The sequence below is a fragment of the Ochlerotatus camptorhynchus genome, unplaced genomic scaffold, assembly GCF_037179485.1.
Source record: "Ochlerotatus camptorhynchus isolate MF236.1 unplaced genomic scaffold, CSIRO-AGI_Acam_v1.1 ptg000209l, whole genome shotgun sequence".
Lineage (NCBI taxonomy): Eukaryota > Metazoa > Arthropoda > Insecta > Diptera > Culicidae > Ochlerotatus > Ochlerotatus camptorhynchus.
The window spans coordinates 754338-898516 of NW_027040699.1; the positions used below are offsets into that span (position 1 = coordinate 754338).

Here is a 144179-nt window from a genome sequence, read left to right on the forward strand (position 1 = left end):
CGACTGGCTTGTGTCACACTACCACAGTCACAATCGGTGACGTCATCGATTGTGTTCCTTTTTGTGCTCGGAGCTGATTGGCCTGGGTGGTGCTCGCTAGCCACGCCCCCGATCCGAAAGGATACCCTGCTGGATGGCAAGTTGCTAGGGATGCTTTCGCCTGGCAGCGTGCTTGTAGGGGGTTATCACAGCATCAGCAGTAGCCGTGTGTGGCAGGTTTTGAGTTCACGTTATTGAATTAGGCTTATCATTTGATTTTGGCTACGGGAAGCAACCGGTCGCGTGCTGCGTTTTTGTCTGTGTCTCTAGCAGAGTTCCTCCGGAAGTGTCTCGAAAGTTGAGAGAGTTTTGCGGTTTTGCACAAATCTTCGGTGGAAGTGTGTTTTTCCCAGCCCTGGCTGGCACCTGCTGAGCTTTTTTTTCCTCCGGTTCGAAATCGTGACAGGTGTTGAGGAAATTGAAGAATTTTCCGACGTTTAATTGAAGGTTGTTTTGCAACAAATAACAAACTACAGAACGTCGTCGTAGTTGGCGTTGGTTCACGTGAGTGAGTGAGGTTATGTGTTTGAGCTTCTAGCGTGACTTGACGCTGACGTCTTTAAGTAAGCGACGAAGGGCGGCGGAAGATAATCCAATTTGAACCCAGCAGCAAACGTAATAATCTATTCCTGATTCGATAACAGTAACAATGATTTCGATCTGATTGAAACGCGCTCGATGTTAATCGTCGTGGTGTGGTTCCGGGTAGGTCGTATCTTTAAAAAATAATTTTCCGCATGAAACTTGAATTGCGCGAAAAGTGAGTGTTGAAAAGGTGCGAAAAAAAAACATAACAAGTGGGAAGTATTGTGAGGCTCATGAAAAAGGCATGAACCCCCATCGGAGGAGGTGTTGAGCGGTAAACTCATGGATAATAAAAATAAATAACCCAAAATAAAAACGAGCAAAAGCAAAACGTAGTCGGATTGTGTGGTGTACGACGGAACGGTGTTCGGCACAGCACGGCACAAGTGAAAATTAATATTTAATTTCATTTTTGGCACCATCCACCCCTCGGCGGAAAACGAGTAGCTAAAAAAGCATCAGCATTATCGTAATCGAACCACCCCGCGTACGTCAATCGGAAGGAACACAAGCAAAAAAACAACCGCCAAAATTTATCCCCACGAGATGGACTATTCCTACCTGAACCAGGCGGCGGCCGGATTCGATTCCAGCTGCCTCCAGGGTGGTATGGACCCGACGGGGCTCGGCAATATGCCCTGCACCTACGGGGATCTGACGTCGTGTAGTCAGATGTCGCAGGCCGCCTATCGGTACACGGCAGCGGCGGCATCGATGGCCCGTTCGTACAACCCAGTCGGAACGGGAGTTGGACCCGGGAATGTGGGAATGAGCGCGCTGCACCATGCTGCGGCGGCGGCGGCCGGACCCGGCAGCCAGTGCTCGGTGATGGGTGGCAGGACGCATCAGGATGTGCACCGAGCTTCCATGTTTCAGACGTCGATGAATTTGCAGTGTGAGTATTTGAGAACATTTGTTCGATTCTTATTAGACGGTCCAACACTTGAGGATTATATTAGATGTAGAAGAAGATAACCTACTTTCTGAATGTTTGTGTAATGTTTTTTTTTTATATTCACCAGACTAATGCGCTTAATTATCTATATTTAAATGATTATAATCCAAACGATTGCAAAAGCGCATCTAGATTAAATTTTGGGTGTGAGAAAATGATTATGAATTAAATGTTTTTTTTTTAATAATTTATTTCTCTAGCTGAATCCAAAAATTGGCAAGATGTGAAAATTCAATGTTAGCAACGTCAACCTATAAACTGATGCATAGTTTTCATCTGTCATCTGAGCATTAATAAAATCAAATATTACTGGCAATGTGAACTTCCAAGCATGTCAACTTGTTTTTTTTTTCATACATCCTAGGAACTTGTGAGAAACACTACTTACACGTTTGTTAGCAAGATGGTCGTTTTTATACAACATTTCATATGAGGTTACCAAGCCAGGGGCAGCTGGTTCAATTCCTTATCCGGTCCAATGCATTTTTCGCGTTGGAAATTTGCCACTTGTACTTGCCACTTAATATACAAATTCACGTGGTTCTGGCTAGGTTGGTAGAGAAAGCTCTCAATTAATAACCGTTGCGACTATATATTTGGTCAAATGTTAAGAACTTTTACAGGTTATTTGAATTTACAAATATGGTCTAATAATCCGCTACTTGGGGTGATGAGAAACACCTGACTTCGAAGCTCTGTAAAATCTTATTGGAATGTTTATAACGACCACCAGTTTTCTATCACCCCAGGTGGGGTGAAAAAGCATCAGCTTGCTAAAAATATATAAATGTAAGTATTGAAAAATCTAAAGATACATCAACATATGCGTGAATTTGGTATGATTTCATTTGTAAACGATATCGTATCACATCGCACTGACTCAATAGAACTATTGTCATCCTTAAATTTATATACACCATCTCGGCATTTACGAAATAGAAATATATTTGCTACAAATCGTCATCGTACGAATTATGCCAAATTTGGACTCTTGAACCAAATGATGGACACATATAATAAGCACTGCAATAACATTGACTTTACAATGACAAAAACCAAATTAAAGCTATATTTTAATTCCTCGCGTAGCGTCAGCTAGAAGTATTTTTTCGACTTGTTCTCAAGACATATTATAAAAAATATAAACAAAGACTAAATTGTAAAAATAGCACTCAAGACAACAATTGTAAAACGGTCTACACTGATTGACGAAAAATAAATAAATTAATGACAGTTGGGTTGGTTTGTAGAAGCATTAATCAGGTCCAGAATATGCGTCGGTTGCATTGGTACTCAGTACGGAGAACAAGATCGACGGAAAACAAATCAATGAAAAAAACAAGTTTCAATGGTTTGGCTTGTAAAACTGATCTCTAAAAACTGATTGTCATGTCTTGAAATTGGTGGAAATATAGTTTGATATGTTAGTTTAAAACTCTAACACGGCGCATGTGCTATGAATTTTTAAGTAAGGGGCTGTTTATAAACTACCCCTTGCGTAGACAATGCATGGAATGGTACATGCAATTTTTTTTGAAAATGTGTATGAATCGTAGACACTCGCCAAACCCAACCGTCTTCCCTAAAGTTTTGAAACCCAACCAGAGGATGTAAGATTTGCTAACAATAATGTGGGATTTGTCATCGCAGGATTGTAGTGGAATCCGAGCTGTGGACCAATGAAAGAAAATGGAGAAAGAAAATTGTGGAGTGTATTAGTGAGTGAAAGGAATCATGTCGAAAACATAAATAAAAAAAAATTATGCCGACAGGACTCGAACCACGAACCATCAATGCTCTCTCCATTTAATTCCACTTAATTAATTTTGGTATCTATGACAGGAATTAAATGGAAGATAACCTTTTTTGCTGTTTTATTTAAGCATTCTCTAAAAACCCAATTTCATTACTTCATTATGATAGCTACCAAGCCTTTGGGGATTTTCCTTATTAGAGAGTTGATTTAGATTTTTCTCCTTTAGTTTACTTAAATCTTTGTTTTTTATTAGTTAGGTAGGTTCCGATTCAACACATTGTAGTTTCATTTTTATACCTGTGATCTTGACCTAGGGGATGAGTACTTAAGGGGGTTAGATTTTGATAAGTTATTTAGTGGGAATGACGCTGATGAAGACTGTACATTGTTGTCGAAATACGTATCTGTCATGGATACCAAAATTAATTAAGTGGAATTAAATGGGAGATAACCTATTTTTGGTGTTTTGTTTAAGCATTCTGCTAACAACCCAATTTCATTACTTCATTCAATATATAAGTGTTTTTACATTGTTCATGTCTTGGCAATTCAGTATTTTAAACAGGTTTTTTAACCTGCATGTCAGTAAAACAATTGATATCTTAAAACTAAAAACTAAAACTAAATCTTATCTAAGTATAAAGGGAATTAATCGTTGCAATTGAGGATTGTAACGATTTTTGCCGGAAATTATTAATTATTTTGTTGGACATTTGTGCTAAAGTCTCAACATTCGAAAATCTATGTACTTTGGTAGTACTGTACCAGGGAGGCAACTTCAAAATCATCTTCAGAACTTTGTTCTGAATCCTTTGAACAACAAGACCATATTGGCACAGCGTAAAGCATGGCCGGTCTAAAAACTTGTTTAAATATTAGAAGTTTATTCGTCAGGCAAAGTTTGGATTTCCTGTTTATAAAAGGATACAAACATTTTATATATTTGTTACATTTGGCTTGAATGCCCTCAATGTGATCTTTAAAAGTTAATCTTGGTCAAGTATTAATCCAAGATATTTCACTTGGATTGACCAGGAAATTGGAACTCCGTTCATAGTGACTATGTGATTACTACTAGGTTTCAAAAACGAAACTCTAGGCTTATGTGGAATCGTTGGGAGAAATCTTCCATTTTTGTAAATAAGAAGAGAAAATATCTAAACTTTTCTGCAGTCTGCTGCAAATAACACGAATACTTCTTCCTTCATCAGCGAACAAAGATTTGTGGCAACCCTGAGGCAAATCAGGGAGGTCCGAAGTGAAAATGTTATACAATATAGGCCCAAGAATGCTACCCTGAGGAACTCCTGCTCTAACAGGTAGTCGATTAGATTTGGAATTTTGATAATTTACCTGCAGAGTTCTGTCAGTTAAATAATTTTGAACTAATTTCATGATATAAAGTGGAAAATTGCACTTTTTCAATTTAGCAATCAAACCTTCATGCCAAACACAGTCGAATGCTTTTTCTATGTCTAGAATAGCAGCTCCAGTTGAGCAACCTTCAGATTTGTTTGAACGAATTAAATTGGTAACTCTCAAGAGTTGATGAATAGTTGAATGCCCATGGCGAAATCCAAACTGCTCATCTGCAAAAATTGAGTTCGTATTGATGTGAAGCATCATGCTATTCAAAATTATCTTTTCAAAAAGTTTACTTATTGAAGAAAGCAAACTTATTGGACGGTAGCTAGAAGCTTCAGCTGGATTTTTATCCGGCTTCAATATTGGAACAACTTTTGCATTTTTCCATTTATCAGGAAAGGATGCCAAATGGAAACATCTGTTAAATAATTTTACCAAGAAAGACAAGGTACTCTCTGGGAGTTTTTTGATGAGGATATAGAAAATTCCATCATCACCTGGAGCTTCCATATTATGAAACTTTTTAGTTATAGATCTTATTTCGTCCAAATCAGTCCCCCAGGAATCATCAAAAATATTTTCCCGAGAGAAAATTTTCAGATAATCCCGATCAACCTGATTCTCAATAGGACTAGTTTCCAAATTTGTGATCAAAATTGGAATAGGATTTCGCGTTCTTTTTTCAAAATTTTTGTGAGTTTCCAAAAGGGTTTTAAACTCGGGTCTTATTAAGAAACGTTCCTCTGGGCAAAGAATTGCTTTTTAATTTGTTTTTGTAAATCCCGCCAGATAACTTTCATGGCAGGATCGCGTGTTCTTAGATATTGTCTCCTACGGACATTTTTAAGACGGATCAAGAGCTGTAGATCGTCGCCTATTATAATTGAATCGAATTTAACCTCACATTTTGGTACTGAGGCAGCTCTTGCTTCAACTAAAGAAGTAGTCAGATATTCAAGAGCATAATTAATTTCATCGTTGGTTTGCAAAGGAATCTTTGGATCGAAGTTATATTCCATAAATGTTCGATATTGCTCCCAATCAGCTCTATGGTAATTGAAAATAAAGCTGTTTGGATTAGAAATTATTTCTTGGGATATTTCAAAAGCTACTGGAAGGTGATCAGAACTGAAGTCAGCATGGGTAACCAATTGACTACAAAGTCGACATGAATCAGTTAAGGCCAAATCAATAGTTGAGCGATTTCTTGCAGAAGAAAAGCATGTTGGGCTGTTTGGACATTGAATAGTGTAATAACCTGCAAAACAATCATCAAACAGAATTTTACCATTGGAATTGCTTTGAGCATTATTCCATGAGCGGAGTTTTGCATTAAAATCACCAATAACGAAGAATTTAGACCTATGACTGGTAAGTTTCTGAAGGTCACCCTTGAAAAAATTCTTTTGCTGGCCTACGCATTGGAATGGCAAATAGGCAGCTATAAACGTAAGTTGTCCAAATTTTGTTTCAACAGAAACTCCCAAAGTTTCAAAAACTTTGATTTCAAATGAAGAAAGAATTTTATGTTTGATTCGTCTATGAACAATGATGGCAACGCCACAACAGGGTCCATCAAGACGATCATTTCTATAAATGAAATAAATTGCGTCCCTATTAACCTTATAGTCAGGTTTAAGGAACGTTTCAGTTATAACGGTAATATGCACGTTAGAACTCTCAAAAAGTTAAATAGCTCGTCTCCATTATTTTTAAGCGATCAAGTATTCCAATTTAAAATATTTAAGGATTTAAAATCCATTACTGAATTTCAAAGTCATGACAATATTGTTCGCAAATTTTACTCCAGTTTGAATAGCATCAAACATGGAGTTAGATTAAATCATGTCAATTAATGATTTCTGTAAAAAATCAATTTTAGGAGCAGTAATGCTTCCTAAGTCAAAATTTTCAAAATTCACATTAGAATTACGTTGGTTAGTATTTTGATTTCTACCCGTTGCAATAGCAGCATAGGTAGCTCCATTAACTCGCTGAACATTGTTAGCAGCGAGGGGAGTAGGTACAGATGAAACATTTGAAGCAGGGGTGATATTTGTACCTACGGGTACGAATGTAGAATTTGTTCCTCGCTGACCGTTGTTAACAGCAGAGGAATTTGTACCTGGTCGGAAACGTGGAGCGTTTCCTACCTGACGGTTAGAACGAGTTTGTAGGATCGCTTTGCGAGTCTTACATTCCCAAAAATTGGATTTGTGGTTTTCACCACAATTTGAACATTTAAATTTCTTAGGATCTTCCTTCACAGGACAGTCGTCCTTTGCGTGAGAGAAATCACCACAATTCATGCATTTAGCTGGCATGTAGCAATTTTTAGTTCCGTGACCCCATCCCTGGCACTTACGGCACTGAGTGAGGTTTTGGAAATTTCCTCCAGTCTTCCTGAAGTGTTCCCACTTCACTCGGACATGGAGCATAAGGCTAGCTTTTTCTAAGGCCTTAAGGTTGTTTAGTTCACTAGACTTGAAGTGAACTAAATAAAAATCATTAGAAATCCCGTTGCACGGGATTTCATTTTAATTTTGATTACTTGGAGTGGCACAACTCCAAGTAATTTTGCCAGTTCATCTTTGATCTGATCCAGGGATTCACCACTGGGCAGTCCTTTCATGACAACCTTGAACACACGTTCAGTTTTGGTGTCGTAAGTAAAAAATTTGTGCTGCCTCTCAGTAAGATACTTGAGAAGACATTTAAATCCATCCAAGGTTTCAGCCAATACACGGCATTCACCCCGACGTCCAATTTGTAGTGAAAACTTAACTTTCACGAAGTTCAAAAGTTCCATCCGAAGAGCATGGAAATCGGAAGTTGTTATCACAATAGGGGGAATCTTTTCCTTCTTGGCATTAAGGCGGGAAAGTTTACTAGAATTTTTCTTGGATGATGGATCATTCTCATCATCCGTAAGCAAATCAAATTGATTACTCAAATTAATTTCATCAGAAGGGGGATCAAGAGTTTGCCCTTTTCTTTTGCACTTAGGCGCCATTGCGGCAGTAAATTTTTATCCAAATCGACTTCCAAGCAGATTACTATATGAATCTGAAGGATCGAAGAGGGATTTTCCAAATCGATATCCAAGAAGGATTACCTCGGGTAGGGTCCGAACAAGGATCGAAGAGGAATAGAAATTTTACAGGTTGAGCACTGAAAAGTGCTGTTTAAATTTGTTGTAGCTTTAGGTAGTAGTAACACTTCCTTAAGCAATAAGCAAATAGATCCAAGAGAGCAAGAGAGCACGATGCGGACTGAGGCAATATGCTTAATTTTGTAAAACGTTTCGGTCTCCACTTTAAAGATCCTCATACAATAAAATCACTTAACGTTGCTTATGTGAGGTTAATATTAGAATATTGTAGCGTTGTTTGGTCACATTATATGAAAAAAAAAAGCATGAAGAACGAATAGAGTCGATCCAAAAGCAATGTTTATTATATGCACTACATAAGTTAGGTAGGACGGCTTTTCCTCTCCCGTCGTATGAAGCACGTTTCTTGTTGATCAACATTCAAACATTGAAAGAACGTCGGGATTACGCAGATTTCTTTTTTAAGCAATATCATTTCGCAACGCATTGACTCCTTTGATCTATTGTCACCTTCCTAACAATTACGCAATCGACACTTGTTCGCAGTAGATTGCCATCGGACCAATTACGCTAAATTTGGACCTGTAAATCAGATGATGACTGTTTATAATCATCATTGTGAAATGATTGGCCTAAATACAAAATTAAAACAGAAATTAAAAATATATTTCAGAACCCTGCGAAGTCATAGAACATGGTAATATGTAGTCTACGATTTGATTGTATTCGTCAATATAATAATTAATATAAACCGTTAATATTAATAAATATTGATTTTCAATGGTTCAAAATCTCCGGGGCACATTATGCCCCACTTATAGTGGTAAGCTCCATCGAGGATAATACGCAAATCTCGAATTGTCCTCGATTTTGCTAAGCACCATATTATCCTCAATTTTAATCTCGGAGATTAATTTAATATGGCGATTTTGGCATTTTAGAGAAAATCTCGGATTTTCAGAATGAGCTTACCCAAGCAACAAAGCAGTGCCAACATTTCAAAGGAGCGTAATTGCATCTGTAAACAATGGCTTAAGCTCACTTATGAAAATTAATGACACTAGTAGGTAGATGAATGGTTCCTTTAACTGCTAGCATTGTTAATCTGGAGGGGGAGCTTTTTGCCCCTATTTTGGGGACATAATACCACCGCGACCATTGCTTTGATCTATTGTGTTGTATCCTCTTTTTACTTATACCATAACGTAGTGGTAAGCCACTTATGTTTGAGTAACTACCACTACTGTTATAAGCAATTATCCTAACCAGGTAACACATTCCTTATGAAATTTATTACCTGATTGGGATCAGTAGCCCAGATTTCCCAAGGTCTCATCAGACCCTTATCAAGATATCTGCATCGTTTATGAGATAGTGCAACACAGTCACACAGCAAATGTTCAGAGCTTTCACGTTACAAAAGCAACATTTATCTTCATGAAGTTTACCAATGATTTTCAGGTGATATTTACAAGGACAGTGTCCTGTTATCAAACCAGCGTATGTACTCGAATCTTTTTTAGAAAGATTAAGTAATTTTTGCGTTCGGCTTTATAAAATGTTTAGATAGCCGAGAATTTAAGGTACTGGTCCAGTTGTACTGAACATTTGTTTTCCCAGTTTTTAGGCTCCATTTTTAAAGCACAAAAAGAAAGACCAAAAAATGGTTCAGGACCAATGAATTTCGTGGATGACCATATTTTAGCCAATTGATTAGCTTTTTTGTTTCCTTCGATTCCACAAAGACCAGGAACCCAATAATGGTTAACTGTATTTCGAAAGGACAGTTGCTGTAATAGTTTAGTACATTCCCACACCAGTTTTGACGTGTAAGTTTTTAATTTCAAAGCATTTATTGCCGCTTGACTATCTGAACAAATGCAAATATTCGCATTTTTATAGTTCCTTTTTTTTTGCAAATCGTTGCACATTCTAAGATGGCATATATTTCAGCTTGAAATACTGTCCGCCATTTTCCCATGGACACTGAGAAGTTAACCCCCAGGGCCGTAAATACTAGCTCCGACCATATTATCTTGTTTCGAGCCATCTGTATAAACATTACTAATCCACGACCAGAGCTGGTAAATATCACGCCCGTCATGTGACAATGAGAAAACAGGTCCTCTCACTATCACGAGACGAAACTACCTAACATTAGCTTTCTTGTCATTTTCCAATGATCAAGCACTCATGAGAATAATTCTTATGCGGTTTTTACATCTACATTTCTAACTGATTTAGATTAATTCAAGCAAGTAACCGTATGTAATCGGTAGAGTGAATATATGTTTAAGATTTCCTCGGTACAAGTAACGTTAAAAACAATAAATGAGCTAGTAATCACGATGATCACAACACTGTCACGTTTTGTTGTGACGAAAAATTCGATGAGATTTTGAAGAAAATCTCTATCATCGCTTTCTCATCCGATGATAAAGGGTGATACGGTCAAAATTTGGTCAATATAAACTTGACGTATTTCTTTCAATTTTGCATTTAAAAAACCTGAACACCCCTCATTTTGAAGGTGTGTGTGTGTAGAATGTTGCTCCTATTTTGATTTTGGAATTCACTCTTCAGTAGTCAAAATGCCGTCCAAGCAAGAAGAGCAGCGTATCAAAATTTTGCTCGCGCATCGCGAAAATCCGAGCTACTCGCACGCAAAGTTGGCAAAATCGCTAAAAGTTGCCAAATCAACCGTTACAAATGTAATTAAAGTGTTTGGGGAACGTTTGTCGACAGCCAGGAAGTCTGGATCGGGGGGAAATCGAAAACCGGAAGCCGCTGAGACGACAAAGAGAGTTGCCGGTAGTTTCAAGCGAAACCCTAACCTCTCTCTCCGAGATGCCGCAAATAAGCTGGGTGTATCGTCTACAACCGTGCATCGAGCCAAAAAACGAGCCGGACTATCGACTTACAAGAAGGTAGTGACTCCAAATCGCGATGATAAACAAAATACGACGGCCAAAGCGCGATCCCGGAGGCTGTACACGACGATGCTGACGAAGTTTGACTGCGTGGTAATGGACGACGAAACCTACGTCAAAGCCGACTACAAGCAGCTTCCGGGACAGGAGTTTTATACGGCAAAAGGAAGGGGAAAGGTAGCAGATGTTTTCAAGCACATGAAACTGTCAAAGTTCGCAAAGAAATATCTGGTTTGGCAAGCCATCTGTACCTGTGGCTTGAAAAGCAGCATTTTCATAGCTTCCGGGACTGTCAACCAAGAAATTTACGTGAAAGAGTGTTTGAATAAACGTCTGCTGCCTTTCCTGAAGAAACACGGTTGTTCCGTACTGTTTTGGCCGGATTTGGCATCTTGCCATTACGGTAAAAAGGCCATGGAGTGGTACGCCGCCAACAACGTGCAGGTGGTTCCCAAGGACAAGAACCCTCCCAACACGCCAGAGCTCCGCCCAATTGAGAAATACTGGGCTATTGTCAAGCGGAACCTAAAGAAGACCAAAAAAACTGCTAAGGGCGAGCAGCAGTTCAAGGCAAACTGGCTTTCTGCGGCGAAGAAGGTGGACAAGGTGGCTGTACAAAATCTGATGGCAGGGGTCAAGCGTAAGGCCCGGCAATTCGGATTTGGAAAAGCGGAAGCCTAACTGAATATTTTTCCTGAATTTTATACTAATTGAACTTGAAAAAGAAATTTAATTTGATTTTTTAAATAAACGATTTCACCGATTTACACGCGTTTTCCCTTGACCAAATTTTGACCGTATCACCCTTTAGATACAGAAGTATCTCTGTAAATATCGCATGAGATTTTTCATTGAAAATGACATTTGCCAGCCCTGTCCACGACTAATATTCAGTCTTCCTGCATCCCAGTCAACGCGAGTCACATCAGGAACTTGGAAATTATGGTTCAAATAATGTCGCTTTAGCATACAATCTTCGTTCATCAATATTAATGGACTTATCTGAAACTCTTTTACCGTATGCGTGATAATGTTTGCACCATTTAACAATGTCAAAATTAAAAAAAATCTCAAAAATTTCGAGTTTTTTTATTTATTCAAAGGGGGGATGTTTCACAGAGTCTTAAACTATGTTAATCATCGATCGAGTTTCCACTTGCTGCAATTACAGCCGCCACACGCTTCCGGAATGCACGGCAGGTTCTAATAATGTAGTCTGGATTAAGATCGGGGCTGGATGGCGGCCACATATCCTTCGCCCAGAACGGAAAATGCTCCTACAACCACTTCTGAGTGCGGTTCGAGGTGTGGCACGGAGCCCCATCTTGTTGAAATACAACATTTGGCTTCGGACCGTACTGTTCTTTGTTCCACGGAAGAACATACTTACTTAAAATTCCGATGTAGACCTCCGTGTTGACCTTGTCGCCTTCTGGAATGATCACCGGGTCCATTTTTTTTGCCATCGGAAGCCACCAATCCAAACACAATAACGCTAGCAGGATGCTTGGTCAGATACACGTCCTTGTGCTCGTCGGACACGTCTTTTAACGGAAGAGAATTAATATACCGGTCGGTTCTGGAATTGGATACGAGATCGACGGTAAACATGCCCTCACCGGTGAACAGGATTACCGTGCTTAAGGAAGTTCAAGATTTTCTTGCATCGTTCGATTCGTAGCTCCCGAATGCGGTTGGTAATCATATGAGTTTTTTCCGTTCCCTCGACTTCGCCCCCGCAATCTTCCTTTACGATCTTCCGTGCCGTAAAGTCACTGATCCCGTGTTCCTTTGCCATTTTCCTTATTGAACGCACTGGATTCACCCGAATCTTCCTTTTGATAGCAGCGATAACCCTCGGAACCCGAGCGGACCTCGGACGACCTGTGGCCACCTTCGCGGATAGTTGTCCTTTCTTTTCTCGGTCTAAAACCCTTTTGAAGATCCACCGGGACACTCCCACGGCGATTGAAATGTCTTTTTGCGACATTTGCGCATGGGACAAATCACGCATCATGGGACGCTGCCACTTCGTCATGGTGCAACTGTCAAACTAATAGCGAATTCGTTTATTATCGGGGTTGGAACCAGTTCCAACCCAGTGCGAAACCGAACTTTTTGTCAGTGTGAACCTCAACCTGAGCTAGGTTTTAAAAACAAACGAGCAAACTGACGTTTGTCAGAAAACAAACAGACCCAATCTTGATACCCGATCCAGGTTGCAACTGAATAATAAACGAATTCGCTATAAGTAAATCATTTTCATTTATACACAGCCTACTACGGTATGATCTATTGTCCTCTGCAGGCGGGTTCGTATTGGTGCGATTTGCGTGTGTTAGTGAGATGAATTTTTTGTTAGCTGTGAGAATTTTTTTGTTTGCTGTAAAAACTGTCATTCTAAAGTAAAAATAAACGACAAAACGAAAACAAACCCTACGCTTGCACGGTAACAGTCAAATACCCTTTTATAAGTAAAAGTTAACCCATTTTTAATAAAAGTGGCTTTACTCATTAATGAGGAAATGATTTGAACAACAATGAGTTTCTGCTAACAGTAGCTAACAGTTACTACTTAATTGGTATAATAAGACTTACTCATGAATTAGTAGTGCCACTTTTATTGACAATGGGTTCACTTTTACTCATAAATGGTGTTTGATTCTTATCGTGCACATGACAGTATACGCTAGTGTGTGTAAAATTATATTATTAGTTTAGTGTTCGTGAGATCTGTGCATGCAAAGAAAACCAAGGCATTGTATGCACAGGTGAAACGGGAACCCTATTTGTACGATGGTGCAAACATTATCACGCATAGGTAATATTTAGCAATTATCACAAAGCACATTACATTTAAAATTTAACATTCATGACCTAAAATTTAAAATTGAACATTTAACATATTAACATCCATGATTCAACGGTTTTCCATTTTACATTTTCAATTTAAAATTGAAAATTAATATTTTAAATCTACATTTAACATTTAATATTACTTAGAGTTGGGGTTCAATTTCTGTAGTCTTTAGTTTTCTGTAGATCAGCAATAACTTGATTTAAATCTTATTCTTGCAATTAAATCAGTGATGGAAAAGTTTGTGAAAATACTCCATAACTTCGCGAGCTTTTCCCTTGGCGAACTTCGTGAAATATCTCGAACTTTTAACCAGGGGATCTTAATAAAACAATTAGTTTGTACCCTTTTTGCCACAATGCCACCCAGACTGCTTCCGACTTGTGTCTGGCCTAATTTGAGCTTATAGTTGAAGATGCTAATTTCAAATAACAGACTAGAGTGGTAATTTTTATACGATTGATGAGGAGATAAAAGTATAGAGTTGATAGTTCCGTTAGAGTACGGCAGTGTGAAAATTGTATACAGAGAGTAGAAAGCGAGCAAGGACAACTTTTTAGGAAGGTACACATCGGTTTGATCATCTCTCTTTACCAAACTCCCCCGTTGGAGAAGGATGGTGAAGGGGTATTCCCCCCCCGCCCCACTGGCAAAAGAGATGATCGCCGACTCGCTCATGTACCGACGATGTGTTTGAAACAGTTCTATCGATTTTACCGCACTCCAGTTGTTATCTGAAGGAAGGCATCCAGTCGTAGGTTTGGAAATTGCAGCTATTGTTACCTCTACCAAACGAGCATCATCGAATTACGTTTTAAATTCTGCGGATCCCTCCACTAATTTGGTGCTGGTTGAGTCCGACTGGGAATCCTATCGATATCTTGGAATAATTTTTCAGGGCGATCTCCGGAAGTTCATTTTAAATTCAGCGGAATTCACTGAAATTCGCTCATTAAATTTGGAAGTATGGGTGATCTAGTGGAAAGGGTCGTCAGCTGACAATAAGGCGTGAAATTTGTCTCAGTTTGAGATATTTGGAGTCGAGAAGGACTCCGCGAAAACCAAACTTTCGAATTGTCTTAGCTTAGAGAGATCTACGGCCAGGAAATGCCTCCAGAACTCGTTAAGAATGAATAGAACGAATCATCTTCCAGATTCCACGGATCTCTCTCAACTGCTTCGGTGACGAGCTTGACGGGAAATCCAACCGAGATGTTCAACGAATTTTTTGATGCTACATTATTGATCTCTTCAAGGTCATCTGAAATTAAGCAGAATCCACTGAAATTCCACTCATCCCATTTGAAAGTCAGTTCAATCTAGTTGAAAATGTTAATTGCCTCAATGTCAATGACAACATATCAAGAAGACTGGTAACTCTTCCATTGTTTCATACGACCGCTATGAGACAGAAACAATCGCGTCATCTGCTGCTCAAAGATAAACGCTTCGAACGAATTTGATAGCAAAGATTGCAACCTCAGAGGAAAGGTGCAGCGCTACTGTATCTGTCGCTTGGATTCCGGCAAAGCTGCCAGTCTTCTTGATATGAAGTCTGTCATCGTCGACTTGACGATCTCGAGGGACACGGTTAGGGTAGGTGGCTGTCAAAATCGGATGTCAACGAGCAAACAATATGCAAGAAGGAAATAAATCACCCCAGTGCGTCTGGGTTCAATCGGTGGGATTTTTCTGAGGTTTAAACATCTCTGGTCACGTCTTCCTTCGGAAAGGAAGTGAAGCCATTGATCCCGGCCCATGTGTTGATGCTGGTCCGTCAGTGATTGGCACTCGATTGCGGAACAGAGACCGACGTAAAATAAAGGAATCAAGAAGAAGAAGAATAAGATGGAAATAAAGGAAAAAAACAAGCTGAACATTGCATTAGGTCCTAAGTAACATTGATCGATTCTCTTCGTCGACTTTCTCTTTCGTTATAACTTAAGCACATAACCGTTTCTTATTGTGTTTGTGATATTAGTTGCTAGATAAAAGTTTGTTTTATCGATCTATGTGCTGAAAATACCTGGGAATGTCTTTACATGGCCGTGGGGATACAAAGAAAAAGTCGACGAAGAGAATCTGTCAATGTTACTTAGGACCTAATGCAATGTTCAGCTTGAAATTAAATTTTGAGTAATCACTACATGGTTAATTTTACAAAAATCACTTCATACCAGCATCCAATATCATGTTCCGTTTTTTCAGTCAATCTTCTCATTGCTCCACATTCCAATTGCTATTGAAAAACGAAAAAATCAAACTCAACAACTACATTCGTTAAGAGAGAGCCACGCATCGATTTGTTTTGTTTATCAACTTGAAATCCATCGCAGCTGTCTGAAGGTAGCTGCGGTTTATTTTTGCCAGGCCCAACTTCCAACTACAGTGCATCAATTCCACGACACGCAGTAACTCGATGTGAACTCAAATGATGTCGCGACACCCCATGAATCTTATATCATCATCCGTCTGGTCCGGTGCACTCATCTGCATTGAAATCAATCTCACGTGTGTCGCAGCAGTCGCAGTCGCCGTGGGGACCAGCAGGCTTCGAATTATTGCCCCCCCCCCCCTCACCCCACCCTTCGAAACGAGGAGCTGCAATAAATCAATCGCAGCGAATCCTCATCACCAAGACAACCCGCAGCTCAGCATGTCCCAGCGCCGATGAGCCGGGAGCCTACTGAGGTACGTTTCGTTTGTGAGTGAGCGAAGGTGACCGGGATGACGGGGTCTCCAAATCCAACTGGGGATAATGAAATATGATATCCAATTAAGTGGCTACTAATTGCCGGGTAATCCAATTTCGGAAATCATTCTCAATTATCAACAATTACCGCCCGAGGCAATCGAATTAAAACCAGATTTGAATCTTGAAAACCCGAAGCTCTGAACGCCGCCGCGCCTGGGTGGCCGGAGCCTCTATAGTGTGGTTGTGTGTGTGTGTGAGACTGTATGTGATCCGGTGGTTGTTGAATTTATTATGACTCTTGGCATCGAGAAGCGGAGATTTCCTTGGTACCGTCGGATTAGTGGCTTTCGGAGGGCTGGGGACAAGGGGATAGTTTGCACTATTCAGAGTTGGGATTCAAAACGGTCGGTTTATGGGCTTTAGAGGCTTTTCAGGCGTCCTATCTGGAGTCTGCAATGCTATAAGGCTGTGGAAGTGGGTCCAAGATCGCCTCGTGCATCATCGTGAGAGGGGAGGGGATGACATTGTACCGCACAAACCAAGGATCCGAGGTGGCTTATGGTAGTATAAAATTATGGTCTAGGTTGTTAATTTATTATTACACTAGCAATTATGGCGTCAGTGATAATCATCGTCAGCCCACAGGCAGTCAGGGTTGCGAGAATGGAAACCAGCTATTTGGCCGTACGTGCTCACGTGATAGTTTAATCCTTTCGGTTGGATTGGAATCCTTCTCATAGGGTTTCCAGCGATTTTCTGCTTTCAAATTTGAATTACGCTAAATTTCAATTTGCACCCTATCATCCTCAAAACACATATGCTACAATGTCTGCTGACTTCGCACTCAGGCTACTTTGTCCTGTGCACGTTCGCATATTTTGCTCCCCTTCCTGTCGGACACAGAGTTCACCAAGAATCCTCCTGGAGGAATTATTTATGAGTGACTATTTCATTCTCACTTGCCTTTGCTCTTCATTTGCTCCTTCCACGAGACCGCCCATCGACTCCCATTGGACCTTCAATTATCCCTCAGAACAACAGTAGAAACACCAACAACGAGAACTGAAACAGCCTCAAACCATGAACCTGACAAGCATGTGGAAACGACGCACAGGAACTAGTGTCCCGTTCCCTGCGCCTAAATGTATGCAGCAGGCACTCGTTCATAGTTGCTCGACCATACAAGCACAAGAAGCGTGACTGCGAGCGTTATATGCGTCTCAATGTGTGTGCGTCTGAGGTGGGTACAAAATTTAGTACCTGGTGTTATTAACGCAATTAGACGCCGTTTTGGAAAGCTAATGCGGCTTAATTGCGGAAGTTTCGGTTGGTTTACTACCATTGACTGGGTCTTCCCGGATGTGTCTAGGCTACGGGAAGAACTACTTTTAGGCTCACCTCTTTGTGGCCGAAGGCGTCCGGTTGAACGGCAAGTTTAAATCACATCCCGGAATCGGGAAGGCATCGAAGGTTGTGTTTGGAATGTGGAAATAGTGTTGGCCGAGATTGTATGCCGTCGTGGCAATGAAGATGGTTCAATCGATTACTTCCGGTCGAACGCCGTTTGTGGCTCCAATGGTGTCCTAGCTTGTAGTGGACGATATCGCTGTTTGAAGGAAGGCGAAGACGGGTTTTGTGCAGCGGATTGCAAAATAGTTAGGCGGTGTTTGTTTTCATGGGCAATTAATTCGAATAATGGGTTTTCAATTATGTGTAATCTGAACGACTCTGTTCTAAAGAGAGTCCGTTTTGAAAAATTCGATCTGAGTTCAACATATTTGGACAATAAACTTGTCGAATTGAAAAAAATCTATTTTCAATTAATTTGAACTGTTTAATAAATAATCAAATCTTCCTTTCTCTCTATGCCAGATTTGAATACTTACGAAGTCAACGCCCAACGTAATGTTAAATACTCAGGTATGCCAAAATGCTTACTTAATATAAAAAAAAATGTAAACTGAACTTTCAATACTTGTATTTTCCTAAATTGAGATTGTCAATAGATTCTCGCATGTTTTCATCAGTACAAATATGCAAACCTATTGAGAAGCTTGACGGTGAATATCGTCCAATGATAACATCGTGGAATGGTGCTATGTAGACAGATCGCCTATTAAATTAAAAAAGTAGTTACAGTTAGTACCGATTTGGGACTGTTTCACCAATTTCTCGATAACAGTTATTTGATCAATATTGGAATTATTAAAAAAATATTAAAGTATGACGTAGACCCACGCAAAATTGATGCTTGCTGCAGGACCAAGTGTCACGCCGTCCGAAGCGGTAATGAGCAGAGACATGTAGTAGTAAAATTTACGTTTATTTTCTGGTTTTTATGTTTCAACAATTGGTTTAACATTTCAATTGGTTAACCTTTGACTCTTCATCTTTGCGTGAAGTGATGATTGCGTTTAGCGCTAATTTACAGGTTACCCTTTATTTGATTGTTTTGGTTTGAATTAAAAAAATTGATAACCCATCTACTTGAGCACAGGAAACTACCTAACTACTTAAACTAGGTTGCCAAATCACGAATGATCTGGTGGTTTGATCGCAGACAGGTGACTCTGAACCTTTCCAGCGTGGAAGTCTTTCGCTCCTCGAGTGTTTGAAGACCGGTCAGGTAGTGAATCTCAGAATTACGAGTTCGCGGTGGACTGTTAAGGATCATTCTGAGGGTCTTGTTTTGGATCCTCTGAAGCTTGATCTGCTTGTGGACAGCAAGCTTGTTTTTGAGGGAAACGGTGGACTTCCTGTTTATGAGAGGGTAGAGCGACCTGCTTAAGGTGTTACACTTGGTGGATGTCTTGTCCACATGGGATCGGAATAGCAAGGGTGAGACCAAGGTAGACTACTTCACTCGACGATTCAATGGGAGTGCTATCAAGATGGATTAGATGGATAGCTGCATTGATACAAATCTTCCAGCTCTTGAAATAGTCGGACAGAACATCCAGGCCTGATTGTAGTTTACTCGCCAGAGCACGGATCACTCGACCCTTATAGATGATGGAGTGTCATCTGCGAGCATTGACAGGATACCACCACCCGGCAGGGAAGGAACGTCTGACGTGAAAATTACCCTGAGGGACCCCTGCATCAACATTGAACGTATCAGAGGGGACATAGTTCAAGTAGACCTGGAATGATCTGCCCGACAAGTAGTTTTTGATGATCTTCACGAGGTAGATCGGAAAGTTGTATCAATGCAGCTTGTACACTAGGCCATCATGCCAGACATTGTCGAACGCCTTCTCGACGTCCAACAATGCCATGGCAGATGTATTGGAAACGGACTTGTTCCGCTTGATGATGTTAGTAACCCCTGCGAGTTGGTGGATGGTAGAGTGGCCTTTCCTAAACGGGAATTGCTCTTTGAGAAAGATGTTATTGTCATTTGAAATCACCAGCAGACGGCTGAGTATCAACTTTTCGAATAGCTTCGAGATGGAGGACAAGAGGCTGATGGGGCAATAGCTTTTGGCACTGGTAGGATTTTTGCCAGGCTTGTTTGTTGGAATCACTTTGGCTAACTTCCAGGGAAGTAGCCAAGCTCCAAACATTTTTTGAAGATAAGGGTAAGATGGTTGAAGAAGTCAATACTCAAGCAGAGGCATGACAGCACCGCTGTTTTAAATCTTTTCAGGTTCAAGCAGAATGATGTACAACCAAGTGGTATTCGTTTATGATGACTGGGTTTGGGGAAAACGTTTAGTTCATGAAAACAGTGACCAAAATTATCATTTGCGCTTTTTTCAAAAGATTTTTGATTAAAAATTGGAAAAGTATTTAATTCAGAAGATTCGTTAAGTAATATCCTATCGATTAGCGTATTTGGATTTCAATTTCATTTATAAATGACAAAGTTACAAGCGTTCAAAACCTTACACTATTTCACCACACATATTTTTTTTTAATTTGTACCCCAGTATAGTCGACAAAGACGTAGTTCTACGTCAAAAGCGATGGGTCTTTGTTTGAAATCTTAAACTCAGAAAATCCTACAGGATGAACATCCCAAATATCTTACTATTAGTTTTATGAGGGTTCTGTAGCTCATGATTTAGATTGCTTTAGAACCACGATAAAATTTTACATAAGGTTTGTTCCCGTATTTGCACTTTTGCTTTTGCTGATAATTGCTGTATGAAAATATTGTCTGTTGCAGTGGTGACTGGATTTTTGGGAATATTTTGAGTCGCACATGAATGGTACGCTGACGAAAAACAACGAACTTTTTGGTTACTTCACGCCTCGAACACTATTGAGTTTAACAAATTTGGAAACAAAAAAGGTATACCATTTAAATTTAAACACGTCTCAAAATCATTTTCAATCTAATTCATACTTGGAAAACCATATAATTGTTCACAAATAAGTAATTTAGAATTGTTTGCAAAATTGCAAATATTTTGCAACATTATTTTTAAACGTGTTTCGAGTAGAATGTAATGAGAGTGTAAGATCTTGAAATCAAAACAACAACAAAAACCAAAACAGACACTTTGTTGTTGTTTTGATTCCGAACAAAAATCAGTTGCGAGCTACGATTTCGATCAGAAGAAGTGAAATTATTATCGGAGCTATCATCATATGTAAGTTTTACCCCTTAAATTATCGGAAATATCTTAGGACTTAAGAATTTATAGTTTTGTGTATCCTCTTTGCAGAATCTACCATGGATGCAGACGAGGAGGAGTCAAAGAACGAGACGTTTTCGTTCGCTGAAGACGTTCCAGAATGCAGCTATCAAGCAGAGTAGCTACTCGAAGCTCTCGATGAGGAATTTTCTGATCAAGATCCACTAAGTGACGTCAGCAACAAGGAAAATTCTGGTCCCAAAATCTTCAAACAAACGGAAGAAAACAGAAAAACGCGTTGAGCTTCGTGAACCAGCCAGCAGCCAACTTGCTCTCCGTGGAGTTTTCTTCAAGCGACGTTTTGTAGGGGAAACTTCGGGAAGTCAATTCTCTTCTGCAACAGTTGCCGGGAATTCGGTCGAGGAAATTATGCGAGGTGTTTGGAAGATTTTGCAACCTGTCTTGTGTCGGGAAATCGTATTTGTTGAAAATAACGGTTTGCAGGTTCCGACATGGGCTGATGGATTATCCTGATTTCAGTGCAATGAGCAAGTTTGTCATAATGCAAGATCAACCCCAGAAGCGACGTCTTACTATCGATCAAATTGATAGCAAACTACTCGTATCATGGAGAGAGAAGGAAATCAGGATTCATGTGCACATCTATTCAAACGCAGTGTCTTGTAGATCACTTTGGGATTTGGCTGACAAGCAACTAATTCGTTTTCAAAACGCATATCGTTCAGGAGCACCAAACAATCAGACCTTGACTAATCTGGCAAAGGAACTTCAGGATCTTCATGAACATCATTTCACCGGACATTCAAGTGCCTGGAGGCTCTGGGCTAACTACGTTCACTCGGTTTCTCCACATGAACAAGAACGCCGAATGTCTGGAATGCCTTCCGATCGGTGCCATTATCAGAAGCTATTAGAATGGAAACAACCCGGAGTGGGTTGTCTGTAGCAAGCACGATCAACGATGGATTTATGTCTGAACTAGCTGAACTGGAAGCCGAGGCGGATCTCCTGATTGAAGTAGGACAAAGAGTAAAAAGACGAATCATTGGACCAAGGTTGCAAAGACTCATTTCAGCTAAAATAATGTTTTTCGGAATAATAAAACCAAAAGATGGTATGATGGCATGTTTTACTTGTAACTTACACGAAGAGGTTACAAAGTATGCGTTGGAAAAATAAAACCTGTAAATTTTGCTTTCTATGAGTCACAATCAGCGATTTGCTGATCGCTGAGTGAGTGAGTGAGTGAGTGAGCGAGTGAGTTTGTGAAAAATCGCTGATTGTGACTCTCATGAAGTGAAATAAACAGGTTTAATATGTCAAACACATTCTTTGCAACCTCTTCTTGTATCCTACCAATTCAAAATTTGATCATGGCATCTAATTATTTCATAATTTAGAAAAACATTGTTTTAGCTGAAATGAGTCTTTGCAACCTTGCATTGGACTACGGTCTCGTTCAACAATAAATGCCAGCTTAGTATCCGCAATGTCCGAAACTCTACACCCAGAAGAGAACGAGTTAAGCCACTCATTAGCAGATCGGATTGTCGACATGCAAGATGTTGATCATGCATAAACACGGATCTGTATTTTTATCATGGTTTTATTATTCCAAATAAACTGTTACATTACTTCACTTACTCACTCATATTAGATTCGAAATTTAGGTTTTCGATGGTTTTAGACAAACCAACTGTAGGATTGAACGTTCCCCCGGGTAGATACCCACAGTGCCGGAAAATTTTAGTACAATCGTAAGAAGAAAATGCTGAGAACGTAGATATGGCTACATGAGATAGATTTTCGTTTCGGTTTTCATTGTAGGTTTGCTTTATTGAATTTTTCGTGATTCCGAATACCAATTCAATCGGATTATAAAAAGGACAGTATGGGGGAAGAAAAACTGGAATGATTCCGATTGATCGCAAATACAATACGATGTTCTGATCACAGTGGATACGAGCACCATCTAGTATCCACACAGAATTCGCTCCCGGATATCGATGTACCTTTTTGTTTCGAAGAGCGAATGAACGGCAGCATTAAAAAAAATTTCAAGTGAATGTTCCCTCCGTTTCAAAACTGTCCAGCATCCCATTCTGCCCCAAAAAACACAAAAATGACACTCTTGGACGCCTAACAAATTCACCGCAAAACACTACTATCAGAACACCAGGGGGCTCATGACTAAATTGGACGATGTTTATCTGGCTGCGCTTGACGGGGAATATGACGTTTATGTATTCACGGAAACTTGGCTCGATGGGAGGATCAATTCAGTGCAACTGTTTGGTGACTCTTTTACTGTCTACAGATTAGACCGTAATTCATCCAACAGCATTCGTACTCGCGGTGGTGGTGTGCTCATCGCTGTTTCCAACGAATGCGCCTCCTGCGTAAGCTCCAACGAACTAATTACTACAATTGAAGCGGTTTGGGTTAAGGTCAGCCTCACTTCGCAGAACATCCTCATTGGAGCGGTGTATATTCCCCCTAAACGTCGACATGACTGCACCACAATGCAGCTTCATCTGGATGCTACAGAATTTGCATCGTCCATGGCTGATATAACGGATGTGCTTCTTCTGCTTGGTGATTTTAATCAGCCTGGGCTTAGCTGGTCACCCTCAGGCCAGGGTTATGCGTTTTCAGATCCGATTGCATCTTCAACTACTCCTGCCAGCCGCTTGCTTGTTGACGGCACGGCTTTTCATGGACTGAGCCAGACAAACCTTGTTCCCAATTTCCAGTCTCGTTTTCTTGACTTGGTTTTTAGCGAAAGTGCACTTCTGGACTGTGTCGTCGCTGAAGCGCCTGATGTCATCGTTCCTCTTGACAATTTCCACTCTGCTTTGGATATATCTATCGCGAACGGATCTCAAATTCGTTTTGATGAAACCATGACTGCCACTCGGCTCAATTTCCGGAAGACCGATTTCCGTTTGCTGAGACGTTCCTTGTCTCAGATCAACTGGAACGTGTTGAATGACCTTGATATCGATACAGTAGCTTTTTGCGCGACTGTGTTTGTGCTTCAGTACCGAAGTGCCAACCTCCAAGAAGTGGACGATAACGCTACTCTCCGCAACCTGAAACGAGTGCGATCTAGAGCTCTCCGTGCTCTCTTTCATCGACGACGACGATGTACAAGCTTCTTTACAAGAGGTATGTAATTCGTACTCAACATAATCTGCAATGCCACCCCAAGGGATTCTGGTCGTTTGTGAATACGAAGAGGAAGGAAACTGGACTGCCGTCAAAAATGTTTCTCGGCAATGACACTGAGGTCAAATGCGACAACTGAGGACAAATGCAGCCTATTTGCTAGGCACTTCTTAAGCGTCTTCTCGAATGACTCCCCATCGCAAGCAGAAATTGAGCGAGCCGTCCGTGATGTGCCAACCGACGTCGTAAACATGGATGTTTTTGCCGTAGATGTACAAATGGTTCTCTCTGTGATGAGTAAAACCAAACCATCATTTTCACCAGGTCCGAGTGTTATTCCATCTGCAGTCCTAAAAAAAATGCTCCGATATCTTAGCTGCTCCGTTGTCCTTGCTCTTCAACCTGTCACTTCGTCAACTGAACTATTCCCGCACTATGGAAACGGTCTACTATGTTCCCTGTTTTCAAGAAAGGAGACAAACGCAATGTGGAAAACTACCGTGGGATTACCTCGCTTGGGGTTGAATCTAAGTTGTTTGAGTCGCTGCTAAATGAGAGATTGTTTGCTTCCTGCAAGCATTACATAAGTACATGTCAATATGGTTTCGTTCCTGGCCGCTCCGTGGAAACTAATCTCGTCAGCTTTACGTCGTTCTGTATGGAAAATGTATGCAAGAAACTTCAAGTGGATTGCCATCTACACTGATCTTAAAGCTGCGTTTGATAAAGTTGTGCACGACGTTCTGCTAGCAAAGCTTGAAAAAATTGGATGTTCTGTTTCCTTCTGCAGCTGGTTTAGATCGTACCTCGTGCAACGTGAAGTTACTGTATGCATTGGAAACTACTCATCGTACTGTTTCTCGAACAGATCAGGAGTTCCACAGGGTAGCACTTTGGGACCAATGCTCTTCTCTTTATTTGTGAACGATGTAACGTTTATTCTACTACGTGGAGGTAAATTGTTTTTTGCCGATGACTTGAATATTTATCTAGTCGTTCGAGGCTATGCCGACTGTTTAGAACTACAAAACCTTCTTCAAATCTTTAATGATTGGTGTGAACGTAATTTTATGGTCCTGTGCGTCTCAAATGCTGCATAATAAGTTTCCGTCGAACTAGGACTGCCGTTTTGTTTGACTATAACATTGCTGGGGCTGCAGTTCAACGTGTCGATCACGTTAAAGACCTCGGTGTCATGTTGGATGAAAAGCTCACATACACTCGCCACTTCTCAACCACGATCGACAAAGCTAATCGACAGCTTGGATTCATGTTCAAGATATCTAAGGAATTTCGTGATCCTCTGTGTTTTAAAGCCCTTTACTGTTCATTGGTACGCTCACTACTGGAATTCGCGTGTGTTGTCTGGAATCCCTACCAAGCTGTATGGAGTGGACGATTCGAAGCTGTTCAACGCAAATTCGTCAGATACGCACTGCGCTATCTTCCATGGAGGGACCCGCTGAATTTACCACCGTATGCTGACCGCTGTCGTTTACTGGGTTTGGATACTCTTGCTAAGCGACGAAACATATCGCCGGTCGTCTTCGTTGCTAAAGTTTTACTCGCAGAATATGATGTTCCTGAGTTACTGGACAAAATTAATCTGTATGCTCCTGCCCGAACACTCCGTCCGAGAACCTTGCTACATGAAGTAGTACATGCAACCCCTATGCTGCAAACAGTTCTTTTGTCGCCATGATTCATCAATTCAACGAAGCCTCTGACCTATTTGACTTTGACATCAATGCGTCCAGGTTTCGTCATCGTTTGCTGTTGGCCAATTTTTAATTTTTAATGAGTAACTACATTTAGATTTAAGTGTTTCATTGTGACTATCAAGTCAGATGGACTATAATAATAATAATAATCTAAAAACACGAGATTGAACAAATCCCAATCTATTGAATTGAGCTCCGAAAAAAAAACGAAAGATTTCGTGCTCCCTTATTTGGATAGCACGCCGTTCGAGGGCTTTCCATGTCAGACCTTCCGCATGCAAAATTCTGCATATGCTCGCTGCACTTATTGTCACCTGGAAGTTCCGATAGAATAGATTGCTGCATTCATCCAAAAATAATACCGGATTGTTCTGGTACTGCTGTACAATCCAGTATCTGTGCTCTGCTCGGAATTTGTTGTAAATCTGTTTCCGCTGCTTCTTCGTGACCAAGCCATCCTTCTCGTAAGCTAGAATCCAGCTCGAAATTGTAGTTTTACTCTTCTTGTAAATCACGGACAGATTAGTCCTTGAAATTCTCAGAAAATAGTATCCATATAGGCAGTGGTACTTCGTATCACAGCTGGCTCGCCGACCACGAACGTTTTCCAGAATAACATAAGACATGATCAACTGAAACAGACATATTTATGAATAAATCAACTTACAACCAATTTAGTATTGAACTGGTCGAGCTGTAGATAACGTATTTACTTACCGGCAGGGAGTAAACAAGTATAATTTACGACAAATATTTGAATAAATATTAAGTTCGTAGAAAAAAATCGTGTTTTGTGACTCGAACAGACAATCAAAAGCCAATGTTTTTGTATTCACTTCGGATAAGCATAACTGTCACTTTGACAACTCTATCTGTCATACGCATGGCCCGCACTTATTTCATCCCCGCACTTTCAAAGTGCGGAGTCCAGTAAGGTGCAAAATCCGCAATAATACAGGAATCTCCGATTTGCGCGGTGGGTGGTGCCGTCTACTCACCACCATTTTCCAGCAATCTTTCAACCAACTGAACTATTTTTTTGTTGGTGACAAGTTTGTAGTTGACCCTAACCACATACCTCACCCCCAAGCTTCTCCCCTGATCTTAACCGCGAGTAAGCCACGAGCATTCGGCCTAACTCTTACTAGATCTAGAATAAAGTAAATTGTATCACAAAACAATCAATTGTCGGCTCCGCAAAAGCTAACGCGATTGAGCCTTTCAAATTAACCGAACTAGATTAAAAAAAATCCAACTCATTGGCTTGTTGGTTGATCAATATTTGTACGTCCAACCAATAAAAAAAATATGCCCGCAATTTCAAGACATGCCGGCATCGTTCGATGGCACTATTCACGCTACATAAATCCCTTCCGGAATAAGCATCCTTCCAACTGTCTGAGATTCTTCCATGGCGCATAATTTCCATCCCCCATCGTCCCCGGCAATGTACCGAATCTCACCCGGAAAAGAAGCTCCATTTTATTTCATGAATTATTTACAAAGTATTATTGTCTATATTATTAAGTGCACGGAATTTGTCTTCCGCCCGGATTTTCTCTGTCCCAAACTATTCCCACTACCCAGGGGCAGTGGCTGGATAAAAAGGACAAAACTGTCGCTTCGTTTAACGATTCTGCTGTCACTCCGCCGTCCCTCCGGGTTTTGTCGTTCTATTTTCGTTCTCGGACACCCTGGGACCGCGCCGGGGAGAGTGGAAAGTTTATCCAAGTCGAATCCTTTTCCCTTCCGGCTTATTGCTCACCGTCAGGAGAAGTCGGGTTCTTTTTTTGTCGCTTCTCTGCTCCGTTCCGTACACCAGGACTAGCATATTCTTTTTGAAGGTTATTACCAGTGATTCTCCGACCGAATGGCAGTTTATGATGGAAAGTGGTGTCACTAGCCACCCCACCGCACCCTCGCCACCGGTCGGTCGGTGTTTTGTTTTTGCGCAATGATGAAGACGACAAAAGTTTCGCCCCTCGGTTTCCAAGGATCGCTCGGTGGTCGGATTATGGACGAGTTGTTGGAAATGTTCGGTCATTGATTGATATTGGATGGAAGATGGCATCCTTTTTGGGACACAAAAAAAAAACGGAGAAGGCTTTGGAAGAAAACACAAACGTCATCCCGCAAGGAGTCGATTGGAACTGATCTAGATGGCGCAGCGTTATGGGGACGACACCAAAAGAAGAAGACAACCAAAAAAACTTGAAGTGGGAGACGTCTGTCAGGCTCAATTTCGGTGGCAATCGTTCATACAGGCTGAGGGAGGCCCGGTATGAAATATGATACTGCTAAAACTGGGAACAGGCTTATTTCTTTTCTTCGCATGGTTCGCGTATAAGAAAAATGTGGAGCTGCATGGTAATTTGTTTTGAAGGATTGAAGCTTGTGTTGGAACGTGAAGCAAAATGTGTTGAGATTTATCTTCATTTTGTATATTTTTCAAAACAAAACAACAAAGACGAACACTGACACGTGAGGTGCAGCTCGGAGCTCGTCGTTCAACAGCTTTCAACAAAAGTTGAAAAATGCACACCGAAAAAGTAGCAGGCTCTGGCGTTGCCAAAGTGTAGCAGTCTATCACCGGAGGAAACCAGGTGAAAAAATGAGTGCTGTGTTCGTGATGCGGTTGGTTTTTGTTTTTTTAAGCATACAAGAAAAATTTGATAAGCATGTGTTGAAAGCGGTGAAAGAATAACATGTGAATTTCTAAAGTCGTGGTGGTTCCAGATGAGCAAAGGTGATTTTTTTCCCATGCTGAAGCAAGTTGTTTCAGGATTTATATGGTGCCTGAGTGATTGCATCGTACACAGTTCGAAAAAGTAGTCTGAACTTCGGTTGAATATGATGCACATGATACCGTAAAGTATAATTCATACAAGTTTACATTATTGATCGTGTAAAGCTAACTATAAGATATTTCATGAAACTTGATTTGTATGAAAACGTTCATCCTTGAAAGCAATATTTCTTAATACAGAAGTTCCCCCAATAGTGAGTTTAACGGCAAGTTTACCGCCCCAAAAGAAAAATTCAGCACGTTTTTATTTTTCCACAAATCTAGAGTAACATTTGAAATGGGCCTATATCCATAACGTAAACAAACCAGAAAATGAAGTTTAAATTGTTCCGCTACTATTCAATTCATATTTAAGAAAACTGAAGTATTTCAGGCATTTATATTGTCCACAATAACAATAGTAACTGTATCTCAGTATACAACATCCAAAATATGCGAAAAGATTTCAAAAATATATGAAAACCGATAACAATTTAATTTCATAAATTAATAAGCCTTTTTGTGAATCTTTCAATGGATAGGTCCTTTTTTGTTAAGCCCTTATGCTTGTAATCAGAAATGGTATGCCCTTTGCTAAGCCTTTTTGCAACGTCAAATAAATTCAAAACAAATCATCGGCCCGGCCTCAAACAGTAGGGCCTAGCTTTGGTTTGAAATGTTTCAATCATCGGCCTTTCTTCGTCACTAGGCTTATCAATGAAATGAAATAAATCAAGACCAACAATTCAAATGGTCTCAACTCCATTTTGTAAACAAACATTTCCTTGCATTTCCTTGAAGTCGAAAACCTGCTAGACCATCGACAACACGCCTTACGTCAAGGGTACGGAACGTCAACTTATTTTGCAACATTAGGGGAGGTCCTCAAGAGTGCCAACGATAGCGGTCTCCACACCGAGATCGTCTCGTTGGATATATCGAAAGCCTTCAACAGGACGTGGACGCCCCTCGTCTTAGAGCAGCTTGTCAACTGGGGGCTGTGTGGACCCATGGTCCACTTCATCAAAAATATCCTGACCGATCGCTCTTTCAGAGTCGCAGTTGGCAACACGAGGTCCCAGCTTTTCAGAGAAGATACGGGCGTCCCCCACAAGGTTCAGTTATCGCCGTTACCCTCTTCCTTGTGGCCATGAACGGAGTTTTCGGAGGACTACCGAAAAATGTTTACATTTTCGTGTATGCAGACGATGTACTTATCGTAACTACCGGCACAACAGCAGCACGTAACAGGATCAAGGTCCAGGTAGCAGTCTCCGCTGTAGCCAGGTGGGCCAGCGCGGTAGGTTTCCAGCTTTCGGCCACCAAAAGCGTCAGGTGCCACGTGTGTCCATCCCGGCACCGTGGCAGCGGGCTACCTATTAAAGTTCAAAGCCAGCCCATACCACTGAAGAAGACGGTCCGTATTCTGGGGGTACTTGTTGACCGGTCTTTTGTCGCAGCAGCACTTTAAGGCAATCAAGAACGATTGCCGCAGTAGGATAAACTTGATCCGCATTATCTCTCGCCCCCAGCGGTCTAACAATCGCGACACTCGTTTCCGGGTTGCAAGAGCCGTCATCGATAGTCGCCTACTGTATGGTCTTGAGATGACGTGCATCGCCACCGAAAAGCTCGTGCAGATACTAGCACCAACTTTTAACACCTACGTTCGGATTGTCTCCGGTCTTCTTCCGTGAACGCCCGCCGATGCCGCATGCATCGAAGCGGGTATTCTGCCCTTCCGCCATCGTATAACCGCAGCAATTGCAACGAAAGCCGCTGCCTTTACCGCAATGACCTCCTCCGCATGACTGCCAATGCGGAGCTCCCCCCAGTGGCCAAGGTCCACTGGTACGGAGACAAAAGTTGGCGCATACCTCCACCAAAAATCGAGAGTCGGATAAAAAGCAGGTTCAAGGCTGGAGATAACTCTGCAGCGCTCAAGAGAACAATAGCCGAACTGCTAGGCTCGGACTACCCATCCCATGCCCACATATACACAGACGGATCGCTTTCCCGAGCCGGGGTCGGAATTGAAGTAGCCGGAATTTCAGCACCGATGAGTAGCAGTCTACCGCCACAATGCTCGGTTTTCTCCGCCGAAGCTGCGGCCATCTTTGTTGCCGTTACAACACCCTCGGACCGGCCTATACTGGTGCTATCCGATTCGTATAGTGTGATACAAGCCCTTACATCGGAGACCATGACTCACCCCTGGATACAGGGTATTGTGAAGGCTACACCTCCGAACACGGTGTTTTCCTGGATCCCTGGGCACTGCGGTATCCCAGGAAACAGCGAAGCCGACAGCCTGGCAGGGTCTGGACCAGCTGGTCCCCGTTACACCGACGAAGTGCCACTACAGGACATAAAGCGATGGAGAGTCAGCAAAATGTGGGAAGCCTGGGAAGCAGAGTGGTGCCAATCCCAATCCCTCTTCATCCGAAGAATCAAAGGAACGACGAGCAAGTGAACGGATATGTCGAAACTACGGGACCAGAAGGTGGTTTCTCGTCTTAGGACAGGCCATACAAGGATCTCACATAGTTTTGGTGGGACGCAGTTCCACAGAATGTGCTACGTTTGCGGAACCACAGCATCGGTGGAACACATCCTATGCCTCTGTAATACCAACAACTACGGGAGCAGTACGCACTTCCCAACAGCATTAGGGACATACTGGGCGATGAACCTTCCACTTTAGCGACAGTTATTTATTTCCTCAAGGACGCTGGGTTATACAACAACATTTAGGTCCTTTTAACTTTCTTTTGGCTGACGGTACATCTCTACCGGACGGAAGATTACCCCTCCTACGGTGGAGCTCCGATCTCTTTCAAAACCCTACCTAACTTTGATGTACCAGATTGTTTTTTTTTCTCGTTGCCTGTATTGTTAGTCTTTTTACTGGAATCTGTTTTAATTGCTTCTATTTGAGTACATGTGAATTGTAAGTCAACTCCGTCACAAAATTTGCTGGTAGATCCCCCCTCTGGGGCCTCCCATTTTATAGAGATGAACTAGCCAACGGCTAAAAATCTCTCTAATAAAGTAAAAAAAAAAAAAATTGAAAAAGTGGTAAGTGTCAAGCATTGTCCAAAAGCGTCGAAATAACTAACAAATCCACCAATTACGTACATACATATTGCAAATGCTGCTTCCCCAACACAGTCATCAGAGAGTCGTTAGTAGAAGAAACAAGTCGAAGTGGCATTCGCCTCCGATCTTCGGACGTGTGCGAATAGGGAGGATGCAATTGCGTAACATTTTGCACTCTCATTGCCATATTCAGAGCCATACGCCCACGGCCACACAAAATGCTCTCCAGAGTTGTAATCTTGTAAGCAAACTTGGAAGCAGGGGTGCAAGTGATTTTGATCGATTCTCGTTAATAACTCGACGGCAAACACATTCATTGATGATACGTTTGTTGCTCTGGATGATAGAAGAGCATAGCAGAAATAGGTTAGTGAAGCCGTGGTCATCAAAAGAGGAAATCGATTAAGAGAATTGACTTTCACCCCTCTGCTTCTTCTTCTTTTTCTTCGCATTTCAAGCTTATTGCATATCGCATATTAGCTCATTGCGTGCTCTCAACTTAGTGTTCTAGATGCACTTCCACAGTTATTAATTGAGAGCTTTCCGATGCCTGTACTATTTTTGCATTGGTATAATTGTGTGGCAAGTCCAATCATACTTCTATGCCCAGGGAAGTCGAGAAATTTTCCTACCCGAAAAATTCCTGGACCGGACCGGGAATCGAACCCAGCCACCTCCAGCATGGTCTTGCTTTGTAGCTGCGCCTTTACCGACTGAGCTAAGGGAGGCCCTCTGCTTCTAAGCCCCTTAATTCAGTCGTCGTCATAGCAATGAAAACCAGCATCGCACCACTTTTGTTTCTTGCTGGTTGCAATTCTGCTGTTCGAAATTTTCGAAGGATTACAAAAAAAATAAGACATTACACTGTTTTTAGCTATTCGATTAAATATTTATCGAATTTTCAATTATTCGAGCGCGAAACCGACATCCCTTCTTATTTTTAATCGTTTGATTTAGCGCAGTAGATAAAATAAATAAAAGCACTAATTTATCTGAACAGACATAGAGGAGAACCATGACGTGAAACAGAATCATAAATTTGCCGGAAAAAGTGTTAAGAGTCTTTCTGCTAAAGGCTAAGATTTACCAACTTGTAGAGAGAAGAAGTTGAACGAGAAAAACTAAAAAGGGGCTGGGTGGACTGTGGCCTTCCAATCTGTCACAAACACCAGTTCAACCCCTGTCCAGCAGCAAATGGGCCGAGACTCTTGCGAGTGCCCAATCATTGAACCGATTTGTTGATCCAGCTGCCTACACGTCATCATCATCTTCCAAAGGATTTTAAGGGTCACCGAGATTTTCCAAAAGAGTTAAATTTCTGAATATGTCCCAACTAAAATTCATATCAAAAGGTTCTTTTTAGGGCAATCATAGTTATACTAAAGAGTATACACAGAGAGAACCCCGCTCAAATTCCTATTCCTACACAAAACAGAAGCTCATGGTGCAGTTAACAAATAGCATTTATTAAATAAGATCCGATAGTCCTACGTCACCATTGCGTACAACCCCATATGGCTGTCCCTTGTAGTTTTTTTCTTCTTCTATTTCGTCATTAAAAAAATTGAACCCACAGCAAATACCCCATTGGGTGTTTTCTCTTGAACATTTGGGTAAAAGTAGTTTAGAGTGTATTGTTTACACTGTATTTTTATCGCTGTCAGTTTTTCGAAAGTTGGAAAAAATGGCGTCACCTGAAAAGCAACGGTGCGAATTGATTTTGCGCAAGCACCATGAAAATTCTCAACTCTCTCATCGGGACATCGGAAAACAACTCGGAATCGTGCAGTTAACGGTGAGTCGTGTGATTAAACGTTACTACGAAACTCTGAGCATCGAACGGAAGAAGAAATGTGGTCAGAATGGATGTTCTATTAGTGATTAGGATCACAAGCGTGTCGTGAAAGCGTTTAAGCGGAATCCCAATGTTTCGGTCAGGGATTTGGCCAAAAAGTTGAATCTGTCCAAACCTTTCGTTCAGAGAGCCAAGGACCGGGAGGAACTGCATACGTACAAAGTGCAGAAGGCTCCAAATCGTGACGAACGGAAAAATACGGTGGGACAGTCACGGGCCCTGAAACTGTACACCCAGATGCTGACGAAGCCTCATTGTCTTATCATGGATGATGCAAGGGGTGGTCACTCTACACACTTGTTTTGCGCCAACTTTTTTATCAGTGTACCTCAGTGTGCCGCAGCTGTACCGGCAGTGCCAAGAAGTCATCGAACTGACATTTGATTGCTTGTGAATAATGCCATGTTTGGCAACCCGGTATTTTAACAGCTCTTGTTTTTGTTTTGTTATTCAATGTTTTCAAAAACGACACGGACTCCAGTTGGGACTACACACCGGATGCATCCGTCTCCAAGGATGTCTGCAACGGACGACGGACGAGCTCCGTTGCTACACGATCTTTTCATCTTCGGCGGAAGGCTGACCCCGCACACCGAACGTCAATCATTAGTCAATCAAGTCTTCTGGTTAGCTGGTGGAGGAAACGGATTTGCACCGAATTTTTCACCGCCCGAGCATCATCCGTCGGAAAACTGGAAACCAACACATACCCCACCCGTATGCTGTCCGAGGATCTGCTGCTGACTGCATTCACCACCAAGGACTGCCACCCGTCGCAAGTGCGAATGTTCCCGCTGAAATCGGAAGTTCCTCCTCCGGATTGGTCGAGTTCCCGAGCGTAGCCATGGCTGAGGAGGAACGTGCTGTCAAATCAGCCTACTGATCATTCTTGTATGAAATTGGTTCCAAACGTAAACAAACCCTGTAGGTTTCTTATGGGAGCTGCATCGCTAGTTCGTGTAGCCATGGCCGGAAACCTCGGTCAGATCAAGATACCGCTGTTAGCTGTTCTTCGTCTGGAAGGAAATGTGGATGCGACTGCCGTCACGGGTGTAACGATTTTGAGAATCCAAGTCTCGCCGACTTGGTGGAGATTCACGGTTGTTTTGAAAATAATTTGACTAGAAGTGGCAACATCAATAACATTTTGACACATGCACAATGCGCAGGCGCCGAAAAATTTCAGTGTTGCCAGTAGGTTTAAAGATCATAAAAATTGTAACCATGGGTGCCAAACAACGCCAATGACTGCACCCGGGTGTGCCCAAGTTTGATTTTGGCACATTGTGTAGAGTGACCAACCCCTTGGGATGATGAGACTTACGTCAAGGCGGACTTCTGGCAGCTTCCGGGACTACTGTTCTTCACCGCCCACCACAAGTTTGATTTTCCGGAGGAAGTAAGGAAGCAGAAACTTTCAAAGTTTTCCAATAAATACATGATTTGGCAAGCGATCTGCTCATGTGGCAAACGGAGTGCGCCGTTCGTGACTACCGGGACTGTAAACGGGGAGATCTACCTCAAGGAGTGTCTACAGAAGCGTCTGTTTCCTCTGTTGAAGCAAGACGAGACCCAACGATCTTCAGGCCGGATCTAGCTTCGTGCCACTATTCAAATGTTGTCCTGGAGTGGTAAGAAGCCAACAGGGTCACTTTCGTAACCAAGGGCATTGAAATTCGTTAAGTTTGACGTAAAATAATCACTTCGCTTTTTAGCACAAAACTAACAATTTGACAGGTCGGTCTCATACTTGTTCAGTAGGCCTTTTGGTTGGTGAACAGCAGTGCTAATGTGCATGTGAACTTCCTGTATATGCAGTATCTCGAGATCCTTGTTAACTAGGAAGTTACTGTCTTTGGGAAAGTTGTTCAAGTGACTAAGGCCTTCCAGATAGTAGGTAAGTTAGTTCAAAATTTTGTCACATCGTGGCGCTAGTGTGTATGTGATATTCTATTATGTGACATACACGGCAAATCAATTTGACTCATATTTGAGTTCGCAAAAGCATAGGCCACTCATAGAATGAGTAAATTTTTACTGAAATATGAATAAATATCACTCAAATATGAGTGTAACTAATCAAATGCGGAGTGACGAACACACTAATTATTGCAAATTTTGAAGAAATTCTTGGGCTGAACACACAATCTCGATCTATGAGAATCTACCACCACTACATATCGTCATGTATGTGTCTTCCTTGTTACACTCCAGACCGTGCTCACTTCACCAATCGCAGTTCCTCAATTGAATATGATCTGACCATGAAACAAGCAACTCATGGGATTCCCGATCAACTTCGACCTATTATTATCCCGCGTATTTTTACTGAAAAGTACCAACACGTCAATTGCGAGAACAGATATTTTACAGACGGGTCTCGTCTCAGTGGATCCACTGGCTTCGGTGTTTTAAATGAAAACTCTAGCGCCTTCCGCAAACTCTAGGAAACTTGTACCAAATTTTTGTTACTGAGCTGGCAGCAATCAACTTCGCATTGGGGATGATTTCCAACATGCCCGCAGACCATTACTTCATCTTCTCGGATAGTCTCAGTTCGATCGAGGCTATTCGGTCGATGAAACAAGGTAGTCACTCATCTTACTTCCTTTCAACGGTAAGGGAGCAGATGAATGTGCTGGTCGAAAGATCCTATATGAGTACCTTTGTATGGGTCCCCTCACATTGCTCAATCCTAGGTAATGAGAAGGCGGACTATCTCGCAAAGGTGGGCGCGCAGGAAGGCGAATTTTATGACAGGCAAATTTCACTCGATGCCCACTGGTCACCATAGCCGGTCGCACTCCAGACGAAACTAGAACCGCACTACCGTTCATATTGGCGACAACGCTCTGATGAAACAACAAAACCTTGCCCCCAAGCTCCTCCCCTGATCATATCCTTCGACAATGTACTTCTCTAACCTCGGGTAAGCCGCGAGTATTCGGCCCAACTCCTACTAGACATAAAATTAAGTGAATTTTGTTACAAACAAAGAACAATTAACTATCGGCTCCGTAAAGCTAACGCAATTGAGCCTTCCAAATAAACGAACTAGTTAAAAAATAAATAAATAAGTGTAACTATTGAAACAGTAGTTGATTCAATGTGCAGTATTGGTCAAAGATGTTCTACAAAGTATTCCCAATCTAAGTCCAAGGTTTGGTAAAAATTGAGCAATTTTTGAATTTTTGACAAGTAAATGAATAGTTTTGTGTCATACAAAACTTAAAATTCTCCCACAAATCAAGATCATAACCAAATTTGCCTAAATTTTGCTCAGTTGTTGATAACCTTGATGGGTCTCGAAAGAGCAGTGAGGACCCACCCTAGTGTACATGTTATTTTAGAAGGGTAGTTTCTTCAGAGAAGTTGGTAGATTCTTATTAAGCTTTCCTTTGAAGTTAGTAGAAGAATAATCTATCCACCTAAAGGGGCACTGGAAAAACTAACTATTCTAAACACATTCCAACATATTGACTAACGCTTTGAAAATCTCACTTTTACCATCGAAATAAAGCGTGAACTGTGACCAATAAAAAAAATCAAAGCCTTTCTCAGAATGGAAAATCAAATATAACTACGAAATACCACATTTCCGCTTATTCAAACCACGTTGGAGATAGCAAAGTGCACAATTTTCGCACCTAGCCATGTAGAAAATCAATGAGTGGTTCGAGAAATTAAATATCGGAAACCCGTCGGAAACGAGATATAGAATTCGATGCATCGCTTCCATCTTGTGCAAATCGTTTCGAATTTGCTTAACGCTGCTTGCTCAACACCACTCGAACGTTTCTTTATTCGTTTCATTCTCTATTGATTTTCCAACAGGTTCCAACGGTTCCTGTGGGAGGAAAAGTTCCTTCCTTTTGTCGATTTTGCTGCGGCATCCGGAGAGCACTGTTTGTTCTCGTTTCACCACCAAAGTACAAACGAATGAATTCCGAGCGAATTTTGAATCTCTTTCTTGCTGGATTGATGCGATTAGATTTGAAAATACCGCGCACGAAATTTTCCAAAGCGAGAAATAAAATTTCAAAATGATACAATTTGCGATTATGAAAACGCAAAATTGGTTAAAACTTGCTTTCCCGTTTGGTTGCTTGGATCCGCGCCGAAATCGCCAGATACAGGCAGTGAATAAAGCGTGGAAAGTGCGCTCGTAAAAGTATATGACCCATTTTGGTGAAGCCGAGCTAAAGTGCCAAAACAGAACAGGAGAGCCGGGCGTGGAAAGGGGGAAACGGCAAAACAAACTTTTATTCCACTTTTACTGGTGTGGATGTTGATGGTGTTGTTGTTGTTGTTGGTGTTTTACCAGGGTCATGCTACAGCTACTGCGCTCTCGTTGTAATGGTAATTTTAATTAGCAGTCTTACACTTAATCAAAGCCCCCCGCCGAATGGTCATGAGCCCTATTATTACACGTCGTTTCGCGTGGTTGAACAGGAGATGGAGGATGTTTTCTTTGTTCTTTGAAATGCGCAAGTGTTTTTGAAAAAAATATTATGTGAGTAGCGCACACTACAAAAAAGTCATGTTAAATTCGGTTCCCTGAGACCGACACATGTAAGTGGCCCCTTTTGACATAAGAATCAGTTGAAAGAAACGAGAAAATCACTTTAATCAAACGTTCTCTTCGTTTATTTTTAAAAAAGCTCACATAAAAGCAAACTCTTTAAATGAATGTTGAAAACAGCAAACAATATTCAGTCCATCTTGATGACCTTCTGTTTGCCTATCAGCCTCTTCCAATTTTCGTCCTTCAGATACAAATCCGGAATAAGATCTTTTTTTACACAATCAATTTTAGAGTTTTTTTAATCGTTCAAATTTGATAAAATCCATAAAAACACAGAGATATTTTTTTTTAGCAAAATCAAAACACGTCATTTCAATCGCGCGGCCTACTTCCTTCCAACAATATTTAAAATCGTGTTGTGTGCTAAAAATTACGTAAAGAAGTGTACTAGCCCAGGAGTATTCAACTCTTCACATCTTCATCTGTGCCAAGTCATTTAGCTGTGCCGAAAGCTGTGCCAAACGCTATGCCAGGCTATGTCGAACGTTCCGAAGTATGCCAATCAAGGTGTCAATATCCTATGAGTTTGGCATCCCTGAAGTTAAAATTTCATTTTTAATTGTGTTGAAATTCTCATTTTCGGAGCAGGAGGTGAAAGAGAAACTGGAAGCTATAAAAACATGGCGGTGTTTAAGCAAACTAAACCGTTCCACAAGACTCTGACTCGATGTCAATTTGAATGACTGATTCCTTGCAGGTGTGCAGAAACAAAGTCGTAACCTTATCGATGGAGGAAAAAATGCCACCAGCATCCATTGAAATCCTCTCCAACTAAAGTAAAGAAAGAACTCGAACGGACAGAAAGATGAACGAAAGTCATGTCATCGACGCGTCGATTAACTAGTGCGCCATCTCTGCCAGAAGATAGCTCGTAATGTCTGGCCGCATTGGAATCCAGAAATCTGTTTTGCACAATTACTACTAATGCCTGCTTGTCCATAATTTGGTCAGCAATCTAGTGTTAATGTTGCTAATGGATCAGATTGCATATACAGGTATACCTCGATATAACGTAACTGTCACTTTTGAGTTTCATCATCGATTTCTCGCAAACAACAATTCAACCACACAAATTAACATTACGATTAAATAGGGGATTGTCTCACCTGACCGATATTGTTGCTTGTGAGAAATCGACGATGGAAGTAAAAAGGGACAGTTCCGTTAAATCGAGGTATACCTGTATATCCATATAACGCGCGATTCAGATATGATTCGCATCTCCAGTTTGACTGTTGATTGTACCGTATGCGTGATAATGTTTGCACCATTGAGCAATGTCAAAATTAAAAAAAAACTCTCAAAATTTTCGTTTTTGAGTTTTTTTTTATTTATTCAAAGAGGGGATGTTTCTCAGAGTCTTAAACTATGTTAATCATCGATCGAGTTTCCACTTGCTGCAATTACGGCCTCTACACGCTTCCGGAATGCACGGCAGGTTCTAATAATGTAGTCTGGATCCATTTCGCTCCAGGTACGGGTCAATGTTTGTCTGAGGCTTGCTGTACTCGGGTGGCGTTTAGAACAGGCCTTGGCCTTCATGACGCGCCATATTGAGTAACCCAGCGGATTAAAATCGGGGCTGGATGGCGGCCACATATTCTTCGCCCAGAACGGATGATGCTCCTGCAACCACTTCTGAGTGCGGTTCGAGGTGTGGCACGGAGCCCTATCCTGTTGAAATACAACATTTGGCTTCGGACCGTACTGTTCTTTGATCCACGGAAGAACATACTTACTTCAAATCCCGATGTAGACCTCCGTGTTGACCTTGTCGCCTTCTGGAATGAACACCGGGTCAATTTTATTGCCATCGGAAGCCACCAATCCAAACACCATAACGCTAACAGGATGCTTGGTCAGATACACGTTCTTGTGCTCGTCGGGCACGTCTTTTACCGGAAGAGAACTAATATACCGGTCGGTTCTGGAATTTGATACGGGATCGACGGTAAACATGCCCTCGCCGGTGAACAGGATTACCGTGCTTAAGGAACCTAAAGATTTTCTTGCGTCGTTCGACTCGTAGCTCCCGGATGCGGTTGGTAATCATGTGAGTTTTTTCCGTTCCCTCGACTTCGCCCCGCAATCTTCCTTTACGATCTTCCGTGCCGTAAAGTCACTGATCCCGTGTTCCTTTGCCATTTTCCTTATTGAACGCACTGGATTCACCCGAATCTTCCTTTTGATAGCAGCGATAACCCTCGGAACCCGAGCGGACCTCGGACGACCTGTGGTCACCTTCGCGGATAGTTGTCCTTTCTTTTCTCGATCTAAAACCCTTTTGACGGTCCACCGGGACAATCCCACTGCGATTGAAATGTCTTTTTGCGACATTTGCGCGTGGGACAAATCACGAATACGCTGCCACTTTGTCATGGTGCAACTGTCAAACTAAGTAAATCATTTCTTTTATATACAGCCTACTACGGTATGAGCTATAGCTTACGTACATGCAAAGAAAACCAAGGCATTGTATGCACAGGTGAAACGGGAACCTTATTTGTACGATGGTGCAAACATAATCACGCATACGGTAGTTGGTTCATATTCACGTCCATGGGCTCTTGCTAAACAGCAAATTGCTTAGAGTCGTCAAGCGGAAACCGCTGACTGCACCGAAACACACTCTGACGCGAATCAAATTTCCGAAATTCAGCAAGGCCTTACAGTTGACCGATCGGTAGGCCACCATTCGCAGCGGGACCTCTTATGATGAACACGTTAAATAGAAGGATGATGACATTTTCATTTTCATTTTGCAGCGCAGGGTGGGGCAGTAAAAGCGCAAGTCAATCCAAGGCCGATAGTAAAGGAGGAGTAATGGCTGACTCGCCACATGCAGGCTACATGATCGCCATGGGAAGGGAATAATGATAGGTGGTTGGAAGTTTTTTGGATTGAATTGCTCACGATGGTACCAAATGATATGGAATGTGTAAGCTGTAAATAATTTGAAATTTATAATGAGTTATGAAGAGCTTTGAGTGGGTTGGTTTATTTCCTTTTAATTCCGTTATAATTGCTTATCTTTTGTATTTCGTCTACTACTTGCAGACTTCATCAGTGCCAAGTACTCAACACCACTGAAGAATCCATCTTTTATCTACGAGTTATATACTAATCAATAGGTACTAAAAATCAGCAGGTATCCACTGCCATGTCAAAATTTACCTAAACAGGTACCTAAATTCAGTCTCCAACAGGTAGATGCATGCTACGATGTGTTGTTTTAGGTAGCATGCTAAAGTCTCGAGTATCCGTTTCCTTGATCTCTATTAAGCAATGTTGATGGATTATGTTTAAATATTTCTAGACTTTCGGCTACGTCTAGTTTCCAAGGTGAAAATACAGTCCGCAGGATGTATGGATGGATTCTTCAGTGGTGTTGAGTACTTGGCACTGATGAAATCTGCAAGTAGTAGACGAAATACGCGTATCTGTCAAAAGATAAGCAATTATAACGGAATTAAAAGGAAATAAACCAACCCACTCAAAGCTCTTCATAAAGAGATTCCGTTAAGAGGTTCGACAAATTTAAAGGATTATAATGAGTTATTTAACACTCCGAATACGATGCCTCCGAAAAACGTGTAACGGCAAGTTTGCAATGGCATAACTTAGCCATTTCTAAATGAATTTCAAAAATTGTGGTACCTCTAGAATAGGGTTTGTAGATGATTTTTATTGCAAAAAGATTGAAACTAGAGTCGTCTTCTTTTAAAACGCCAAAAGAGTTGTTACACGTTTTTTTAAAAGTGTGTTTGTAGGGTTTTGCAAGTGGCGCAAGATCTGTAATTTAGATTAATGGGCAAAAATGTTCACAATTAGCCAGAAAACAGTCATGGTTCCTATATATGGATCCTGGAGACAACGGAACGGTCCTAAAAAAATCCGGAACATCCGTAAAAGTGGTCAATCCATGAACCTGATCCTAGACCTCTGCGGGTTTTTTTGAAAACATCAGGAACTGTGATATAAAAAAATATTTGGGGTCGTGACATAAACATGTACCTGGATGGTCATGGGACCGTCCTCCAGAAGATCCGGAACATCCGTAAAAGTGGACAATCCATGAAACTGATCCTAGAGCTCCACGTTTTTTTAACATTAGGAGCTGTGATATAAGAATGAATTTGGGTCATGGACCCACATGGCCATCCGCGTTTTTTATAAACATTAGGAACTGTGATGATAGAAGCAATTTGGGGTTGTGACATATGAACATGAACCTGGATGTCCATAGGACTGTCCTCCGGAAGATCCGGAACATCCGTAAAAGTGGTCAATCCATGAAACTGATCCTAGAGCTCCGCAGTTTTTGAAAAACACTAAGAACTGAGATGATAGAATGAATTTGGGATCGTGCTATAAACATGGACCTTGATGACCATGAGACCGTCCTCCGGAAGATCCGAAACATCCGTGAAAGAGGAAAATTCACGAAACTGTTCCTAGAGCTCCGTGGTTTTCTTGAAAACGTTAGGAACTGTGATATTAGAATGAATTTGGGATCGTAACATAATCAAGGACTCAGATGGCCATCGGACCGTCCTCGGGAAGATCCGAAAAAACCAGAAAAGTGGTCAATGTGTGGAACTGATCCTAGAGCTCCACGGTTATTCGAAAACATTTGGAACTGTCATATATAAATTAATTCGCGGTCGTGACATAAACATGTACCTAGAAGGCCATGGGATTGTGATCCGCAAGATCTAGAACATCTTTTAAAATGGTCAATCCTCGAAACTGATCCTAGAGTTCTACGTTTTTTTAAAAGCATGTGGAACTGCGTTATAAGAAAGAATTTGGAGTCATGACATAAACATGGACCCAAATGGCCATGGGGCCATCCTATGGTAAGTCCAGAACATCCGTAAAAGAGGTCAATCAATGAAACTGATCCTATAGCTCCGCAGTTTTTTTACAAAAACATTACGAACTGTGATATTTGTGGTCGTGACAAAAACATGGACCTGGATGGCCATAGGAAGATACGGAAAATCCGTAAAAGTGATCCAGTGGTTTCTTATATCTTAGTGTTTAAAAAAGAACTGCAGAGCTCTAGGATCGATTCGCGTATATGAACCCATGAATTCCGGCTGGTATTGCCCCACGAACTTTCTTGCAAATGGTGACAGACGGCATATAGTTAGGGAAAGTACCTTGTAGGCGGCGCTCAGCATTGTGATCGCGTTGTAGTTGCAGCAATCCAACTTGTCGCCCTTTTTGTAGATTGGGCATACGACACATTCCATCCACTCCTCCGGTAATATCTCCTCCTCCCAAATCTTAGCAATTACCCAGTGCCGCGCTCTAGTCAGTGCTTCACCACCGTATTTTAATAGCTCACTTGGTAGTTGATCTACACCAGTTGCTTTGTTGTTCTTCAGCCGACCGATCTCCTCCTAAACTTCTTGAAGATCAGCGGCCGGTAGCCTGTCGTCTTCTGCGCGTGCTCCAAGGTCTGTTGCTGTGCCACCTTCGTTTTCTGCTGCAATACTCGTCATAGTAATGCTTTCACCTCTCAATGTTATGGAGTGACCATTTTACGGATGTTGTGGATCTTCACTCGGATGATCATGACTTGACTTTCTGATGTCGGATGAGGATCATCCGACGACATGACTTTCAGTTTTCTTCTTCTTCTTCTTCTTCTTCTTTTCTTTTTTTCTTTTTCCTCTTCGCTTCTTCTCTCTTTCCATCTCTTTTTTTTAATAATAATACATGCGACATGCGTTAGCTTCGAAACTTCAAAAAAAAAAGTTATGAAGTTTCTAATAAGCTCTCCCAGTTCCTCTGTATAAAGATCTGATACCACGATCAGAATTGCTCAGTCTGCATGAAGCAGCCGATTTCATCATGGAAGTTCTATTAACAGCTTAGAATCAATCGTTTGAGGTATACTAAAGCATTACGAAGGTGATATGTTTTACTATGGAAAATTATCATAGTTGCATATATATAAAGAGACTAAACATAACCCTTTGCTTCAGTACCGTCAACCTTCAGGTCCCAAGACACCATATGCCTAAAAGTGATGGTTTGGGCGGAAATATTGTTGTCTTCCTGAATACGGCTTTGGGACCATTGTTCACTGGTCCCCAGGGTAAATTTTCTGGTCATAACCATCTCGAGGTCCCAAGGGTCCATTTTTCGGTCACAACTCCCATTTAATTATGATGAGACATATATGAGTGATTTTTTAAAAATCAGAAGAGTTCTAGGATCAGTTTCTTGAATTTACCTCTTTAATGGATGATTTGGGCCATTCGTGGACTCAAGGGTTTCAATTTTCCGATCACAACTCCGAATTCATATTGATAAGATGTCAATGACTGGATTTGAAAAAAAAAAACGTTGAGCTCTAGGATCAGTTTCTTGAATTTACCCCTTCTACGAATGTTCCAGATCTTCTAGTAGACCACCCCTTAGTCCCCAGGGGTCATTTTCCGGTCACAACTCCGAATTTATTGTGATAAAGCGGTTATGAGTGGTTTTGAAAAATTCGAGGAGCTCTAGGATCAGTTTCATACATTGACCACTTTTACGGATGTTCCAGATCTTCCAGAGCAATCAATGCTCATTTAAACGTTAATACGTGCATTTATTGAAACATTACTAAAGGGTGATACGGTCAAAATTTGGTCAAAGGAAAACGCGTGTAAATCGGTGAAATCGTTTATTTAAAAAATCAAATTAAATTTCTTTTTCAAGTTCAATTAGTATAAAATTCAGGAAAAATATTCAGTTAGGCTTCCGCTTTTCCAAATCCGAATTGCCGGGCCTTACGCTTGACCCCTGCCATCAGGTTTTGTACAGCCACCTTGTCCACCTTCTTCGCCGCAGAAAGCCAGTTTGCCTTTAAACTGCTGCTCGCCCTTAGCAGTTTTTTGGTCTTCTTTAGGTTCCGCTTGACAATAGCCCAGTATTTCTCAATTGGGCGGAGTTCTGGCGTGTTGGGAGGGTTCTTGTCCTTGGGAACCACCTGCACGTTGTTGGCGGCGTACCACTCCATGGCCTTTTTACCGTAATGGCAAGAACAGTACGGTACAGTACGGAACAACCGTGTTTCTTCAGGAAAGGCAGCAGACGTTTTATTCAAACACTCTTTCACGTTAATTTCTTGGTTGACAGTCCCGGAAGCTATGAAAATGCTGCTTTTCAAGCCACAGGTACAGATGGCTTGCCAAACCAGATATTTCTTTGCGAACTTTGACAGTTTCATGTGCTTGAAAACATCTGATACCTTTCCCCTTCCTTTTGCCGTATAAAACTCCTGTCCCGGAAGCTGCTTGTAGTCGGCTTTGACGTAGGTTTCGTCGTCCATTACCACGCAGTCAAACTTCGTCAGCATCGTCGTGTACAGCCTCCGGGATCGCGCTTTGGCCGTCGTATTTTGTTTATCATCGCGATTTGGAGTCACTACCTTCTTGTAAGTCGATAGTCCGGCTCGTTTTTTGGCTCGATGCACGGTTGTAGACGATACACCCAGCTTATTTGCGGCATCTCGGAGAGAGAGGTTAGGGTTTCGCTTGAAACTACCGGCAACTCTCTTTGTCGTCTCAGCGGCTTCCGGTTTTCGATTTCCCCCCGATCCAGACTTCCTGGCTGTCGACAAACGTTCCCCAAACACTTTAATTACATTTGTAACGGTTGATTTGGCAACTTTTAGCGATTTTGCCAACTTTGCGTGCGAGTAGCTCGGATTTTCGCGATGCGCGAGCAAAATTTTGATACGCTGCTCTTCTTGCTTGGACGGCATTTTGACAACTGAAGAGTGAATTCCAAAATCAAAATAGGAGCAACATTCTACACACACACACACACACCTTCAAAATGAGGGGTGTTCAGGTTTTTTAAATGCAAAATTGAAAGAAATACGTCAAGTTGATATTGACCCAATTTTGACCGTATCACCCTTTACGCATGGTTGGTGACATTTTTTTTTTGTCATATCTACAAATATTCCCAAATTTCATCATCTTTATGGCGCATCATTTTTGAGGTTATATCCAGTTATATTTTTATCGAAATCTGAGATTCTCAGGTAAGTTTAGGCGGTCTTGATATTTCCATTAAAGTAAACTATGTATCTCATACCCCGTAACGTGGGTAGATCACCTTTTCCTGGTACGTTACGGGATGTAAGATCTACCACCAATTCCTAGTCCTGACTACTTCAAACTAGGGGAACAGGATTTTTCAGTAATCCAAGACAAGACTCGGCTTTGTCTACCGAGGATGATCTTGAAACAAGGAAAAACTAGTTAGTTAGTCTTCATCTATGTGATTCCTAATCTTCTATTCGTTGTTCCCTAGTTTGAAGTGGTTAATACTAGGGTTCTGATGCATGGTCATTATCGGTGTCATCCCTTAATTTTGTTGCTAAGGAATCCAATTTTGACTGACAAAGGGGCGCGCCTTTGGAGGGTCTTTCAACACTCCGAAGGGAATAAATAGCGGGACCTTGCGGATCCTTGCAATAAATGCTAGAATGACAACTGTAAGCAAATCGAATAATTCATAATTTCTCAATAGTGATGGAGTAATACGACATGCACTAAACCTAAGGACACGGGATATACTACAATAGATCAAAATACTGGTCGCAGTGGTGTTAGATCCCAAACAGAGGAAAAAAATGTATCTCATACTCTCAGCAGCAATCAGATTTTCAAATCTTTAAAAAGAAAACATCTTTTTGATTTGAATACAAAAAATTCCACTATTATTTAATGGACCGGTATTACCGGTACAACCAGTTCAACAATCCTACTGCTGCACATTACACAAATTTCAACTTTAATCCAGATAAAACTGCCTTCGAAAAAACAATCCATAAAGCACCAATCCTTAAGCACGTGTAGACATTTTTATCTGCTCGCTGAAAATCGTACACCGGTTAGCGAAATAAATATATCGTACCCTCGTGGGGCATCAAACTCCCCATCAAAAACGAGAACGAAACAACTACCTACAACAACAACGACCAACGAAAAAAAAAAAGCGTAGATAAAGCAACAGAAAACAAGCCTCTTCCGACGAGGACGACGAAGCCATTTTCCGACGAGCCACCCCAGTCCCACCCGAGCACCAACCAGCCAACCGACATCAACTTTATCGTTCTCCAATTTTCTTTTTTTTTTGCGCTTTGTTTTTCCTTTTCTCCACCACCATTCGGCCATTATTCATTCGAGCATAAGATAAATGACGACATCGTTCCACGGATCTCCCCCCTCGACTCGACAGCAGCCTGCTTCGATCGTTCGTCGTCGTCGTCGTCGTCGTCGTCGTCGTCATTCATGGCTTGCTACTGAGTCAGTGTTGGTGAGGATTTTTCCTTCGCCTGCTTTTTCATTTTCCACACTAGGTTTTCCTGCTTTCGACCCGGTTTAGCACCAGGACCAGCTGAGTTCGATGTTTGATTGCACTTGGGCCGCCGGCATTGGCGGGAGTGTGCGTGTGTTGGTGGGCAATGTTGATTTTATGCTTTACGAGTTGGCGCGCATGTTCCTTAGTTTGGATGGTATAATGATCGATAGAAAATTTTGCTGAGGCATTTACAAATGGAACTATTAATGGTATTAATTATTTATTTAATTAATAAGAATAAAGATAAAAGATCCCAATGAACTATTTGGCTTTGGTGCTTATTTCTTTTATGGATTTTTGAGACAGGTTGTTCCAGTTTATATGAACACAAGTTCAACAAGACGCCATTTGTAATCCGATTACGTTTAGAAGCTGTTCATAGATGTGTGTTGTTGTTTTCTTACTGCTCAAAAATGATGTGAGCCGAAAGTTACACTCAAATAAGCAAATTTTAGCCATCGGAAACGTGTTGTCAAAATCGGTCCCACCCTGACGTATATTTTGGATGGGATTTATTCAGTTCATCTGTTCTCTAGTCTAAAAACGACAAGCAAGCTTAAAGTGAAAGGGGACGACATTATTTTTAGGAGAATAAAAAGCAGTTTTTCGTTTAAATCCAAAACGTTGTCAATGTAAATATGTTCTCTGTGTTCTGCTTTTGAATCTTCTCAAATTAATAGCATCCCCTTTCACCTAAAGACTGTGTTCCATTTGATAAGTTTTCACTTAAATTTGACGCTTCGAAAATAAATTATATTGTTCGAAAATCCCTCTGCTGTTGATCTTCCGATTTTCAAGAATGAGTTTGTCAAAATTAATTCCTGGTCTGGCAGAAATAAGTCTGGTACAATAGCAGATTTATTTGAAAATTTTCCATCTCTCAAATTTAAGTGAAAATTCACCAATTGGAACACAACCTAAGCACCTTGTAATAATTTATGACAGCACGTGTTTTAGTCTTCTTTGCTTCTGATAATCCATCTAACGCATAATCCAATTTGTGATACTACTACATCATTCTTTAGAGCAGAGCGTTAGTGATTTCATAAAATCATAATCATAAAATTCATCATGAATAAGGATTAATTATTAAGATTAATGTTTAAGATTATTTATTTAGATTAATAACTGATCATGATTTTATAGATAATGATCATTAATCATTTCTTAATCATAGGCCTCACATAATTTAATTATTATTCCGTATTCAATGGAATTGAATCATTCATCAGCAAATAAAATCCTCAAATCACGCAGCACTACTTTTAGAATTACCAGGGCTGGTAGTGCTGTTGCGATATAATAGTAGTGACTTTAGTGACTAAAATAGCGGAAATAGTGACCAAATAGTGGCTTGAAAATACTTAATAAGTAACCATTTATATGGTAACTTAGAAATTCAAATACGGTTTGATATTGAAATTAACTTTTTATGTCATGGAACTTAAAATCAAATTTCATAAATTCCTCTAATTTAATCGAATCTCAAAACGGCATCTCCTGTGAAGAGCATCATCATTTGCTTTTGCTTACGTTATACAAGATGACTAGCAAATAGTAATTCCCATTTTTTTATGATCTTGAATTTGATTCCGCGTTCGAAATCTTTAAAATTTGGATATATCTAGGTAGATGAATTTGATAATTCGCTAAGAACTTTTCACAGAATTTCTTCAGAATGATCTCAAGAAATTTTTTAGATAAATTCCCTTTCTCCTAAACTTTGAGGCAAATAAGCTTTTACAAAAGTAATATTGCATTCTTGAAATTCTTTGCAGAACAATCAACAAAATTCTTGAAAATAGATTATTTTCGTAGTTGGAAATGCATGCATCAAATATCAGGATGAAAGTGGACATTTTACACGATAGATGAGAAGATGAAAGTAAAGAGTTGATAGTTCCGTTATAGTGTGAAATATGTATATAGAAAGTAGAAAGCAAACAAAGGACAATTTTGAGAAAGGTACGAATCGGGTAGAGCATCTCCTTGACCAAGCTCATCCGTTAATGAGGGCTGGTGAGGAGTGTTTCCCCCTGCCACTGGCAAAAGGAATGTACGACCGATGTGTGGAAACAGTTCTATCGATTGTTTCACACTCAAGTCCCATTTGACGTAAGCAACTACCTGATTCGTACATTCTTCAAAAGTGTCCTTTGATCGCTTTCTTCTTTGTATATAAAATTTTCACACTGTCGTAGTATAACGGAACTATCAACTCTATAATCTAATCTTCTCATCTATCGAATAAAATCTCCACTTTAAGTCTGATATTTGACTATGTAAATCGTTAAATTTACGCATGAAGTTATAACACATGATTAGTTAGAGTAGATTATTTTCGATTTTTTATTGATTCTTCTAGGAACTTCCTGAAGGTTCCGTCCATAAATCCATTTTAGATTGATTTGAATTCTCCTTAGAATTTCCATGCAATTAACCTCAAAATTTCATAAATTTGTGCTTAGAATAACTTGGACTTCTCCCCTGCATTCAATTGGAAATTCATTTCGTATTCTCCTTAGAATTCCCATAGTATTATCAAAACAAAAATCCATCACAGAATAACTTTGCAACTCTTCTCGGAATTCCTTTCCTCCCTCAAAATTCGATTATATTGGAATTCTTCTCGGAACTTATTTCGAACTCTTTTGAAATCTCTTGGACGTATCTTCAGAAATCCCTCTAGAATTCTTTTAGAACTATCCGCAGAGTTCATGGGATTTTCATGGAATTTTCATCAGAGCTCCCTCAAACAAAATTTCAGAACTTATGTATTTTGAATTATTATTAGAATTGGACCTAGAATCCTCATCCAATCATCATAGAATTCTTCTCAGAACTCTCGTTGAAATGCACTCGCAATTACATTGGAATTATTTCCAAAATGGTTTCGGAGCTCAATTTTGCGTCTCTAATAATTTGAACAACAACCAAAAGCGACGCTCGTATGTGTTAAGCCAAGTTTAACTATATAAGAATACCTGGCTTAAGATTAAAGCGATGATGAAGGAATCGGTCCTCAGAGCATTTAATTTTACATGAAACTTTCGTAGTCTGTACTGATATATCTTTAAAATTATCTTAAAACTTACTTTGGATGTATTAAAGTTCTTAATCATCCTTGAAAGACTGGAAAGTTTCCAAGGTTTACAATTTATTTTCTGGGAAAGGAGGTATATTTTCCTCGATTTTTAATCGATAATGAAGGCATTTCCCAACAGTTTTACTGGTGCTCTAAAGTTTTGCTGGTTAAAATTTTAAATTTTTTAACAGATATGTATATTTTGTTAAAACTACCGTAGAATTTCTTAGTGCCAATAACTAAATTTAAGCATTTTGTTGATATTTTCAAATTTCTCTCTATTTTAATAGTGGAAAAGTGACTTTAGTGACTATTTTTAGGGAAATAGTGACTTTAGTGACGTTTTGGTGTAAAACGTGATTTAAAAAGTGACCTGCTACCAGCCCTGAGTTACTCAATATTCATGTATAAATTGATTTCGATTTTTTTTATTTTTCCCAGAACCCTCAGATGTTTTCTCCAACAATTCACATGAACTATCCTTAGAATTTTATCTTTATATTTAAATTTATACCAGAATAATATTGAAATTCTGATACGGATTATTTTAAAAATTCTTTGGAAATCTCCTCCGAATTCCCTAGAAATGCCTCTCGGAACTATCCTTGGAATTCCCTTTAGTCCCGGAATTACCATGGAAGTAACCCTTAAGAAATCCTTATGAATTGTCCTCAGATTTCCTCTTAGATTTAACCGAAAATTATTGTAAAACTATCCTGAGAATTAAGTACCCTTCTTCTCGTAATTTCCTTTGAATCACACATCAGAACCCTGTTGACATTCTACTCAGAACTTATTTGATATACTCATTCATATAGGATCTTGAATCTTTCTCAAAGTCATCATGGAATTCTGCTCAGAACTACCCTAAATTTTACTCAGAAATTTCTTAGAAATTAACTTGGAATTAATTGTTCCTTAAAATTTGTTGTACAATTGCCTTGAAGTTTTTCTCAAGACACTCTTAGAGTTCATCCTAGAACTACAACTACATTGAAATTGATCTCTGAAATTCGTTGGCATTATCCCATTAATTTCCTTTAAGCTTGCCTGAAAATTCCTATGAAATTTTTATAATAATATTTTTAAATGTACCGACTACAAAGTGACAATACAATACTGTGAATAACTGACCATCAGCCGGAAAGGAATCTGCCCGATATCGCCGCACTTCTTACCTCCACGGTGTTTGGTGATTGAGAGGATCGATAATGCAGTGTCGAGTTCGTTGTCCTCACAACGCTCATCATGGCTGACTACGAGTCCCTGCAATAGTGCTGAATGTTCAGCACACTGCACTGGAAGCATGGGGCGCTCTTTGCACCTACACATATCTAAGACGTGCGGCGATATCGGGCAGATTCCTTTCCGGCTGATGGTCAGTTATTCACAAATACAGTCCAAGATCTTTGGAGTTGCATTATAGTTTCATCACCGACAAAACCGACATGACACTTAATTCTGACTTATGTCCGAAAATCGTAAACGGTCGATTTCAATGTGCAGTGATCCGAACTGTCAAAATCATACACTGATAAAATTTCAAAGATTGTTTTTATGTGTCCCACACATGAATTTTTGCAATGTGATCAACAAATGATATCTATGTGTCGGACACATACTTAATATATGTACACATAAAAACCATGTGTAACCACATATACTATTCATTTGACTCATAAAGTTCATGTGTGCTTCTAGGTGGATTCTGTTTATGTGTGGTCACATGAAAATCATGTGGAATTTCACATGGAAATTCGTCAATAAAAATGTGTGGAATTTTATTAGTGTAGGATTTTTCTTATCTAGATAAAAATAATTTGTCCAGAATAGATCAGACACGAACCAATTCATAACTTTTGCATGCGGGTTCATGGCTTAGCTTTGGCCAGAATTTTTTTTTTTTTCTATGGTCATTCATGTCGGTTTGTCGGTAGTTTCATGTTTACACCTGCACAGCAAAAAAATAATGTTGATATCACGTCAAAGTGGATGCACTACAATCATGTCGAAAATATGGTGTAATATTACTTGCTAAAAAGGACAAAATTATCATTAATACAATGCATGAACTGACATTACGCTGCTTTTACTGCATTTGTTTATTTATGTGGTCATAAAAATTACATGAAATTTTCGACATGATTGTAGTGCATCCACTTTGATGTGATATCAAAATTATTTTTTTTGCTGTGTGTGATCTTGACATTTTTACTTAGGGGATGAGTACTTAAGGGGTTAGGTTTTTGATAAGTCTTTAGTGGGAATGACACTGATGAAGACTGCACATTGTAGTCAAAATACGTTTTTGTCATGGATACCAAAATTATTTAAGCGGAGTTAAATGGAAGATAACCCTTTTTTGCTGTTATATATTTTTATCTAGATAAAACATTGATATGCTTTTGACAGATGGGATCGCTGCACATTTGAATCGGCCGTTGTGGATTCTCGATCAAGAGTTAAGTTTCATGTCGGTTTGTCGGTGGGCTACTCAGCGCATGAGTAACCTACGCTTTTAAAAATTTCTTCATACGAATGAGTAGAAGTGACTCACTCTCTGAGTATGATTCGTTTTCGGTGTATAACGCAACGAACGCCCCTGTTAATCACTCGGTAGTCAAATCAGCGACAAATCGACATGAAACTTAAACTAAATTTTCGCTCGAAAATCTACAACGGCCGATTCAAATGTGCAGCGATCCCATCTGTCAAAACCATAGAAACTTTTCATCTAGATAAAAATAATTTGTCCAGAATAGATCAGACACGAACCAACTCATACATTTTGCTTATATAAACGTTTTTCGCGAACACGGAGACAGATGTCGGTAGTGTGCTTTGAGCAAAAATTTCGTAGTAATTTCTATGGTCATTCATGTCGGTTTGTCGGTGGTCAAACGATGACTGTAGTCAAACTTACTAAAATACTAATAGGGGAAACGGCTCTTATGTTGGCCTGCCTATGGATCTAAGATTGGGCTCATTGCTAAAAATCTGCTATTTATAAATTTTATCTAGATGATTGCGTCATTGGGACGGTACTAACAGATATTTTTGGTCAGTATTGAAAATTTAGTCGATTGCTGAATTTATGTGTGGGCCCAAATTAGGGTCATTTAGGCCGACGTTACATTCATTTCCCCTATTATGTTTATTTCTGTTTGTTGATGATTGTACAGCGATTTAACAGTTCAATCGATTAGCCTACTTAGCTCTTCATCTTTGTTTCATTGGATATTCTAATTTAATATTTTCGTTTTAGCCTTCTTCAGAGAATATAAAGTTGTACCATCTTTCGTTCAGTGAAAAATGTTTTACCTTCTTAAATTAAATTTAGGCCTGAACTTGAATCTTGAAAATTAAAAAACCCAATCAAAATTACTAATTCTTCAAGACTTTTAAACTTCATTGAAAGTCTATCATTTCGATTTCCGATACTTCACAGAAGTTGTTGGAACTGCCATAAAGATGTCGGAACTTCAATAAAGTTCTCTAGACTTCTCTGATTTTTTCAAAAGTTTTCAAAACATCCTACAATTTTTCTGACGTAAATTGGAACTGCCCTGAAGTTATTTGATCTATCCTGAAGTTCCAATAATGTTCCTGAAGTTTCCTAGTCCATGACCTTCAAGGTTATGGAACTTCCCTTACCATCTCTAAATTTCCCTGAACTTAAATGGACTTGCCGGAAGTTTTTGTTCCTTCATGATAAAGTTCTCTACATTTTCAAGAAGTTCTTGGAACTTCTCTAACGTTCCGAAAAAAATCCTTCCTTCCCTTATGACCTCGAAATGATCCTGTACTTATTGGAACATTTATGAAATTCTAGGACTTGTTCCATTATTCCTCGAAACTTCTTGAAAGTTCCTGCAATTAATTAATGGAACTGCTCTGAAGTTCTTTGGACTTCATTTAAGAACATGGAACATCCATGAAAATTATAAACCTACAAAAAAAAATCAAAACTAGTCTTATGTTCTTTGATTTTTCCTGAAGATCTCGGAACTGGAGAGACTGGCTAAAAGTCTCTATTATAAAGAAAATAATAATTTTGGAAATATGCTGAAGTTTTCCTTAATTCTCTGAGTTTCTTGAGCCTTCTTAAGAGTAATTTCCATGAAGTAAACTGAACACCTTAAGGATCTCTGATCTTCCCTGATGTTCTCAAAACTACTCTGAAGCCCGCCTGTAGTTTTTGATACTGTCCTGAAATAAAATGAACTGTCCTAAACACATTCAAACTTTTCTGGAAATCCCTGGACATCTGATAAGTTCCCAAAATATGTTTGAAGTTTTCAAAACTTCTAAGCAGTTCTGAACATTCAATTCCCAGAACTTTTTAACATTCCTCGATTTTTTTCTAAAATTCTAAGCTAACCTTTAAACTTATAAAAACTTCCCCAAAAGTATGGACATCCCTAAAACTATTGGAACTGCCCTTGAGATCTTTGAGTTTTTCTGAAGATCTTTAGACGTAGGTTGTCTGAGGTTCTTGGAATTTCTTAAAAGTTTCAACACTTTTCCTCAAGTCCTCTGGAATTCTCTGACGTTTTCTAGGATTCCCTTAAATTATCTGAATATCTTCGGAAGTTCTTAGATCTTTTAAAAGTTCTTGCAGTTTTTCTTCATAAATAAGGCTAATTGAACTGCCTTGAAGTTCTGGAAACTTCTCTGAAGTGCTCGAACTTTTAAAGACGTTATCAGTACTTATCTTATCATCTCACAGTCTGTTCATCGAACTTCCCCGACATGCTCGGTAGTTCCTTTAGTTAATTTTACAGGTTGACTAAACGTAAATTGGTACGCCCCTCGCGTTCCGCGGTTTATTAATACTTCTACAGAGAACAACTGGTGCAAGTTTGATCAAAGTAGTCGATCGCGTTCAGAAATAACATCAAATGGAACTCGAAAGAAGAAAAAATATTGAAAACAAACACCTGGAAAATCCAGAGTGGTCCGGTTCCAAGCTGGCTAAGGTGCTGAAGATGCCGAAAACAACAGTTTATCGAGTGCTGAGTGTGGAAAGGCGCCAGCGAACCCAGGGATCGTCAGCTGCGTAGCAAGGTGTTGAGGTGCGTTAAAGCCAATCCCGGTCTTTCGAGCCGAGATGTGGCCAGAAGGTACAACGCAAACATTCAAACGGTGTGGAACATCCTTCCCAGGGAAGGATACAAGGCGTATAAAGCCAGTAAACATCCGAACCGACACATGAAGCAGAATTCCGTGGCCAAAAAGCGTGCAATGCTCTTGTACGACCGTTCTTTGACGAAACACAAGGGCTGCACTTTGATCGATGATAAAACATACGTCAAACTCGATTTTAAGCAGCTTCCCGGTCAAAAGTTTTACATCGCGACTGGACGTGGGGATGTACCGGGAAGATTTAAGTTCGTGTTAGCCGACAAGTTCGCGAAGAAGGCCATTATTTGACAAGCGATTTGCAGTTGTGGCCTGAAAACGGAACCATCCGGCCAGAACACCGCGTCTTCGCCCTTATGGTATTTCTTGATGAACGACGCAACTTCCGGCAGGCATTTCGTACTATAAATTTCCCTGTTCACGGCCAGTCCGGAGCGAAAGAAGAGCGGCTTTGACATCCCCTTCTCGCTGATTGTAAGCCACAGCAGCACCTTCTTGCGAAACTTGGTGTGTGAAATGAACTTCACCTCGGAGCTCACTTCCTTCGTGGGGGAAGTAAAATACGAAGTGCCCTGCCAGTCGTTGCATTCCAGGGTGAGATAGGTCTCGTCGTCCATCACCACCGCCATGTCGCGATTCGCCGGAAAAACGAGTTGACTATCTTATTCAGCCGCTGCCGCTGCGTCATTGCCTGCAGCTCCGAAACCAGTGAACGTGACTTCCGCTTCCTGACATGCATGTTCATATTCGCCAGGTACTTTTTCACTGTTTGTTTCCCTCGGTCTTCCTCTTCAACATCCTTTGGAGCTTCTTGTCGCTCAGGGTCGTCGGCCGTCCGGAACCGGGCTTTCTTTCGATGCTCTGATTGTTGTCCAATAGTGCCAAGATGTTCTAGATGCCGGAACGGGCGTATCCGGCGTCCACAAAGTGCCGCACGATGTCCGTTTTCGACGCGGCGGGGTGTGCTTCACTGTTTTTGCCATCACGGTTAGAGTTCGACTGATAGAGCTGTCAAATTTTGTCTGCTGACTCATGGGTTCCTATGATTGATGCTGCTTGGGTAGTCTCGTCATGAAAAATCGACAATTTTGGTCCATTTTTTAAAATGCAAACGTTATTGCCTTTCATCCATAGCAAGCATAGGGGCAAAGTCATCTTTTGGCCTGATTCGACCACTACTCCAATTTGGAGCCAACAAGATCGATTTTGTCCCCAAGATAATGAATCTTTCGAATTGCCCGGAATTTCGACCAATCGAAAAATACCGGGCAATTTCAAAGCAACGACTTCAACGAAGCGGTAGGGCAGTCAAGAACATCCAGCAAATGCAGACAAAATGGAAGAAAGGCGCTGATTCTGTGTCCGTTTCCCCTGTGCGGGCGCTGATGGGCTCCATCAAGAGGAAGGTTCGAGATTTCTTTCGAACTGGAGAAATGTTACTTTCTAATGTTGTAACTTTGAAGTTTTAATAAAAGTACTGTAAAGCAAGCATTAATAGACTTTTGAAACTTATTGAATCACAAATTACAGGTCTTTTTGTGCGTACCAATTAAATAAAAGAGTCAACCTTTAAATACATAAACATTCGTTTTCTGCACTTCCCTGATTCCTCAGAGCTTCTGAGACATTTTCGATTTTTTTTTTATTAATTTTACTAAAGCTGCCTGAATCTCTCTGGGTTAACTTTAATATTTTGAACTTCTCGTTATTTCCGTAAATTTAATGGAACTGCCTAAAAATTCACTAAATTTACCTGAACCACTTGGAACTTCCCTGAAGTTGCCGCATTTTTCCTGATTTCCCTGGAACTTCCTTTCCTGAACCTACGATCACGTAACTTCCTTTGAAATCTTTAAACTCAACTGAGGTTTTGGCAACTGCGTAAAGTTCCTGCAATTTTCCTGAGTTGAATGGAACTGCCATGAAGTTCTTTGATCTTCACTAACGTTCTCGATTTTTTTTTTGCTGAAATCTATGGAATCTATCATAACGGATCATAAAACGTTCTTGTATCATTTGGAAAAACCTTGTAGCTTCCATGAAGTTCTTGGAACTCCCATGCAGTTCTCAGAACTTCGTGAATTTTTTTTTTCTGATGGTAATGAAACTACCTAAAGTATTCCAAATTTTCCTGAAGATCTCGGAACTTAATTGAAGTTCTCGGAATTTTCCTAGCACTCATGGGATTTTGCTCTTGAAACACCTGTAAAGATCCTGCAATGTTTAAGAGTTAATCAAACGACCCTGAAGTAATTAAAATATAGCAGACATTTTCGGAACTTACTTAAAGTTCCCACAATTTTTCGGATGTTGATGGAACTGCACTGAAACTTTAAGAACTTTCCCGAAGATTTCTGATCTTTCCTAGGTATTTCAAAGTACCTGAAGTTTTCTGGAGTTTATCAATGTTCTTGTTAAGTTACTAAAATGTATTTGAAGTTAATGGAACTGTACTTCATGCTTCTGATTATCATCAAAGATCACAAAATTTTCTTTAATGTCATGAAACTGCCCTGAAGTACTCGGAACTTACCATTAAAGGCTATGGACTTTTCTGTAGCACTCAGAACTGCGCTGAAGTTTTTTAAGCTTCTTTGAATATTTCGGTTATTTCCAAACGCTCTTTTTTGAATTTATTAGAGAGATTTTTAGCCGTTGGCTAGTTCATCTAGATAGCTCTTTTAACATCCTTGAAGTTTTAGAATCTTCTTGAAGTTCTTTAATAAGTTGCCTAATGTTGTATTATGCAATTTGGTGCACAAGTTTTGTATGAGAAACGCCTGTAGATCGGTATTTCTGCGTCCAGTTAGCTTTGAAAAATTAAAAAAAAAATACTGTTCGTTTTTAGGTCTCTGGTACTATCTCCGAGTTTAAACTTTCGGAGGCTAATCAGGACTCGATTTGAAACCGTTTGAACACTGTGCAGCAAACATTTCAAATTTTGCATCAGTCTAATAACCATACCACCTGGAGCTGCAGCAATCTCTGTTGGGAATGACTGCTAAGAACTCCCTGAACGTCTGGAAATCCCGTCAGTAACGTCTGAAATCTTCGTCTGGAATCCCCGAGGGGCACGTCTGGAAGCACTTCGGGAACGTTAAAAATAGTCGAGTTCTGAAGATGACATAACTGAAGATTGTTGAGTGTTTTCACATAACATAAGTGGACAGTTCAGGGGAGGGGGTCCTCCCAATTTGTATTTTTAAATTTGTATGAACGACCGTCTACGCAGAAGAACGAGGGGTTTGAAATCTGTCAAATACCGGCTACTTGGCTTATGGACAACCCCATAGAACATCGGTTATGATTTGGAGTACTACAACAATCATAACGGCTAGTTAATTGCGTCGGTTTTGGACACCTCTTCATCATTGGTGAAATAAATAGTTTTTCCAAAATCGATAGAATTATTCCACGAGTTTCAAAGTTTAAGAATCAGTGACATAATTTAATTACACCGAACCTTACCGTTCCATTTGGTGCTAAGATTCTGACGATGATAAACACTTTTTCAAGAAGGCCTACTTATCCTCGGCTTTCGTTCATTTGCCCCAAACAAGAACGAAACCAAATTGTTCAATCCGATCCGTAATACAGGAGTTTTGTCTGATTTCATTTTCCCTCTCTATTCTTTTCCAGCTGGTCTCCCCTACAAGGTCTACTCCGGCCACGATTCGGTACTGGCGGAGAAACGAAAACAACGCCGGATACGAACCACCTTCACATCGGCCCAGCTCAAGGAACTGGAACGAGCCTTCCAGGAGACGCACTATCCGGACATCTACACCCGCGAGGAAATTGCCATGAAGATTGACCTCACCGAGGCGAGGGTACAGGTAAGTCATCCCGTGTAGGACGTTTTCCCCAGAATCCATCATTGCCGAGCACACCGGGTAATCCATTTGCTTTAGCCCTTTTTTTTTTCTTCCCACACCGACTCCAAGCAAAGCAAGCCGGTCTTGATTGATTAAATTCGCCTCACCCAGTTGGCTTCGGTTTCCTTTTTTTTTTTCTTCCATGGCCTACTCCTCCGCTATCTTGGATTACACTGGGAGGGAGCGAAAAAATCCCATCTGTCTGAGCACGCACTCGGCGACGGCGGCGTCCTCTGAAGAAGGATACTACACGGATGCGTACACGACGAGAAAAACACACATAAAAATCCATTATTTATGACACGTGCCCTATTCAATATTTCACAGCCATGGCACCTCGTTTGCAGGTCCTACTTCATCCTCTTCATTTTTTTTTTCGTGGGATCCCATCTGCGGTAAGGGTGTCACGGACATGGACCATATGAGTTACAATGGTGAGTGGCTGTGTGTGTGTTCTCTGCCTCTTCCAATCGTCTAGGTTACGGCGAAAAATGGCACATCCACTTGATTGCCCGGTTGTTTTCGGGGCAATCTGTGTTTGGTCCATAAAAAAGCAGTATACGGGGTTGTAAATTTGTCACTCTCTTTCCGGTGTCCTTCGGTGGAAAGGATGGATTCCGGAGAATGATGATGGGGAACCAAGTTTCATTTTTACCAGAGCAATCTATAAAGGTGCATGTAGGTGTCGTCTTTTTTGATGAGTAGGGTTATAAAAATCATGTTAAATGACAAAATCAAAAGGTCAACTGCTGTGCTAGGAGTCCCGTAATCCTTACAAATTCTTACATAGAATCAATCACTCTGAGATCCCACTGACCTGTTGACAGACTTATCCCTCCTCACTTAACGGGATAATCGCCCAGCATCCATTCACACGGTTCTCATCTATCAAACGGTGCTACTTCCTGAAGGCTCATGAATCGATTAGCAACACTTGTTTCACAGAAAACACCCCCTTTTTCAGCTGGTATCGAAAGTGCCACACGACACAAAGAGTCCACATCGAATTGCAATCGGATACACTTGTCCGGAGACACTCGGGGAGGATGATCGTAGTGTGCCATGATGTGACACATTGACATCATAATAATCGCATCGCTCACTGTGTGATCTAGGGACTCCGCTGTAGCTCGGGGGAGAGTGGGAAAAATGATTCGCATAAGGGATGGACGATAAGATCTATGGGCTTTCCCGGAGCACAAAAACTTGGATTGAGTGCGGAGTCGTGGGAAAGCAGAAAAACTATTTTCGGGAGATGCGTTACGGGTATGTGACGAGGAGACGGAACAAAGTATCCAATTTGTTGCGGTGAAATATTACTTTGCAAAGAGGCAGGAAAGTTGCTCGCAATCAATCATTTTTTGTGAGCTTCGTTCGGGAACGGAGAATGAGAATTGGTCGTTCTTTAGGGTTGGCAATTTTCGGGAAAATGGGAAACATTTGGCTCCAGTAGGGTGCACTTAGAAGTGTGAAAGTGACAATGCTCACGATTATTTTGAAGTTAGGTTTTTTTTTTCAATTCATTGTTTTCAAACAAGCATTGAATCTATCTAGTCAATTCAAACGAGAAGTGTCTCAAACTACCGCCTACTTCAACCGAGTCCGAGTGTCATGCGGTCCATCTAGTGCTCCGTTTTCTCTGTCGATGATAGTGCTGCCGCCTGTCTCTCCGTTGTCACAAGTGGCAAAGACCAAGCCCTGTACAACGCAGCAGTCTCGCAACCGATTCCCTTACAGTTCAATCAATTATTCATTTCATTAGGAAATGAATTTTGATTTCTGCTGCCCGACGACTGCCGGAGTTCTAACTCACTACCTTCTGACTGACTGGTCTTCCGCCTGGGGATGGATAGCAGCAGCTGAAAGCCAAACGCAAAACTGTACACATTTTTATCCTACGGCAAAATCAATGGGAGAAAAAAAAAAAGCCTTTCGCAGCAAGTCCTGCCCCTCTGCGACGTCATGACCAACTTTAAGGCACACTTTAATGCCCCCTCGACAAGAGGTTTTCTTCCGGCTGCATCGAAGTGAGCTATGCGCGATGCGAGGGTGGCTGTCTGTCGTGCGACGCTAAGAAGATGAAGACCGATAAAGAAAGAAAGAAAAAATGGTAAAACAACAACAGTACCAATCCCATAGCTGAGTGGGCACCCCCCACCCGTCAGGACGTTTTCCGTGATGAATTAAATTGTTTCAATGTTCTGACATTCGCTGGCGGTGGTGGTGGTGGTGGTGATGTTGGTCCGGAAAGTAGCCGGATCCGACTTCGGTTACGCCGCTCGTCCTCTCAATGGTGAGTGGTCAAATTTGTGAAAAAGTTGTAGTCAAGTTAGTTTTAGAATAAAGTGGGATGGTGGAAGTTATGTTGAGCTACTTTAGTGACTTGCGGTGGTTACGGAATGAACAGTAACTTTAATTTCAACTTGGACTAGTCTTACAGTCATCATTCGCTGGTGGAGGCGAACCCTCGTTCCATCTACCGAATGCCATTCAATAGTGTGTGGACCCGATACACCGCAGTGTAGCATGAGCTTAACTAGGGCGAAGCAGCTCTGCAAATAGCTTGATGAGAGTGTGCGTGTGAACTCTACACACAGTACCAGCGTTGCCAGTATTCCAGATTTATCTGGATTTTCCAGATTTTCGGTCATGCGACACAGACAGATCAAGTATATTTCAAGATTTTTAAAATATGTTCCACATTTTCCCAGATTTTTCAAACATGTTGCTTTAAAAATATCATTGCAATTGATTTACACTCTAATAAAAAAAAAACCAATCTTGCTACTTTAATTATTAAAGGCCATCAACGTTGGAAATTATTACAATATCGAACATGGAATTGTTACAATATGTTTGGATTGTAATGGGTTGCACAAACATGAAAATGGAGACATTTAATTTTTTAGAATTTTAATCGGAATTATGCCAAAAGAACATCTGGCAATTTCTTGGAGACTTTCAATGCCATTTTGGCAAAGTATATGGGTACTTAGCAAATACGGAAGAGGATTTCAAAACAATTCTGACCTTACCTACAAAACAGCTCAAAGAAAATTATCGGATAAGTCTAAGAATAGTGTTATGGTCATTCTGAAGAGTGTACCAAGGAAATTATTAAGAATATTCTAAAGGATTTTCATAGAGAAATAAGAAAACAAAATTATGCCAATTCTTCGAAATTATTACCAGTTTGAGGGAGTTGTGGAATTGCAGAGTGATTTATAAGAGATTACAAGAGAACCCTTAGAATGTTACTGAAAAAGTTTAGATATTATCAAGATTATTTTAGGGGAATCCAGAAAAGTAGTAAGAATGGAATTCTAGGAGGATTTAAATGGAACTCTAAAGAAGTCTAAAGAGTTCCAAGTAAATTCAAACTATAAAAAAAATATTCATGATCTGGGTACCAGGAAATATATAAATTACGCTTTCAGACTTTCATTTTAGATCTATAATAAAATTATTCGTAATGGTAATGCAAACTGTTGAGTTACCTGTAGTTTAGGTAAACTGTGCGTGAGTACCACGATGTTAGGCTTTGATTCCCACTTCAGCATGGCGAATTTTACTTTAACATAAAATTGCCTACTGCCTACTATGATGTCAAGAATTGCATTGAAAGTCTGATCAACCTCAGGGTAATATTAGAACTATTTAGAACTATTAAAATCTTTAAGACATATTACCCTAGTAGCACGCTTGTCACAAATCGGTTTTGGCAACTTCTATAAAACTTATATCAGTCATAAACAAGTTGCTGCAACTTATTGTGACGGAAATGTGCTACTCGGGTATGGTACTGCATCAAAAAGTAAGGTCTGCATCAGCTATAAGTTTAAAAAAATCCATCCCATCAAAGTTGCTTGCTTCTTTGCTCCCCATTCTTTTTAAAAAAAAGTTACATTTTAATAAGCAATTCTAAAAATATTTTCTGCAGTATTTACCAACGATTTAACTCAATTTTTGAAGTGGTGTGTAATGGATATTTAAACTTTTTTGGTACACTGTGTCAATACTTTTCTTAACTTTTGGATGATTTAAGCAATGCTAACAAGTTATTTTTTTTTATGATTGATTTAAACATGTAATTTATAAACATTTTGGTACTTTGAATAAATTCCAGTTGATCATACTGACAGATTTTTACGGGAAATTGGCCCATCATTTTGATTTCAATAGCATTATGGTAAAAACAGGATTTTTGGAGCCTTCCAGATTTTATATTTTAACTGGTCCAGATTTTTCTGACAATGACCTCGCAACGCTGCACAGTACGCATGAAACATCAGAGCCTAGGAGCTGAATGAAAGGTGCCACACAAGGAAGAAGTATTAGTTTGTTTACTAAAATGAACTATGCCCATTTTGTTATGGCATGTTTTGCTATAAGAAATGCTCCTCGTATTTGTTAGCGAAATTCACATCAAAGATTGATTAATTGCGTAGGAAATCAGTTTGGCACGGCATTTGTGACCAGCATACATTTTCCGGTCGTATGAAACAGGTCGAAAACTGTCCAAATCCGCAGATAAAAAATTTTGTTTTGAATTTCTGTATGGCAAAATAGTGAACTTTTCGTGAACATTAACGGCAGGGAACTCACCAACACTGGGAGATCGTGAGTTCCGCCCACCTGTCATTTCCCATCTCGCATCAGAGCCACCATCGCTCTTGGCTGTTCCTTCATCGCTCGAGATCTCGGGTGTTTAGGGGCATTCTGGACCATTTTTCAAACACTTTTTCCGTTTTTGTACCATGTTTGGCGTTTTGTGAATCATATTTAGAAGTTTTATTTTTTACCATGTTCGGCGTTTTTTGGCATTTTTGAACCATTTTGGCATTTTTTTAATTTTCAAGCCAGTTTGGAAAGTGTGGGTTTACGTTTTGAACATTTTTTTCCGGTTCTAGAACCATTTGACGATGACGATCAATGAGAGCAGTCGTTTTTATTATTATTACAAGAGTGCCCAGGTGGTTTTAGTGATGTTAAGACTATTTTAGTGTTTTTAAATCCGGTAAGCAATATTTGACGTTTTGTCGTTCTAAAGGTTATTTTGGGGTCAATCCATCGCATGTAGGCTGTTCGTTCCTCTTCGGAATATCACGTGATCCTGACCATATAGAAGGTTACAGTCTTCGGCAAATTCGTAGGTGAAGGACTTTTGGTTGGTGGGCAGACGTTCAGAATTTTCTCACTACACGGCGCTAGTCTGCAAGTGAATTTCCTCCATATGCTATATCTTGTGATAATGTTTGCACCATCGTACAAATAAGGTTCCCGTTTCACCTGTGCATACAATGCCTTGGTTTTCTTTGCATGCACGTAGCCTATAGCTCATACCGTAGTAGGCTGTGTATGAAAGAAAATGATTTACTTAGTTTGACAGTTGCACCATGACGAAGTGGCAGCGTAGTCGCGATTTGCCCCACGCGAAAATGTCGCAAAAATACATTTCAATCGCCGTGGGAGTGTCCCGGTTGACCGTCAAAAGGGTTTTAAACCGAGAAAAGAAAGGACAACTATCCGAGGGTTATCGCTGCTATCAAAAGGAAGATTCGGGCGAATCCAGTGCGTTCAATAAGGAAATATGGCAAAGGAACACGGGATCCGTGACTTTACGGCACGGAAGATCGTAAAGGAAGATTGCGGGGCGAAGTCGAGGCACGAAAAAAAAACTCACATGATTACCAACCGCATCCGGGAGCTACGAGTCGAACGATGCAAGAAAATCTTGAGCTTCCTTAAGCGAAAAAATCCGGTAATCCTGTTCATCGACGAGAGCATGTTTATCGTCGATTCCGTATCAAATTCCAGAACCGACCGGTATATTAGTTCTCTTCCGGTAAAAGACGTGGCCGACGAGCACAAGAACGTGTATCTGACCAAGCATCCTGCTAGAGTTATGGTTTTTGGATTGGTGGCTTCCGATGGCAAAAAAAAATGAACCCGGTGATCATTCCAGAAGGCGACAAGGTCAACACGGAGGTCTACATCGGGATTTTAAGTAAGTATGTTCTTCCGTGGATCAAAGAACAGTACGGTCCGAAGCCAAATGTTGTATTTCAACAAGATGGGGCTCCGTGCCACACCTCGAACCGCACTCAGAAGTGGTTGCAGGAATATCTTCCGTTGTGGGCGAACTTTGACCCGTACCTGGAGAAAAATTGATCCAGACTACATTATTAAAACCTGCCGTGCATTCCGGAAGCGTGTGGAGGCCGTAATTGCAACAAGTGGAAACTCGATCGATGATTAACATAGTGTAAGACTCTGAGAAACATCCCCCCTTTGAATAAATAAAAAAAAACTCGAAAACGAAATAGGGTAAATGATGGCTTCGGCAGCCATCGACTGTTTTCGGCAACGACAATTTAAACGTTAATTTCGATGTATTTTCTCACTAAAACACTTCGCAGAATGTATTTAAACGATTCCTTAGTCTTTCAACTTCCATCCTAATACATTTTTACGACTGAGCAAACCTGTTATGACAGGTGTTTCTGCAAAAGAAACATAAGCACATCAAAATACGGCTGATTTCGAGTTGCCGATAATAGAACAGCTGGTTTACACGCAGTTTAAACGGAAATGTTGCCGAAGTAAAAGAGGCTGCCGACAATAGTCACACTCACCTGAGAAGTTTGGAGCGCCTTAATAACGTTTTCAAACCGTTTTGGACAGTGTTGTTGGTTGGAATGGATAGAGTAGCTAGCAGCAGATGAATGTAAACAAACAGACACGTCATATGTGTGCGTGACACTGAGAAAATGCTAATAGAAGTGCGGAAGCTGCTTAGATTGACGAGAATACGTAAATTCCCCTATTGAGAATTTTTTTAATTTTGACATTGCTCAATGGTGCAAACATTATCACGCATACGGTAGAAGTCGGCATATTTGTTTAGAGATTAAGAAATTTTGGTTGGTGGCAGATCCAGGCCATAAACAAGGATACACTCTTCGGAAAGGTTCAGAAGGTCAAAAACTTTGGTTGGGGGGCAGAAGTTCAGTATTTTGTCAATACGCAGCGCTTTTTTGTAAGTGAATTTACCGAATATGCTGTATTGGTTTCGTCAACACCTTCCTTACACAACACATAAAGCATCTATAAATCTAGGACTAATTTTAGGAATGATCAATTAAGTAAAGACTTTTCCCGGAGATGGCACTGTTTCCTTGGTAGGTATCCTTGAAATTCAGTATGTGAGAAGAGAGAAAGTCAATTATTTCCAATAATTTCAAGCAGTAATCAAGAACTCACGTGGCCAAGTACATAGAGATAGTAAATAACTAGGGCAAGTGCAACAGTATTGGCCATAGGTTCCTATTTTGACAATACCTCATAAAAACGATTAAATCACAATTCTCGTGAGTTTTGTGGCCGGTATGAATATACCCCGATCAATATGATTTGAATCAAAAATCTTAACATCATCATTCTCTTTGGAGACAACTCGCCTGCTGCCGACGCCCTCTTAATATTCCTTAGAGAAGCAAATTTGTACAGTGGAATTTAGACAGTTTTTTGTTAGTTTCTGTTTGTCACTTTTCTTTCGGAACCGTCCCGACCCGCACGGGATGAGCCTTTGGACCTCGTGACGGTGCCGTTTTGTTCAGCTTGATGTTACATGTTTTAATCTGTAATTTCTCTGTTTCCATATGAAGAGCCAGGAATGTTGTACCTTACACCTTTAGTAGGAGCGCCACATGGGATGAGTCAGCCCCCATGATGTTGTCCATCCGTATTACTCAATCAATTAAGAATCAATCCACTGTGAACTTTTAATCTTAAGAAATCAACTTTTTACAACAACTCCGTAGGAGGTTCCCCTTCTGAGACCTCACACTCTTGACTAAGAGATGAACTAGACTTCGGCTAAAAATCTCTAAAATAAAAATTAAAATAAAAAAAAGTTCATTCCCACACACATTGCTTTCAACCTTACTACCAAGAGAGTATGCCACTTCGTCTCTCACGCAAATCTCTCTCTCTCTCTCTCTCTCTCTCTCTCACGAGCTCAACATACCATGTTTTTTTGATGACTCACGATTTGTGATTTCCCTCTCACAGACTTCAGAATTTAGTACCTTTCCAGAGGTGGTAGCGAGCCTTGTTGCGACATTTCCCCCCATATATTTTCTATGACATTTACTAGCTCTGCCTGGTACTGGAAATCTTGTCGGTACCCTTATTCATGCACTTCGATTAACATTCGAAGTTAATGACAATGAGTGCAAGTAAGTTCTTTCCTCGGCCAGTACATAGTATATAAACTTAACTTAAGTTCTAACTTAGAAAAGAAGAACACCAAAATAACATTACCATATTCAATATTTTGTATGCCATGCGTAAAATTTCCAGATAATGTAATGTCTGAAGTGATACTTGTAGCATACTTTCAAAACAAGAATTACATTTTTCATGGCGAATAGCTACAGCCGAATACGTTTTTCTTCGTAAATTGAATTAGTTTCAAAGAACCCCTTCTCATAGTACGGATCAAAGGACCATAGTTACTACTTCATTTCTAATTGCTTATGTTTGAGCTATTTTGAGACTAGTTGAGACTAACCCTAGTAGCTGAACCAAGACTCCCGGGTAACTAGCTCAGTAGCATGAGACCGCTGAACTGCTTGTGTTGAGGCCGATGTTGTTTGACCTCGATGGCGGACCGTGGCTTGATCAGTCCGTTGACAATGGTGACTAGAGCTGTGGTCAGGACAATGGCGGAATGGAATTGGGTTTGCGCGTTACGATGGCGGTTCGCAACCAGGGAATGTAGCGATCCCTGTGCAGCTACCGAAGTAGCCTTTACTGGGTCAACGGTGTCTTCCTTTGATGGTGAATATCGGCTGACCGTGACAAGGCCAGCTTGGTCGAGCCGAGAAGGGTCTTCCTGCTTATCGATTAGGAATTCTGAGTCCGAGGATGCTCTCCTTTCTGGCATTCATTTCTGGCGCCCAAGCAACACCATTTGTTTCTAAGCGAGTTACAACAACCTTAGTGTGACTAATAGATGGTCTAAATTCTGGGCAACGCACCGCATATAAAACTTCATTGTACCTTAAAAAGCGCAGAAGGTGGAGTCTCTTTGCAACTTATGTTTGTGGCATAAGGTGTTGCAAATAAGGTGCATGTAACATGATATATGAATGACACAAGTTGTAAATGAGGTTTTAACTGACTTAACTGCAATGTTTCACTGAAATATTTAAAACAATACAGTGATGTTTTCGAATACATGTAAATGACATTCAAGTTAACTACATATTATAATATGTATTGAATATTTTTGTGAGGTGTTGCAGAAAAAGCATACTGATGTTTTTATTTAGACTGCAAAATCAGAGATGACAATCGTAGAAAAAGTCATTTGAATAAAAGTATGAAATTAATTACTTTCAAATATTGATAACTAGTCCATTTTTTCAAACGCATCTAGTTTTGTGGTGAAATTACACATTTTGCTTCGATTAAATATATACGCCTTCAAAAACTTACAAATTGATGCCACAAATTCGCAGCTTAAAAAAATGTCTAAATAAAAAATTGATCTCTAAAATAAATATTTATATTCAAACTATTGGAAAACATTACAGCTGTAATAAGTATTTCACATTTTTATGTAAATAGGGTGTGAAACAGAAATAAATTGAAAAATAAGTTTATTATGTTTGTGTCTGGTGGATAACATATGGCTGCCAGTCTTACCAACAGCATTCTAATTGTGTACATTGCGGGTCAACATGTTCAGTACAACCATATTTATTTGTATGTGCGGTTGTGTTTGCGAATGTGATTAATTTTTGGTTTCATTCTAACCGAATGAAATTAGCATGATGATGAGTACTTAAAATTCAAAATTATGTTTATAAAAATAATAATTAATGGGATGGTCAGTGGTCACTCTAAATAATGTACCCAGGCACTTTTTGGCTCTCTAAGGCAAGGTAGCACGCTGTTCTGACAAGCTATTCTGACAAGCTGGTAGATGCCACACCCCGTCATATCAGTGGGCAACTAAAACACATCGATAGATCCATTTAATTTTAATTGTTTTAGCTGACAAAAAGTTTATTGAACGCAAAAATGATTAAAAACTAGTTTGAAGAAGTATTTTATGCATCTATTTAAACTAAAACATATTCTTTTAGACAAAATAAATGTTATTAATTGTTATCAATTTTAAAAATCAATCAATCAATAAGTAAAAAAATAAATAAAATAAAAACAAATTTAAAAAGCTTGTTAACCAATTGGAATAAATGACTTTAACTCGCAAACTGTCTATTACTGAAAAATGCTAAAACTTTCATAATTTCGTCATGTTTGAACAAAATATTTTCATCTATCCATTGCAATAGAACCGCAAACTTCTCAAGTTTGGATGAGCATTGCTGTATTTAAAAAAATCTTTTGATTCTGAAAATATTATGAACTGAAAAAGTGTAAATTTTTGACATTGGGGGTTTGAAAATCAAACGAAAATTTACCGGTTCGATTTTTTTCAGGTGCGTTTTGATTTTTCTAATAGGAAGACATCCACAAATTATGTAAGGGTTTTTGAATGATCATTCAATCCCCCTTCCATCCTTGTAAGACTCTGTAAAATTTGCAGTTCGCAAGCCTTCCCCCGAAAGTCTTTCTAAGATTTTAAAATTTTCAGCCGATCGTTAGATATCGATTTGGGTAAACTTTTACATGCATTTGCGCATTTAATGTATTTGGAGGTGTTTTGACATTAAATCGCTTATGATAAAATTATGTTTTTCACCTACTAAATTTTACTCCTCTCCCCCCATTCCGTTACTAAATTTGTGGATGATCCCAAATGTTGGAAAAAAAAATAAATAAACCAAGAAAATAATTTTTTTCCAAAGATTTCATAGAAAATTAGCATGTAACAATACGCTTTAAATCTCATCGAAGAAATATGGACTCCCAACAAAAGCGAAAGGTTGATTTTCTGCGGCTTTTGAGTCCATCTTTGTGCGATGATGTCTGAAAAAAGATGTATTTAACCGTCAACATTATCTAGAAAAAATGAGAAAACTTGAGCTGTTACGGATTCTGAATAAATATACCAGCTAGCTGCTGCGTATCATCAATTTCTGGTTAATACATAAATCCTTGCTTTTTGACCCCTTGGTCCATTATAATATTACTATCCAATAATTAGTTAATGGGATCAATATTTCAACGCTTAAAGTTCATACTTCAAACCCTAAGGATTCAAACTCCCAGTTTATTGCGCGAGAATTAAAGCGATTTCATTACGTCGATTACGCAAACCGTAAGACTTCTTTTCATAATCATCTAGTCATCATTCACTGATCTTTAAAAAAATAGCTTATAATTATAAAGCAAAGATTTCTATCGAAATTTTGACAAAATACAAATCAAAGCCTTCACCTGAACAACATTACACCATAAGAAAATAGAGTCAACCAAAATGAAGAACTTAATATAGTTCTTTAATGTCCTGCACCGATAACATATCAAAACGCCCTCTCATAACCATTAACACGTGTAAAATTCGGAATTGATTTAATTTTTTTAATGTTTGGAATATTTGTGAACATTCTCCATTATAGCAACATAATTTTGGTGGGTAGTGTACGGTTCATCCAGATATAATCCAGCTCACTGAACTGTTGCAAACATGTTAAATAGTACGTTACAATAATGTAGTGATTTTTCAAGACATCATGAAAAGTTTACAACAAGTATTTTTTACGTTGCAGATGAGTGGATATTAAAATGAATGATTCATTTTGAACTGCAAAACAACACCGCAACGATTTGTCAACATAACTGCACCATTACGTATTATCGATGGTATCCATGTTCCAGTTATGGTGAAAATAAGTAACAAATGCGTAGTTTGAGCAATCATAGAATTTGTTGGGTATGTGCGTGTTTTAAACGTCACTTGTCAGTAGCAATGTGACATCGAGCGGTAGCGACATCGGTGCAGCTCCTCCGCCAGCAGCCATCAGGTTTCAGCATTATGAGCCACTACTTCTGGCAATCCACCCGCTGTTTGGTGCCGTTTCCAGTTCGCCAGCAGTTCCGGCAAATACGAGCTCCGTCTCTAACGGATCTTCAACGGCAACAATCTCCGTTCGGCGGTATCAACATATTTGCTTCCCGCAGCTCACGCAACAACCAATCCATCGTCACTTGAGGCTTCTCACCGTTCTATTTAGCCCTTTGGAACACCCGGTCGGTTGAGAGACTACGGCCACGCAAGCCGCTGTTGGCATCGTCTTAAGTCACCATCGTCCCCTGCCATCCGTAATCCTATCATCCTCGTCGTGGTCTTCCATTTCCTATGCAGATGTTAGGGCATGCATTACGATTTCTCCGGTTTTGCCAATGTTGTCCAAAAATATTTTACAACATCAAAGTGACAAGACATATTTGAGCCATGGTAAATACTAGATGGTTACAACAAACCTTTACAGTGACAACTTGATTCAGTTGGTTGCAAAACGAAGTTTGAAAACTTACAGATTCATACGCTTAATTGGAACAAGATTGCAAATAGGTTTTTTAACACATCTTGGTTCGTCAACTTTTTAGTAACATTTCGAAACAGTTACTCAATAGGTACAAAAAACATATAGTTCACACTCTGTTGCACCAAAGTTTTAAGAAACATAATGTTTTTTGGAACTCTCATTCAACAAACACGACACAAGTTAGATTTGTTGCTCAAGTGTTTTAAACAATATCACGTAGCATATAACTTCATACCAATTTGAGTGTAACATGTTTGCTCCTCCCAATTGAGGCATGATTTGACAGGTCATCCAAGCAGTACATTGAAACAGTTGAGTTTCATTATTGTGACCTAAAGTAAATGAAGCAACAAAGTTGAAACTTTGTCGTATCAAGATGTATTTCTTGTACCAGTTAAGGGATTTCAGGACAACTTAAATAAAAAAATTGAAGAATTTAGATGTTTTTGGTGTTGCTTGGGCGATTATCAAGCCGGAGAGTGGAAGGTCCTTGACTTTTAGACCAAGACAGTCGAGACTGACTTGGTTGAAACGTACCGATCGTGAGAATGTTTACCTGGAACAGAAAAAGGTCATTCACTGCACTTTGAGGTACTTTGTTCGGTTCAGTTTAGTACTGATTAATTATCCACTCACGTCTTGTAGGCACGAACGCCGGTTTAATTCTGAGCAATGGTTGACTATCCCATATATCAAAAGTCCTCCTTTTCCCAAACAGCTTTCCATCCGTTCCTGATTTCCTCCATTTTGCTTCCTTGTAGCTTATCACCACCCATTCATATCATCTCCTTCTCCTATTCAGTTTTCCTATCACAGTTGATCACAACACCCTTTCGATCCGACTCTTGTAGTGGAATCCTCCTTTGACAGGTGAAATCTTTTGAAAAGTCCAACTGAAATACTTTCAAACTATATCTTTCCTTTTGACTTCTTCTTTATGTATCGTTTAATAATTTATTTGATAAGGCTCAATTGAATTAACATTACGGAGCCGAGGATTCTTGTTCACTATACAAAACTTCGTAAAACTATACTGCCTATAACCGCATATCAGTCCCATATGGATTTTCGTCAATTTTGAGATAACAGCGCTTTCCACTATCAATTGGCATCTAGTTTCATATTATGTGATAAAACTATGGACTTTGATCATGAAAAATATGAAAACAACATCAAGTCAGATTGTCCCATCAAGCAAAGTAATCGCATATCAGTCCCATCCTGAAATCCAATCGTCCATAGTTCAAGTTAAAGTACTGCTTTTCGAATTGCCATATTTTTCGCTGATATAACATAACATGCAAGCTTCATTGTGATATATTTTAACTTGAAAAAAATATCAATAAATTTACTATGATTTTTCAAATATTTACACGAGAATTGCACTTCGTAACTTTGACTGCCATTGTCTCAATGCCTACTTTTTCCATATGGGACTGATATGCGATTACAGGCAGTATAGTCAACAGTGTCTGTTTTTATCATTTATCATCACACGCCAGGAGTAGCGCTTCAACCCAGTGTAGATGAATTGCGTTCGTTTTGAATATCTTCGCTGTGAAGTACGAGTCAAACGAACAAATGAGTTCATTATACATCAACGAATACGCGTTTGTTGATATTCACCACTGCTTGATTATTCAACCCAAAATTGTCAAAATCAGAAGCGACCCTCAAAAGCAAAATAATCAACTTCATTTTGGGCAAAATGATTATTTAGAATATTGTCGACTCTAGAGCCTAAAACCTCGATATTATCATCAATTCAGCATGAGGTAATGATTTTCCATTAATCTGAGCACAAAAACCAATACTACACGTTCTGCAGTGCTACATTTGTGTAATATGAAAATAATCATTTTGCATTTGATCCTCAAAATCATCCCCATCAAGATGAAGATGAATATTGATATTGAGCATTTCTAGCTCAAATCGTTAAAAAAAATGTCAATTTTGTCTCGACCCCTTCTGATTTGAATGAAACATTGCTCACGTGTTCGCTGCTACTAATGGTTGCATTTTTCATTTAAATATGATTTTTTCCTCCAGAGTAACTTTTGAAAAGGGCGTATAAAAAATGGATTATTTTTTTTTTTCAAAAAATCATAACTTGAAAACTATTGATCTGATCAAAACGGCATATGAGAAGAAGTTTTAGGTAATTAAATTATATTTGCGGAAAAAATACACTGAAAGAAAAAACTTCGTAAATTAGTATTTAAAAAACGTAAACCGATGATTATCTCAAAACACCTCCCCTTCGATCTTTATAATTTTTTTTTCAAAAAAAATTGATGGAATACTCTTAAATTTCGTGAAAAGTGTATGCTGGTAACTTTCTTAAAAAGAAAGCTATAATTTTTTAAATTTTTGTTGATTTTTACAAGTTGATGAAAATGCATATTTTTTTATAAAATAATAATTTATTTGGATTCTACGCATAATTTTCGATAACTTTGCACATAAAAACTTTTTTCCTAAGTCCAGCCGTTCTCAAGTTAATGCGAATTAAAAAAATATAATTATAACAATTTTCAACATATTAGGCCATTTTCAAATGTTCGTCGAGATGTCCAGCAACGAGATTTTATTTCATGATTGTATATTAAAAACCAAACAATTCATTCTCAGATATGGTAGCTGTCAGACTTACCCGTTTCTATCTAGAGGCAGCGGAAGAGAAGCACGTTGATGTGGTCAAATGAAAGATTTGTTGAGATAAGAAACAGTATATATTTATTATTTTATTTTACAACTCATATTATTTGAATACATTGAATAATTTGGGTGTATCGTTTGAATTAGAGAATATTTTTACTGCAATTTGGTTGTTTGAAACTGGAATATAGCAATGATATGTTCGAGTTCCAGGAATTGGTTTCACTTTCTTAAAAATTGGATCAAATTCCGTGTCAGCCTTTTTGTATTCTTCCGTAGAAACATAACAAAATGACATTTTTGTTTGAAGATCTTCTTTACGACTATTTGCCCAGTCGTACAGTTGTTTGGGGTTCGTTATAGGGTGCTCGTGTTGCTTAGCTAAACTTGCTCTGGTTGCCATTCTCTTAAGGGTACCGCCAATCGCATCACAAGGACCTTTGCCGTGTGAAGTTGCAAAAAAATGCCATTCCATTTCTACATTATGCTTATCTTTAAATCCACAAATGCTAGCAAATTTTTTTATGTTTTTGTATTGTGATGCTGCTCTATCTAACATAAAAATACACTTTTGGACTGTTATTTGCGAAAAATTCTAATAATTTTGAGATAAACAACTGAACTGCTACTGTGTAATGCTTTGAAATTGATTTAGGTAGAGGTTTACAACACTTGAAATTGTTATCCATCGTAAAAAACTACTTGCTTTTTAACTTGAAACGCTAAGAGAGATGAAATGAATGGAACAGGTGAAGAACTTGACTTAAATGATCTTTATTTCTTGTATTGTGTGGTTTACATGTATACCTTATCAAGTGACACAGATGCGTCTTTTCAGCTTTAGTTCCTTTTCAATTAAAATTATTATTAATTACAGTTCCTAGTCCTATCAGGCCTGTTTTAAGAATGACCACCTTGGTGGGATTGGTTTGTTTAAAATTTGAAAAAAGGAGACTACTTATAACTACTATTTACAACTACAACTAACCTACAACTACTATATACATGTTCTGATAAAATACATTTTTGTGCAAATTTAGTCTTAATTTCGTTAATTCGGGAATCTATTTTGGCAATGCCTGCCTCTTCATGTAAATTTGTTATTCTAGTGTCGAAAGGACGATCAAGAACCATCCTCAGCACTCTATTCTGAGTGATTTGGATTTTGTTCCTGTGAGTCTGTGCACATGATTCCCACAGGGGAGCTGCATAGAGGATCGCAGGTGCTATGATTTGTTTGTAGACAGCCAGTTTGTTCACCCTTGAGAGGCGGGATCTGCGGCAAATCAGCGGATACAGAACAGGTGAAGAACGTCCCAATATATATATATATATATATATATATATATATATGTAGCAGAATAATTACAATGTTGACATTATACCTATCTTCATTAGGTACAATTGATTATAGCAAACTTTTTTAAGTGTGAGTGTAAGAAGCCTCCACGGGGTGCCTTTTTATGTAGTTGTGCTATCGCGGGATGAGCTCTTAAGGCACAATATGGTATACGTCAGAGAAGTACCTAGAGAATTTATCTCAATTACAGGTTTAATAACATATTTGTTTACCTGTTTATGTTTTGAGCCTCTGTTATGACATACACAATTCTATCCAGGTATACAACTAATAGAGGACAGAAAAAAGGCACATGAGTGGGTTTGTTGATTATTTGGGTATATTTGAGAGCATTTACTTATAAACTTGTTTCTTTTCTGCTGCGTCTAAATAGAAACGGGTAAGTCTGACAGCTACCATATTTGAGAATGAACTGTTTGTTTTTTAATATATATTCATGGAAAAACATCTCGTTGCTGGACATCACGACTAACATTTTAAAATGGCTCAAAATGTAGAAAATTATTATAATTATTTTTTTTTAAATTGCATTAACTTGAGAACGGCTGGACTTAGAAAAAAAGTTTTTATATGCAAAGTTTTTGAAAATTATGCGTAGAATCCAAATAAATTACTATTTTACTAAAAAATATACAATTTCACCAACTTGTAAAAACTAACAAAAATTTCAAAAATTATAGATTTTTTTTTAAGAAAGTTACCAGCATACACTCTTTACCAAATATTAGGGCATTTTTTCAGTTTTCTTGAAAAAAAAATTTATAAAGATCGAAGGGGGGGTGTTTTGAGATAATCATCGTTTTACGTTTTTTAAATACTAATTTACTAAGTTTTTCTTTCAGTGTTTTTTTTTCCGCAAAGATAATTTAACTACCTAAAACTTTTTCTGATATGTCATTTTGATCAGATCAATAGTTTTCAAGTTATGATTTTTTGAAAAAAAAATAATCCATTTTTTTATACGCCCTTTTCAAAAGTTACTCTGGAGGAAAAAATCATATTTAAATGAAAAATGCAACCATTAGTAGCAGCGAACACGTGAGAAATGTTTCATTCAAATCGAAAACACTCATGACCAACCGGTTTGCGTTTTGGGCTGGAAATGCTCTATTGACAACACCACAGGCGAGTGAACAAAAACAAATGTTGACTTTAATACTCAGAGGTTGCCTCGATCAAGAGAATGTGTTTATGTCAAAATTCAAATTCATGCAGGTAGTTGGTCTATCTTCTAAGGTTGTCTTCATTTTCAACCAAATTTGAGTGTAGATGGAATGATTTTTATCAGCACTGATAGTCAAAAGGTGCAGCATAATAAACACTTTATCTTCCGCTATTCAATAAGTCTCCTCTATGAGAACGGGATCCACTTAAAATGATTTCATTATCTGGCAGTATCGCCAACGGGGGACAGAGTGCTTCCATTGCAGTAATGGACGCAAAACGTGATCATCACTCACACACTCATCACGAAATGGTTTGCTTTCCAAAGTCGACGTAGTATTTCGTTTACTACTTGCAAACTTCTTCAGTCTATGACTAGACACTGCAGAAGTATGCAAGCAGTAAACAAAATACGTATCGGTTATAGTTATTTAAAAAAGTGATAGTGAAAGTAAATAGTGAAAGTGAATAGTCAATTAGTGAAAGTGATAGTGATTCAATAGTGGTAGAATTAGAAGGAAAAACAAAGTATAGAATCTTAGACAAATGGTAAAAGTGAACATAAACCGCTTCACAACCCAGGCAACAATTTGATGCTTAACAAGTGTTGTTCAATCGATTTAAATTCAGCTTCAATTTGAATAATTGTTGTACATAGACCACGTTAACCTTTGTTCAGCTTTTAAACATCTAAGTTTGGTGATTTTAATAAACTGAAAGCTTAATAGTTATATTAATTAAAAGGCATTAAATAACAGTCTTTTCCAACCCTTCTTCCCAGCCTTCTTGCATTATTTAGAAAAAAAATAATAATGGAAGACCGCTTCATATCTCATATATTTTTATGGGACTGCAACTAATTGGATTTTATTAAAAGTCTAAAAATTGCATTTGCATTTCGGGATTCGAACCGGCAGTCGCTGATTCACAGGCATCAATCATACCTACTGGACCACTTAAGCAAATGCGTGGCAAAAGGTATGATCATTAACTTGGAACACGTCAAATTTAAGTTGAATAACAGCAACCGGAAGAGTATTATACAGCAATGCAGAATTGTATACAACAACTGGTGACAGCAAAACGTGCCTCTCATTTTCAAGTGTAGTTAACACAATGTGGACATAAGTGCGCGATATATTTCGATGGTAATGTGGAAGCAATTTTAGTGGCATAATTGAGTTATATTTTTGGAACGCCGTCTGAAAATTCAATGCAATATAGCAGTCAAGACACAGAAATACGAATATTAATACTTTCCACGTCGTCGCAGCCCACTTCTACCTGGAGCTATTTCTAAAAAGCTCCTCTATCTTGTCTCTACTGCTGCCGCTGCTTGGGATTAGAAAGGTAGGCAGTGAATTTAGAAGAACTTAAATGCCGGAAATGCAACGAGTGACACTGACTACATATAACCAATTAGGCTATCAAAATATTTGTAGTGCATTGCTGATTTGTGGAGCAGTGCTAAGCTAAAATAAGGCTTGTTCAGTCTTTAGATCAGCTATCTTATTGAGGTTGAATTATGGGGATACAATTAGCTTCATGCACTACTAATCAACTAGATATTCAATCTGCTGTTAATCAGCTTTGTACACCCTAAATCAACCAATAATCAGCTTCTGTTCTTACTGTTCAGCTTGAACTGTTACTTGGGAAATTTGATTGATTTTTATCAATTACTGTATTACACTTATTGTTGGAAAGTGGATTTCTTTTGGGTGTTGTTTTTTTTTCCAAAAAATAGTAAATTGCTAGTTCGTTCACACCAATCTGTTTTGGAGAAGCACAATTAATTTGTTATGCAGATTTGTCTATTCTCAGTATTTTTTTTTAGACTAGAGTGGGTCTAGTATAAGAGAGGAGCGGATTCAAAACTAACTGCCTTGGCAACCTATACATAGGTGATTTTTAGCAACACAAGATAGGCGATGCTGGATTGGCTCTGGCTTTGACACTTCGTTTGGCTCAAAACCAGCCAGTCCGGTCCTTTCTCATACTATACCCTCTCTAGTTTGGACAGATCGGATTGCTGCAACAAAAGTTAAATTTTATGTCGGTTTTTCGGTGATTGTACAGTTGAAGGTTATATATGCAGTATGTCTGGAACATACTGATATCAAAAAATCAAGCCAGCGTTCAATCGTTATGACCATTTTTAAATGAGTCAGCTATTCAGAATCACCCTGTAGTGCAAATTATGGAATCCATGGTCTTCTTAAATTATTCAATCGTGTAGCCTCTGTTTACCGAACAATTTTCGAACAATTTATAAAAATATTAACGGGTGAAACTATGTTAATTAAATTTCCATTAAATTTCCAATTACCTCAGCAAAATTTTTATTATGTTTTGAATTATGAACAATAAATGAATACATTACATGTTGCGCAAACATGCTTTTGGCGTAGAATGACAAATTCGATGTATTTCAATTAAATAAAAACCGTGATTTTTTACACATTTAGATTATTTTACAGATTATTTTTTACTGGATTTTTGAATTGCTGAAAAAGCCGGTAAACAATAAAATGACCGTTATCCGTAAGGAATCAATTAAATCGACAAATTTAATTTTCTATCATTAAATGGGGTTAACAGAAGTAAGTCTGTTAAAGTTCGGAATAAATTTACTCATGTTTCCACAGATTTTTAAACTTTTACCGAACAGTTGCGCAATTCAAAAACATAAGAAACTCTCACTGACTGGATTAGTGTGTATATGTGATTACATAAATTTCTAATCTACACTGGTTTTCGATAAATGTATCCGATAATGCACCATGAAAGCATGTAACCAACTCTATTATCATCCGTTAGCCCGGGGCCTACTACTAGGACTTTTGCTGCCAAAGCCACAACAGCATGTTGCAAATCCGTCCGTCACCTACTTTGATCGAAGCGGGGCGTCAGAGGTAGAGGAGAGGACAAACGAGACGATTTTCCGATCCCTGGCTGATTAGCTTCTGAAAACTCGCTCCGAAGCTGAAAAATAAACAACATATGAAGGGAATTTCGTCCCTTCCATAAATGGAGCAACAACGGCAACGGCAGGATGGCACAAGGGTGTTCCGTGTAAATTGAATTGAATGGAGTGTAATGGCTCAACGGTACTTCGCTGTTAATCGCCGAATAATACAGTGTGCCGCACCCCTCGATTTGCTTTCCATCATTCCACATTTGCGAGGTAGGAAAGGAACAGGTTTTCTATAGATTGAGTCGTTAAGGCTTCGGCCTCGAGCTGGCGGATGAAGTCGGGAAGGGGAGGTTAGGAAATCACTTTCCCGGCTGCTGGTTGATAGTTTCCGATGTTTATTCAATTAACTTTACACCACCAGAAGCGAGAGTGCCTCGGGTGGATGGATATAACCTTGTCGACAGCGAGCGCGAGGGTGACGGCAAGAAGATGAGCCTATTTAATACTTTCGTAGAGAAGAAAAAAGTGAAGCTGGTGTGAAAGATCATTAGATGGATGTTTTTTATTCATTGCCGGTCATGTTTACAAGCAGATTTCCGGACGATTAATGACAACACGCAAGGTGTTGACAGTAGGGGAGGGTTCGAATTGCGTTTAGTGCTTTTGTTTGACATCTGACACCACATATGGTGCGTAAAACTGTATATGAGAGTCATAAATGCGTTTTATCTTTTGAGAGATTCACGCAGTAATTTCAGCTCAAAACATCGCAATCCATCCTAGCCCAGTAAACCTCCCAAATCCTTCCCACGCTGTATAATTCGGAGAGTGGAAATCAGCCCGAAAATTGAATTGAAATTCCAATTCAATTATGCCACATTATATCAGCCAGTTCAAATTGACTCCCACTGCCAGCGTTGTGTGTGTGTGTGTGTCTTCCCGGGGCGCAGCCATTAATCAATACGCATTATTGTTTGTCAACAATCGAGCTAGCAGGCATCTAGTGTGCCATGCGGAAGGTGGAATTCGAACCAGGCGACACCTGCCTACTAGGATTGCACCAGTTGAAGCGATGTCGTCCTGGGAAAAGGTGGCGAAGGGCGACGAGCTGCCGGGGATGAGTTATGATTCGCTGATGCGAATCGATTATTGATATTAAAATTTTCGGTGCACTCTGTTTTGTAGCTCCAAGCCCGGGATTGCTGATGCTGCGGCCCTCAGCTCTCGGTGGCACCTGATCCAATATATTTCCATTTGCAAAATGAAATTGGAATTTCGGGGAAAACAATTCAACAGCTTTTTTCCTCCGTATTTTGGATTTCGGGAATAGGCCCGTCCAAAAGTGCATTTGCCATTCTAGGATATGGGGGGAGGAGCCTGTTGAAAGGTAGGCTGGTCACTAGTTGCATTGCACTCGAGGTGGGAACGGGGTTCAAATGATGGCAGCGAGTCAATCATATTCGTTCGATCACGCTGGTTGGGTAATAATTATTTACGATCGTATAGTTTGGTTTTGCGGACGTGGAGTGTGTCACTTTTGATTGAAAAATTTGCAGAGTTGTTGTGCTGTGAATATTTTAAAACAAATCAGTGTTTATTTGCGGCTCACACTCGGTTAGGGAACGCGGTTTCCCGCGGGTAACATATTGTCAGTGGTGAGGAATGCTGATGGAAATAAATCAATATTTGACTTGGGTATCGGATGAAGTAATTTGATGTCTGGTTTCACAACTGATTGGATGAACGAGGCATATTTTATGAAAGCGAAGTCACTTACTTTCTGAAATAAAAGTCAATATCTACAACAAAGCTTGACAGCTGATATGATCTTTAAAAGTTCGAAGCTATTTGACATCCTAAAACAAAGCAACCGATTGCTCAAACATAATCCATGTCATCCATTGCACTGACAGTTTGTTATACAACCGCCTACTGCGTCGTCGTCGTCGCCAAGCCCGAGGGAATTTGGAAAATTAAATTTCACGTTCAGGTTTCTCGCCAATGGCACACGGACACGGAACCTATCCGTCGGTCGAACGGTGCCAACTTTCAAATCTAAGCTCAAAACTATAAATTCAACGAGCTATCAATTTCCACAGCGCCGTTCGTCCATCACCGGCATCATCTGTGCAGATGCAGAAAGTTGCATCCCAGGATTGACATTGTGTATGTGTGCATCAATGATTGTCACCGAGCACCGTCCCGTCAACCTGGTCATCGCCAGCTCGGCGAGACGCGTGCCGGGTCACGCGGCTACCAAACGATCCAAACACCTGTCACAAAACGGTGGAACTTGTGACACTGAGGGGATTGGATGAGATTGTCATGATGCTTAGTTGGTAGATTAGAAACGTTTGTGTCGTTTTTCGTGAAGAAGAAGTTTCAATTTTGCTACCATAGTTGGGACTAGAGAGAGAGTCTAGTATAAGATAGGAGCGGATTCAAAACAAACTGCATTGGCAACCTATGCTTAAGTGATTTCTAGCAACACTGTCAATGCAATCAAGAAAGGCTCGAAACCAGCCAGTCCGCTCTTTTCTTACTAGACCCTCTTTAGTTGGGACTTGGGAATTACAAGATGCGTGACGTTTGGATTAACAGTCATTTTACTGCCCGTAAAATCATATCAGCTCCATATGAAAATGCTTACAGTTGAGATTTTGTAAGTGAAGCTATATTGTTTTTGTTGTTGTTATATGTAAGAGAGCGAACTACTTCGGCCTAAGCGTATCGGGTGAGATCTTTCCGTTATATTTCTCTTAACTTTCATTCTATTATTGTAGGGGAGGGTCCATCAGGGCACCCAATTGAAGCGAAATGGATGGGGAGAGTGGAAATGCCAACCTCAAGTCTTTACCATTTCCTTCATAGAGGGAGGCTCTTCTCCCCCATTCATTGGGACATTAACGGTTGAATGATCCTGTTGTTAGAAGGATATTCTCAAATCGAACAGCGAGGATAGTCCACACTGTACCGACAGTTGTCTTGCTACAGTTCCATATCATATCATATCACATCAATGTCACTCTGCGTAAGGATTTCAATTGGTCTATTTTTCATTTAATTTTAGTGAGATATATAAAAAAGGTAAGCTACCATTTAATTTCAGGCTCGACTTATGAACAACATATATGAATTTCATAATCGAAACTTATGCATAGTTTTCGTTTAACGTGAGGTAACTCTAAAAAAAAAAAGGCGTATATTTAACCATTTCATTTTCCCAAGCGTTGTAAGACGAGTGGTCAACACACGGGCCCCGTTATCTTAACATCCATGGTTCGGTTCCAGTCTGCTCCAGTTTATTATTTTTTCGTCAACATTATTTTTCATAAGGCAGATCAATTAAATTCATACAGATTTCTTTCGGCTAAAATTAATAAGAGGTTCTTATGGAATTCTTACGTTCTTTTTTCTCAGTGAACGGTTCTATTCACGGCTTCTGCTTTACCGACTCCTCCTGATCACTATTCGACTCACCAAATTGGGTACGAGTCTAGGTTGACTAATCCACCTTAAGACGTTGGCGTGGTGTTTTCCCGGTGCTGGGAAAATTGCTCTTCTGGAGCGTAATATTGACGGCGCAGCTCCATTCTAACTCTGGCCGAAGTTAGGTCCTATATGGGCTGTTAACATGTAGGAAAGTTCACCAGCTCAACCAACTAGCGCAAATTTCAGTTGTTCTTTAAATCTCATGATGGTAGATTCTGACGCCCTGTTTACATTATTCTGGTTACTTTTTAGTACAGTTCTAATACACTAGCTTTAGCAAATAAGCATAGATGTAAACACCATTTTTTTTTTTTTTTTTTTTTTTAACTCTTTATTTGTTCCAAATTCAAAATAAATTACATTTCATTTTAACCTAGGTGCTCCAGTTACTGCAGTAACGTACCAGCCTTAATTGTTATGATATATATCTAAGTGTTTTTACATTGTTCATGTCTTGGCAATTCAGTATTTTAAACAGGTTTTTTAACCTGCATGTCAGTATAACAATTGATATCTTAAAACTAAAAACTAAAACTAAATCTTATCTAAGTATAAAGGGAATTAATCGTTGCAATTGAGGATTGCAACGATTTTTGCCTGAAATTATTAATTATTTTGTTGGACATTTGTGCTAAAGTCTCAACATTCGAAATTCTATGTACTTCGGTTGTACTGTACCAGGGAGGCAACTTCAAAATCATTTTCAGAATTTTGTTCTGAATCCTTTGAAGTGCTTTTTTCCTGGTAGTGCAGCAACTAGACCATATTGGCACAGCGTAAAGCATGGCCGGTCTAAAAACTTGTTTAAATATTAGAAGTTTATTCGTCAGGCAAAGTTTGGATTTCCTGTTTATAAGAGGATACAAACATTTTATATATTTGTTACATTTGGCTTGAATGCCCTCAATGTGATCTTTAAAAGTTAATTTTTGGTCAAGTATTAATCCAAGATATTTCACTTGGTTTGACCAGGAAATTGGAACTCCGTTCATAGTGACTATGTGACTACTACTAGGTTTCAAAAACGAAGCTCTAGGCTTATGTGGAAATATTATAAGTTGAGTTTTGGAAGCGTTGGGAGAAATCTTACATTTTTGTAAATAAGAAGAGAAAATATCTAAACTTTTCTGAAGTCTGCTGCAAATAACACGAAGACTTCTTCCTTTAGCGGAAATGCCTGTGTCATCAGCGAACAAAGATTTGTGGCAACCCAGAGGCAAATCAGGGAGGTCCGAAGTGAAAATGTTATACAATATAGGCCCAAGAATGCTACCCTGAGGAACTCCTGCCCTAACAGGTAGTCGATTAGATTTGGAATTTTGATAATTTACCTGCAGAGTTCTGTCAGTTAAATAATTTTGAACTAATTTCATAATATAAAGTGGAAAATTAAACTTTTTCAATTTAGCAATCAAACCTTCATGCCAAACACTGTCGAATGCTTTTTCTATGTCTAGAAGAGCAACTCCAGTTGAGTGGCCTTCAGATTTGTTTGAACGAATTAAATTGGTAACTCTTAAGAGTTGATGAGTAGTTGAATGCCCATGGCGAAATCCAAACTGCTCATCTGCAAAAATTGAGTTCGTATTGATGTGAAGCATCATTCTATTCAAAATAATTTTTTCAAAAAGTTTACTTATTGAAGAAAGCAAACTTATTGGACGGTAGCTAGAAGCTTCAGCTGGATTTTTATCCGGCTTCAAAATTGGAACAACTTTTGCATTTTTCCATTTATCAGGAAAGTATGCCAAATGGAAACATCTGTTAAATAATTTTACCAAGAAAGACAAGGTACTCTCTGGGAGTTTTTTGATGAGGATATAGAAAATTCCATCATCACCTGGAGCTTTCATATTTTGAAACTTTTTAGTTATAGACCTAACTTCGTCCAAATCAGTCCCCCAGGAATCATCAAAAATATTTTCCCGAGAGAAAATATTCAGATAATCCCGAGCAACCTGATTCTCAATAGGACTAGTAAGACCCAAGCTGAAATTATGGGAACTCTCGAATTGCTTAGCAAGTTTCTGAGCTTTTTCCAAATTTGTGATCAAAATTTTACCACCTTCTTTAAGCGCTGGAATAGGCTTTTGAGGTTTTTTCAAAATTTTTGTGAGTTTCCAAAAGGGTTTGGAACTCGGGTCTAATTTAGAAATATTATTTTCAAAAGTTTTGTTCCTCAGGGCAGAGAATCGCTTTTTAATTTGTTTTTGCAAATCCTGCCAGATAACCTTCATGGCAGGATCGCGTGTTCTTTGATATTGTCTCCTACGGACATTTTTAAGACGGATCAAGAGCTGAAGATCATCGTCTATTATAATTGAATCGAATTTAACCTCGCATTTTGGTACTGAGGCAGCTCTTGCTTCAACTATAGAAGTAGTCAGAGATTCAAGAGCATAATTAATTTCATCTTTGGTTTGCAAAGGAATGTTTGGATCGAAGTTATATTCCATAAATGTTCGATACCGCTCCCAATTAGCTCTATGGTAATTGAAAGTAGAGTTGTTGGGATTAGAAATTATTTCTTGGGATATTTCAAAAGTTACTGGAAGGTGATCAGAACCGAAGTCAGCATGGGTAACCAATTGGCTACAAAGTTGACATGAATCAGTTAAGACCAAATCAATAGTGGAGGGATTTCTTGCAGAAGAAAAGCATGTTGGGCTGTTTGGATATTGAATAGTGTAATAACCTGCAGAACAATCATCAAACAGAATATTACCATTGGAATTGCTTTGAGCATTATTCCATGAGCGGTGTTTTGCATTAAAATCACCAATAATGAAGAATTTAGACCTATGACGGGTAAGTTTCTGGAGGTCACCCTTGAGAAAATTCTTTTGCTGGCCTACGCATTGGAATGGCAAATAGGCAGCTATAAACGTAAGTTGTCCAAATTTTGTTTCAACAGAAACTCCCAAAGTTTCAAAAACTTTGGTTTCAAATGAAGAAAGAATTTTATGTTTGATTCGCCTATGAATAATGATGGCAACGCCACCACAGGGTCCATCAAGACGATCATTTCTATAAATCAAGTAATTTGCGTCCTTCTTAACCTTATGGTCAGGTTTAAGGAACGTTTCAGTTATAACGGCAATATGCACGTTATGAACTCGCAAAAAGTTAAATAGCTCGTCTTCATTATCTTTAAGAGATCGAGCATTCCAATTTACAATATTTAATGCTTTAAAATCCATTACTGAATTTTAAAGTCATGACAATATTATTTGCAAATTTTACTCCAGTTTGAATAGCATCAAACATGGAGTTAGATTTAAGCATATCAGAAATCATGTCAATTAATGATTTCTGTAAAAAATCCATTTTGGGGGCAGTAATGCTTCCTAAGTCAAAATTGTCAAAATTTCCGTTAGAACGTTGGTTAGTATTTTGATTTCTACCCGCTGCAATAGCAGCATAGGTAGCTCCATTAACTCGCTGAACATTGTTAGCAGCGAGGGGAGTAGGTACAGATGAAAAATTTGAAGCAGGGGTGATATTTGTACCTACGGGTACGAATGTAGAATTTGTTCCTCGCTGACCGTTGTTAACAGCAGAGGAATTTGTACCTGGTCGGAAACGTGGAGCGTTTCCTACCTGACGGTTAGAACGAGATTGTAGGATCGCTTTGCGAGTCTTACATTCCCAAAAATTGGATTTGTGGTTTTCACCACAATTTGAACATTTAAATTTCTTAGGATCTTCCTTCACAGGACAGTCGTCCTTTGCGTGAGAGGAATCACCACAATTCATGCATTTAGCTGGCATGTAGCAATTTTTAGTTCCGTGACCCCATCCTTGGCACTTACGGCACTGGGTGAGGTTTTGGAAATTTCCTCCAGTCTTCCTGAAGTGTTCCCACTTCACTCGGACATGGAGCATAAGGCTAGCTTTTTCTAAGGCCTTAAGGTTGTTTAGTTCACTAGACTTGAAGTGAACTAAATAAAAATCATTAGAAATACCGTTGCGCGAATCGCCAGGACGGGATTTCATTTTCATTTTGATTACTTGGAGTGGCACAACTCCAAGTAATTTTGCCAGTTCATCTTTGATCTGATCCAGGGATTCACCACTGGGCAGTCCTTTCATGACAACCTTGAACACACGTTCAGTTTTGGTGTCGTAAGTAAAAAATTTGTGCTTCTTCTCAGTAAGATACTTGAGAAGACATTTAAATCCGTCCAAGGTTTCAGCCAATACACGGCATTCACCCCGACGTCCAATTTGTAGTGAAAACTTAACTTTCACGAAATTCAAAAGTTCCATGCGAAGAGCATGGAAATCGGTAGTGGTTATCACAATAGGGGGAATCTTTTCCTTCTTGGCATTAAGTCGGGAAAGTTTACTAGAATTTTTCTTGGATGATGGATCATTCTCATCATCCGTGAGCAAATCAAATTGATTACTCAAATTAATTTCATCAGAAGGGGGGTCAAGAGTTTGCCCCTTTCTTTTGCGTTTAGGCGCCATGGCGGCAGTAAATTTTTTATCCAAATCGACTTCCAAGCAGATTACTATAAGAATCTGAAGGATCGAAGAGGAATTTTCCAAATCGATATCCAAGAAGGATTACCTCGGGTAGGGTCCAAACAAGGATCGAAGAGGAATAAGAGTTGAACAAGGTAGAAAATTTTTACAGGTTGAGCACTGAAAAGTGCTGTTTAAATTTGTTGTAGCTTTAGGTAGTAGTAACACTTCCTTCAGCAAAAAGCAAATAGATCCGCACGGCAAGAGAGCACGATGCGGACTGATGTAAACACCACATTTTGACATTAATGTGGTGTTTACATCTCTGCTTATTTGATGGCGCTAGTGTACTAGAACTATACTAAAAAGTAACCAGAACAATGTAAACAGGGCATCCGAATCTACCAACATAAGATTTCAGGCGTGGGGTCAGGATAGTGGCAATAGCGAGGGGACGCGTTATGCCAAATGGGAGGTGGAACGAAACTAAAGCCTGAGTGAGCGCATTGTTGCAAATCTGAATAGCGGGCAATATTTTACCTTTTTGATGAAACTTATATCACGCACAGTATCGCACTGACGTACTAAATTAATGGTCAATACACCTTATCAAAAAAAAAAGAAGTTAACGTAAGTGACACAACTTAAAGACACTTCTCACAATTCAAATACCTCTACAAAGCACACTAAGAAACTATTAACAAACAATCCTGCCTCTTCCACGGGTCGGATTAAAGTGAAAAAAAGAAAGATTCCTCAAATAGGCCGCTAAAACAAATTCTTCCATAAACCGATATATACCGTCATGAACAAAAGGGAAGAAGATTATATTCCATTTCTGACATAGCGTTATCAAATGAGAAAACTTACGCACCCAGTGAGCGGATGAACAAATTAATGGGTGAACTTTCATGTAGGGATAATTTAAGATTGATATGAGTTCACCAGTTGCATACAAGTGAATTGGTATAATCCGTGTCGTTTCGAATGCTAACAATGAACATTTGTAGCATTTGAACTTCATGCTACATTCATTTAATATCTAATCAGAATACCGCTACATAGTCAATAGCTTAATCCAACAAATAGAAGGTATTGCACTTAAATATCGATTCACTTTATGGATTAAACAGGGATCTTCCTCAGCATGGGTATCTTACCCCTATTTCCCCTATGTTTATAAACAAAATTGTAGCTAAATCAATTTTAAACATGAATCCTGATGAATGTGGGCGTCTTAGTGGAATACCTGTATAATGAGAGAGAGAAGGATTAGTATTTTCCATTTAATTCCACTACTTTATTTGCTTATCCTTGACAGATACGCGTATTTCGTCTACAATGTGCAGACTTCTTCAGTGTCTTGTACTAATACTCGACTACATCGACTCGAAAATGAAAAAAATGAAATACAAAAATTGAGCAAAATAGCTGAAAATTGCTCTAAACCGGTCAATTCAAGATATACAAAAAATTTGATTTAACAAAAATGCTTGAAATTAGCTGAGCTACAGCTTTTCCCAAGAATACTTTTATTTCAGCAAATTGAAACGTTAAATTTTTGATTTAAATGATAATAAGAACCACCCTAGTATTCATTGACACCAAAATGAGGGCTTAAGTGTTAGGAACAACTTTGAAGGAGACACTCTTTTTTCAAATATTTCAATTTCAGGCTCTAAATGCATCTTTCCTGTTAAATTCCTATTCTGGACCACTGCACAATTGGCCAGGAATTAACTCTAATAAGAAAAAAAATAATAACGCTCTGGGATTGCATCCAATTGAGTTGACGTATTGAGTGATGTTTATTCAATTAATTAGGACTACAATTTGGTGGATACAACTAGTTCAAGTTTTGGCCGCAAAGATGGCGCAGCGATACAAACATTTTTACTTCACAAGATAGAGGTTTGTTGTCTTTCGAAAAGTTGTAGAACGTAAAGTTGCCGAAGACATAAAAGCTGTACATCTTCAAACAACTGGGAAATACGAAATTTTATAAAATTTGCCTGAAAATCACGTATTTAGCATTATATTTTGATCAATCATTGAAAAGAACACTTTTATCATTTTTTCCTCGATCGAAACTGATCAATCCAGTCTTTTCCAGATCAATGCTATAATGTTTAGAGTACTAAAAAATATTTATCACATAAAGTTAAAAAAATCATGATTTTCTGAATGAATTTTCTAAAAAATATGCGCAAGCACTTTAATTATTCAAAATATCTCAGAGTTATATTCAGATATATTTAAGATATTTTGATTTAACTCAAACAATATAGTTTATTTAAACAAATTCTTTGAGTTTTCCTGGATTTATGTCGAAAGCGAAAAGCATCTTACACCCGCTCCCTCTATAAACCAGGATTAACTTTTTTTAAGGGTGCTAAGCTGGCTCAAGTTGTTTTCTAAACTTACCTTTAAACCGCTGGTTGTGGAGGTTATTACGATAAGTTTAGAACTCGTTTTAATTTAAAATTATTGCTTTATTGCTCACATGTTATGGTCTTCACTAGTAATCCTATAGACAGAGATTCGTGTAAATATTATCAGACGATTTGGCAACGTGTTTCGTGTTTTGTTTTGTGCGTGACTTTTTCGTTTTCTACGCTACTAGTTTGTTTGTTTACGTTATTTGAATCCTCCGATAAAATGAAGGAAGTCCGTATTTCCCTATCACAGAGTGTCCGTCTTTCCCCACTGGATATCTGTTTATTAAACGTTCATAAATCTTGAGAATTTATTAAAATAATTACCGTTCTTTCACCAGATGTGTGCTGGACAATCACAACAAAACAACTCGTTCACGTAGGAAAAATCAGAAAATACAAACTCTTCAAGATGAATAACAAAATATCCAAAGCCACAACATTACATCCACTAGTGTGTCCACGAAGAAAAGTTTTGTTTTGTTTACAAATTTGAAAGTTTGCGTGTTCAATGTCAACAGTGATTCTCAAAAGTATTGCTACGCTTGCAGATTCGATACTGCACCATTCAAATAATAATTCATTCCTTTATTTAACGTCGGTCTATGTTCCGCAATCTGGTGCCAATGACTGACGCACATCGATTGCCATCCATTGACGGCAATCGAATGTGCAGGAAGGCAGCTTCCACACCTGCGTAGGATATCGCACCCATTCATTCTACACACATGGGCCGGGACCAACAGCGTTACTTCCCTTCCGAAGGAAGACGTGACCAGATATTTTTATGCCTCAGAAAAATCCCACCGACCTCGGCTGGGATTGAACCCAGGCCCATTGGTGTAAGAAAGCAGTCACGTTTACCACTACACCACCGGCGCCGGCATTAAAATATTACATAATACTTTTATTCAAAAATTATTAAAAGTGTCCATCTTTCCTACTGTGTCCGTCTTTACCTGCTTTCCCCTGCCCATTTGTCTTGATCTTTAAATGAATCATAAGTCCTCAGGCTTATCATTGATATATTTTACCCATCTGAAAGAAATCCTCTGAATGTTTGTTTTGCAGGTTCTTAATGTTTACCTTTTAACGTTTATTTATTTGATAAATTTATCACAGAAATCGGGTTCTTAGCTGAAAAAAAGGTTACTATACATCATCTGAAAGAGTTTCGTTTTCTGAGCACAAGATGTTTTTTTCGATCCCGTAGACTTTCATCTCGATTTTTAAATCAAGATATAAAGCAAAACATTACAGAGCTGTTTGACACAAAACTAACAAACAGACAGATCGCTCCCATACAAAGTAACACCGAGGGCGCTATGATGATGGTTTTTGCTAATGTAATTGCATTTATAATAGTTCCAGTGCTCCAAAATTGATGATATTTTTGATTTAGGATATATTTGTAATGCAGATTACCAATATCCAATAGCCTCCATACCCCTAAAGAACCCAATTACCCTTGGGACAAGACAGCTTTTGATCATGAGTAAAATCGGAGTTAATTTTGAGTAACTCTGAGTAACTCGCATTGCTCAACATAAAATACACATAGCAACCGATATTGTCAAGCAAAGCAAAGCAACAACATTTTAAACGGTGCGCTTGCAATGCTTTACTGGAAAGATCTTTCAGCATTGAAAGGGCAATTGCACGTGTATGAAAGGAACTACAAGCTGTCCCCTCAAAATCGATGGAAGATGGTGACCTTGCGGAACAGTCAAAGCTGTCTTGCTTTACTGCCATGCCGATGACGTTCTATTAAAGGGGGATTTTGTACAATCTCTAGGAGGGTTCCAATCAATCGCAAAGGGGATTTATGACAGTCTCAGTAGAGCTTCCGAACAAGCCTAGGGGGAATTTCAGACAACCCCAGTTCGGTTTCCCAACAATATCAAAAGTAACTTCGGAAAATCCAAAGAAGGAATATGAACTAACATAATCCAGTCAATCCAAAGGTAGATTCTGGACAATCCCAGTATTAAAAAATGGTACGTGATGGTTCCTACATCCTTTCGACGATCGCTCATTGACAAACTTCATATAAGTTTCAGAATAGAATCAACTATGAAGTTGGCCAGAACTAACCTATTTGGACCTGGGATGAACAATTAAATAAAAGACTGTATTCAACAATGCTCCTTTTGTGTTAAATATCGATCAACACAACAACACCAGACGATGCAAATTCAACCTGTTCCTGTTCAACCTTTTTCAACTCGTGTCTATTGATGTCTTTTTGCAGGAGAATCAGGGAAAACAACGAACGCTTCTGGAGATAGTTGACTCTAACTCTGACGTTTTCCAGCTAAATATTCTCAGAGATTTAAACCCCTCTTCCTTAATGAATGCTGGTAAATAAAATGTTGCTTATCACGAAAGACCGTAATTATTAATAATTATTATTAATTATGAGTTTCCTCATTTCAGGCATTTCAGTGCAACAAAATATGAAACCTCTCTTTGACCGATTTAGTGAGATTGAGTTTTAATTTTCATGAGCTAAATTAGTCTTTTTACTTTCTTAGTCTTGAAATCACACCAGCTAGTGTTTCCTTCCCGGGAAATTTACCAGAATTATCATTTCGCGGTTCCCAGAAAAACTAGTTTGACTTCCCGAGAAGCAGTTTTTTGTACGAAAACCAAACACACTAAAAATGATCACACAACTTTTGGGGAAAATTGATAGAAATTCCCGGAGAAAGTTTGACGAATCTATAGTGCGAAGTCAGGAAAGCTTCTTGGCGAAGAATCTTTCAAATGAAACAAGTAGACGCTTCTGACACAATCTGTGAGAAATTATCAGAATAATTCAGAAAAGTTTTCCGTGGGAAGTCCGGATGCAATGGGAAATAGTTTCCACATCCAGCGGTAGGACTTCTGATTGTAATCTGATTCTGTTGGAATGAAAAAATGATGAAACTTCCATGAGCAATGGACGAAATTTGTGAGAGAAGGTGGAAGATTCTTCTAGGGCAAGTTTAAAAAAAACTTCCAGGAGATGTTGGAAGAAACTTTCGTGCAAAGTCAGACGAAACCTCCCAGAGAAATCACAAGAATCCTTCCGAAGAAGCTGGTCGAAATCTTCAAGGGGAAGTTGGAAGAAACTTCCAGAAAAATCTTCCGGGAGAAATCCTGACGAAGTTCAAGTTTTAATAAATATCTACCGAAAATATTTCCCGATTTCCGAGAAGAGTCTTCAGCTGTTCTAAGATTCCCGGGTAATTATAAATGGCTGGGATATGGAAACACTAACACCACCACATCACCAAAAACTTTAAAGACATTACACTTTAGCCATCCATCCTAGAAAGCAAAAGAGACCTAAACATCCCTTGGCTTGGACCAGGGTTGAAAATTCTCTGGGGTGAATCACCCGGGTGCGAGGGATATCATTCTCGGTATTCAACTTGAAAGTCAATATTCATCGGGTGTTCTGGTGTTGCTAGAACACTGCTCCTCTCTCTAATTTCGCTGCAGCTGCTGACGGCATTCCAAGTGCCTTCCATAGACGACATTCTCCACGTTAAGGACGGGCATCTCCCTTCGCACTGTCTCGCACCTTTGACAGTCGAAGACCACATGCACCGGCGTTTCATACACCGATGCAGGTACTTCCTGAAGCAGCCGTGGCCAGACAGGAACTACATTAGGTGAAAGTTGACGTCTCCGTGTTTTCTGTAAACCCAGGTCAACAAAATCTGTTTAAGTCTACGTGTCCATCTACCGTCCTCGACCGTGTTCCACTCCTGTTGCCATTTAGCCAACGATTCCGCTCTCACAACTTTTCTAACTCTTCCGGCATCTCTCCGCCTGTAGCACTCGCTGTCCTCCGCCAGGGCGATGCCGACAGGGTTCATTCCGGCGATTACGCATACTGCTTCCGACGAAATGGTTCTGTACGCACTCCCGACTCGCATGGCCATGAGCCGGAACGTACTGCTCAGTTTTCTTTGGTTCTGCTTCGTTTCCAGCGCTGGAACCCAGGCTGGACCTCCATACCTCAGTATCGACGACAACACGCTGGCCAGAAAACGCCTCTTGCTACTGCTGGGACTAGCGTTTTTTTTTTTTCCTTTGATTTGTTTTCCGTCGATCTTGTTTTCCGTGCTGAGCACCAATGCTACCGACGCCAGAGAGGCAGCTCCCACACCTGGACCCTACTTATCGACCCATCAAACTCATGAACCGGGGACCAACGGCTTTACTTCCCATCCGAAGAAAGGCGTGATCAGAGATGTTATGCCTCAGAACATCCCGGCGGCGCCGACTGGGATTGAACCCAGGCCAGTTGGGGTGAGAAGTAATCACGCTTACCACTACACCACCGGCGCCGCTCTGGGACCAGCGTTGTTCGGCATGATTATAGCTATCGCGTTGATGGCCTTCGAAGCCTTCTTACAGGCATTTCGACGTGGCTGTTGATGTTTAGTCGGTCATCGATCATCACTCCCAGGCAGTGCTGAGATTTGTCATTGTTATTGACAGACTTTCGCGCGATATTGACAAAATTGTTCGTCACATAGTCACTGACAGACTTGATCCTCAAAAAAACCTTCGTCAAAATCTCATTCATTTTTTCGTCCATGACAAAGATTCACCTGGTAACAAAAAGTGCAATTTAGTACATTCTGTGTCACATTATTGTTATCCAAATAGCTCAGGACGTAGATACTTGTTCACTAAAATGGATCCATGTAATTGTTTTGCTCAAGTCATTTAATTTTGTTACAAATTTAGCTAATAAACAAATCTGCACATGTTCGTCACTGACACCATTGTCATTGACAATTGACATGGTTTGCCTTGACTATGACTGTTAGCTAAAATGAGTGACCAAAGCAGAATTGTCAATATCACCGTGTACTGTCGAGATTTTGCAGCACTGCTCCCAGGTATTTCAACACATGCTTTGAGGTTATGAAATCAAAACATCCTGTCAGACGGGTTGTTTTTTTTTGTTTTTGAGTAAAGATGAGTAACTCAAATTTACTCACTGCAAATATATTAACTCTGAGTAAAGTTGTCCTAACCCTAACAATTACCTTCTGCATAGAAAAAAAATCATAAAATATAAACACCCATTATGTTAACAAAATGACACTGCTAAGTGGATAAGAATTATTTTTAAACTGTGTAAAGCTTTTAACGAAAACTAGAGTAGATAGAGCTCTCTCCGTCATATTGAGCATAAACATCAAATTTATCAATAATTTCGACGTGACCGAACCAATCATATGTTTGGTCCGATAGTTTAGTTCAAAAGCTACAAAACAAAGTCTATAAGAACGCATAATATGAATATTTACAACCATTATTCTAAAAAAAAAGGAGCGCTCCTAGCGATTAAATTTGTTCTGCTTTGATGCGTATGCCAAAGTGAATCCAATGACGTTTCAATGTGTTTGGACGGAATTGCAATCAAGAAGCACTGTTAGATTTTAACAATATCTCAACAATTTGTGACTCTTTATCAAATCGTATTGAAGGGTAAATAAAATTGACAGTCATCTTTGATATTAACATTCTATATTTTTGTTCAAACCCGTTCGGAAAAGAGAGGTAAAGTGCGGGGTATGCTTGATATGACAGAAATTAGGTTTTAACCGCACTGTAAGTTTCAGCAACAAAAATGGAACGATACTGTAGATATATTTGTCTTGCCCCTTGACCTGAACAGAAGTCATTGCTGTAAATTAAAGCCCTCTAGTTGAAGTATGGACGACTGTCACCATAAAACTGAAAAAAAAGCTGTTCCAATCGAGCAAAGCGTTGCATTTTGACGGTTCGATTTGAACAACTTTTGATAGACGTACATACTTTTACTGTAGGGCTTTACTGTAAATAACACCAGGTATTATTTAACATGCAGTATAAAATCAAGAAATCATCAAGAAATCGTTTCTCCACTAACCAATGGTTTGTAAGCTAGAATACTAAGTTGAAGACAGGCGTAACGTTCCAATTTTCCTCTGCTAAATTGTCTCAAACGAGTTCACCATGTGTACGCAAGCCATTAAATTGCGCTCCCCCTTCTGTCCGGATAGTTCCACGGTTCGACTGTTGACCATAAATATCTATTTTATTGCAATTGGAAAGAAAAACAACAAGATTCCTGGCAGTGGAACCCTGGACGGACAAAGTGACCAAAAGAATCCGAAAGCAGTAAACTACCGAAAACAATCCAAGATGGAAGGGGTCGGTCACTTTTCGATTTCTTGTCCGTTCATTCCGAAGGAAACGGACCAAATATTCGTTGTCCGATCCCTAAATGAATTGTTTATTTTAATCATTTATAATCGAATAATAAATTAAGAAAGTTAAACAAGAAAACAACTCCTTCGGTTGACGATCGGACGGGGGCGACAATCCTGTACTCCTGTGTCTTATTCTTATGTGGAGGACGCCTTATCGGTCACATATTGCTCACTGCTACCTACCGCAGCAGCAGTCAACGTATGTGTGTGTATGTGTATGTGTGAAGCAAAGTTGACAGTTGTTTAAATGGCCATCTTCTTTTCTTCGTCGTTAGGAGAGGTTGGTGGGTGACCGTCCTAGCAGACGAAATGGATTCTGATCCCGAAAAAATAAAAGTTTTCCTTTCGAGTGAAAGAAAATTTTCTTTCCTGAACGAGGGGAAAATGGAAAACCCCACGGCGCGACGCACGGTGAGTGGACAACGATTGTCGTTGCTAATTGCATTAAAATTCAGCAGGATCCGGGTCAAGTTGTACGCGTTTGCTTCCTTCGATTGGCGTAGAGTTGACGTTCGTTTAAAAATGTGTCGGAGTTTTTTTTTTCGCAAAAGAATAAAAAGAAGCGAAATGTAAAAACAATCAATAATTGCTCAAATCAACGATGATAACGGCTGGAATTGTTCTACGGCGAGCCGTCAGCTTCATTTAGAAGTGCAAACAAGCCGGAAAATGACAGTAGCTTTAAAATGCCAACAAACAAACGCGCGAGCACACACACACACCCAGAACGTCACACGACAAAAGAGTGGAGGTCCCTCCCCGTACGCCTCCGACGACCTCCATTCCATCCTGCAGGGACCTACAGGGCGCAAAGTGAAAGAGTCGAGAGATAGAGAGCGAGTTGTTTGACTTTGTTTTATTTTCACAGCGCAAACAACAATGAATCGAATGAACACGGTTTGTCGGGGGATGCCATGGCAACAAAGTGCTGCTGCCGCCTAACTGCCTGCCTGACTGCTTGGATGATGAGCAGAGTTTGTTGAAAGAAGGGTGCTAATGCAGAGGTAGGAGTGACGAGGGGGGATGGGAATTGGCAGCAACATTGAGTTTGACAAATGTTACGCCAATGATTTTTCATTTACTGATTCTGCTGCTGTGACCCCCTTCGGCTCCCTAACCTTCGCCCGTATAGCTTAGGTTAGGAATTGTGCACATCCGGTAGTGGATGGGAGTGGTAGATGAAAAATAACTGCAGTCGAGCGAGGAAAATTAAACAACCTGTTTGGCTACAATTTTAGATATGTAAACAAACTGCTCAGAGCTGGTGTTCTAATCGAGTAATTGCAAGGGTCACTCACTTTGTCGTTTGAATTCGTGTGTAGTTGCCTGCTTCCTTGGAGTTTCATTGTGCTCCATACTTCGACAGTAGATTCTAATTTTGTTACCTATAGGATAGGTTTAAATCAACTACTATCATTATGAGTAGCTTACTTTACTTTTGTTAAGCTCGTGGTTAATGATTCTCCTCCAAATGCTGTTTCCAAATACCCCACCAAAGATGGTCCTATCAACAACCAAAAGTCCAAAATGGAATCAGGCTTAAATGCTGAAATTTTTAATTATAATTAGTTTCCAAACTTTATTCATGATGGCTTAGACTACCTTCCCAAATTCACCCCAACGGTTACAAGCTTTAGACATCGATTGTTTAATATTTGACCGCTTTGATCCGTCTCATAACGTATTCATCACTTCAGCTTGTCTGTTCTCTTGCAGCTGTCCAGTGCACGACTTCCCTGCATTGCACGTCTATTGCAAAGTCCAAAAATGTATTGCCAATTCTCAACTATCCCTAACTCAGCTCCACCACATTGGATCTATTCCAGTTTGGGAAAATCACTCTTTCCAACCCTTATCGACATTCGATTCGAACTCTTTAGCCCCGGACGTGTGTCATTTTCTATACAAATTTTCAGCTCCCAGCGGATCAACTAATTATTTAAATTGTTTCGGAGATTATTTGATGTCAATGTTTTCCGGTCGAACGGTGTTTAGGATGCCGAGCCCGGTCCGACAGTGCGGTTCCATAATTTATTGGTTCGGATGGGGAGTCCGGATTATGTGCCACAACAAGCTCAGGGATGTGGTTTCGAGTTGGAAACACGGGTTGGAGTGACGCCATTTTTGTTTGCCTCACACCACCGGCCAGCAGTAGGCTGTGATAAATAATTGAATATGAATTTTAGAGACTGAACCGCCTTCGTCCCCCCGTACCTCCTCTTATCCATTGCATTGGTGAGTGGTTAGATCTCCAGGATCTGCTTCAAATTACCGCTTTTTCCGATGGTCAATTTGCGAACATTAAAGTTTATGGGCGTCGGTTAAGCATCCATTTCTGCGCTGCCGCCAGATTGTTATTGCAGTAAAATCACTCTCATTACTCCAGAGCCAGCGCACATACGGTGGTTATGCATGCAAGGGGCCATTGTTGAGCCATTTTTGCACATATGCTGCTGTTTCAAAAGTTACGATTATTTGCCGGACCGCCCGGTTCGCGGGTTCTGGCCTGGATGGAAACAATGAACTGTACGAGCTAAAGGAGCAAAAAATTCCGGACTACCATCCGGAGCTATAAGCGTGGTCATCACCGGCATCAGACGCGGGAATGGGAAGCTATTTCAAAAATTATAATTTTCCACCGGTGGTTTCCGAGCGTGGGCAAATAAATTTCAATAATCACACGTGCTAAAATGCCATACGGTGCTGGTAAAAGGTGGATTTCGTTGCTTTAGAAATGCTACCATATATGTCTAGATGAGTGTGAGGAATTTTCATATACTTTAAATCAACGTAATATTGAAAAGCGTTACCTTCATTCTTCGACATTTGTATTGTCATTATTTGTTACAGATATTCAAAGCCAACTTTGATAATAGCCTTGTTTTGGCGTCAAATCGGTTTGAGCTGTTTATCAAGCTTGAAATCCAAAAACATATTTTATCACTAACCTCCGAAAGTTGTTAAAGCATAGGGATGTGATTTTTGAAAAGCTGATAAAATTTCCTTTAAGACAGTGCCATTTGTTTGTTTTTTAAGCATTGTTAGAGGCTATTAAAATTGGATTAATTTATTTCTGATTTCTGCAACTATGCAAAGAAGGCACTGCATTCCTGGGTACAAACAAGAGCCGATTATCTGGAGGTAATTATTAGAAATGGAATAATCAAGCAAATTATGATATTTTCAAGCAAAACTCAGTCACCATATTACGAGACCGATGAACTATTTAAAGCGTTTTAATGATTCGTATTTATTTATTACTAGCAATATTAGCTTGAGTTTATGCGCCAATTAAAAAAAACATGCTACATTGTACGTAGCCCCCCCCCCCCTCTTATCTAAGGGGCTACCCTCTATGACCGCCACATGCCAAATTTGGATCCATTTGCTTGATTACTTCTCGAGTTATGCAGAAATTTATGTTTCATTTGTATGGGAGAACCCCCCCCCCCCCTTAAAGAGGGAGGAGGGGTCTCAAACCATCATAAGAACCTTTCCCTGCTCCAAAAACCCCTGCATACAAATTTTCACGCCGATCGGTTCAGTAGTTTCCGAGTCTATAAGGGCCAGACAGACAGACAGGCAGACGGACAGAAATTCATTTTTATATTTATAGATAGATAAATTTTCCAAAAGGTACTACTTGGTTTTATGTATATTTGACGGAAGGATACCCCCAAGAGTAAAAATACCCATTTTCGTGGAATACTCATTAATGAGTAAAGTCGGTTTTACTCATTTCATGAGTTAAGCCACTTTTCTGTAAAATGGGTAACATTCTACTCATAAATGGGTTCTTCCAAGTTTTTTTTTTTTTTTTTCCTTTGGTTTGTTTTTTCCGTCGATCTTGTTTTCCGTGCTGAGCACCAATGCTACCGACGTGCCAGGAAGGCAGCTCCCACACCTGGACCCTACCTATCGACCCATCAACTCATGAACCGGGGACCAACGGCTTTACTTCCCATCCGAAGGAAGGCGTGATCAGAGTGTTATGCCTCAGAACATCCCGGCGACGCCGACTGGGATTGAACCCAGGCCTGCTGGGGTGAGAGGTAATCACGCTTACCACTACACCACCGGCGCCGTTCATTCTTTCAAGTTAGCGTGTATTGAATTTGTTTTGACACTATACCATTTTATTAGTGGAGCTGATGAACTCTCACGTAACATTTGAAAAAGGCCTATCCTCGTTGATCGATTCTCTTCGTCGTCTTTCTCTTTGGTTTACCACGACAACATAAACGAATTTCTCGTTAAGCTTGCAGCACAGCTCGACAGAAGATGGTGTTAGCTTGCGCCTGAAACAACACACTGAATAGGAAATTCATTTGCAGTCGGGTTATTCGCGAAAGAAAAAATCGTTGAGGAGAATCAATCCGCTATGATAGGCCCTTTTCTAGTGTTGCGTGAGAACTTTGAGTTGCAAACTGATTCATTACTATGCGTCATCGGATTTCCATCGGGGTCTACTTCCAATCCTCTTAAATTTTATTAAATACATTCACTCACCTTCAAAAAGATCCGGCTTCAAACTCCCTGCCGGGATCCAGCTTCGGAATCCCTGCCGGGATCGGACTTCGAACTCTTTCACATTCCTAAAAAAAAGACGAAGATGTTATTTGGCAACCCGCGGTGGGAAATCGAGTTTTGTCGGGTTTCTAAACTAAATAGAGACCCATTCGGGGCGTCATTTAACGACCGAAATGAGAACTAGCGGTGGAGATGCTCTTAGGAAAAGGCTCACTGAAAATCTGCTAGCCAGTCTATTCAAAAGGGTCAGGATTTACTGAATGAAACCATTAGGCAACTTTCAATCTGGCTCCAATTTTGCGAAAACTCGGGTTTAGACATTATTTAGTACTGGGAATATCGAAAAGATTTCCTGCAAGTTGATTATTTAACTGAGCTTTCTGTTAAATTTATCATCCACACACTTAGTTTTTTTTTGCCGAGATTGGCACCACCGAGCAGCTTGGCATTTTATTTTGCTGGATTTCAGTGAAAAGCTTGCCGAGATTCATCTAACAAACGGTAATTTTGCCTAGATCTCAACTAACGACAAGTTTTTTACTGAGATCCAGCAAAATAAAATGCCGAGCTGCTCGGTGGTGCCCATCTCAGCAAAAAATCTAAGTGTGCGGTCTCATTATAATCATGAAACTTACTCACTAGAACGCCTGTCCGGTGACGCTTTAATCAATTCTCGATTACTTTTCCAAAGGAACCTATCTGATTTTGTAAACAAAGATTTAAAATCTTAGCAATCCCATGGATACTAACAATACCATGTTGGGGAAACATGACCCTTTCAGATGGTGGTGTAAGCTTGGGTGAGAGTGCTGCGAGTTTCAAAAAAATTACGTTGGCATCCAAGGGGTAAGTCACTCAGTACATTGTGCCGAAATTATATTCTACACAGCTTGGGCACATCCATCGGCACATTTTCGGCATACCTTCAGCACAATCTCGTAGGCATTAGATTGTTGTAACTAAATGGGAGCACTGCTGGACAACTGTCATTGAAGTTGTTCAGAACATTACGTGCTGTTTGACTGCAAGTTCAGGAACATCTTCTAATTGAATATACCAAAGGAACTCAGAAGGGCCTCCCTTAGCTCAGTCGGTAAAGGCGCAGCTACAAAGCAAGACCATGCTGGAGGTGGCTGGGTTCGATTCCCGGTCCGGTCTAGGAATTTTTCGGGTTGGAAAATTTCTCAACTTCCCTGGGCATAGAAGTATGATTGGACTTGCCACATAATTATACCAATGCAAAAATAGTACAGGCATCGAAAGCTCTCAATCAATAAATGTGGAAGTGCATCTAGAACACTAAGTTGAGAGCACGCAATAAGCTTATATGCGTATGCAATAAGCTTGAAATGCGAATAAGAAGAAGAAGAAAGGAACTCAGACCAGCAGTTCACTTATAGATCTAAATACGAAATGTAGGTTCTAAAGCGGACTCAAGAGGAAGAGGCAGTTAGTCAGACCTCATTAGTACCCTTAATTGAAATAATGCTGCAACTCATACAAAACAAACTAAAGAAGTCGATTCATCACCCTCTATAGTCGGTCTCCGACAATGCTCTCCACCGGTTCCAACTATTTCCGGCCGAAAGACTACGTTTCTGGTCTGTCTTTGAGGGAATTATAAAACACTAACACACAGGACTTTCATTTCCCTATGGTCACAAAACACCGAAATTTCGCACACCAGCCACTTTCCGCGTCATCCTCAATCCGTTTAATCCTTGCGATTTCAAACCAAACCATCCAAGATGTCAGAAATACCGGGTTGCCGAGATGGGTATTTTACAAACAATCGCAGCTTGCTCTATGACCAGCACAATCGGCATACTTGCGGTACACTGACAAAAAAGATGACCCAAGATTGGTGTGCGGACTGACCTACCCCTTGTTGGAATCTTTGTTTACAAAAGCAGATATGTTCCGTTGAAAAGCAATCTAGAATTATATTCTTAACTCCCTGCCCCACCCTCACTCATAGTACAATTTCAATCGCCAGAGAAGACAATGAATTTTCATTGAACAAATATCTTCAATGTGGTTTACGATTTCTAACCAGAGATTCTTCAGATTATTCAGCAGAGATTTCTTCAGAACACGTAGGGTGTTCGATCTAATGTCCGTCCTACTAAGCACAGCCCACGCTTTACCTCTCTTTTTTGAACGGGTTTTAACAATAACTGAAAGATATGAAAGATGACTTCCCCTTTCCATACGTACCGTTGGATTTGATAAAGAGCCACACATTGCTGAGATATTGTTAAAAATCTAACACTGCTTCTTGATTCCAAGTTCGTCCTACGAGTTTCAATTCCGTCCAAACGCATTGAAATGCCATTTTGAAGAAGACTTCTTTTCCTACAATTTTACAAGCTTTTTGATCACTAAAAACGTACAAAACAAGGCAAATATCCAATTTAAAAAGCGAAAATTCTTATATGAGTCACGTTTGACAGATGTTTTACATTTTTATCACCGCTACGACAATAGCGCCACGGGTGGCCGGTGGTTGGTTGGATTTGACTATAGAGCAAAACGCATAACGAAAGGAAGTTGCTGGGTGGTGGATGAGCTACGATGAAGAGGCGAGAAGGTCAGTGAGTCTGGAGCTGTGGAACAGAGTGGATCTGGTGAAATTTGGATAGGATTCAGAGACGTGAGGCACGTTCTTAGAGTGCACTTTTGGAAGGTAGTGTGTGAACAGCGGTGATACTGTGCCTTTCGGAGACCGAGATTTCAACCTCTGGGACAGCTAACGTCCGTGATCTCCCAGGATCTGAGATCAGTCCACACTAAAGCCACCGATAGCTACGAAGATCGGTAGCTTGTCATCGACAGCGGCTGGTTTCTCTATTGCAGGAGCGTAAGTGTTTTTCCCGCCCACCATTGGATCAATAAAACCATTAAATTGAAGCCTAAATGAACCCTTTTTGTAAAGCTTCTCATAGCCTTTGGTGCGCACCACAACAACTGACAACTGGCTTAGACCAGCAGTCAGGGATGTAGACACGTCCCCTTCAGGAACGGCGTAGAAGCTCCCGGTGTCAAACAGTTGTGAGTTTCAATATTAATAGAATTAACTACACGCCACTGACCGTATCGTACGTGACTCGTTGATCCAGTCTCAAGAGGAAGTTATACTGATGGCCATTGAAACATTTCGACTATTGCTCGTTTAAATGTATCGTTCAAAATACAGATCTGGAAATGACTCGTGTTATAAGTATAGTTTTCACGGAGGTTTTAATCCACTATCCAATCTTGATCCTGTGAAAATGACTACGGACATTTAAGCTGATGGGAGCTGAATCGGAACTTGTGTCATCCGGAGAGCCGAGGCTCATAGCTTCCGTAGCGTTATGGGCTGCAGAAATGAACAACATTCCCATGGATTTCCTCCCATACGATGCCATTCTACTTGAAGCTCATAAAGGTCGCCAAGTTGGACAAGTTTAAATCGAAAAATCGGCTCAGAACAAAATTTAGAACGGTTATTAAAATTGACTATCATAACATTCAATTCACCTGATATTTTTCTTACAGGCACTTACTTTGAACATTCCCATGTGGACATTATGGTCCTACAGGTTTAGTTTGAAGAAAATCTATCATTTCACCCTAAAGAAACCAATAGAGTTGGAACCATTGAGTTGGAAAGCATGCATTAAGTATTCCTCGCAAAAATTTGAGAAAATGTACCCCCTTCCCATTCGTCAAGTTGTTCCAATACCTAATGCATTGCTTGTCACATATTTGTAAATTCCCCTCCCCCCTAAGGGTATGACGTACTTAATGGGTGCTCCCTTAGAGACTTGAACTAGCTTCTAGTGGATAGTTGCAATGATTTTAGGTCACAGATTATAAAAAAATGTGGTGATATTGGGGGCATGCTCATTAAACTGGTCGGAGACGAGCCAGCCAACGGCTAAAAGTCTCCTTAATAAAGATATAAAAAAAAAAAAAAAAAAAAATTAAACTGGTTAATGAGCTGAACGATAACCTTACAAAATTGCTCAATTTTCCATTTTTCATTTTATCGTTTAAAAACCATATTGTAATTTTCAAATGTTATTTATAGATTCGGTGGTTCGGTAAAGTATGATTAGCCTGTTAAATTTTTAGTAGTGTTGAGAATAAACAGTTTCAGTGTTCAGCTTTCATTTCATAATACATACAGTCAACAACAACATGCATTATTCCACAAATGTGGAACACTTCCATATGATGAACACACTAGACTGACTGTACAGTAATTAAATGTTCTTTAATTGTAGGGGACTGTACACATTTAAAGCTCTTTGGTTTCAAAATCGTCTTCTAGGATCCTGATGTTGGAGAAAACGGATCAACAAGACTTGGTGTACTTCATTTTCACATTTTAGATAACTGAAAAACAAACATTTTATTATATCCTTTCGTATGCAGATTTGAAACACGTACCCCTTACAATGAATGTACACTTCATTTCAAATAAACTCATTTTAAACTCTAAAAAATGATCAGATCACGCGACTAAAATTATCGAACAGATGGAGCAAAAAACAACAAACACAGCACTAGCAACTGGTCATAAAACAAATGTTACTACGATGAAAATAAAACCTAGAATTAAAATACTTAAAAATACTTAGCGATACTTATGAGATATTTATAAATATTTACTAAATATTGGAACTAAAGTTTAGAGTGGCATGCCCCTAGGATGCACCCTTCCGTAATCCGGAAAATGGCACCATGCCAAATTCCCACTCCTTGCTCATCACTTCCACAAGTTTCGACATCTACAGGACTGACTTCAAAGAAATCTAGCATCACTGGAAGTTACTTGATGGATTAATTTATCATTCACTCATTTTTGTCAAATATTAATATCTATGCATTGGAGTGGTTACAATTCATTCTTATCTTATGATTCCATCTAGGGGCAATCAACTCTGCACACTGTGCCGAAACACAACATCGCACACTTTTCGGCACCTTAGGGCACACGCGACGTTTTGCCAATCGTTGCTAAGGATGAATATTTTGTTTACTGTTGTAAAGTTCAAAGTATTTTATGCATCATGAATTCATTCAATCTGACAAAACTCAGTTCATCTAAAGCGAAACCCCCTGCATCTGTAGGGATGAAACTCATCTGAACGGTTGCTAAATTGTGCCGACTGCAGCAGAAATTTTGTAGTAGTTGCTTTTCAACGGTTGTCGAGCAGACTTCCGAAAAGAGTATCTGTAATTAGTTTTGATTCGTTCTTCCAAACAGCCCTTGAAAATAAGGCTTTTCATTACAGTGAATTTCTTACGAAGTTCGATTGGTACAAATCCAGATACTATACACGTTTTCCAAGCGACATATGTATCAAATAACTGATGAAAATATTCGCAAAAAAACAAAGAATAATCGGTACATTCGATTATCAAGAAAAAAAAAAGAAAATTATTCTCCTAGTCGTGTGACTATCTAGTGTAGTGACAAAAATCACGTCGTGTGAGGTGACTCTCCATTTGATTCGCACGGAGAATCCCCTCACATGACCTGATTTTGGTCACCTCACTAGCGACACACAGAGAGTCACAAAACTCGCAGACTAGGGCTGATAATTTGAATTTCCGATGATCGAGCCCGCCCTGCATATGATATTCAGTTTAACGACATCTTCGGAATTGAACCTGGATAAAACAACACCAGCAAGGCAAAACAGTATCGTTTGCAAAACAATACAATGTCACCGACCGACCCTATTCTCAAAACCACCACCAGTCACCACCCAGCAACCCCTACAGCTAGCCCTCGAGATCCGAATCCATCCGGTCCACACGCTATCAAACAGAGATGATGAAGTAAAAATATTGGCACAAGTGCTTCGTTATTCCCGCTAAGAGGATAAACATTGCTTGCTAACTTCTGTATTTAGTTTATTGCTTCCAGTCACCCTGCTTCCCCTGCTTTTGCTGGCCGTTTTCCCATTCATTGATTATGATGTCGCGTTTCTAATGAACGAGGGGTGCTCCGAGACTTTTCCGCCGCTGCTGGCCTTTACGGATTGACATTTATTATCGCCACACCAACACCACGCACACACACACACAGACACACAAGCTATCACCTTAGGGGGCGGAATTTAGTCTGTGCAGGTTTAGTGGGAGAATGTTTACTCACGTTACGCTTGCAAACATCTGTCAACTTTTGGCGAAGGTATGGATTGCATGGCCTGCTCGGATTGTTCCAACAATTTAATGCTACAAATTTGAGACCGAAAAACTGTGCAGGGTTCGAAAGTTGCGGCAACGCAATCCTGGATGGTGTTATTTTGTTTAAAATAGAACTCGTTTTTTTATAGCCAAATGCGTACGTGAATATTTGAATGGCCGTAAAAATATTTATTGGCACATTTCGATTCCCTACACACACGCGCTGGAGAACCCAAAAACACGATTTTAAACATTAAAGAGCATGACTTTTGACGATCGTGAAAGAAACTTTGCTAACCCATAATTTAATCAGCCTTCTCCTGAGGCGAGGACGGTGGCGCCGAACGGAGGGACCCGGCTATAAACTATAAAAATCGGTGGTTTCTTTACGACCTTTCTCCGATTTGACCCAACTTTCGCCAATGCAATAATGGCTGAGACGCAGGGGCGCTTTTCGATGGGGGTGGAGGTGGTTTTGCGATGCAAATCGAATTAGGATCGAATTAGTGCGGTTGCGGGTCCCTTGACTTGGTTTCTTTTTACGCTACAACACTGCCACCAGAGAGGGAGGGACGAGGATTGAGAATGAAAGTCACTGAAGAGGAGGATTTTGGTATTAATTATTTATTCGGGTTACGCGGGTAAACGGTTGCGATCAGAGAAGAGATTTGGTCCCTCCAGAGAGGATGCTACATCGACGAATATGCTAGTGTTTGAAAGCGGTTAAGGTGGTCCCTTAAGACGATTGGGTTTTAATGGGTGCCCTATGAATGCATAAAAGGAGAATACACTATTTGTGATATCCGATTTGCATTCAAGTAATCGATTATCACTTCTCAAATAGATTTTTCGAAAAGTTTGGGGTGGCCACTGAATTTCCATTTGGAAAATCTTAAATTTTCCCGATTTTTCCGATAATATATAAAACTAATATATTCGATTACAACCACTTGATCATTTCTATACAGTAAAGTGTATTCTATGCCTTGTAACCTTGTAGTAACCTCAAAGATATTTTATATGCATCATATTTCACTGGAATCTGCTCATTTCGAAAAAAAAATCAAATTGAGCTGTTTACTAAAATTTCTCAAACTTCTTTCAGACTCAGCTCAAATTCAATTTAAAAAATTAGAAATATATCTAGCAACAGTGTTTTGAAAGAATTTCCTTAAACATATATTTACATTTTATTGAGTCACTGTACATAGTATCTTTTTTTAAAATGGTGCAAGTCTAAGTCTCCCCTAACTCATGTATAATGGAAGTGACTCGGCTCTGTAAAGTTTATTCGATTGAGCCTGAACAAATAAAGCAATTTACAAAAAAAAGAAATTCTCCTCTAGATAAAAACAAAACGCTTTGCACTGTTTAGAATAGATCAAACAGAATTCCACAAGTTTGCCTTTTTAAGCATAATTAAATTCATATTAAGTTTAGGATTTGAGTAACCTTACTGAGGACGACGGGTTAAGACGGCAACCCTAAACTTGAAGTAAAATTTATCCAAAACTTTATATAATGTCTGCTATAAATTGAGTGATTATTGATCATTAGAGTACTTTCCCTAATTACATTGATTTTCATAAAAAAAAAATTGTTTGATGATGTTTTATCACGAATCAGAATAAGACTAAATAATGAAAGGAAAAAAAATCATGCGGGGTAAGGTTGGCCACCTCTAGGGGTAAGACGGCTCCATCCTGGCCATATAAAAGGTTACTGTCTTCGGAAAAATTGCACTGTAGGTAAAGACGGATAGAGTACAGTAGTATAGATTTTTCTCACTATGCGGCGCTAATGTGCCCAGTCAATTTCTTGTACAAAGTATATCTTGAGATCTTTACTATTTAAGATGTTACCGTCTTCGGGAAACTTGTTCAGGTAATCAATGTCTTCAAATTTGGGCGATAGTTAGTTCAGCATTCTCTTACTACGTGACACTAGTCTACGTGTGGACTTCAGTGAAGGAATTCCTAATTTACTTGTGTACCATCACCATTTGGAATGCCTTATAATGCCGGTAACAAAAGCTTGTTAGAAGTCCTGAACCTACTTTTATGAATTGACAACTCCGGATTTTCTGGTGGATCCCTCGGGGCCTCCATATCACGAGTTCATTCTGATGACAGATCTACAAATGTTTTCTTAAAAAAAAGTGTGATACATTTCAAAAAAGAAATATTGTCATTTACGCATTCAGTTTCAATCAACCAAAGGTGGCTGTCTTACCTCGACACATGTCAAACTGTAACAGCTTCTGTAACGTTTGCATTAAAAAAATAGGACTTTTTTCGAATGGTGTTAAAAAAAAATCAGACGATAATTTCTTTTGATAAATTTCCCATGGAAGGTAATTATTTAAGCTTACTTGCAAAAACATTCTACGCCCTTGAGAGCAGCCTTCCGGCAGTTAACCGGAACATTCGCCATGGCGGACGAAAATATGCGTTTAGGTGTAGGCATGTTTTTGAGTTCTTTCTTCGTTTTATTTATCAATTCCTCCTCAGTTTTCACGACAAAATTGTTGGAGTAACTCTTACGCTTCAGGTTGGCCCAAAAATTCTCGATGGGACGCAGCTGGGGGACGTTAGGCGGGTTAGCCGACTTGAGTACCACATCGATATTCAGCCGCTCAATCTCCTCCAACAAACGCTTCGAGTAGTGGGCCGATGGTATTTCTTGATGAACGACGCAACTTCCGGCAGGCATTTCGTACTATAAATTTCCCCGTTCACGGCCAGTCCGGAGCGAAAGAGGAGCGGCTTTGACATCCCCTTCTCGCTGATTGTCAGCCACAGCAGCACCTTCATTTCACTTGGTGTGTGAAATGAACTTCACCTCGGAGCTCACTTCCTTCGTGAGGGAAGTAAAATACGAAGTGCCCTGCCAGTCGTTGCCATCCAGGGTGAGATAGGTCTCGTCGTTCATCACCACCGCCACGTCGCGATTCGCCGGGAAAAACGAGTTGACCATCTTATTCAGCCGCTGCCGCTGCGTCATTGTCTGCAGCTCCGAAACCAGTGAACGTGACTTCCGCTTTCTGACATGTATATTCACTGTTTGGCCGGTTGCAACGACCTTCCGGCCAAGCGCACGCAGCGATGTAGCCACTCTTCCCTCGGTCTTCCTCTTCAACATCCTTTGGAGCTTCTTGTCGCTCAGGGTCGTCGGCCGTCTGGAACCGGGCTTTCTTTCGATACTCTGATTGTTGTCTAATAGTGCCAAGATGTTGTAGATGCCGGAACGGGCGTATCCGGCGCCCACAAAGTGCCGAACGATGGCCGTTTTCGACGCGGCGGGGTGCGATTCTTTGAACGCGCACACTTCTGAACGGTTTTTGCCATCACGGTTAGAGTTCAACTGATAGAGCTGTCAAATTTTGTCTGCTGACTCATGGGTTCCTATGATTGATGCTGCATGGGTATAGTTTCGTCAGTGCGGATGGAAGTAAACCCATGAAAAATCGACAATTTAAGTGCATTTTTTAAAATGCAATCGTTAACACCTCATAATTTAATGAAAACTGTAAATTTTTCACTATACAGGGGTTGTGAGAATTATAGGGTACTAGCAAAATTTTGACCAACTCTGGACTGTTGTTACTTCGTTCAATATTGTTAGATTTTTAATCTTCAAGAAGCATTCGACTGGAAAACTAATCAAGTCTCATGGTGAGGCAATGCAAGTGACCATGGCTATCGGATGCCGGAGATATTCCGGGTTTCCGAAGGACATGTCTAAATTGCTAAATTTGTGATGAGTTTTTATCAAGGTGTCCGTTATTAATCTGTGTTTTTTGTTCATAAGCCAAAAATAAAACCATTTCCATAGCGAATGACGCACCAAGAGCTAAAATCGGCTCAGAATTAACCGAGATATGGCCATTTTCCTGGAATCGGTCCTGAGGGAGGGTTCTGAGTGCGGTCAGTTCTTTGTCATGTGACACCTCTTTCTTCATGTTTTTTTTATTTACCAAGAGGCTTTATTAAGACTTTAAATGGATCAGAGTGCTCCCGGGGAACCTATACTAGGGGACAAATTCATTTTTACAACAAAACATACCGTGTGAAACCTCTTTCTTCATGTTTTTTTTTTACCAATAGGCTTTTTATAGAATTTAAATAGATCATTGACCACATTGGCCGCTTCCGGAACCACCGGAGTGCCCTCAGGGGAACCTGTAGTAGGGGACAAATTCATTTTTACAAAAAACATGCAGTGTGACACCTCTTTCTTCATAGTTTTACATCAGTAGAATTTCTAAAAACTTTAAATGGATCATTTTCCACATTGGCCACTTGCGGAAACACCGAAGTACCCCCGGGGGAATCTGTAGTAGGGGACAATTCCATTATTACAACAAAAAATTCGGTACGACACCTCTTCTTCGTGGTTTAATAGTTGAATTTAAATTCCAAAACATGAAAGTTCACTCTCGTCTCAACCGATTCCAAAACCGTCAACCGTTTCCCTCACTCAATTTCCCCGGCAGCAAATTCATTGTCATTTCATTAATCTGCTCGCAAATATTAGCTAATTAATTTGAACACATTCCATCCCCCATCCTGCTGTGTACGTTTTGCGTCGGCAAGATTTCTCTTCACCGTCGCGACGTCAACCAACAACGTCAGAGCAGAACGCACAAGACATAATCCAACCTCAAAAAATCGGAAGGAAACAAGCGATCCGAAAATAAGCACAGCAGCAACACTCTTCTGCGCGCTAATAAATGTCACGACATAATCCCTTCTCCCTCACCCTACTCCGGCCCCGAATCGGCATAAACATTCCCATTTATGCGAGCATGAAAAATAAGCACCCGAATGATAATTAGTTCCTTTTCCTATGCGACTCGCGAGTTTAAATTAAGGTTATAAAAGATGCTTTTCCCATTATTTTTTTTTTTTTCTTCCCGCAGGTTTGGTTCCAGAACCGGCGGGCCAAATTCCGGAAGCAGGAACGGATCGCTCAGCAGAAAGTCTCCAGCAATAACAACAATAGCAACACGAGCAACAACAACAATCCGGACTCGTCGTCGGTGAAGTCGGAGCAGAAAACGTCCGGCGGAAGTACGACCCCCAAGGACATCAAACCGGGCTCACCGCTGTCGACGGTTTCCACCACACCCAACTCGAGTGCTTCCTCCCACCAATCGAACGGAGATATCAAACCTATTAATGGTAAGTTTTGTTTTCCTCTGTTTTTTGGAATTCTGACGGAGCAGCGAGCGGAATGGATTCCTAATAGAAAAGAAAGCCAGCCGACTTGGATTGAATAATAGATGGAATTGTTTAATCAAGGAAATTGCTTGTTACACCGTTCATTTATACGAATTAACGTCACATTATTTTCGGGAAATGTCGCGCCTTGAACCGTCACCATAGTAGCTTGGACGACGCACACAAACACATGGGCACGACTAGGGTAGGCAGCATCATTCTTCCTGCCATCTCCACCCCCTGCCAACGTTATTCGCCATTTCCAGGGATTTCATCTGTTTTTGCAGCGAAATGAAAACGACGACGAATAAAGAGAAAACAAGACGGTCCCAGCAGAGCGCAGTCGGGCTCTACATGGAGAAAGCCGTGTAAACTGAAAACTGTAAAGTGCCTTATCACATGTACTTACGTTGAAGTTTTCTTCCGTGTATGTGATTGTGTGTGTGTGCGTGTGAATGTGTTGAAGATGGTATGTATGTTTAGTGGAACAAACTTTTGGCAAAAACAGGACAAAAGTAGAGCAAGAATGGTGTAATGTTTGATCCTGATAGGTCTTGATTTTCCTTGGCTCGTTGGCGTCTGTCTTTTGGTTTGGAGTCAGTGGTGTAGCGAGGTTTTGCTTCCAATTGGTGGAACTTACTCATGACATCCAGAAATCTAACCATAAAGTCCCCAAACGACTGCTTAGCATGCTCTGGGATATGACTCGGATCCGGGCACAGAAGTTCATCGTAAAGTCAATACCTTGGATTCTTTTGAAGTATTTTGCTATATATCCTCCAAACCTGTTCTACATATATAACACTTCGGAGAACTTTCGACTTCTAGGGCTTCAGAAGAGGCTTTACAAGTAGTGAATTTCTAAGACCAGGGGCCACATTATGTAACCAGGACGAAACGACTGTTTCATACAAGCGTTCATACGAAAAAGGCTTTGTTTCGACTAACCCAATATCATAAAAAGTGCTTATTATACCCCGTACAGACTATGGCTTATATCATGTAATATAGGGTGTCTTGCAATGAGCACTCATACATCTAGTTTTCACTTAAAATCCTATGTAAGAGTGCTCATTGCAAGACAGCCTATATTACATGATATAAGCCATAGTCTGTACGGGGTTGTGGCATAATTTTACCATTCGGGTGATCGTTTATGTAGGGTCGGATTAATAAAGAAGTCTTAAGATGTAATCTTCTATTTTAGTTCAGATGTTTTCTAATAGAACTACTATGAACTTAATGGCCAAATAGAGAGAACTATAGAAGGGTACACACTTAAAAATAATCGATGATTACGGTTATTTTATCCGAAATCTCATTAGCTGAACTGTTCGGTAAAATGTGAGCAATTCAAGTTAGGATTTTCTCTTCCAGAAATCACTTTTTTAAAAAGTTACAAGTTCACAAATTTATTCTTCCTTAATTACACATGAACACTTATTACTAGCCCTCTGCGCTGAAAGCTGGAAAAAGAAAACGAACCTCACGTTCACTACCTATTTATGCACTAAAAGTGCTTACTAAGCTATTCTACCCTACACACTTAGTTTTTTCTACCGAGCTCGGCTGTGCAAATCTCGGCAAAATAAGTTTCACTGAGATCTCAGCAAAAGTGACATTTGATTGTTGAGTCTCGGATAATGCTTTAGCTGGATCTCAGCAAACAAATGAAATGTTTGCTGATATCTCAGTAAAACTTTTTTTGCCGAGATTTGCACAGCCGATCTCGGTAGAAAAATCTAAGTGTGTACTTGCTTTGTATGGTGCATTTCATGGCGATATGCACCTGGATTGCGTGCCAACTGCTGCTAGTGGTTAATTCTCCTAACAGGAATTTCCTAACTAACTAACTAACTAACTAACTAACTAACTAACTAACTAACTAACTAACTAACTAACTAACTAACTAACTAACTAACTAACTAACTAACTAACTAACTAACTAACTAACTAACTAACTAACTAACTAACTAACTAACTAACTAACTAACTAACTAACTAACTAACTAACTAACTAACTAACTAACTAACTAACTAACTAACTAACTAACTAACTAACTAACTAACTAACTAACTAACTAACTAACTAACTAACTAACTAACTAACTAACTAACTAACTAACTAACTAACTAACTAACTAACTAACTAACTAACTAACTAACTAACTAACTAACTAACTAACTAACTAACTAACTAACTAACTAACTAACTAACTAACTAACTAACTAACTAACTAACTAACTAACTAACTAACTAACTAACTAACTAACTAACTAACTAACTAACTAACTAACTAACTAACTAACTAACTAACTAACTAACTAACTAACTAACTAACTAACTAACTAACTAACTAACTAACTAACTAACTAACTAACTAACTAACTAACTAACTAACTAACTAACTAACTAACTAACTAACTAACTAACTAACTAACTAACTAACTAACTAACTAACTAACTAACTAACTAACTAACTAACTAACTAACTAACTAACTAACTAACTAACTAACTAACTAACTAACTAACTAACTAACTAACTAACTAACTAACTAACTAACTAACTAACTAACTAACTAACTAACTAACTAACTAACTAACTAACTAACTAACTAACTAACTAACTAACTAACTAACTAACTAACTAACTAACTAACTAACTAACTAACTAACTAACTAACTAACTAACTAACTAACTAACTAACTAACTAACTAACTAACTAACTAACTAACTAACTAACTAACTAACTAACTAACTAACTAACTAACTAACTAACTAACTAACTAACTAACTAACTAACTAACTAACTAACTAACTAACTAACTAACTAACTAACTAACTAACTAACTAACTAACTAACTAACTTACTTACTTACTTACTTACTTACTTACTTACTTACTTACTTACTTACTTACTTACTTACTTACTTACTTACTTACTTACTTACTTACTTACTTACTTACTTACTTACTTACTTACTTACTTACTTACTTACTTACTTACTTACTTACTTACTTACTTACTTACTTACTTACTTACTTACTTACTTACTTACTTACTTACTTACTTACTTACTTACTTACTTACTTACTTACTTACTTACTTACTTACTTACTTACTTACTTACTTACTTACTTACTTACTTACTTACTTACTTACTTACTTACTTACTTACTTACTTACTTACTTACTTACTTACTTACTTACTTACTTACTTACTTACTTACTTACTTACTTACTTACTTACTTACTTACTTACTTACTTACTTACTTACTTACTTACTTACTTACTTACTTACTTACTTACTTACTTACTTACTTACTTACTTACTTACTTACTTACTTACTTACTTACTTACTTACTTACTTACTTACTTACTTACTTACTTACTTACTTACTTACTTACTTACTTACTTACTTACTTACTTACTTACTTACTTACTTAGAGAAATTCCTCAAAGTTCAAAACATTTGGAGAACTTTCTTCCAGTTCTATTATTTTTATGAACATTATTGGAAACCTCCAGGAAGATTTGATTTTTTTAAAAACCTACAAGAACTTCAAAGAAGCTCCGGATACTTCAGAATGGTCATAAGAATTTCAAGATCGCCCAGATCTTCAGGGACGTTTAATGACCATGAAGAGTAAGTTCCGATAACTTCAGGGTAGTTCCATACGTTTCAAGATTTATTTTTGAACTTCTGTGAAGATTAAAGACCTTCAGAACAGTTCTTTTGACTTAAGGAAAATTGCTGAAAGTTTACAGATCCTGCCAAAACTTCAGGGAGGTTTAAAGATATTTAGATACGTGAACTTTTGTGCAAATTCGAGTACTTAAGATTCATGAATATCAGAAAATGTGTGGGAACTTCAGGGATATTCCGAAAGCTTCAGGCAAATTTCGGGAACTTTAGTACAGTTTCATTAATTTCAGGAAAACAACGGGAGCCATAAAAATAGAATGGTTAAATTTTTTTTCAAGGTAATTCCTGGAACATCATCAGGAGAATAGTGAGAAATCCAGGAAAGATTCGTGAACTTCAGGGCAATCCCATTTACTTCGCAAAGATTTAAAGAACTTTAAAGAAAAATTTAAAGGAAGCTCCAAACATTTCTGGGAAGTTATTTGAGCAGACTGCGGGAACACAAGGAATGTTCCAAGAACTTCTGGAAAAGTTTAGGACACTTCTAGGAAACTGCATTAGCTTCAGGAAAGCTGCAGTATCTTTTAAAAGTTCTGAGAACTTCAGGGATGTTCGGAGAACTTCGAGAAAGAAAAATTTAGTACAGTTCCATCAATTTCAGGAAAATGTTGATAACCTTTCAGAAGTCCCGAGAAATTTAGTGAAGTGGCGGGTTCAGCAGATTTTCTTGGCAAACTAAGAAGCTTCAGAGTAGTATCAAAAACTTCAGGGAACGTCTTAGGACCCAACAAACAATTTTAGCTGCAGATCAGCCTTATGCAGCAGTCTTATTCAGCATTTAGCCTGCTCAAGTGTTTGTTAGAATGCTTAGGGAAGTTTCAATATTTTAAAAGAAGTTCCGTGAACTTCAAGAAAGTTAAACATCAGAAAAATGAGGGGGGGAGGGTTCAACGGAGATCAAATAATATCAAGGCAGTCAATTAACTTCAGGAAATAGGTGGGAACTTTTACTCACTTACTTACTTACATACTTACTTACTTACTTACTTACTTACTTACTTACTTACCAACTTACTTACTTACTTACTTACTGACTTACATTATTTATTTATTATTATTTTATATTGTGTTATGTTTCGCGTACTGATTTATATGAAATTTGACTTCATTCGAGTTGTTTGCAGATTGACGACGTTTCAGCCCTTTGTGCCAAATGTGTTTAGTTTCCAGTTATGCCTAGTTACGAAAGTTCTGAATGTGAGTGCATCATCGATGTTGATACGGTTCGTGTTGGAAACTGTCCATTTGTCCGGGGGCATCGGAACATTCTGGAGGTACTAGAACATGCCCAGAAGACTCAATATGGCCGTGGACTCTCAATATGGCCACTACTTACCCAGTTCAACAAAATCATAAAGCTTGATGTGTCGAACGAAGGGATTTAATTCTAGTTGAGAAATGGCTATTTTCCCGCGGGCACCGGAACATTTCAGGGATGGCCAGTGTGACCGTAGACTCTCAATAAGGCCATTACCGACCGAGTTTTCAGAAACCATGAAGTTTGGTATGTCGCACGACGGATTTTGGTTTTTGTCAAAAATTGGCCAATTCCCCGGGTGCCTCGGAACATGCCCAGGAGGGACAGTGTGTCCGTGAACTATTAGTAAGGCCATTATCGCCCAAGTATTGTAAAATCATGAAGTTTGATGCGTCGCATGACAAGTTTTGGTTCTTGTTGATAATTGGCCACTTCCCCGGAGGCATAGGAACATTTCCGGGGGACCAGACCATACCCAGGAAGGCTAGTGTGACTGTCAATAAAGCCATTACCAACCGATTTTTATAAGATCATGAAGTTTGATATGTCGCACGCCGGCTGTTGGTTCTTGTTGAGAAATGGCCACTTCCCGTGGGGTACCGAAACATGCCCGAGAGGGCTAGTGTGACTGTGCACTGATGTTGAGAATTGGTCACTTTTTCGTGGGTACCGGGGGTACCGGAACATGCCTGGGAAGGCTTGTGTGACCCTGCACTGTCAATAAGGCCATCACCGGCCGAGTTCATGAAGTTTGATGTGTCGCATGACGAGTTTTAACACTTGAACTTCTCCGGGATGACCAATGTGACCGTGGCCTCTCAATAAGGCCATTATCAGCCGAGTTTTGAAAACCATGAAATTGATATGATGGGTTTTAGTTCTTGGGGTACCAAAACATTCCCAGGAGGGTTAGTATGACTATGGACTGTCAATAAGACCATTACCAGCCCAGTTTGGCAAAATCTTGAAGTTTGATATGTCGCACGATGGGTTTTGGGTCTTGTTGAGAATTGGACACTTCCCTGAGTTCACCGGAACTTTTCACCGTTTACAGAACAGTCATTACAGAACCGTAAAGCCAAATGCCGTCTCAGAGTGACACCAACGGGAACCAGAATAACTCCGGAACCATATATTGATTCAATTTTTTTCCTGACGGATTCAAAAAAATTAAATAGATTTCTGACATAATGCACAGAAAAAGATTGAGAAATGATGTTTTTAGAGTCAATTGAATTTGGAAACCAATGCATATTTAGACGTTAGGCACGTAAAGGTTAACATTTAAAAAACTTGAACAAATTCTTAAATTAAAAATCTTTCGGTTCTAGAAGTTCTAAAATAATAATAATAATAATAGGGGAAATGGATGTAATGTCGGCCTAAATGACCCCAATTTGGGCCCATACATAAATTCAGCAATCGACTAAATTTTCAATAGCTACCAAAAATATCCATTAGTACCGTCCCAATGACGCGTTCATCTAGATAAAATTGATAAATAGCAGATTTTTAGCGACTGACCCCAATCTTAGATCCATAGGCCAACATAAGAGCCATTTCCCCTACGTAATATTTTAGTCCTTCGCAAATCTTTGCGAACAGGCAATATACCGCCCACTACAATTCCCTTCTTACGCCTCTGTCACCAAGCAAAAACAAAACCCGGAAAAAGCACCATTCGCTTGTCGTTCGCTAGGTTCTTCTCTAATGAAAAATGTACGAACCCAGCAAAGCAACCATTGCAAATGGGACCACTTGGCATACTGCGACGATTCTCTGACATCAGCTCTTTTGTTTTTGTGATCAAGTTTTCCATTAGCTCCCAGGCACGGCTTTCTTCGATCCGATTCTCTATTAACTTCGTCGCAGCGACTCAATAAATTATGAATTATGATAGCTATGATGAACGGAAGAAAAACATACAACCCACATCGTCGTCATTTCCACTCCGGAAAGCCATCTATATCTGTCACAACTATTTTCCACTTACTAACCGTACACACATGTCCTCCCTTTCCATTTGTAGGAAAACTCACCGATTCGGATCTGAACGGACTGGGACCGCACCACGGTAGTGTCGGTGGGGGAGTCATCGGATCGCACCACCACCACCACAGCAGCAGCAGCACCAGCAGCAACAACAATAACAATAACAACAACAAATGGAGCTCGTCCTGCAATCCGCTGTTGCAAAGCCAGAAAGCATCCTCAGCGGTCAACCATTTGGGCATGAATCACAATCTGCAGAATCATCACCATCATGCGGTGGCGGCGCTGTCGTCTCCGTTTTCGTCGCTGCTGGGAGCGGGCGGTGGAGCCGCCGGGTACCTTCTGGATCCGCTCGGAGGGCTCAACAAAACCACCGCCGCCAATCATCTGTTCTAAGCGCAGTAGTAGTTTTATGCATTCCAAGTTTTAGGTTTAAGAGTGCGAGATTTAGGATTTAAGACGAGCTCCGTCGTTGTAGATACAGAAATTGGTTTTTTTTTTTTATGTCACAATCAAAGAGCGAAAACTAACCCGACCTAGTAGTCGGCAACAGTTGGAAATCGCTTTTTTACCCATATAAAGGGAGGAAATCATAATGTTTCTGCTTCATAGAACCGAGCCAAATAGGGAACAGGAAAGGGGATACGAGCGGGCGAAAGTAAAGTCGGAATTTATGTTGTCATGTAGTCAAACTGGAACGCAGTCAAACTGTAGAAGATTTTTCGTTTTAACCTGTCCGTTCGACATTGAGTGACGTTAATTAATACTGAAATAAGTAACCATCCTCCGATTCAGGGTCAAAACGTCAAGCCGGTTGTCTGCCCAGGTATCAGTAGGAAGGTTCATTGCGCGGTGGGTTTTGTTGTTGGGTTTTCGGAAATTTGATTTATAAACCGTTTTAAGTTTGACGTTTGAATTATAATAGCGGAAAGCACGATTTTCGATCCATCAGGAATTTTGATTTTGAATTGGTGAATTTATACTTAAACTTGACCAGACTTACCTCTGACAGTCAAGGAATTCATTTTGACAAGCTTCTAATTTACAATCAGTCGATCAGCAACAGGTGAATTTTCGATCCTTTAAATTTATTTTCACTTAAATGTTCAAGCAGGCTTGCCATAAGTGATTACTTGACTGATGCAAAATTTGAAATTTTCACTCCACGGTTTCAAATTCGGTTCTAATTAGTCTCAAAATTTTAACTCATTTTATAAGAAACTGATTTGTTACAGTCCATTTCATATTTATATGGAAATTACTATCGGAAAATCAAACATTTTGTCCATTGTCTTCTAGCTGTTTTACATATTTCACTGTTAAACGGTTCTATCCCAAGTAACATTGCAAGTTTTATCGAGGTTTTAAAGCACGCTACAAGTCTAAATTGGGGTCTACAGAACCCTCATAAAACCACAATTGCTACGTGGGATAGCTATTCTTATCTTAAATTTTCCATTATGAAAAGTCTGCTCGATTTTACTTTCGACACACTTGGTCGAGTCCCCCTGTTTTTTGCTGTTCACACTGCTTGCACATGTCGAAAAGAAGAACTGTCAAACATGATTTCACACAAATATAAAGTACAACTAGCATTCACAGTACACACATGAATTACCGAAAAATTGCACTGGCTTCCGTGGGTCCTTTCCTTTGTTTCAAACAAAATGCAGAGGAGAAAAAGAACATTGTAGAGTACGAGGGGGACGACTCTATCTACGATGCAGAAAAGATTGTGTTTTGCTGTGGCTAGCTACACGCACGCTGAGTAGATAAAAGGAAGATTTATATCGATTATGAATATTTCCTGCAAAAAGATGAAGCACGATGCAAGTAGATGCGAGAAATGAAAAATGATTTTTCGAAGATTGATTTGCTAGTGTAAGATTTTTTGAGCATCTAGAATTGAGATTTAGATGTGTCGCCCCCCCTCGGTAGAGTACTCAGACAAAGTACTGAAAAGGATTTGGTTTATGTTGTGTTACAAGAACTGCGGTTTGAGGACATCCAGGGATTCAAAACTTTCGTCAGGATGTCGATACCAGCATTTGACATTTTACTGGGGAAAGTTCATCCGTATATTGTAAAACAGGACACGCTTTTGAGGATGTTCTTTTCCAAATGGCAATTTCTTTGGAGCCATTTTAGCTTTAGAAGTCATCGCAGCACTAATCAGGTCACTACCACCCATTCTGCATCGCGAATGAAGTGAGGTCAGAGTTGCGACCTACCACAATCACGATCATCAAACAGCTGATGGTAGTAACGCTTTGTACATTCCTATAAATGTGCTCGTCGAAGCTCTCTCCATGACCATCCATCAACTTGACGAAAGAAGTAAAAAGCAACTGGTGAATGTCGTCTTCTGTTGTGATCCATCACCGATCTGGTCATTCCCGACAATCACGACACTCATCTGTGCTCGTTTTGAAGCAGTTGCTGCTTTGCTTGCTTATGTGAGTGTGTTGGTGAGTGAGCCCAACAGCTTCCGTTTAATGTTGCCTGCTTTGTTTGTAACTCACACACTTGCACCTGCCGAGAGAAACTTGGAATACGTAGGCATTGTTTTCGTTTTATTCTGTCGTTTCGCTTTTTCTCATGATCGTACTGCAGAAGTCTTTACTGTTTTCGTTGTGCTTTTCATTATCAGCAGCGAGTGTAACGTTTTCCTTGTGAGCAGCGACCATTACTGGTGATTGTTGTTTGCCATGGCTCTAACTCTCACTGCGTGACAAAACGATCTGTCAGCGAAAGTCGGTTGATGCGAAGACGAGTGTCACGTGAGTGTTATGATATTTTGCATCACTGAGTGAGGTAACTCGCTGTCACTAGTGAGGTGACAAAATTCACCGCGAGTGAGGTGACTCCGTGCAAATCAAATGACTTTTGTCACCTCACTTGTGTCAGCGAGTCACCTCACCTGACTCGCGGCACAGAATGAGGGGGACTGTATCCAGCTTTCCATTCTCGGTAATGGCGGCCTGTTTGTATGAATAAATGTATCCTTCACTGTGCTTTTTGACACTAACTGGAGGGCGTATGTTGTTCCATTTCTTCTGTTCCTGGGAGAGGGAATGGGAGGGGTCAAAATCCGAACCTCCAGATAGTGTCAGACAGCACAGTGAAGGATACATTTATTCATACAAACAGGCCGCCATTACCGAGCATCGAAAGCTGGATTATGCAGTGTGATATAGTAGCCAAAACAACCAATGATCGTGATCTTGAACATAGTTGTAGCTGAGAAAATTTCCTACAAGCACAGGTGTCATTTTTTAAATCAGAGTAAAATGGTTTTTCCATAGTAATTTCCATATAAACTTTAAATGGTTTGTGCTAAGACGGAGGCGGCAGGTTCGATTCCCAGTTCGGTCGAGGGAATCTTTTGTGTTGGAAATTTTCTTGACTTCCCTGGGCATAGAGTAACATTGTGCTTGCCACACAATATACAAATTCATGCATTGGTATTGGTATCGAAAGCTCTCAATTAGTAACTGTGGAAGTGCATTTAGAACACTAAGTTGAGAGCACGCAACAAGCTAATATGCACTCAACAATAAGCTTGAAATGCGAAGAAGAAGAAGAAGAAGAAGAAACTAAGTCAGTTTCTTACTAAATGAGTTCAAGTTTTGTGAGGGTAGTCAGGACCTTATCTGGAGCACCGTTTGAGTACTATGGAGCGAAAATATCAAATATTGCATCAGTCTAGTGGTTAGTCATGGTTACTGCATGAGTAACCAGCTCCGAAAGTTGATTTTTCAAATCAATACTAAGGTAGCGTAGAAATTTCTCTCTTCTAATCAAAACTACACACGAAAATGCATGAGGAAATGTTTGGATGCCCGTACAGATGACAATGCGCTTACATGAGTAAAATTGCAATTGATCGTAGCATCCTCAAATTACCTGTAAAAACATAATCCAGACAACCTTCAGAGAAGTTTCGAAATCTTCATAGATATTTCGAGAACATTAGAATGTTTCAGAACTTCGGGGAAGTTTAAAGATCTTTAACAGTCAGTTCCGATAGCTTCAGGGCTGTTTGATAAACTCTAGTAAAATGTCAATGAAGATTAGAGATCTCCAAGAGTTCCATTGGCTTCAAAAAATTGCAGGAACTTCACAGAAGTTTCAAGAACTTCCGGGTAGTTTGGATTACTTCAGGAATATATAAAAACCTTATGGAATAATCAAAGAACATTGGAACACTTCTAAGAACTTTAGGCCGTTCCACGAACATCAGACCCTTTGCCCGAACTTTACAGGCAGTGCTGTGCATTATCATAACGGTTATTGTACCTTGATGGTCATCCTCGCATAACCGCCACATCTCAGAAATGACGGTCAACTAGCATATCACTTGGAAACACCTCTACCTCACTAGACCGTCTTCATAAAAGCCATCCATGACAGTTAGCTTAAATGACAAGGAGAGAGTAGCAAAATCATTCACTCACTGATCATCTCTGTTGGGCATTTATAAGTGGGAAGTGAGAATAATGCTCCTTCATTTTCCTGTTCTTGCTAACAGTTGTTGAGTTCAGAACATACGAAACATTTTGAAGAAAACGTTGGATTTTCATTTGCCTTGTAACAAATAAATATGTCGGTGCTATTACGTTACAATGTCGAAAAATATCCGTTTATCTTCAAAAATCCCATTTCTTAACATGCAAATTATAGCCACTTTCACTTTTTTATGATCCATCAATTCTCTTTTACGCACGCGTCATTGTTTACGATGCTTAATAAATCTCAAAACTGGCCCAACTCACAATTGACAAGCTTACGAGAATTTTACTATCAAAACAAATATCTATTCAACGTTATTACGTTTCGTGCGAAAAGTGAAGCGAAAAATCTTAAAATTTTGAATTGCTCCGAAAAATTGCAAGGACCATCATGGAACCAACAGGTGGAACTTCAAAAAATTAGTGCGAAACCGAACTTTTTGTCAGTGCAAACCTCAACCTGAGCTGGGTTTTAAAAGCAAACGATCAAAGTGACGTTTGTTTGAAAACAAGCAGATCCAATCTTGATACCCGATCCAGGCTGGAACTGAATAATAAACGAATTCGCTATTAATTTTAGCGAAGATTTATTGAAATACATTGCGTTTCCTTAGGGACTTCAAAGTGACGATTTGAAGTTTTCTTTGTTGATGGATACCAATGGTTGCTTTGATTGTCACAATTCCAATATTTAGAGGGGAATTCCTATTTACGCAAGGATTTTTAATTCGTTTTGTTTTTTACGGATCCCTTGATACTTGGGCTTCAGTAATGTGGATACGATATGCGGTCAGCATCCTCTTTTTCGGAGATCAAGCGTCACGGTATCCGAAAAAATGAATAGCTGCAAAATCTCTATCCATGAATAAGCATTCGTGACTGCAGGTCCTACGTGTTCATGCAGATATGAATTCTCACAATAATAATTACTGGTTATGATACGATTGTATAACGCAGGATAAGAATTTTTCCTTGATACATCACATCTACCGCCGCATCCGTGATTTTGAAAGGGGAATGACCGTCATAACCGTATTTATGCTCGAAATGAGATGACGGTCAATTTATATGTCTGTGAATGAGTGAGAAAAGCAAAACAACGATATCTCACGGTTGTTGTGTCATACTGGTGAGAAGTTTTACGGAGAGAGGGTTCTCAGTTGTTCTGATTGTTAACCGTAGGAATCTCTTTTGTCAATCTAAAGGCTGTCAGTACCGTGATGCAACTCAGCACTGTTTACAGGTGTTCTAAGAATAAAGATGAAAGCGTCCAGCAAACTTCAACGAGTAAAGTAGCGGGAACTTTGAGTCAGGTCTGAGCACTTCAGGGCAGTTCCACGTTATATTTATGATAACGAAGATACTAAAACTGTCTAACAAGGTATTGTTAAGTTGGTTTTCAGGATGAGTACGATTTAAAGAAACACTTGTTGTTCGTACTGTTGCAGACCCTGCTCGCATCATTTATTTAAGTGCTTGCTTTTACGTAGCTTCTCTGTTAAGAAAGACATACACTACACCACGGTCATCAGAAAATTAGGGTAGTTCCTCGAAGTTCTAAAAATTTAGATAGCTTTCTGGTAGTTCTATTATTTTCATTAAAATTATTGGAAACCTCCAGGAAGATTTAATTTTTTTTAAAACTTCCAAGAACTTCAAAGAAGTTTCGGATACTTCAGAATAGTTATAAGAATTTCAAGATCGCCCAGAGCTTCAGGGACATTTAATGACCATAAAGGGTAAGTTCCGATAACGTCAGGGTAGTTCCATACGTTTCAGGAAAATTTATAGAACTTCCGTGACGATTAAAGATCTTCAGAAAAGTTCGTTTGACTCAAGGAAAATTTCTGGAAGTTTGCAGATGCTGCCAACACTTCAAGGAAGTTTAAATATCTTTAAATAATGTTCGGTCTGGGAAGGCACTTTCCCTTTCGGCAGTGGACTGTATCGGCAATGATTGGTGGAGGAGGCAAGCGTCGATCTAAATCAAACTCTTTGAGCTCTGAAAAGAGCTGGGGGTGGGGTTTCTACGCTTGCTCCGAACCAGGGATGTGTGCTGGGTAATTATTTAAACGGCGACGGCTACGCTAGTAACTACTTTTGTTCTCTCCTCTTTCTCTCTACAAAGGTTTGCTTTCTTCTGCTGCTGATGCTGATGCAAACTGAATTCAGTTTGCCATTTTTTTTGCCATTTAAATGATCTTTATTTCTTGTGATTGTGTGGTTTACATGTATGAATTTGTTAAGTGACACAGATGCGTCTTTTCAACTTTGGTACATTTGAGATTTTAATTATTATTTACAGTTCCTAGTCCTATCAGGCCTATTTTAAAGTATGACCACCTTGGTGGGATTGGTTTGATTTGAATTGGAAAAAGGAGACTACTTATAACTACTATTTACAACTACAACTAACCTACAACTACTATGAATTCAGTTTGCCTAATGGGTGCCACTTTTATAGGAGCGCGCTGTCTGCGCATGGTGATATGGACGTCGCTGATTGGTTAGTGTTGTTTGTCGCTGTTCGTTAGCGGCGATTGTCAAGATGGTTGGTTCACTTTCGGCGGAGACGGAACAAATAAGTTTCGTGAACTTTTGTGCAAATTCGAGTACTTTAGATTCATGAATATCAGAAATGGTGTGGGAACTTCAGGGTTATTCCGAGAACTTCAGGCAAATTTCGGGAACTTTAGTACAGTTTCATTAATTTCAGGAAAACAGCGGAAGCTATAAAAAAATAGAAAGGTTCAATTTCTTTCAAGGTAATTCCTGGAGCATCATCCGGAGAATAGGATAACTTCAGGAAAGATTCGTGAACTTCATGGCAATCCTATTTACTTCGCAAAAATTTAAAGAACTCTAAAGAAAAAATTAAAGGAAGCTCCAAACATTTCTGGGAAATACTTTAAATTTGTCGAACCTCTTAACGGAATCCCTTTATGAAGACCTTTGAGTGGGTTGGTTTATTTCCATTAAATTCCGTTATAATTCCTTATCTTTTGACAGATACGCGTATTTCGTCTACTACTTGCAGACTTCATCAGTGCCAAGTACTCAAGTTGTTGCTAACACTGCCAGTCAGGGTTACTTCCACTCACTTGCTATAAAAAAAAATGTTTTTCAGAATTATGAAATCATGAGATGGTATAGTGATAGTTAGTACTCGTAAGTTACAAGATGAGGACGTGAAGTACGTGTTTTGACACATAAAATCTGTCAATATTGCTTTCAGTGCGTCACAATCAGCAATTTTACGACTCGTGAGTGCTCACTCTGAGTGAACGCTCACGAATCATAAGATCGCTTATTGTGACGCTCTGAAAGCAAAATTGGCAGGTTTTATGAGTCAAACACATACTTTAAACCCTCGTCTCGTTACTTACAAGTACAGCATATCTTCTAATGATTGCATAATTCCGGAAATATGTTTTTATAGCAAGTGAGAAGAAGCAACCCTGCTGTCAGTCCGTACTTTTCTACTCGGGCATCGCAGTCGTCGCGCCGTCAGCCGTCAGGCCACCCCTGAGCGTAACTATAGCAACAAAATAAACATCGTAGCAAATTTGTTCAGAGTAAAAAAAATAGTTGATTTGTCTCCAAGTTTGTAAGAAGTTATCCTCAATAAAATAAAAATATTTAATCACGTTGAAATTATTGTGCCAAAAAGTGGCCAGTTCGTCTCGTCTTTTGCTGAGGGAATCCCTGGCGAATATACTGAAATTCCTTCCCCAACAAATAGCCTGGACACGAACTTCTGCAGACTGGAGAGCAAACACCCGGCCGTCAACGACCAGGACGATTGCTACACAAGTGGTGTTGAGTACTTGGCACTGATGAAGTCTGCAAGTAGTAGACGACACACGCGTATCTGTCAAAAGATAAGCAATTATAACGGAATTTAAGGGAAATAAACCAACCCACTCAAAGGTCTTCATTTCTGGGAAGTTATTTGAACAGCCTGCGGGAGCACAAGGAATAATCCAAGAACTTCTGGAAAAGTTTAGGGCACTTTTAGGAAACTGCATTAGCTTCAGGAAAGCTGCAGTAACTTTTAAAAGTTCTGAGAAGTTCAGAGATGTTCGGAGAACTTCAAGAGAGAAGAATTTAGAACAGTTCCATCAATTTCAGGAAACTTTTGATAACCTTTCCGAAATCCCGAAAAATCCAGGGAAATGGTGGGTTCAGCAGGCAAGCTTCAGAGTACCCAAGTAACCAAAAGTTCTGTTAAAAGGCTATTTATGACTTAAGCACCTTGGTTGAAGGTGGTCTATAGAATTCTAAGCAGCCTAATTTTTAAGTCGTTATAAGAACTTGAAAGTTCCGGTACCGTAATTGAAGAGCATTCTAAGCAGCCTCTGGCGGAACTTGAACGGAACTTTTAGAAAATAAATTAAAAAAGGTTTTTGTCCTCTACACCAATTCTACATTTAGTTCCCACTTTTATGAAAGTTATTTCTAAATGCAGGTATTAATGTGTAATGATTTATCAGCATTAGTATTACTAATGGAGCTGTTTGAAGAATTAAACCCAGTCCTTCTGCGTGAGAGTCTCAGCACGAACCACTACGTCATCTGAAATATATTAAAGTGAGCTATTGTCCCGCCTATTGTTGGAGTTTTCTGAGCCAGCTGACTGACTTGAGTACGAAACACAACACCTTGATGAATTTAAATTGGTGTTTGCCCACATGGTATTCCATCAAACTTGTGGCGCAGTGGTTAGCAATCGTAGATCACATGCCCAAATACACGGGTTCGAATCCAGGAAATTACTTTTTATTTTTTTTTATTTTTTGATAGAATTATGATTTATTTGGGCCATTGATTATTTCATATTTACGTACATTAAATTTTGTTACCAAAAAATATTTGTGCGGATTGCTTCATGTGGCTTGAAAGTTCTGTCGGAACTTTATTTGAACTTGATGGAACTTGAAAGTTCTGTCGGAACTTTATTTGAACTTTATGGAACTTGGAAGTGTTGAATGCGGAACTTTTGGTTACTTGGGGAATATCAACTACAAGGGACAGGGGTTGTACGCAATGGTGACGTAGGATTTATAGGTCTTATATAAGACATTTTATTTGTTAACTGCAGCAGGAGCTTGTGTTTTGTGTAGGAATAGGAATTTGAGCGAGGTTCTCTCTGTTTATACTCTTTAGTATGACTATGACTGCACTGAAAAGAACCTTGTGATACGAATTTTAGTTGGGATATGTTCAGAAATTTAACTCGTTTGGAAAGTCTTGGCTTAAAGCCTTTGGAAAATGATGATGACGTGTAGACAGCTGGATCAGCAAATCGGACCGGACAATCCCATGTTCTTCGGTTCAATGATTGGGCACTCGCAAGAGTCTCGGCCCGTCTGCTGCTGGACAGGGGTTGAACTGGTGTCTGCGACAGTTTGGAAAGCCACAGAATATCAGTGTTCACCCAGCTAATGCTAATCCCCTTTTTAGTTTTTCTCGTTAAACTGCTTCTCTCAACAAATTGGCAAATCTTAGCCTTTAGCAGAAAGACGCTTAACACTTTTTTTGGTGATCCTGTTTACCGTCATGGCTCTTCTATTCAGATAAATTTGTGCTTTTATTTATTTTCTCTTCTGCGCTATATCAAACGAGTAGAAATAAGAAGGGATGTCGGTTAAGCGCTCAAATAATTGAAAATTCGATAAACATTTAATCAAATAGCTGGAAAAATCGATTAATCGTTAATCGAATAATTGAACTTTTAGGCATCCCTAGAAAATAGTTTAATTTCAAGTTTTTGGTGGTTCGTCGAAAATGACAAACAGCAGAATTACTACAATGCTACATCAACATGTTTCGTCTAGAAACGATTCTCTGATGACTGTGTTGGCGAAGCAGCATATGCATGTACGTAATTCGTGGATTTGTTAGATATTTCGACGCTTTTGGACAATAGTTGACAAGTACCACTTTTTCAATAGTTAAAAATCAACAGTCAAAAGCATCTTTATCGATGCGTAGGAATATTTCTGATCGATGATAAAATTATTGAAATTGGTCCAGGAGGAGCTTCAAAATCTTTCATAATTTCGTTACATGTTACAGTGAACCCCCATATAGAAATCACAGACGTAGTCCTACGTCAAAACTTCAGGGAAGTTCTAAGAACCGAACAAACAATTTTAGCTGCAGATCAGCGTTAAGCAGCAGTCTTATTCAACATTTAGCCTGCTCAAGTGTTTGTTAGAATGCTTAGGGAAGCTTCAAGAATTTAAAAGAAGTTCCGTGAACGTCAAGAAAGTTTCAGAAACATGAGAAAAATTTGGGGGTTTCAAGGAAATCAAATAATAACAAGGCAAGCAATTAAGTGCAGTTTCATGACTTGGAAATAAATGCAAAAACTATAGAGGAAAACTCACAACTACATTAACTTCAGGAAACTCCGGAAATCTTAAAGAAGTCCATTGAATTCCAGTGACATTTTGAAAATTTTAGGAAAACGTTTAGAACTCCTGTCACAGGAGTCCTGTGATGTTTTGAAAATTCTAGGAAACCTTAGAGAACTTTAGGAAAATTCCATAGACTGCAAAAACTCCAGAGAAGTTTAATGATCATCAGGATGATGCAGGAACATTTTAATTGAAGTTTCATCAGTTCTTCAGGAAGTTCCGAGAACCTCAGAGAAGATCAGAAAAAATTAGAAAAATGTCAAGAAATTCACGGAAGTTCGCAAAACTCCATGGAAGTACCAAAAACTTCAGGAGAATCGCAAGAGCTACAGAGAAGTTTCGAGAACATCAGGGATGATCAAAGAATTTCAGAGTAATTCTTTTAACTTCATGGGAAAGTGCAGATATTTTACAGTAGTTTCGAGAAAAGTACTAGATACAGCAGGAAAGGAAGTTATAAATATTCCAGAATACGGCTGGAACTTCAGGAAAGATCCGTGAACATTAGGGATATTGAGGAACCTTCAGGGAGGTTCAGATATGTTTATGGAAGTTGTGAAAGGAATTTCAGGAAAATTGCGGGAGCCTCCGGGAAGATCAAATAACAGGCAGTTCCCTTAACTTTAGGAAAGTTGTGAAACTTTTAAGAAATATTAAGATTTTAAGGAAGTGTGAAGAATTTCCGGAAAGCTCAAAAACTGTAGAGAAATTTACAACAGTTTAGAGATCTTTATGAAAGTAACGTAAACTTCAACTTCAGCAGTTCATCGGACTTTAAGAAAACTAATGGATCTTAAGGGCTGCTTTATGATCTTCTGGAAAATAGAGAAATTTCAAGGAAATCCAGGATATTTCGAGAATTTACGGAATCTCTCTTATGATTTTCCAGATTCCCTCTCGGGCTCTTTGTACTCAATATGCAATTGAAAAATGAAGCCGTGTCTCCGGAGGTACTCCCCTACCCCCCGATTTTAATGTATGTACTAAGACTAGCATGGTGGGACAGAACAATGACAATGGGTTTGGCTTATCATGGTGAGGGTCTGGTTAACTCTAAGTGACAAAAATATGTTACGTCTCTTTTATCGATAGACAACAAAACCAATTGACTGCATTGTAAGGAACGCAATATTAAAATTTAAGTACTTCGTATTTTTAAGTTTTATGGTCAGCTAATCAACCGAATGGTTTCTGAACTTTTTGGCCGACAGATGTCTCTACTGTTTTTTGAGGCGATATCTATGGGAAATTACGCATATACTGCTTTCCGTTAGCTGTTAAAAGAGAACAGTGCAGTCAACAATTCTAGAAATCCCTTTCACAGACTACAAAATAGAATACCTGACATTGCAAAACATGCCTGTTAAGTCTATTTTGGAAGCGGCGACGGTGGTGTAGTGATAAGCGTGATTGCCTATCACCCAGAAAGGCCTAGGTTCAATCCCAGTCGACGCCGTCAGAATGTTCTGAGGCATAACATCTCTGATCACGCCTGCTTTCGGAAGGGCAGTTAAGCCGTTAGTCCCCGGTCCATCAGTTGATGGGTCGATAGGTAGGGTCCAGGTGTGGGAGCTGCCTCCCTGGCGTCGGTAGCATTGGTACTCAGTACAGGAAACAAGATCGACGAAAAAGAAATCAAGGAAAAACAGTCTATTTTGATGTCTGTGAGAGGGAAATCACAAATCGAGTATCATCAAAATATATGGCATGTACAGAGATTGAGCTCGTGAGAGAGAGATAAAGTTGCTTACTCGCATGGTAGTAAGATTTAAAGTAAAGTAATGAGCTGTTTTATTGATTTTACAGTCAATTAAATAATAAATTTTAAAGTAAAAGCTCCAAACAAGCTATGCCTACCAAGGAAACAGCACCATCTCTGGGAAAATTATTTATGGATATCACTTAATTTCAGTCAAGTTTTACGTGGAATGAATGAACTGAATTGTGTGTGCATTCGTTACAATTATGGGTGCTTCTGATAGAGACGCATGGATGTGAGGAAGACGGGGGCGCACATATGAAAAATCAGTGAGTAACCAGCTCTAAATGTACCATGACAGCACTGTTGGCGAGATGATTTTTTTTTATAATAACCCGGTTATTCCAAACTACATATTTCTGACAGTCAAGTAATGCATTTCTAATCTAATTTAATATAATCTAACACCAACACAGCCATTTCTTGAAAGCATCCTGAAAAATGATATATATACCTACATCATTTTTCTTGTCTTTTTGATATATGTTTCACATCGAAGATGCGTCACACTTATCAAAACGGCCAGGCCTACTGTGCAGCATTTAAGGGGCCAGATGATTCAGAAAACACCGAAGATTTAAACACGATGTTGCAGAATCCAATAAATGGATGAAATGTGGAAATTTCGTACTGTACGATCCGATTTTGGTAATTATATGATTGGTTGGTCGTTGGAAGCATCAAAGCTAGAAAGGTTATGTGATGCTCCATTTTCTTCTGACGGTTGGGGCATGAGCACTAGCTCTTGTCCTAGCCTTTTATGACTTATGGCTATAGCGTCATTACTCGGTTTCTGAAAAGAGAAGAGAGAAAGGAAAAGGAGAAGGACAGAGGGAAAAGGATTATGTGAAATCTATGAACATAAACAATATTTTTGATTTGAAATATACAATATAGAAATGCAGTCGGTGGTCGGTAACAAGTACTAAAATGTGATCCTTTGATTACTGGAAAATCCTGATGCTTGGGACTAGCAATCATCCTCAATGTGTAAAAACTGGTGATCTCAAACTAGGCAATACCAACCGGCGGGCCGCGCCCTAACGCACGTCGAGAAAGGAATGGGTAGGAATGTGTTGACGTGACACTCGCTTTGATGGAAGCCGAGAAATCCTCTGCTCTTCCACGAGGAATCACTGGGATGTTGGGTAAGAGGGTTGGGTTTTCGCGTACAAGATTATAAAACGTTTAATAACAAACTTTTAATCCACCTATTCCTTTGCAGTTAAATTGCACCCGTTCGATTTTGGCAACAAGCTCGAAAATGTAGTGTTGCCAAAATCGAACGGTCTTATTTTGAAATTCAGTTTATGATTTGGTTGACTTCGGACCACTGCGAGGCATCATAGACGTTACTAATAATAAATCTTTTATTAAAAGTTGTAATCACAAGGAGCAAGAACACACTATTCTCAAATTCCGTTCAATCTTGGCACGTTGCCAAAATCCAACCCCGTGCCAAAAGCGAACGGTTTTGGGATTGTGTTGCTAAAATCGAACCGAGGCTAAATCAAACGAATACTGTAGAAATATTTAAATTAAATAAATGGTAAGCTCTCACCAGATTCTGCAGTTGTGACCATTCAACACCAGTGTTAGAAAAGTTCGCGATATTTCACGAAGTTCACCAAGGGAAAAGTTCGCGAGTCATAGTGATTTTTCGCGAACTTTTCAATCATTGTTCAACACTGTTGACCATCATAAGCACAAGTGTTAATACGTAGGAACGAACTCACCAAATGAATCCATGAGCAATGTCAACAGAATGAAATTGCATGGCGCTACTGGTACTTTCATGGTCCAGTTTTCTTGCTTGAATCAGGATGATATCCACCTGGTACTATTCAACATAATTAACATGTTGCCTCTCCTTAAGATACATCCTGATTCCTGGTGATTCCTTCTCTTCAGGGAGAATTTCCTGTAGTCCTGTATCTGTTATCTTTTTGTAATTTTCACATTTTGATCATCCAGATCAGGTTCAGCTAATATGAAATATCACTAAAAAAAAGTCCCCAGGATCAGCCCTTGTGGTTCGCTTCTCCGTGACGTCATCGCAAACGAAAGAACGTCAGTGGTTCACTGGAGGAGTTTGTTTTCGGAGCTGCTGCCCTCTGAAGCTCTGAAAAAACTTCATGACACGTATTTTGTTGAGAGTCACAGAAAGACAGCCCCAAACTTGAGTAGCTTTGGAAATCACTATCAGATTGGTTTTATACTGTTTTAAAAAATATGCCGAAATCGTTTCTCCTAATCTGCTTTCTCTAAAAAAAAAAATCACAGCGAAGAAAAACACAGAAAAGAAAAGCAAAGATAACAAAAAACCTTCAAACTTGTTCAAAGGCAGAGCCTGCTCCGACCTGACAGTCAAGTAATGCATTTTCACAAATACCTAGGCGTCAAGGAGCAAGACAACTTTGATATATTTGAAAACATCTGCCATCCGGCATCTAATTAATTGCTTGATTCTACATCTCGATTAGATGGAAAGTTGCTGTCTTCGGCAGCGTTTTTCAAATGCATACGACACATTGAACAGCTCAGACAATGTAGCATCTAATTGCTTGCTTTAACTTGACAGTACGACTAGTTAGAAGCTGGTCTGGCGAAGTCGAATCGCAGCCAGCTTCAGACACTATCCAAGACGCATTGCAGCAAGCTTTGCTCTGTTCGAACGGTTGTCAAATTGATAAACAAAGCAAATGTGTGCAAGATTGTGAGTGACTCTCTTGAAATATCGATTGGTAGTTGTAGGCTGTTGTAGTTTGTTGTTATTGTCGGTCGCATTTGACACCGGAAAACCCCACACCCGACTTTCGATTTTACTCTCATTCTGTACAACAACAAAGCGTCGGACATGGTGTGCATTATGGCGCATCATTGTACAAATACAGCGCACTATGTCCGACATTATGTTTTATGTACAGATTGAGAGTAAAATCGATTGGCGCGTGTCGAATTTTCCGGTTTTCTACTGTATCAATAATATTTGGTTTTCATAAAAATTCCTAAGCAGTTAAAATGCGATGTTACGCAAAGTTTTGCTGCTACACTGCAAGTGCACCGGTGAAGAGAAGTTTATTTCGCTTTCCGAAGGAACGTTTCTTGCGCCGCGCGTGGTTGATTTTTTGCGAGATTGATCCGGAAACCCCAGTTCATCAAAACTATGAATATGTTTCCAAAAATAATAACAGATTACAATACTCCCTATCTGTTTCTTCCATATGAGCTCTTTCAAGAACAGTAAAAAATGGTTCGATTTTGACAGTTCAAATTGGTTTGAAATCCATTACGAGTCCGCCAGACCCAGGTTAGAAGGTTCCTGTCTCGAGTAAAGTTGTTCAGATGGACAAGACCTATTAGATAGTGGACAGTTCAGCGCTAGTGTATTATTCAGTGTTCGGAAAAACTCAAAAACTCAAATCTCATGCATGAGTTTATGCGCTTATGAATTTTGCCTTGCAAAATTCAACATCGCAAAAATCACCGATGAGTTTTCAGGTTCAAAAATTCATTCTTTATATTTTGGCGTTATTGATTGTTATTACTATTGCTTGTGCATCAGCGGTTGGACAACTAACACAACATGCATAGGCATGATATCAATTGACGTTCGAGTGGTTTTTATGAACTTTAAAGCTGGAATGATTTTTTGGCGTTGCGAGTATGAGTGCGTGAATATGCATGAGAATCTCAAGCGTGAATTTTGTTTGCCGCATTCGCACGCGAGTTTATTCTCACAGGGAGGCTCAATGAATGAGATTTGAGAATGATTTTCCGAACACTGATTATTAGACTTCCAATTGCTTGCTTTTGCATGAAAGCTCGACTAGACAGAAAGTTGCTGTCTTTGGCAAAGCTGTTCAACTGGATAAGACCTATTGGATGGTGGACAGTTCAGTTGAGAAATTATTGCAAATTGTGGACCTCATAAGACGCCTGCGCTAAAAATAAGTACACAGTAATATTTTCGTACTGGTCGTAAAATTTAAATATTGAGCTTCTTCAAGTTACTACCGCTCAAATTCATTAGTGTAGCTTGCGCCAGTACTATTTTAAAGCTGATACTGCTTTCAAAAAAGCCGAATGTTCAATTTTCTGGCTGGTGCAACAATATTACTCTCTAATAGTCTAAAGTGGTGCAAAATGCGCAATAGCTAGTGGTCCAAATGACTTGCTGTCTTTGCTAAAGTTATTCAGGTGGACGAATTGGATGATGTACATTTTAGTTCAGATTTCTCTCACCAGGTGTTTTATATAAATTATGATTCCTTCACTGGAAATTTTGTGCCTGCTACTACCACTCCGGTGGCACAAAAGCCATCCAAGAACACTTTGCTTGAAGCTGATTAATTATTTTTTTTTTTGCTCTTTGGTTCGATTATACGTCAGTTATTGACAGTTGTTGTAAAAATTACTCCGTTTATGCGTTTGTTTGAACGGCCATGGTAACGTTCTGGTATTGATGCAAATTTATCAAGTAAATAGTGTTTTCAATTGTTCTCTCGGTGTTTTCAGTTGAGTTCCAATTGCTCTATGAAATTATGAGAAAAAAGTGCATGAAAGTGAGTGCACGGTGGCTTCAAGAATCAATGAACGTCCTATCGGTTGGTCATACTCGGATGGGTGAAACTCATCGCTAAGCCGTGATGATAGTTGTTGAACAAGCAAGAGTAAAACAGGGTTGTTTTGTTGTGCAGATAAAAAACGGTTTATTTATTCTTTGACCTTAGGAACACAACAAAATGTTTATTCTCATCTCGCTGTTTCTTTTACAGTTTATCTTCTTTATACTTTTGCTCGTGTCAATGTTGCTCGTGTCAATGTTGCCAGTAGAGTCGGTGTATAATGAGTCACGCCAAGAGAAAAACAGTTGAACTCGCATCACGGTTTTCGAAAGATTCTCTTAATTTTCACTTGGCAACAGAGGACTTCTACATCAACTTCAAATGACTTCTAGCGAGAAAAAAAAATAGCGGATGTAGTAAATCATTATATCAGTGATTTTGTCAAATTATCTTTTCAAAAAATAGTAGAAATTCTCATTACTGATCATTACCAAACGTATCCCATGACAATTTAATGCTCACTGCGTGATTATGATCATTTCTTCGATTATATTTTATATTTTATTGCAATACCTTTCGTTGACCTCTCATAGCATCGTAATGTTTGTTTACTTTGCACGATAGGTAGCCGGTTTGACAGTTCAATAGGTAGACTTGGCTTCACTCTTGGCGTGACTCATTATACACCGACTCTAGTCACAACATATTACACTGAAACAATTCATCACGCTAGCTTTCTTGATTGATTGATTTATCTTTATTAGGGAGGCTTTCAGCCTGGGGCTGGTTCGCCTCCACAGCCGCTAGCTTTCTTGTATATCGTCTCATTGTCAACAATAGCAACGTATGAACAAAGCATAAAATCATTCTAACATCAACGCCACCGCTATCACTGACGGCAGCTTCAAGAACCAACACACTTAATCTAGCTCGGTAAAATCTCCATTTACTTTTGCTGATATCTCTGCAAGATGTCTGTTTGTTAGCTGATATTTCTGCAAATAGTTATTTGTTAGCTGAGTCTCCGCAATTGTTTTACTGAATCTCAGCAAAATAAATTGCAGAACCACTCAGCTGTTGGAATCTCGGCGAAAAAATTTAAGTGTGAATGGCCGTGCCAGAGGATTGGCTACTAGTTGTGAAATGGTGACTATTTACACAAATGTAACATTTTTATTGACTAATCCGAATCTGACGATATATGCAACAATTAAATTGAGCTTACTATTTATTCAATTGCAATTTTGGAAATAATTTCCATATTTTCGTTTTATCTGATAAATTTTCCCCTGAATTACAGTTTGAATATGGTTGAAAATCAATCTTCTTAAGAACATTACTTTCGAAACCAAACCAAAATTAATTGCAATTAATCAAAGCAATTGTTGATCAACAAGCACATATATTGCCTGTTCTATTGAAAACCGATGCGAAGTTTTGGCTGGCAGCTTTGTTTCTTTTGCTTCGAAAGTTTAACTTCCCATCACAGTTTAATCGCAACTTCGGATTGGTGATGTGAAGACAATTTATATGAAACGCACAAATGTTGGCTATTTTTCTCGTGGTTCTAGAAGAAAAAATCTCAAAATAATGTTTTATTTCAAAGTTTGAGTGGTAGTAAACGCCATTTTAACTGCTCGAATGAAGTGGTTAATTGGCAGACAACGTTTAGAATTAAATCAGAAGTTCAGAACCATACTTTATGATTGAACATAAACTGAAAATGATTTGCTTGATTCTATAATATTCCCCAGAAAAGTATGCCATGTATTAGATTGACTATTTTTGTTTATTATAGTCACTCCTGGAATCTTCTTTCGCGTATATAAAAAGAAGAGAAAAACTTCTTAATGGATCAAGGGGTTTTCCCTTCTTTGAAAATATAAGAAAAGGAAATAATTCATTATTTGGATATACGATAACGGGATAATAACGTGTGGAATAGACCTGTTCATTGTAAACGAAATGTTCGGAATGTAACGGGTCAACCGTGATTACTGTTTGTCATGTTAATTTGAACTTCTGTGCAAATTTTCAGCAAAATCGGTGATGATTTAGAGGTGCTTCAAGTTAATTTTATGTTTTTAAAATAATTTACGGCTTACAATATTTGTATCTCGAGACTGAAACAACGAAAGCTGCTGTAACAACTTTCATAGCAAAGTTTAATGTGTTATGTATCAGCTTTGTAACCAAAGGTTGACTATTCGAAGTGATTTTATTGAAGTTTGACTTAATTTCATGCTCGAAGATATCTTAAAAAGTGAAGAATTTTAAAGTATTTGTTCTACGAATTTTCCACCCATATGATATAAAATGTATAGTCTACGGCATAATGTTCCTCATATTGTTCTAGAAGTTTCGTTCAAACATAGTTTTCGTGTATATTTCATAGATTGAGAGATAAAAATCAGAAAAGAGGCCGTTTTAGCTAAAATTCACAAGACAACAGAACCAATAAAAGTCAATTAGATTGACAGAACATAGTTGCATTGCTTTTCAATGACGACCGATGACTGTTTCATTGATATATGATTTTTTCATAAATATGAATCCTCAGTAGACGTGTTTTTTATCAAAGGCAAGTGTCACTCGAACCATAACAGCAATTTATAAAATAACGAACATTTTGAATGGCTCGAGTGACACTTGCCTTTGATAAAAAAAACACGTCTACTGAGGATTCATATTTATGAAAAAATCATATATCAATGAAACAGTCATCGGTCGTCATTGAAAAGCAATGCAACTATGTTCTGTCAATCTAATTGACTTTTATTGGTTCTGTTGTCTTGTGAATTTTAGCTAAAACGGCCTCTTTTCTGATTTTTATCTCTCAATCTATGAAATATACACGAAAACTATGTTGGAACGAAACTTCTAGAACAATATGAGGAGCATTATGCCGTACACTACACATTTTTATATCAAATGGGTGGAAAATTCGTAGAACAAATACTTTAAAATTCTTCACATTTTAAGATATCTTCGAGCATGAAACTAAGTCAAAATTCAATAAAATCACTTCGAATAGTCAACCTTTGGCCACAAAGTTGGTAGATAACACATTAAGCTTTGCTATGAAAGTTGTTACAGCAGCTTTCGTTGTTTCAGTCTCGAGATACAAATATTGTAAGCCATAAATTACCTTAAAACATAAAATTAACTTGAAGCACCTCTAAATCATCACCGATTTTGCTGAAAAATTGCACAGAAGTTCAAATTAACATGACGAACAGTAATCACGGTTGACCCGTTACATTCCGAACATTTCGTTTAAAATGAACAAGTCTAGTGTGGAATAATGTTATTAATTTGTAATCGGTAGTTCAACGTTCCATGCACCATTTTTTTAATCCATCACGAGGAATTCTTCAACTTAGGTCAAACAATTCTTCGATAAGGTTTAACAGTTTCCGACTGGTTGAATTCGATTGCATAATAGACCCTTTGACTTTTCAAATGATGAACGAAGTGCTCGAAAACTTGAAGGTTTTTCATTTTCTAAAGAGCTATAAAATGGTTTGGAATTTATAAATACACAGTTCCATAAAAGTAAACGCAGTGTATCATCAATAGTAAAGTGAAACTAATCAGAGAGTTTTATCATGAAAAATATATTAAATCAAATGTGTAAAATTTATCAAGAAAATTGGTATTCAGAAAATGTATAGAGTTCTCTACCACGGTTAGTATTAGTGAGCAGTTTCACGAATACATGCGTTTTACTGGTTGAAAATAAAAAACAAACCGCTGTCAAGTTTAACACTTTGACATCTGATTTTGTGGTTGAAAATAATAAACAAATCGATTTTACACGGCTACGCTAGCTAGGTTGTATTAGTGAGATCTTGCGTCGAGAAGTCAATTATTCAGTGTGCAAGATACTTGCGGACCTGTTTATTTATGGACACCTGTTCTGCAATATAAAACTGAAATATAATATCAAATGATCAAAAAAATGATAAATTACTAATTTCATCATCTTTTCTGGGGAATGGTGCATTCAGGGGAATGGAATTCTGGGGAATGGTTTTCTGGGGAATGTTATAGGATCGATTTGCTTTAGCATAAATATATGATTAATTAAAATAATACAACAAATATTTGCTCAGTCCATGGCCTTGGCCCTGTAAACAAAGACGGAGGACAAAATATTATATTTTCAGAAAAAAAAACATACACTGAAAAAAAATTAAGTTATTTTGGATAAAAATTTAAAAAAAAATAAACTACATTACACCGCACATCAACCCACCGCGAAAGGAACCTAACCTCGACGGCTGACAGACATAAGTATAGTTGTACCATATTCCACCCACAATTACTGCGACGCATTCTCCGTCATCATCGGGCCGGGTTGACAGGCAGAAAATCCAGGATGTAGACTAATTAAAATATTCAACCCAGACATCGAATTTTCTTTTCGTTCGTCACTGCTGTGTGACACTGCATCACAAATCCAGCGGGAAAAAAGGCAAGCACAAGTTATTAAACCCAATTAATTTGCGCAACGACAGTCAATCACTTCGCTAATCGCTCCCGAAACGTCCATCAATAGGCTACCTGCGACAGAACGCATTACTTTAATTAATTAGTAACCGATTGCCCCCCCAACAATAATGTTGCGACAAAAAAAAGTGGAAATCGTGATTTCAAAAACTTCGAGATACATTACGGTATACGGAACGAGTACTGTCCATAAATATATCAGTTCGGTGATGGTCGAGGAAAACAAAAGCCGATTGAAAAGAGTCATTTTAACGCTAAGCAGAAGAAGAACTATTTCAATCCAATTGCTAGTCAAAGTAGAAGCCATTCGGAAAAGCCTAATGAATAATAATACTTGATATTTAACATAACTTATACAGAAACCAATAATTGCTAAACTGAAAACAAACACGGATGAAGATAAAGGTGAAAATTTAATCCACATTGATTATGACTGTACATAGAAGCAAATCCCAAAGAAAACTGTAAAGAGTTTAGGACTTGTAAATATACGGACAAATTGAATAAATTTTCGTAAAATGGTCAACTTTGAACTTTACTTTCTATTTGCGGGGTGGTTAAGTGGCAATCTTCCGTTCCAAACCCATTCCACGCACACAAACACAATTCCAACTCGCTAAATTTATCCAATGAGTGATGGCCGGGAGATATTTTTAAAATTTCCATCACGTCGCTGTTTCTCCCATTTGGTCGCAGAATTCAAATCTCGATGACGTAGCCGCCGGTACAACCCTGATACAACTCTGACAACATCCATTTGGAGTAATAATTCACATTTATGATACCATCGCTTTCAGCTCAAGTTTAAGCGGTTGCCTCGTTCGATCTTGTTTTAGCAAAAAAATAAATAAATGTGTGAAACATGCTTGAGATGAATGTTACACTATGGCTAAATGGCTGTTGGTTGGAAATTTGCGAACGACGGACGTCATTTTTTGGAGTGACCTATTCGATGCTGGGTTTGCGTTATATTTTATTTTTTATTATCGAATCAACGATTACTTAAGGTGCCTACTTTTCATTCATTTGTCAATTATCCATAAAAAAATATTTATTATTTTGCCTAAATTTAAAGTCAATGTAAACTATACAGTAGACCTGTTCATTTTAACAGAAATGTTAGGGATGCACCGGGTCAACCGTGATTACTTTATGTCATGTTAATTTGAACTTCTGTGCAAATTTTCGGTGCTTCAAGTTAATTTTATGTTTTTAAGGTAATTTACGGCTTATAATATTTGTATCTCGAGACTGAATCAACAAAAACTGCTGTAACAACTTTCATAGCAAAGCCTAATGTGTTATCTACGAACTTTGTTACAAAAGATTGACTATTCAAAGTGATTTTAATAGAAGTTTGACTTAGTTTCATGCTCGAAGATATTTTAAAAAGTGAAGAATTTTAAAGTATTTGTTCTATGAACTATCCACCCATACGATATAAAAATGTGTAGTCTACGGCATAATGTTCCTTAGGGGCTGTCCATAAACTACGTAGACACTTGGGTTGGAGGGAGGGGTTTCAAAAATTTCTACGTTTGTCTACGGGGGGAGGAGGGGTGAAGGTCCTGTCTACGTGGTTTTATTAGAACAGTTTTTTTATGTATTTAGCCGCTTACTGTTGTGATGCTTCCATCTACAAATTTATTCCGAATAGAACATTTTCATTGAGAGATCAAGAACAAAACCACAAAATATCCCAATCATTGAACATTATGAGGAAACATAACCCACAGGAATAAACAGTTGAATTGCATAAAATTGGGTGTGCCTAAATTCAGTTTTGGATAAATCAGGATGCGAAGCTGGGCTTTTTGGATTATTGATTAGTTGTTAAGTCTATGAAATTCAAATGACCACTATCTGAAGTATAATGCAGTTAGAATAAAATATAAGGTCAGCAGCGAAATGCTGTTCCAATTCATCTAAAAGGATTCCATTTCGCTTAGTGCAAACGGTTGAAGGCCGGCGCACAATGCATAAAGTGTCACGCACATTTGATCCGGTTGTAATACGTTCCTGCAAAATAAAAGCTCAATCTATTGTCTAACTATCAAATTTGCATCAACGCTTCGCAAACGAAACAAATGTGCGCGAGCCTTAAGTATTTGACGAATTAGCTGGATATTCAAATTATTTGGCAGTATCATTTGAGGAGAGACCCAGAAAGAGTTGGAGATAAGTGAAAATAGGTTGTGGATACCACCGCTATTCGCATAACAGTTCCATGTATATAAGAAATCCACAGGATATAGTAATACGAATAGATATTCTCTCCTTTTTACACAAAATTTAAAAAAAAATCAGCGATGTTTTTTTTTTGGTTTTGAATTATATTTTTGGAAGTTATCAAGTTTTGGGTTTTTACTCAATACTCCTTAGCGACTAGACTACCATACGTCTCCATTGATACATAGCTAACATAAATCAAAAAAGACAAGTAGAGTATTATCAGCATATTTTTCCTAAGAAGCATTTTTAACTACCTTTCATTTTATATTTTGATCTTTGGAATCGGCCGTGCGGTTCAAAATTTGACTTAAAAAAAATAGTTTTTGAAAAAAAAAATCCATTGGTAATCTTGGTCACATATATATATATATAGGATAGGATTGCTAGTTTATGCTAAGTG

The 144179-nt window shown here is 39.2% G+C and overlaps 2 protein-coding genes and 2 pseudogenes across 2 annotated transcripts; 2 read left to right on the plus strand and 2 right to left on the minus strand.

Moving 5' to 3' along the window:
* The first annotated feature begins 1170 nt into the window (after positions 1 to 1170).
* Positions 1171 to 120171, plus strand: LOC135703174 (paired mesoderm homeobox protein 2B-like). Its single transcript, XM_065224296.1, has 4 exons — positions 1171 to 1519; positions 59353 to 59549; positions 112512 to 112773; positions 119813 to 120171. The coding sequence occupies exons 1-4, from the start codon at positions 1171 to 1173 to the stop codon at positions 120169 to 120171; spliced, it is 1167 nt and encodes a 388-aa protein (XP_065080368.1).
* LOC135703092 (uncharacterized) lies at positions 20976 to 22477 on the plus strand (annotated as a pseudogene).
* On the minus strand, positions 22539 to 23368 carry LOC135703093 (uncharacterized). Its single transcript, XM_065224202.1, is given in 2 exon segments — positions 22539 to 23117; positions 23249 to 23368. Coding segments are annotated over 2 exon segments (699 nt in total).
* LOC135703094 (uncharacterized) lies at positions 24516 to 26413 on the minus strand (annotated as a pseudogene).
* Positions 120172 to 144179: the final 24008 nt, after the last annotated feature.

Excerpts from the sequence above, each read along its gene's own strand:
- LOC135703174 (XM_065224296.1), top strand. The coding sequence starts at position 1,171 with ATGGACTATTCCTACCTGAACCAGGCGGCGGCCGGATTCGATTCCAGC. Across the intron at positions 59,550-112,511 it reads TCACCGAGGCGAGGGTACAG|GTTTGGTTCCAGAACCGGCG; the intron begins GTAAGTCATCCC and ends TTCTTCCCGCAG. Across the intron at positions 112,774-119,812 it reads AGATATCAAACCTATTAATG|GAAAACTCACCGATTCGGAT; the intron begins GTAAGTTTTGTT and ends TTCCATTTGTAG.